The sequence below is a fragment of the Hevea brasiliensis genome, chromosome 11, assembly GCF_030052815.1.
Source record: "Hevea brasiliensis isolate MT/VB/25A 57/8 chromosome 11, ASM3005281v1, whole genome shotgun sequence".
Lineage (NCBI taxonomy): Eukaryota > Viridiplantae > Streptophyta > Magnoliopsida > Malpighiales > Euphorbiaceae > Hevea > Hevea brasiliensis.
The window spans coordinates 5464548-5608726 of NC_079503.1; the positions used below are offsets into that span (position 1 = coordinate 5464548).

Here is a 144179-nt window from a genome sequence, read left to right on the forward strand (position 1 = left end):
TCTTGCCTATAAGTGTGAGCATTCGGTTCAAACTGAACTGAACCGAACCTAATCGAATTAAATAATGAAAACTAAATTACATATTTTAGAAACAGAACCGAACCGAAATGGATGAAAAACTGAATTGAACTGAATCACTATATTTCAATTCGATTCGATTCAAACCGATCGGTTTTGATTTTTGATTGATTTTTAAATTTAGACTTGATTTTTAAGTTATTTGATTTAATTTTGACTTTGGTTTGAACTTAATAAACATTAATCAATGAAATTAAATAATATATATATATATATATATATATATAATTAAATATAATTCATAAATTCCCCATAAAAATAAATTAATTCAAAAATCAATTCGGTTTGATTTGGTTCGATTTGAATATATAAAATTATTATTCAGTTCGATTCGATTTAATTGATTTTTCTCTTCAAAATTGAACCAAACCGATTAAATTTTAAAACCGAACCGATTGAACAGAATTGACTCGGTTCGATTCAATTTTTCGGTTCAAACCGAAATCTGCTCACCCCTACTTACCTATTTCAATTCTATGAAGGGTAAGAGGCTCTGATATAAGATGAACAAATGGCATAATCCAAGAGGAAGGGATTATAACCCATTATAATAGAAGACATCTTTTATGGTATAACAGTTATAGTAGTAAATATATTGGGTTATGTATAGACTGAAAGGACTAATTAATATATTTACTATGAGTAGTTTGATGTAAGGGTTCTCTTGGGTGTAATTGGATTTATGGGTAGTATAACTTTGAGTTTGTAATTGATGATTTATTATTAATAGTAGAAGATGGTATACCCACGAATGTATCCTATGTAGAAAGAGTAAACCACGTAAATATTGGTGTTTTGTATGCTTGCTTTATTTTTTTATAGTTTATACGTTTTCACAGTGTACAATAATTGATATCAGAGCTGTGGTTCAATATATCAAAGATGGCAAATACAAATTTGAGGTGGAGCCATTTTATGGGAAAAATAATTTTAATATGTGGCAATGTACCATGAAGAATATCCTTGTGCAGCAAGAATTAATAAAAGCATTAAATGAGAAGCAACTAACGACCATAAAAATGATGATTGGGAGGAGCTTCAACAAAGAACAGTGAGTATGATTCTATTGACGTTAGCTCCTAATGTAAAGTACAATGTCTTAGAGCAGATTTCGCCAGTTATTTTATGGAAGAAATTTGAGAGTTTGTAAATATAAAAGTCATTCACAAATCGCTCGTACTTGAAGAAGAAGTTGTATCAACTCAGAATGGATGAAGGTACTAATATGAGAGATCACCTTAATATTTTTAATAAATTAATTATCCAATTGGCTAGTGTTGGTGTGAAGGTAGATGAAGAAAATAAAGTCATCCTGCTTTCAACCTCCCTCACACAATCTTATAAAAGTTTTGTGACAGTCTTAATAGTTGGGAAAGAGACTTTGAAGCTAGAGGAGCTTACCACAGTTATCTTGGATGATGAGAAGTTCAATAAGACAAGTAGTGGTAATGAAGGTGGAGCTTTTATTATTGATTCTAGTTGTGGTAGAAGCAATCTACGTGGAAACAATTATAGAATGAATAATAGATTGAGCTCGAGACCATGAGTACACCTTAAAGATAGAGAATACTACTACTGTCATGAGAAGAACCATATTCAATACCATTATATGAAGATGAAGGAAGATATTACAGAGTTTAAACAATTTAAAAAGAGTCAAAGAAAAGAAAAAGAAAGAACTACTACAATTGCAATTGATGATAGTATTGACAGTGAATGTTTGAATATAAATGATGATAAGGAAAAAATAAAAGATCTATTACAAAATGAGTGGTTAATAGATTTTATTTGTCCATTCCATATTTGCTTGAAGAAGGAGTGGTTTGATATAATTAAAGAGAAGAAAGGAGAAAAAGTAAAGCTAGCCAATGGGAACAAAATGGTGATCGAAGGTGTTATTAGAGTGAAGATCAAGTTGTATGGTAATCCAATGAAATTTTTAAATGAAGTAAGTTATGTTTCTAAATTCGAAAGGAACTTAATTTCTTTGGGCAAATTGGATTCTTTGAGTTATGGGTGTTTAATTTATGGTAGAGTCCTGAGAGTTAGTCGAGGTACTCTCGTGATTATGAAAAACGAGAAGATTGGTGAAAAGAATCTCTACAAATTAGAAGGAAGTACATTAATTAGAATAATGCAAGTTGAGGCAAGGAGCAACATTAACAGTCAAGAGTATAAGAAAGTACTAAGAAAAAAAATAACTTTTGCAAAAATTGTGAAAACCAATTCCATTTGACTTGGGGGTGGAGATAGAAGTATAATTAATCTTCACATTAACACAAAATCTATCAACTATTGCATTCTTCAAATATTTGGGTATCATCAAATCATCAAATCTTTTTGAACTTTTCAAATATCTGTTCTTCAACTTGAGTATAACTTGTTTTTTTCTTCAAAAAAATCTTCTTGTCATCAACTATCTTAATTTTGCATTAAGAGCTTCACCTTGATTTCAACTTTCTATTATCACTATTATTGCATGTGCAACTTTATACATGTCACAACAGCTCTACTTTCAATTAAACTCAATAAGATCATCCCCAAACTCTAATACTAATTATCGTCAAATTTACACCTACACAAAAATAAAAGAATGAAAAATTTAATATGGTTCAACATAAGTCTAATCTACTAACAAATCCACTATAAAGTAAAATAATTACAATTACTAATTATTTTTTTCACCCTTATAAGTCATTCTAACAAAACTCACAGAATTCGACGCACCTCTTTGCTTCGTGAGTTCTCTACAATATAAAGGCCAACCAGCTTCTCATATATATATAGGCCATTAAAAAACTAGTTTTTTTGGAACTCTAATTATTAAATTTCATAATTTAAATTCTACTAAATTTTCTAAATTAATTATACTTTATAATTCCAATTGGATTTGAACTCTAACAAATATATTAATATTACTAATTAATTTATTAAAATAATATTACGAAACCTAAAATTAAAATGACCCTAGTGCCTTTATTCACGCTAACAATTTATAACGTTCTGTTCTTTATTAAAAAAAATTAAGATATCTATCAGAAAAATAAATATGTTTAAAAATTTTGAAAAATAAATCTAATTACACACATAATTAAAAAATTATAATTAATTAATTAATTAATTACTTACATTAGCTAATAATTATTGTCCAATTTTAAGAAAAAATATTTAATCGTTAATCCCATACCAGTAAATATTTAATGAATTCAAACTCGGTATAGGATAAACTATAATTAAAATTATTTAACTTATAATTTTATGTGTGTATATATATATATATATTAAAGTATACTTATTGGACTTCAGTTTTAATTTATGGAATTATTTTTTTTTAAGAAAAGGAAGGGAATTCATGAAACGAAGGGTCTGTTTCGCATCGCTATTAAAATTATTGTTGAAAAAATTATTTTTTTAAATATATTAGTTAAAGAATATTAAAAAATAATTTAAAATTAAATTTGATAAGTTTTAATCATAAGAATACTAAAATAACAAAATAACTTTTTTCAAATTACTTTTTTCAATAACATCTAAGTGTCTGTTTAACACTGCGTTTGGAGGTCGAAACTATTTTTTTGAATAAAAACATCATTTTAAATACTGTTAAAAAAATAGTTTGTAAAAAGCTATTTTGTTATTTTAGTATTCTTATGACTAAAACTTAGTAAATTTAATTTTAAATTATTTTTAATAATCCTTGATTAGTATATTTAAAAAAATAATTTTTTTAATGTAACACCCCTAATTTTTAAATTTATTATTTTATGGGTAATTAGTTATATTTTATTTTATTTAAATTTTAGGAAATTATTTGAAATTTTTCTGATTTTAGAAATCGGGTTCGATTTTCTGAAAATATAAAACCTTGATGATTTTTAAAAATTAATTTAAAGACCATGTGGTAAAACTAAAAATATATTTGAATTCTACGAATTTTTCTGAGTTTTCTAGAAATTTTTCGGAATTTTTGGGCCTCGTTTTCGATCCCAGGGCAAAGTAAAAATTAAAATTTTTGTATCCTGAATCGGACCGACCGAATTGAACCGGATCGGGTAGGACCGATCGAATCGGACCGACCCTTTCCTTTTTTCCTTCCCCTTCCCTCGTGCATCCCGAACTCTCCCCTTCTCTCCTCATTTTCTCTCTCCTCGCTCCACCCCTCGCCGGCCAGCCGCCGCCCCAGCCTCTCCAGCTCGCCGGTGCACCTCCCCCACCTCTCCCCCGCTGCCAGCAAGCCTCCAGGTGCCCGAAAACGTTGCGCGAAACCCTCCCTGCGCGCGCTTGTTGCTTCATCTTCCCAGCCAAAATTTGGTCAATCCGGCCATCGATTGGACCGGGTCTTGTGCCAAAACCCGTCTACACCTCGAGAGCTTTCCATAGACACCAAGAACACCAAAATCCATTGAGCGGTTTATCCAATTTTTTTTCGGGAAGTTTTAGCCCATTTTGATTTTCGGGCTATATTTTTCGAAAACCGTAAACTCCACCAAAAATCTGAGAGTATCGGAGTGCTCCACTCGTCAAGAGCTTCGCGGTAATACCCATTTCAAATTTTTTCGATACCGTTTTTTTGTGGGTCCCACGAGACTTCTAAATGTGCTTAGAAAATTTCGTAGAAATTATATACTAACCCCCGTGTTGTGGGCTTCGCGTAGGTACCTTCAATTTGAGGAAATTCAATAGTTACTCAGGTTTGTAAATTTCTGGTCGAGTAGACAGGCTACCGAAAAAGTCTCGAAATTGGGTCGAGATTTTGGCTACGCCACCATTGTCAAACGTCCCGAACGGGTTCCCGGGGTCAGAATCGATATAGGTAAACCCGAACTTTACTTTTTCTTAATTATCTAGCGCTTGAATTCGATTAAAAATCTATAAAATATTCGTGGTAGATTATAAAAATATGATTCCTTTTGTGTTAGCTCCATAATATTGCTAAGGACCACGGAGAAAAGTTTTAGAATTTTTAGCGCTCATTTGGGTAGTTTTTGTAAAAGGGGTAAATGTAGGGATGTCACGACCCAAAATTCTGTGTCGCAACCGACGCATAATTTAAGTATTCTTAAATCATGCAAGCCTTATCAGAGTATCTTAAATAAATATATTGTCACTTACTAATCCTAAAAAAATAAATAAAATCCAAATAAACAAAATGCTGAATAAACATCATAAATATCCCATAAGTAAACTGTGGAGTCTCTACAGATTTCAAATAAAAACTTAAACTATTCAATAAACTAAACTAATTATTAGCCCGAGAAAACATGAATTCGGGCATACCATGAGAATAAATTAAAGATTGTCCCTCTCCAGTAAATGGACTGAATATTTAGATCAACTGTAGAATTATACTGATCTGAAACAAATAACAGACAGAGAAAACATGGTTTGAGCTAATGCTCAGTGAATGATAATTATAGCACACAATGGAATAGGAACAGGCAGACGCTTGATTAATTTCACAATAAATTTTCTATTCAATAAAATCATGCTCATGCTATCAAAATCATTAATAAAATAATTTCATAAAATATATATATAAAAGAAATTCATTCAATAAAAATTTTATGATACAGTACACCAGGGTGATGATATCCCACATCACCAAAGGCCAGATGGTAAGCGCGCTACCAGATATTGGATACCTTCCTCCTCCTTCACAGATATCAATACATATGATATTAATGCAAACCATAAATTGTAATAATGTATGACTCAATAATACAACCTAATATTGTGATAGTCCACATGGTGGGGCCAGATAACAGAAACAGATACTAGGCACAAGTACCAATTCAAAACAAAAAATCAATTTGTACAAATCAATCAAAATCAATAAAAAATTTCAGATAGCAAATAATAACTAATAGTGCAATTCCAATAGTTTATTTCAATAATTTCAGAGAGTCAATAAGATCAAATAAATCTCAAATCAATTCAGTGTAATACATTGGTAAATTTTATAGTCAAATATCAATCAATATAAATACATTAAAGGCCTGTTCTCAGAATTCTAATGGCTCTAATGCAGAGATAGTTGACAAAATCAAAATAAAATTTAATAATAAAATAAAACTCTAGAAAATCACATGTAAAATAATTGTTAAAATATTGATTTAAATTTTCATTTAATAACAAACTTAATGCTAAGAAATTTTAAAAGGGACTAAAACGGTGTCATGTACTATAATTACCACTCACCTGGAACCTCCAAGACAATAGTTATTTTCAATGGAAGAGAGACAATTTTAACTGACAGATTGAATATTCAAATCTCCTTGAAAATAGGAAGGTGATGTATAGAAAAGTAAAAAATTAGAGATTCTCTGCGCACAACAGATTGTAAATCGTAAATATATATATATATATATATATATAAGATGATGAAAAACACCTGTTGAGAGTATTTGGTATACAAGGAGATGATAAACAGTCTTTGAGAGCAAAGTTTAGCATAAAGAGATGATTATGGTATATATATTTCAAGAGTTCTATTAGATGTATAATGGAATAAGAGTTATTATTGAAATGAGTTGTTCAGATTACATATATATATATATATATATATATAAGCAGGTCATCTAATAAAATATTCCTTTTTTTAGACAAATATATTAAATTATTGTTAGCTAATTAAAATAAATAAATAGATATTGGGTTTCCACATACTTCCCCCATTAAAAGAAATTCGGTCCTCGAATTTAAACAGACAAAATTCTAACATGAAGAATCAAATAAGTGGGGATATTTGTCTTGCATTTCAGATTCTGCCTCCTGTGTGGCCTCACTACTTGAGTGATTATGCCACAAGACCTTGACCAAAGCCACTTTCTTATACCAAAGTTTCCTAATTTGTCGATCTAAAATCTTTGCTGGTTACTCTTCATATGACATATCATCCCTAAATTGTATGGTTTGAGGTTGCAAAAAATGAGATGGATCTGATACATACTTTCTAAGCATAGAAATATGGAAAACTGGATGTACATGTGTAAAACCAGGTGGAAGGGCTAAACGATAAGCAACTGCTCCAATTCTCTCCAAAATTTCAAATGGACCAACAAAATGAGGGCTAAGCTTCCCTTTCTTCTCAAACCTCATGATTCCTTTCATAGGTGAAACTCTCAGAAATACATGATCACTAACCATAAACTCTACATCTTTACGCTTAGGGTCAGCATAACTTCTCTGTCGACTTTGGATAGTCAAAAGTCTATCACGAATTAGTCGAACCTTCTCTGAAGTTAACTGTATCAACTCTGGTCTAGTAAGCCTCTTTCTCTAACTTCATCCCAACAAATCAGTGACCTACACCTTTGACCATATAATGCCTTATATGGAGCCATCTCTATACTTGCCTGATAACTATTATTATAAGCAAACTCCACTAAAGGCAAATGATGATCCCAACAGCCACCAAAATCCATAATGCATGCACGAAGCATGTCCTCTAATGTCTGTATGGTCCTTTTTGACTGTCCATCCGTCTGAGGGTGAAAAGCAGTACTAAAGTCTACTCGTGTTCCTAAAGCTTCTTGGAATTTCTTCCAAAATCGAGAAGTAAACTGAATATCACGATCAGAGACAATGGAAACTGGAACTCCATGAAGACTAACAATCTTATTTATATATAACTGTGCAAGTTTAGCAAAGTCATATGTAGTCTTTACAGGAAGAAAATTAGCAGATTTTATCAATTTGTCCACTATCACCCAGATTGCATTGTAACCATCTCGTGTACTAGGTAGACTCACAACAAAGTCCATGGCAATATGCTCCCACTTCCACTCGAAAATAGGCAACGGCTGAAGTAACCCAGATGGTCTCTGATGTTCTGCCTTAACCTGTTGACAAGTCAAACATTTAGCAACAAAGTCTGCAACATCCCTCTTCATGCCACCCCACCAATAATGCTCCCTTAAATCACGGTACATCTTAGTTGAACCTGGGTGTACTATATAAGCAGAATGGTGTGCCTCCTCCATGATTTCTCTTCTCAACTCATCAACATTGGGGACACAAAGTCTAGTGCCATAACGAAGAACTCCATCATCATTTAAAATGAACCCTTGAGCTTGGCCTTGATGAATACTATCTATAATCTCACACAACTGAGAATCCCTCTTCTGAGTAGCCTTAATTCGATCAATCAAGATAGGCCTAACTCGAAAATGTGCTAAGAATGATCCAACTATGATTTCAAACTCTACTCCCTGATCTAGCAACTCATGTAATTCACCAATCAGAGGCCTCCACTTGGTAGATATATGGGCTAAACTACCAAAAGACTTCATGCTTAGAGCATCATCCACCACATTAGCTTTTTTAGGGTGATATTATATGGTGCAATCATAATCTTTCAGCAATTCTACCCATCTCATTTGCCTAAGATTAAGTTCATGTTGGTCAAAGATGTATTTGAGACTTTTGTGGTCTGTGAAGATTTCACAAGTCTCACCATACAAATATTGCTTCCAGATTTTCAAAGCAAAAATTACTGCAGCCGTTTCCAAATCATGAGTTGGATAATTTTGCTCATGCTTTTTCAACTGACAAGAAGCACATGTAATAATCTGTCCATGCTGTATCAAAACATATCCCAAACCAATCCTAGAAGCATCACAATACATTGCATAACCCCGTGATCCAAACGGAAGGGCTAACACTGGTGCAGTAGTTAAACGAGTCTTAAGCTCCTGAAAACTTTTTCCACAAACCTCAGTCTACTGAAATTTTACATTCTTCTATGTCAACTTAGTTAAAGGTGCTGCAATACGAGAGAAGTCTTGAACAAACCGTCTATAATACCCTGCTAAACCCAAGAAACTACGAATCTCTGACATAGTTATGGGTCTAGGCCAATGAAGCACTGCCTCAACTTTCTTCTTATCAACACACACCCCATCCTTAGATACTGTATGGCCTAGGAAAGCCACACTATTTAACCAAAACTCATATTTTGAGAACTTGTCATATAGCTTGTGTTCTCGTAAGGTCTAAAGGACAATTCTCAAATGCTGCTCATGCTCCTCTTTACTTTTTGAGTACACTAGAATATCATCGATGAACACTATAACAAATTGATCTAAGAAAGGCTTGAAAACTCTATTCATGAGATCCATAAAAGCGGCTGGAGCATTGGTAAGACCAAAAGGCAGTACAAGAAATTCATAGTGTGCATACCTAGTCCCAAAGGCAATCTTGAGTATGTCTTCTTTCATGACCCTCAATTAATAATACCCAGATCAAAGATCAATCTTGGAAAAACACTTTGCATCTTGAAGTTGGTCAAACAGGACATCTATGTGTGGAAGAGGATACTTATTACGCACAGTCACCTTATTCAATTACCTATAATTAATGCACATTCTCAAAGACCCATCCTTCTTCCACACAAATAACACAGGAGCACCCCATGGAGAAACACTAGGGTGAATAAACCCCTTATCTAGTAGGTTTAGTAGCTGCTCTGTCAACTCCTTAAGTTCTGCGAGTGCCATATGATAAGGTGGCATAAATATGAGCTCAATTCTAGGAACTAAGTCTATACCAAACTCTACCTCTTGCTCTGGGGGTAAACCTGATAAATCTTCCGGAAATACATCAGGAAACTCCTTAACCACTACAACATTCTCCAAACCTGCAACATTCTCCAAACCTGCACCTTCTACCTGAATGTCTCTAACATGAGCTAGATACCCCTTACACATCTTCTGCAATAATCGGCTAGCATTCACTACCGAGATAAGATTATTAGAGGCTATACTGCGATCTCCCTGAAATTGAAATTCTGCCTCCCCAAGAATTTTAAAGAGTACAACTTTATTATAACAATCCAATGAAACGTGATAAGTGGCTAACCAATCCATGCCTAAAATGATATCAAACTCAAATATATCTAAAGAAACAAGATATGTAGCTAATTCCCTTTCTCCAATGTGAACTATACATCCCCTATATACCATATCAGTGTCTATTGTGTTCCTCATAGGTGTTGATACAGATAAAGGATACTCTAACAAAGTAGGTGGTGTACTAAATATCATGGAAAAGTATGGAGAAATAGAGGAATGGTTGTGCCCCAATCTTAGCCATAAGCGTGTGTTTAAATGTCTGATTAATAGTTTGAGGTGGTACCTCCCTTGTTGCATCAAGGTTTGCACCATTAAGACCCTTGGCTCTAGCTCTCCTTTTACGTTTAACAGACTCAGGCACCTATTCATTTTAATAAATAAATATTAAATCTGAAAATGTAAGCCAAATTAAGACAGGAGAAAAAGTATGAAAGACGCAGATATCTAAAGCAATGATAAACTGAAAAGACGTTAAGGATCCTATGCTACACAAGTTTACTAGACCTAAACCAGGCTCTGATATCAACTTTGTCATGACCCAAAATTCTGTGTCACGACCGGCGCATAATTTAAGTATTCTTAAATCATGTAAGCCTTATCAGAGTATCTTAAATAAATATATTGTCACTTACTAATCCTAGAAAAATAAATAAAATCTAAATAAACAAAATGTTGAATAAACATCATAAATATCCCATAAGTAAACTGCGGAGTCTCTACAGATTTCAAATAAAAACTTAAACTATTCAATAAACTAAACTAATTATTAGCCCGAGGAAACATGAATTCGGGCATACCATGAGAACAAATTAAAGATTGTCCATCTCTAGCAAATGGACTGAATATTTGGATCAGCTGCAGAATTCTACTGATCTGAAACAAATAACAAACAGAGAAAACATGGTTTAAGCTAATGCTCAGTGAATGATAATTATAACACACAACAGAATAGGAATAGGTAAACACTTGATTAATTTCACAATAAATTTTCTATTTAATAAAATCATGCTCATGCTATCAAAATCATTAATAAAATAATTTCATAAAATATATATATAAAAGAAATTCTTTCAATAAAATTTTTATGGTACAGTGCACCAGGATGATGATACCCCACATCACCAAAGGCCAGATGGTAAGTGCGCTACCAAATATTGGATACCTTCATCCTCTTTCACAGATATCAATGCATATGATACTAATGCAAACCATAAATTATAATGATGCATGACTCAATAATGCAACCTAATACCGTGATAGTCCACACGGTGGGACCAGATAACAGAAACAGATACTGGGCACAGGTACCAATTCAAAACAGAAAATCAATTTATTCAAATCAATCAAAATCAATAAAAAATTTCAGATAGTAAATAATAACTGATAGTGTAATTCTAATAGTTTATTTCAATAATTTCAGAGAGTCAATAAGATCAAATCAATCTCAAATCAGTTTAGTGTAACACATCGGTAAATTTTATAGTCAAATATCAATCAATATAAATACATTAAAGGCCTATTTCTGGAATACTAATGGCTCTAATGCAGAGATAGTTGACACAATTAATTATTTAATCAAAATCGAAATAAAATTCAATAATAAAATAAAACTCTAGAAAATCACATGTAAAATAATTTTTAAATATTGATTTAAAATTTCATTTAATAACAAACTTAATGCTAAGAAATTTTAAAAGGGACTAAAACGGTGTCATGTACTATAATTACCACTCACCTGGAAACTCCAAGACAATAGTTATTTTCAATGGAAGAGAGACAATTTTAACTGACAGATTGAATATTCGAATCTTCTTGAAAATAGAATCGAAGGTGATGAATAGAGAAGTAAAAATTTAGAGATTTTCTGTGCACATCAGATTATAAATCGTAGATTTATATATATATATATATATATATATATATATATATATATATATATATATATATATATATATATATATATATATATATATATATATATATAACAATAAATAAAAGATGATGAAAAATACCGGTTGAGAGTATTTGGTATACAAGGAGATGACACACAGGCTTTGAGAGCAAAGTTTAGCATAAAGAGATGATTATGGTATATATATTTCAAAAGTTCTATTATGTGTATAATGGGATAAGAGTTATTATTGAACTGGGTTGTTCAGATTACAGATATATATTTAATTTCAAAAATAATATATATATATATATATATATATATATATATATATATATATATATATATATATATAAATAAATAAGCAGGCCATCCAATAAAATATTCTTTTTTTAGATAAATATATTAAATTATTATTAGCTAATTAAAATAAATAAATAGATAAATATTGGGTTTCCACAAGGGACTAAATTTTAATTTTTTAAATTATAATTGTTGAATGTTTGGGTTGTTAGTAGTATGCTCTAGAGCATATCATTTAGTATGTATCTTGTACATATTTTTATTAATAAAAGGCATTTCCACTTTTCCGTTTACATAATATATTTATGTGTAATAGAAAAGGTCCATTGATATTTTGTTAGAAATATTATTCTTAAGTTGTTAAGAATATGAGTGACAATATTTCTAGCATGAAGTATCATAAATAGGTTCACAATCAAGGATACTTCATAATAAGGACATGACTTATCCAGAAAGATTGTATTCATGTTTGTTCCCAAGTTATTTATATGAGATATAAATAAGATGGAATGGTGAGTCTCATGCCATATAACAAACATGATAGGCACTTATAAATGATAAGTAGGTCGAACCAGTGACACTTATGACAAGCACATGGAGTTTACTCTTGTCAATGTTTTGTCATAAATCATATCAGTGCATATAATCTTTAGACCTGAGATAGCACAGTTATCTTGTATATAGGTAGTTTGAGTTTGATACTGCTTTCATACTTATACTGTGTATGGGTATATGGGCATGTGTTGGCTCCTACTAGTTATATATGGAGGTAGGTGTTGATCAAGATGGAATCTGTTTCTCTAAGTAAATAGAGATAAAATCCTATGTTCATTTAATTGTTCTTGATGTTTCAAGTTCCTGGCCAAGACAGATAGATTTATTCAGAAAAGAGTTTCTGATAAGAAAATCTTTTTAATCGAGAACTGGAATTAAAAGAGAACATAATATTCATAGCAAATAGAGTTTGACATAAACCATGACTCCAGCTTGAGTTGGGATTTTGTAACAGAGAGATTCTAGTGCATGGTAACATATGATTATAGGTTCATTTAAGGTAAACCTTATTACTAATTGGGTAGCCATGGCATGCTATGCTAGGTGTTAACCATGGTCCATGAGGTTCATAAAATGATTTAGAGAAATCATTTATGGTAAGAAAGAGTTCTGATGATATTAAGAGTTGATATCATGTCTCATTGCCAATTAGTGATGAGCCTAGTAAGTCACACACATACACAAGTTATCACCTAATTAAATATGATTTAATTAATTAATTAAAGAGTTTAATTGATTAATTAAATAGGTTTGGTTTGCAATTAGTTTACAAAGTCCCTAGCATGACTTGAAACCAAATCTAGATTATTGGATGTATAATATAAGTTAAATTTATATTTAAAGTGTTTAAATATGAATTTAATTAATGAGAAATTAATTAATAGAGATTAATTAATTAATTTATATTTGATATAAATTAATTAGAAGAAGAAAAATAATTATTTTGGGTTGAGAACTCAAAATTAAGACACAGGGGCATTTTGGTCATTTTGCAGTGTGACACGTGGCACCATGAGATGGTGACACATGGCATAACACATAAGCTTGCCAAATGTTTTTTAATCATGTAAGATGATTAAAATCAAGATTAAATATAGGTTTGACATTTGGCACAATATGATTGGGTCACTTAAACCTAGAGCTAATCAAAGGGTGACATGTGGCAAGGGTTTAATGTGTTAACCTAGCTATTTAAGTGTTGTTATGAGAAAATAAAATATAACCAGCAGCCACACTCCTTGGTCACGCCATTTTGCAGCCCTCCCTCTATTCTTCTTCATCTCTCATCAATTCAAAGAGATTAGCCATCAATCTCTTGAATTAAGAACACTAAAAATTGTTTCTAGTGTCCTGTTTACATCTCTAATCTCTTAAAGGCAGAACTTGAATTTCTAATTAATAGAAAAGGCTTTAGAAGCTGTTCAAGGGCTTCCATAGGTGTTCTTGGTGTGGACAAGCTAGAGGGACAACATCTGGTGTCCTGAAGACGAATCTCAAAGGCGCAGACATGCTGCAGTGCATCAAGAGGTTAGTGTAATCGTTTTTGATTTAATCTAGGGTTCTAAAATTAATCTGATTAATTTTAAAATCTTAAATGGCAAATACAGATCCAAAAACATATTAAAAGAGGTTTAATATGTTGTTTATCATTGAAATCAAATAGATAAAAATAAATCTTGCATGATGCATGTGACCCTAGGTGAAAATTTTTTGAATTCAATGGTATAAACTTGTGTTTTTCACGCTTTCGTTCCTTCAATTGGTATCAGAGCCACTATATTTGCCATTTAGATTGTTGATTATATAATTTAATTGTGTGTTTGATCATGAGATCAAAAGATTATTGCTGGTTGCAAAGCAAGGTGGCGGCATACTTGAAAAAAGACCATCAATGGTGCGCATGGTTTGGCTACCATGGGTGGTTCAAGGTTTAGCTTTTAATTCTGCAATTGTTGTATGATCTAAGGCCTATTCTTTGACTAATTAAAGTGTTTAATTAGTAGTTTTAATCACACAATTAAATTATGATTCAAATCAGAATTTTAAAAATTGTTTGAATGTTATTTAAATCTGAATTTTAAAAGTTGTTTGAATGTAATTCAGATCTGAATTTTTAAAGTTGTTTGAATCATATTTAAATCTGATTTTTTAAATTTGATTGAATAAAATTCATATCTGATTTTTTAAAAAATGTTTGAATGTGATTCAAATCTGATTTTTTAAAAAATGTTTGAATGTGATTCAAATCTGAATTTTTAAAGTTGTTTGAATGTGATTCAAATCTGAATTTTTAATTTTGTTTGAATGAGATTCAAATCTGAATTTTTAAATTTATTTGAATCATATTCAAATCTGGATTTTTAAGTTGAATATGAGATATTCGATTTAATTTAAGTATGTATGTTTTATTTAATTGTTAAATAATGATATGCATGATGGATGATCATGGACTATAAAAGACCAATGTGATTGGATTTATTTCTTTTATGTTTCTTTGGGATTGTAAATTAATTAATTTATTTTAATTTATTTTGGACATGTATTATTAAGTTTGTAATAATTTTTGGGTTGTAATTTCATTTATTTAATTTCTTGTAAATTCGCCTTGGTATGCCAAGGATTACTATGTAATATTGGATTGCAAGAAGTTCAAGAAGGTCAAGAGCATTGGTGGGACCAGTGGGAGGAATTCAAGATCAAGTGTTGATTATGTACTCCTTCAGCAACTCTTGTAAAATGAATGAATGAAATGCACCTAGGAATGCCCTGATTCAATTCTTGGTGGCTCAGAATTGAATCCCTTAGAAAGTCCGTGATCATACCATATTTACTGCTTATCCATGAATGCATGAGATGTATGGGAATGTATGCAATTATATGATATATGCATGCTAAATGGATAATGTGCAAAGTGAGACCTTAATAGTAATTAGAATGACTATAAAATCTTCCAAACAAATGATTAAGTTGGAAATGCTATAATTAAAGTAATTATAACATAGGCCCTCTATTGGGGCAATTATTTTAAGAAATTTTAAATAGTTGCATGAGATGCAATTAATTTAAGAGATTTTCTTAAGAATAATTGTTAAGCATGAGATGTTGTAAATATGTAAATGGTTTAGTGGCCAATATTGGATGTACTGAGGACATTAAAATTATTTACATAATTATCGCTCAATGGGATCAACTTAACTAATGCAAGATAAGTCAATAATGGATGTACCTGAGATTTTGAGCATTAGGGGCTAGGTAAAGGATTGAACCTCACATGAGATGTGATGGGCAAGGAGTTGCTCACTTATAGTTTATTGTAATTCCAATAATGGATGTACCTGAGGATGATCAATAGAATTATAAGAATTCAATCACCCACTAGAAATCTATCCAACTAGGATTTCTGTTTCCTACTTTAGAAGTGTAGGATTCGCCAAGTTAGTGGGAGGACCAATTTGATTAAAAGACCATAATCATTTTGGTTAATTACTTGATACATTTACTAATTAATCTAGTTATTTTCAAAGAGTTAATTTTCTGATAAAAATGAACACACAACAACTACCACCATCCAATATCCTTTCGAGTATACTTGATCACAATAGATTGACGAGACCTAATCTTTCTGATTGGCTCAGAAATTTAAAACTTGTCTTGAACCTAAAACATATTAGATATGTTCTAGACTTAAATGTTCTTGGTCCCTTACCTCCAGAGGCCACTCAAGAGGAATATGACGCTTTGGACAAGTGGAAGGAGCATGATATGAGAGCTAAGTGTTACATGCTTGCTTCCATGAGTAATGAGTTATAGAAGCAACATGAGAACATGCAGAGTGCAAGTGAGATCCTCCTTCACCTACAAGAGTTGTATGGTGAGCACAGTAGGAATGCTAGGTATGAAATATCTAGACAGCTATTCCGTATGAGGATGTCTGAGGGACAGAATGTTGGGGATCATGTCCACAAGATGATTCGGCTGATTGAGCAGTTGGAACATCTTGACTTCAACATGGATTTCCAACTACAGACGGATTTGATCCTTCAGTCCCTTCCTGAGTCTTTTGAGAATTTTGTGACAAATTTCCATATCACTAAATAGGAATGCACCTTAGCTGGTTTACTCAACATGCTGGTTATTGCCCAAAAGAATATGCCAGGCAATAAAGGAAAAGAGGTAGCTTTGGTTGCATCTTCTTCTACTGGAAAATCCAACAAGAAGAAGGGTAATAGGAAAAAGAGACCTCAGATTCCTGGTCCTTCCAAGAAAATAGCTAAACAGAAAAGGAAGACTAAAGCTGATGGAGGCAAAGGAAAGTGTTTCCACTGCCAAAAGGATGGGCACTGGAAAAGGAACTGCCCAGAGTATCTTGCTTCTCTGAAGGACAAGAAGGATACACCTTCGGAAGGTATGTCCATATCTTGTTATTTAGATTCTGATGATACTCATAGTTCATCTACAGCTTGGGTTTTAGATACTGGTGCCAGTTCTCACATTTCTAATGATATGCAGGAACTAGCAAACAGTAGCAGCTTGTGTTCTCAAGATATTAGAGTCTGGATTGGCAATGGCTCAACTGTTGAAGCTTTATCCATAGGATCTAAATCTTTTTACATGTTTGGACATGTTTTGTGTTTAAATAATATTTTATATGTACCTGATGCTTTTAAGAACATCATTTCTATATCTAGTTTGACTAGAAATGGCTATGAATTCCAGTTCAATGATGATGTTTGCAATATTTATTTTGGAAATAAATATGTTGGTTTGGGTTATATGAATGATGGTCTTTATTATTTGGATAATAATGACAAACACAAATTGAATGCAAGTGATCTAAAAGAATGCAATGCCATGGTGAAAACCAACTCAAGTTCAAAATATATTTGGCACTTAAGGTTATGTCATGTTGCAGAAGATAGGATTGCAAAACTGGAGAAAATGGGGATTCTATCCTCATTGGGCTCTGAGCCTACTCCAACTTGTGAATCTTGCCTTCAGGGTAAAATGACTAGATCACCCTTTGTTGGACAAGGGCTAAGAGCTGAAAATATTTTGGAGCTAATACATAGTGATGTATGTGGTCCATTTAAAGAAATGGCTAGAGGGGGTTTTCATTATTTTATTACCTTTACTGATGATAAATCAAGATTTGGGTATTTGTATTTGATGAAATACAAACATGAATCTTTTGAAAAGTTCAAAGAATTTAAATTTGAAGTAGAAAATCAAACAGGAAAGAATATTAAAGCTCTTCGATCAGATCATGGAGGTGAATATTTGAGTACTGAATTTGATGAATACTTGAGAGAGCATGGCATTGTTTCTCAGCTGACTCCTACAGGAACGCTACAACTGAATGGTGTATCTGAAAGGAGAAATCGTACCCTATTGGATATGGTACGTAGTATGATGAGCTATACTGATATGCCAATCTTCTTTTAGGGATTTGCATTAGAATCAGCTTTGTATATTCTGAATAGGATTCCATCAAAATAAGTTTCTTCCACACCTTATGAGATATGGCATGGAAGAAAACCAAGTCTTAAGCATGTTAAGATTTGGGGTTGTCCAGCTTATATCAAAAAGCTGAACACTGATAAATTGGAGACCAGATCAGAAAAAGGTCGATTTGTTGGATATCCAAAAGATAGTTTTGGATATTATTTTTATTTGCCTATTTCACAAAAGGTTGTGATAAGTAGAGATGCCACATTTCTTGAACAACAGTTTGTTCAAGAAGGAGGCAAAGGAAGGCAAATAGAGTTAGAATTGGAGAATTCTGACCAACCAACAGATCAGATGGATATAGATCCATCTAGTCAACCAATACCCGTTGATGAAACATCTACAGCTGTTCCTCGTAGAACAACCAGGGTATCTCAGCCACCAATGAGATATGGTTTTCTTCATGAAGAAGAACAAGAGTTGTCTACTCATGAAGAAGTAGATCATAGAGATGATCCACTTACCTATGAAGAAGCTATATCAGATATAGACTCTTCAAAATGGATTGAAGCTATGAAATCCGAGATTGATTCCATGTATAAGAATCAAGTTTGGGATCTTGTTGACCCACCTGAAGGTATTATACCTATAGGGAACAAATGGGTTTTCAAGAAGAAAATTGGTTCTGTTGGAAAGGTAGAGACCTATAAGGCAAGGCTAGTAGCGAAAGGGTTTCGCCAAAGGCAAGGAATCGACTATGAGGAGACTTTCTCGCCTGTTGCCATGCTTAAATCAATTAGGATTTTATTAGCAATAGCTGCATACTATGATTATGAGATTTGGCAGATGGATGTCAAAACAGCTTTTCTCAATGGATACATTGAAGAAAACATTTTCATGGAACAACTTAGGGGATTTGAATCCCAAGATGGTTCCAAGGTATGCAAGCTAAAGTGATCCATTTATGGGTTGAAACAAGCTTCGAGGAGTTGAAACATCCGTTTTGATGAAGCCATTAAATCCTTTGGTTTTATAAAAAATGAGGATAAGCCATGTGTATATAAGAAGGTTAGTGACAGTGCTATCACTTTCCTTGTCTTATATGTGGATGACATATTGTTGACGGGTAATGACACGTATGTTGACGACTATAAAGGTATGGTTGTCAAATACATTCTCCATGAAAGACTTAGGGAGGCAACCTATATTCTTGGGATTCGCATCTATAGAGATAGAGCGAAAGAATAATTGGTTTATCCTAAAGTCTATACTTGGAAAAGGTGTTAAAGAGGTTTAACATGCTTGATTCCAAGAGAGGATTGTTACCAGTGAGACATGGTATCCATCTTTCTAAAGAGATGTCTCCAAAGACACCTGAAGAAAGAGATAAGATGGCCAGATTCCATATGCTTGGCTATTGGAAGTTTAATGTATGCAATGTTGTGTACTAATTTGGATATCGCATATCTTTGTTAGTTTGACTAGCGGTATCAATCCAATCTAGGTTTGGAATCTTTGGATAGTCACAAGAATATTCTTAAGTACTTGAGAAGAACTAAGGATTTATTCTTGATTTATGGAGGTGGAGACTTGCAATTGGATGGTTATACCGATTCGATTTCCAATCGGATATCGATGATAGAAAGTCTACCTCTGGATATGTGTTCATTTGTAATGGAGGTGCGATCGGTTGGAAGAGTTCCAAAGCGAGCACGATTGCAGATTCCACTACAGGTCGAGTATATTCTTTGCATCGAGATCTTTGCAAAGGAAGTCGTTTGGATAAAGAAGTTCGTGATGAACTTACAGAGTTCCTTCCATTGAGTCGCCAGTTCCACTACCGTGACAATAATGGAGCGATCATCTGAGCTAAGGAACCAAGGTCTCACCGTAAATCCAAACACGTAAAGGCGCTACCACATTATCGTGAGAAATAGTTGGGCGAGGCGATATAGCCATGCAGAAAATAGCATCGGTGAAAATCCGGTGATCCATTCACTAAGCCTATGTCACAGACTCAGTTAGACCGACATCTTGAGAAGATAGGTCTAAGATATTGTAATGAATGGCTCTAGTGCTAGTGGGAGATTGTTAGTAGTATGCTCTAAAGCATATCATTTAGTATGTATCTTGTACATATTTTTATTAATAAAAGGCATTTCCACTTTTCCGTTTACATAATATATTTATGTGTAATAGAAAAGGTCCATTGATATTTTGTTAGAAATATTATTCTTAAGTTGTTAAGAATATGAGTGACAATATTTCTAGCACGAAGTATCATAAATAGGTTCACAATCGAGGATACTTCATAATAAGGACATGACTTATCCAGAAAGATTGTATTCATGTTTGTTCCCAAGTTATTTATATGAGATATAAATAAGATGGAATGGTGAGTCTCATGCCATATAACAAACATGATAGGCACTTATAAATGATAAGTAGGCCGAACCAGTGACACTTATGACAAGCACATGGAGTTTACTCTTGTCAATGTTTTGTCATAAATCATATTATTTAATATAATATTTATAACTGATATATCACATTTATCTTTTATATATGTAGTTTGAGTTTGATACTGCTTTCATACTTGTACTGTGTATGGGTATATGGGCATGTGTTGGCTCCTACTAGTTATATATGGAGGTAGGTGTTGATCAAGATGGAATCTGTTCCTCTAAGTAAATAGAGATAAAATCCTATGTTCATTTAATTGTTCTTGATGTTTCAAGTTCCTGGCCAGGACAGATAGATTTATTCAGAAAAGAGTTTCTGATGAGAAAATCTTTTTAATCAAGAACTGGAATTAAAAGAGAACATAATATTCATAGCAAATGGAGTTTGACATAAACCATGACTCCAGCTTGAGTTGGGATTTTGTAACAGAGAGATTCTAGTGCATGGTAACATATGATTATAGGTTCATTTAAGGTAAACCTTATTACTAATTGGGTGGCCATGGCATGCTATGCTAGGTGTTAACCATGGTCCATGAGGTTCATAAAATGATTTAGAGAAATCATTTATGGTAAGAAAGAGTTCTGATGATATTAAGAGTTGATATCATGTCTCATTGCCAATTAGTGATGAGCCTAGTAAGTCACACACATACACAAGTTATCACCTAATTAAATATGATTTAATTAATTAATTAAAGAGTTTAATTGATTAATTAAATAGGTTTGGTTTGCAATTAGTTTGTAAAGTCCCTAGCATGACTTGAAACCAAATCTAGATTATTGGATGTATAATATAAGTTAAATTTATATTTAAAGTGTTTAAATATGAATTTAATTAATGAGAAATTAATTAATAGAGATTAATTAATTAATTTATATTTGATATAAATTAATTAGAAGAAGAAAAATAATTATTTTGGGTTGAGAACTCAAAATTAAGACACAGGGGCATTTTGGTCATTTTGCAGTGTGACACGTGACACCATGAGATGATGACACATGGCATAACACATAAGCTTGCCAAATGTTTTTTAATCATGTAAGATGATTAAAATCAAGATTAAATATAGGTTTGACACTTGGCACAATGTGATTGGGTCACTTAAACCTAGAGCTAATTAAAGGGTGACATGTGGCAAGGGTTTAATGTGTTAACCTAGCTATTTAAGTGTTGTTATGAGAAAATAAAATACAACCAGCAGCCACACTCCTTGGTCACGCCATTTTGCAGCCCTCCCTCTATTCTTCTTCATCTCTCATCAATTCAAAGAGATTAGCCATCAATCTCTTGAATTAAGAACACTAGAAATTGTTTCTAGTGTCCTATTTACATCTCTAATCTCTTAAAGGCAGAACTTGAATTTCTAATTAATAGAAAAGGCTTTAGAAGCTGTTCAAGGGCTGCCATAGGTGTTCTTGGTGTGGACAAGCTAGAGGGACAACATCTGCGAATCTCAAAGGCGCAGACATGCTGCAGTGCATCAAGAGGTTAGTGTAATCGTTCTTGATTTAATCTAGGGTTCTAAAATTAATCTGATTAATTTTAAAATCTTAAATGGAAAATATAGATCCAAAAACATATTAAAAGAGTTTTAATATGTTGTTTATCATTGAAATCAAATAGATAAAAATAAATCTTGCATGATGCATGTGACCCTAGGTGAAAATTTTTTGAATTCAATGGTATAAACTTGTGTTTTTTACGCTTTCGTTCCTTCATGGGTGGGCCCAAGAGAGGCCATGTGATGTGATTGAGTTGTGGATGTGTGGCTTGTGAATATAAAAATGCAATTTGAACCCTTTTTTAGGTTGGGTCGGTTCTAGGTATAGGAGAGACTCTGCCGGATTTTCAGCACGACATAGGGTGTCATTGGTCTTTTCCAAGCTTGTATCGAGTCAAATATATTAAATATTTGTAATGAAATTTGTCAGGTGAGCCGAGACAACCTTCCTCTTCCACCCAGCAGCCGCAGTGACCTCGGTTAAGTCTGTGAGTAAAATATTAATTTTAATTATAATTTCAATATTATTATATGTTCAAGCATGCCCATGCATCACTTATAAATATATATCTATGTAGTTAAATACTAGGCACATTTTATATTGCATTCATAATTGATGAAGTGCCATGGATGTTATTTATGGTAATTTAGAGCAGTATGCGTGCTTTGGCGTGCATGTGGTATGGTATTGGATATGGAAAGGACGGGTAGACACGGCTTAAGAGACACTCGCTGGGACTCGATCCTTTATGGATAAGTCGGGGTAGACACGGCTTGAAAGACACTCGCTGGGACCTCGTACTTAGTTTATTAAGCGAAAGTCCGGCTTGAGAGACACTCGCTGGCAAAGGTTGGATTAAGAGAGCTGTACAGGGGATCAGCTCCCATATATGTACTGTTTGTATAGTGTTGGGTTGATGAGTGCTCCAAATTGCCTTTTGACTGCTATGATGTGGTTTGTATGAAAATTAATGATGATGTTACATTTTCATTCCTTATGATGCATTAGCTTTAGTTAGCTGTAGAAATTGTGTTTAAAATTAGTATTTTACTCTCTGAGTCGAACGCTGACTTCTGTTCATCTATTTTTCCATGTTACAGGAGGATTATTTGTTGTGGCTAATCTGCTCTTCTTCTTCATAGGTCCATTAATATTATTTAATGTATTTTATTCAATTGAGTTAAATTTTAGACTTTGCATGTGTTGGAAGTACTTATTTTTATTTTGGGCCTGTATTATAAAAGTTATGTTGGACCTGTAAAATTATTAACTATATGTATGGCTAGATTGGATGAGGGAGCTGAGCTCCTATTGGATTTTTAATATTATGAGCATGTGGAGGGTGAGCTGAGCTCCCCAATTTATTTTATATTGTGTTTACAGGTCGAGCGAGTCAAAAACTCCCCGTTGAATATTACATTTTATGGCTGGACTCTGTCCGGTTGAATTCTTGAAATTGAGCCTAAATGGGCCTTAGGATTGGATTGAGGAATAGTTAGGCTTACTATGAGTCTCGGGGGCTTTAGGCTGGCCCAGATCCTAGTACCGGTCTGGCCCATAGATTGGGTTATGACAAATGTGGTATCAGAGCTTAGGCTCCAGATTCATAAGGAAAATATGTCTAAAGTTTTGGGAAGAGTCTAATAGGAATCACATGCGAAAAATAGGGTCCTCATTCATCCTTGCATTGTCATCTTTGCTTCTAGTTTCTGCTTTATATAATTGTGTGTAAATATGAGTCTATAGAGCTGTGTAACATGCCGTTTTGAATTTTTGTGGGCTAATGCTGCTAAATTTTACGAAAATGCATAGAAGAATAAGAGTTGCCACTGCACCAGAACGAGATATGCCAGACGAGGTGTAGGCACAGGATGAGGCGCCTGCCCCAAGGAGGCGGGGCAGGAGACCTAAAGCTGCTCAAGTAGAAAAGCAGCTGCCACCAGTTCAGGAACAGTCTTTTATGGCCCAGGGTCCCATGGACTCAATGGCAGCTACACTAGTTAGATTGCAGAGAACCATCAATATGATGGCACAATATATGGTTCGCCCTCCACAACAGCAGTAGCCCACCACACTAAGAAGGGAACCTTACAAACAAATAATTAATTTCAAAAAGTTAGTGTCTGGTACTTATGATGTGTCAGATGATGCATATTGATTTTTATACTCGTGCAGATAGGCAGGAATGGAATTGCAGTTGACTGACAGAAGATTGGTAGAGGGTGTACAACATGTATTGGGGCTAGTGCCAAGGCAGTGGATGACAGACTACGTACTACCTCGTATTGAGGGATTAGCATGGACCCAGTTTGTGGAACTGTTCATCAACAGGTTTATGCCAGAAAGCTTCAGAGATAAAAAAAAGTGGGCCTTTGAGGCCTTAAGGCAGAATGGTAGATCCGTAGATGAATATGCTATAGAATTTTTAAAACTAAGTAGATATGCCTCCACAACAGTGGCTAAAGAAGGTATGAAAGTAAAGAGGTTCCTAAAGGGGCTGGACAGGAGGTATGCAAACCTAGCCATGATGTCTCATCAGTCTTTTGATATAGTAGTTGATCGAGCCCAACAGATTGAGATTAGCTATACAGGAGATGACAGTGGAAGGGCAAAGAAGAATAGAGCAGAAGGTTCTTCGGGTGTTTCTTACATGATTAACGTGGATAGCGGAGGCCAAAGTCACTACAGAGAAAGGGGTAAAAACAACAAGAAAGGTGGTTTTAAACAAAAATCTCGAGGATTCAGACTAGGGTATGGATCTAGCAGTGGTCACAGTTCGGGTTACAGCAGTTCTGGGTCTAGTTCAGGATCCTCCATGGCACCTTACATGTAGTGTGGAAGAGGAGATTCAGGACCTTGTATGATGGGTTCAGGAGTATGTTTCCGGTGTGGCCAGCTGGGTCACTTTGTTAGAGAATGTCGATTGTTCAGTGAGCCACAGATGGGGTCACATCTGTTACAAATGTTCCTCGTCAATTGTATCCGGGTGCTTCTAGCATGGCAAATAGTCAGTTTAGTGGCCAACAGGGCCGAGAACAAGGGAGATGTGGATTTAGAGGTAGGTTAGGAGGTAGAAGTCAATTTAAGGTTTCTGCAATGCAGAGTAGGGGTCAAGCTCGGGTTTTCACCTTGACCCACCAGGTTGCTCAGGCTTCCAATGCAGTTGTGGCAGGTATTCTTCTAGTCTGTTCCTATGAGGCTCGTGTTTTGATTGATCTGGGTACTACGCACTCATTTGTCTCCCCTATTTTTGCCATGAGATTTGGTAGGAACCCTACGACTTTAGAATGCCCCTTGTCTGTAGCTATCCCACTTAGTGACAACATAGATGTGGATATGGTTTTTTCGGATAGCCCAGTAGTAGTGGATGGAAGGATCCTCCCAGCAGACTTGGTTCCTCTACCAGTAATGGATTTTGATGTAATTTTAGGAATGGATTGGTTGGCAACTCATTATACCACTTTAGACTGCAAGAACAAAAAGGTGTACTTTCATATACCTGGTGTAGAAGAGTTTAGCTTTGATGGTGACAAGAGCGTGGCTCCATATAACTTGGTGTCAGCAATTAGCGCTAGAAAAATATTGAGGTGTGGATGTTAAGGGTATTTGGTATTGGTGAGAGATACATCTGTAGAAGGTATTAACATTGAAAATATTCCTGTTGTCTGAGAATTTATAGATATCTTCCCTGAGGAGCTTCCAGGGTTGCCATTAGGAAAGAAAATAGAGTTTTGCATTGATGTTGTACTGGGTACAAACCCCCTATCAATGCCACCTTACACGATGGCACCAGCAGAATTGAAAGAGCTAAAGGAGCAACTACAGGAGCTTTTGGACAAGGGTTTCATACATTCGAGCACTTCACCCTGGGGTGCTCCTATTCTATTTGTGAGAAAGAAAGATGGGTCCTTGAGGTTGTGTATTGATTATAGACAGCTAAACAAAGCGACTGTGAAGAACAAGTATCCACTTCCTCGGATCGATGATCTGTTTCCAAGGGGTTAGATTCTTTTCCAAAATTGACTTACGATTAGGCTACCATCAGTTGAGAATCAGGAATGAGGATGTGTCCAAGACAGCATTCAGGACAAGATATGATCATTATGAGTTTTTGGTGATGTCTTTTGGACTCACTAATGCACAAGCAGCCTTCATGGACTTGATGAACAGGGTGTTCAGGCCATTCATGGGCCGTTTTGTCACCGTATTCATAGATGACATTTTGGTATACTCTCAGACCGAGGAAGAACATGTGTGGCATTTAAGGATGGTGTTACAGACTTTGAGGGAGCACCAGCTATATGCCAAATTTTCAAAATGTGAATTTTGGCTAGAAACTATCTCATTCTTGGGACACGTGGTTTCTAGTAAAGGCATTCAAGTGGATCCCAAGAAAATTGAGGCTGTAACTGATTGGCTTAGGCCTACAACAGTCACTGAGGTGCTAAGTTTTCTGGGCCTAGCTGGCTACTATAGACGCTTTGTACAGGATTTCTCCAGGATAGCAGCTCCCCTAACTAAGTTAACTCGGAAGAATGTTCCGTTCATTTGGACAGATGATTGTGAGGAGAGCTTCCAGAAGCTTAAGGAATGTCTGACTACTGCCCCTGTGTTGACATTACCGATGAGTGGTGAAGGATATACTATATACTGTGATGCCTCCAGAGTTGGCTTAGGGTGTATTTTGATGCAGAACGGAAAAGTGATGGCTTATGCTTCAAGGCAGCTAAAGAGGCATGTGCAGAACTACCCCACCCATGATTTGGAAATGGCGACTGTAGTCTTTGTACTAAAGATCTGGAGACACTACCTGTATGGTGAAGTGTGCGAGATATACACCGACCATAAGAGTTTGAAGTACATTTTCCAACAGAGGGATTTAAATTTGAGACAGAGAAGATGGATGGAGCTTCTGAAGGACTACAGTTGTACCATCTAGTACCACCCTGGGAAGGCCAATGTAGTAGTAGATGCCTTGAGCAGAAAATCTTCTGGCAGCTTGGCGCACATATCAGCGGAGAAGAGATCGTTAATTCAGGAAGTACATGAGTTGATGGATTAAGGTCTGATCTTAGATCTTTCAGATAAAGGGGTATTATTGGCCCATTTTCAGTGAGACCAGACTTGCATGACAGAATCAGAGTTTCCCAACACAGAGACTCATAATTTATGAAGATCATAAAAAGAGTACAGCAGGGTGAAGGTGGCGAGTTTGGATTTGCCAATGATGGCACCTTTATGCAAGGTTCCAAGATATGTGTGCCCGACATGGACAATCTCAGAAATGAAATCATGCGAGAGGCACACTATACACTATACAATGTCCACCCAGGTTCTACCAAGATGTACCATGATGTGAAAGATAACTACTGGTGGAATGGCATGAAAAGAGACATAGCAAATTTTGTGTCCAAGTGCTTAACTTGTTAGAAGGTGAAGTTTGAATATCAGAGGCCGTCAGGGAAGCTGCAAGAGCTCCCTATCCTAGAATGAAAGTGGGAAATGATCACTATGGATTTTGTAACTGGGTTGCCTCGTACCGTATGAGGATATGATTTGATATGGATAATTATAGATCGTCTGACTAAATCAGCTCATTTCTTGCCTGTGAAAACCACATATTCTATTGCACAGTACACCCGGCTCTATGTTTGAGAAATAATCAGATTGCATGGAGTTCCTGCTTCTATAATATCTGATAGAGGGCCCCAGTTCACTTCTAGGTTTTGGAGAAAGCTACAAGAGGCACTTGGCACGCAATTAAACTTTAGTACTGCCTTCCACCCTCAGACAGACGGGCAGTCTAAAAGGACAATCCAAACACTAGAAGACATGCTTCGCATGTGTATTTTGGGTTTTGGAGGTCAATGGGATGATCAGCTACCCTTGGTGGAGTTTGCCTACTACAACAGTTATCATTCCAGCATCAGGATGGCACCCTATGAGGCGCTATATGGTAGAAAGTGTAGCTCTCATCTGTGTTGGACGGAAATGGGAGAAGCGAAGGTGCATGATGTAGACCTAGTGCAATACACTTCAGAGATGGTTTCTTTAATCAGGGAACGATTGAAAACAGCTTTCAGTAGGCAGAAGAGTTATGCAGATCCCAGACGGAGGGATGTAGAGTTTGCAGTAGGCGATTACGTATTTCTGAAGGTTTATCCGATGAAGGGAGTCATGAGATTTGGAAAAAAAGGCAAGTTGACACCTCAGTATATTGGACCTTTTGAGGTTACTGATAGAGTTGGAGCAGTTACCTATTGGTTGGAGTTACCCACCAACCTTTCTCATGTTCATCCAATATTTCACATCTCCATGCTCAGGAAATACATACTTGATCATTCTCATGTGTTACAGCCGAATATAATAGAGCTGAAGGAAGACTTGACGTTGAAGAGCAACCTGTAGCCATAGTGGACTACCAAGTGAGGCAGCTAAGATCAAAACAGATCCCTATGGTTAAGGTTTTGTGGAGGAGCCAATCAGTGGAAGAGTACACCTAAGAGTCAGAGCGGGACATGCGTAGCAAGCACCCTTATTTATTCAATATGTAATTCTAATCTTTTATTCTGCCTTGTGTAAAATTCGAGAACGAATTTTCTGTAAGGGGGGAAAAATATAACACCCCTAATTTTTAAATTTATTATTTTATGGGTAATTAGTTATATTTTATTTTATTTAAATTTTAGGAAATTATTTGAAATTTTTCGAATTTTAGAAATCGGGTTCGATTTTTCGAAAATATAAAACTTTGATGATTTTTAAAAATTAATTTAAAGACTACGTTGTAAAACTAAAAATATATTTGGACTTTACGAATTTTTCTGAGTTTTCTAGAATTTTTTCGAAATTTTTAGGCCTCGTTTTTTGTCCCAGGCAGAGTAAAAATTTAAATTTTTGTATCCTGAATCGGACCGATCGAATCGAACCGGACTGGGTCGGACTGATCGAATCGGACTGGCCCTTTCCTTTTTCCCTTCCCCTTCCCCCGCGCATCCTAACCTCTCCCCTTCTCCCCTCGTTTTCTCTCTCCTCCCTCCACCCCTCGCCGACCAGCCGCAGCCCTAATCTCCCCAGCTCACCGGCGCAACTCCCCTGCCTCTCCCCCACCGTTGGCAAGCCTCTAAGCCACCGAAAACGTTTCGCGAAACCCCCCCTGCGCGCGCTTCGCTTCTTCTTCCCGGCCAAAATCCGACCTATCCGGCCACCGATTGAATCAGGTCTTGTGCCAAAATCCATCTACACCTTGAGAGCTTTCCAAAAACACTAAGAACATCAAAATCCATAGAGCGGTTTGTCTAATTTTTGTCCGAAAAGTTTTTGCCCATTTTGACTTTCGGGCTAGATTTCTCAAAAATTGTAAACTCCACCAAAAATCCGAGAGTACTGGAGTGCTCCACTCGTTGAGATCTTTGCGGCAATACCCATTTCAAATTTTTCAGACACCATTTTTCTGTGGGTCCCACGAGACTTCACAGTATTTTTCCAAATATTAAATGAGCTTAGAAAATTCTGTAAAAGTTATATACTAACCCCCGTGTTGTAGGCTTCGCGTAGGTACCTTCAATTCATGGAAATTTAACAGTTGCTCAAGTCTGTAAATTTCGGGTCAGACAGACAAGCTACCAAAAAAGTCTCGAAATTGGGTCGAGATTTTGGCTACCCCATTGTTATCAGACATCCTGAACGCATTCTCGGGGTCGGAATTGACATAGGTAAACCCGAACCTTACTTTTTCTTAATTATTTAGCGCTTGAATTCAATTAAAAATCTATAAAATATTCATGGTAGGTTATAAAAATATGATTCCTTTTGTGTTAGCTCTATAATATTACTAAGGACAGCGGAGCAAAGTTTTAGAATTTTTAGAGCTCATTTGGGTAGTCTTTGCAAAAGGGGTAAATGTAGGGACTAAATTATAATTTTTCAAATTGTGATTGTTGACTGTTTGGGTGGGCCCAGGAGGGGCCATGTGATGTGATTGAGTTGTGGATGTGTGGCTTCTGAATATAGAAGTGCAATTTGAACTCTTTTTCAGGTTGGGTAGGTTCTAAGTATAGGGGAGACACTGCCAGATTTTTGACAAGACATAGGGTGTCATTAGTCTTTTCCAAGCTTGTATCAAGTCAAATATATTAAATATTTGTAATGAAATTTATCAGGTGAGCCGAGACAGCCTTCTTCCTCCATCCAGCCACCGCAGTAATATCGGTTAAGTCTGTGAGTAAAATATTAATTTTAATTATAATTTCGATATTATTATATGTTCAAGCATGCCCATGCATCACTTATAAATATGTATCTATGTAGTTAAATACTAGGCACATTTTATATTGCATTCATAATTGATAAAGTGCCATGGATGTTGTTTGTGGTAATTTGGAGCAGTGTGCGTGCGTTGGCGTGCGTGTGGTATGGTATTGGATATGGACAGGACGGGTAGACACGGCTTGAGAGACACTCGCTAGGACCCGGTCCTTTATGGGTAAGTCGGGGTAGACACGGCTTGAGAGACACTCGCTGGGACCCCGCACTTGGTTTATTAAGCGAAAGTCTGGCTTGAGAGACACTCGCTGGCAGAGGTTGGATTAAGAGAGCGTATAGGGGATCAGCTCCCATATATGTACTGTTTGTATAGTATTGGGTGGGTGAGTGCTCCAAATTACCTTTTTACTACTATGATATGGTTTGTATGAAAATTAATGATAATATTGCATTTCCATTCCTTAAGATGCATTAGCTTTAGTTAGCTATAGAAATTATGGTTAAAATTAGTATTTTACTCTATGAGTCAAACGTTCACTCCTGTTCATCTATTTTTCCAGGCTATAGGAGGATTATTTGTTGTGGCTAACCTGCTCTTCTTCTTCACAGGTCCATTAATATTATTTAATGTATTTTATTCAATTGAGTTAAATTTTAGACTCCGCATGTGTTAGAAGTACTTATTTTTATTTTGGGCCTGTATTATAAAAGTTATGTTGGACCTGTAAAATTATTAACTGTATGTATGGTTGGATTGGATGAGAGAGCTAAGCTCCCATTGGATTTTTGATATTATGAGCATGGGGAGGGTGAGCTGAGCTCCCCAATTTATTTTATATTGTATTTACAGATCGGACGAGTCAAAAACTTTCCGTTGAATGGTCTATTTTATAACTGGACTCTGTCCAGTTGAATTCTTGAAATTGGGCCTTAGGATTGAGTTGAGGAATAGTTAGGCTTGCTACGGGTCTCGAAAACTTTATGTTGACCCAGGTCATAGTGCCGATTCGGCCCATAGATTGGGTTGTGACATTTAATAATAGTTTTAACAACAAAATCAAATAGGCCCTAAAATAATATTTTTATTTAAAAAAATAACTTAAACTCTTTAAATTTAATGATAAACAGACACTAAATGAGCAGTTAATACACTAATAAGAAAATCAAGGAGGACAAAACCTCATTTTTAAAGACCACGTTGAAAATAAATTGTCAATGGCAAACAAAGAATGAAAGGATTTACTACTCTGCGCACAAAAGCAATCAAGCAAGAACACAGCCGTTAATAAGAGAAATACAATATGAAACTAAAAATCTGAAATAGGATAAGATCATACTGCTTGCTCTGAATGGCTTTGATCAAGATCATAGAATCAGTCTAAAGAGACGACAAAGCCCTTCTCGATTTTGGTTCGATCTAATTTGAGTTGATTCATTAATTGATTTTTTTTTTTTCAAATTGTCTATGATTTTATGTATAATTTAATTTGTGAGACTAATCATGCATGCGCTGTACGATTATTAAAACTGAACGATTATAAAAACTAATCATGCTTCAATTAGTAATAAATTAAAAAATTATGAACAGAATTCTAATTAAAAAAACCTAAAAATTGAAGATTTTTTATCCATCCTATTAATAATTAATATATTGTTAAATTGATAATAACTTTATTATAAAATATAATAAATTTCATTGTCAAATATCACTTTTTAAATTTTAATTAATTAAATGTTTGATAGATTTCATTGTAAAATATCATTTCATTGTGAGAGAAAAGAACGATGATATGAAGTGAAGGTGGAAAAATAGATTTAATGAGAGAAGAGAAATAAAAAATAAAATGTATGTATAGTTTTATCTTAAAAAAAATTTATGGCAAATTTATAGAATTTATTTAAAAATTCTACCTAATTTAATAAAATTTATGATAATTATATTTAATTTTAGAAAATTTAAATTATAAAATTAAAATTTATATTTTTTATTTTTAAATACAAAATTTTGAATTTAAAATAAAATTTAATCATTTCAAACGGCTGTGAGATTTTGAAAATTGGTTGGCAAAACTCCAAGGCATGTAACATGTTACATGCAAGCAAAGTATATTATTATTATTAAGAGAGAGAGAGAGAGACAGAGATAGAGAGAGAGAGAGAGAGAGCGGGACAGCTAAGCCTTGTACATTTCTTGACGCTCCCAAGTCTGAACAAGAGACAAAAATATATCATTTTCTCTTATTTATGATTTTCACCCAAATGTTTTCCTATATTACTCTTTCCCCATGCCATTTATGAATTATTTAATATTTATATTGAAATGCATAAAATAAATTTATTATTAGATATATCATTTTCATATAAAATAAATATATTTATATAAAATTTATTTAATGAAAAATTTTTATTTAACAAAATTAGGCTTGCTATCTCTCTTTAGACAATTGTGCAAAGCAATTTTTTAAATATCAATGCATAAGCAATTTTCATTTTTTTTTAAATAATCAAAATTTTAATGACTTTTTTCTTTAATAATGGTATGTTAAATCCAATTTCAATTTGATTATAAATATTAATTTTAATTTTCTCATTTATAATGTGAATATAATTATTAAAATTAAAGATAGTTTATTGAATTAATTCACTGAACATAATAAAAAATAAAGAATAAATAAAAGGCAAATAATAGAAAAAAAAAACTCCTTCCTAGAGGTAGAGGAGGAGTTTGTTAAAAATCACCGAGAAAGTTTTGGGCAAAGGTATAAAACAAAATTAATAGAAAGTACTATGCGCAAAAAGTAATTTCGCAAAAGACATGGGCACAAAGGGCAAATACCTTGTAAAGAGTCAAATCTTGTTTGAAACTTAAATTAAAATGAGGCAGCGGCAATTCACAGAGAGAGAGAGAGAGAGAGAGAGAGATCAAACAGTGACAGCGCTAACGCAGTTCAGACACCGTAACTCTCTTCTTCCTGTAAGACACTATCCTCTTTGTCGTCATCAGTGTTCTTCGTAATGCTTCTCTGGGCATCTCTGTTAAATCGAAAATTTTGAATTTTGGATAGAGAGACGGTGCCTTTGTTGTTTTAGGGTTCGCTTTGAGACGAGTTTCTGATTGCAGGTAAACTATTCTAGGCTTTATGTGATAAATCAATTATTCAGTTTTTGGTATTTTTGCATTTGTATTCTATTTTTTTTTCTTGGTTTAATTCAATTTAATTTCATCTCGTGTTGGGTTATCCTGAATTGCTGAAGATTGCCTTGTGAGTTCGAATGCTTGAGATTTTTATTGTGTGAGTTTATGAATTTTATGTTTTATAATAGTGGGTATTGATTATTTAATCTAATTTTTGGGTTTGTCATTTCTTGTTGTGCTTGTTTTAATTTTTGAATTTATGAATAGGTGATGATGTCCAAAGTTGAAGTTAGGAAAAAACTTGGAGAAGATTCAGGCAATGCAAAGTTGTTGAGCGAGATAGAAAACATAAGCAAAGCTCTATACCTTGACAAAAACCCTTCGAGGACCTCAATTTCCGCACCTGGTAATCGATCAAAACCAACTGGGAAATCCCAATTGGTTGATCCTAAATCGAAGATAAAGTATGGCAACGTAGATTCATCGCAAAAGGACAAGAAATCCTTTTGGAATTGGAAGCCATTAAAAGCCCTTTCAAATGTTAGGAACCGAAAGTTCAATTGTTGTTTCTCTCTCCTAGTACACTCCATCGAAGGTTTTCCGTCAAGTTTTGAAAATCTTAGTGTTTGTGTTCACTGGAAGAGGCGGGATGGGGAGCTGGTTACAAGTCCTGTGAAGGTTTTTGAAGGTATTGCTGAGTTTGAGGAGAAGTTGTCGCATACATGCTTGGTCTATGGGAGTAGGAATGGACCTCACCACTCAGCAAAGTATGAGGCAAAACATTTCTTGCTATATGCATCTGCAATTGGTGTCCAGGAGCTTGATTTGGGAAAGCATAGGGTTGACCTCACAAGGCTGCTTCCTCTCACATTGGAGGAATTGGAAGAGGAGAAGAGCTCTGGAAAGTGGACTACAAGTTTTAAGTTGTCAGGAGAAGCAAAGGGTGCCATGATGAATGTTAGTTTTGGGTATACAGTGGTTGGGGATAGTCCAATTCCACTTGGACATAACCAGAATGATCCAGAGCTGTCTAACTTGAAGCGGAATAATGTGAGAGCAGCAAAAGCAGTCCCTAAATTTGGTCAAGGTGATGGGAAGAGCACAATTCGTCACACTGGAAGTCTTCCCGATGCTTTGAAACGCCAGCGTCATGCCTCATCCCAATCTGTAGAGAATGTAAAATATCTTCATGATGTATTGCCAACATCAAAGTCAGAACTTGTCAATCCAGTACTTATGATGCATCAGAAACTCAATGAAGAAAAGTTGGATTCTTCATTTGACTATAAGCCTGAACTTGATGTTTTCACAGGACGTCTTGACCTATTGAAGTCAAATTTCTTCTGTGTGTCTAAATCCAGCCAAAACAGTGTTGACAAGGATTTTGAAGATGGTGAATTTTCTGTGATTGAACAGGGAATGGAATTGTCAAAAGAGGAACGGGAGAAAGCAGTTGAAGTTACTGTTAAGATCGATGATGTTTCTTTAGTAGAAGATAAGATTGATGGTAGTTTTCAGATAAGTTTTGAAGAGGGTGATAAGCTTCAACTGCAGAATGCAGGGAATGGTAGTCCTAAAGACAAGCTTACAATGCATGATTGCTATTCTAAGGGGGATGAGAAATGCTCAAAAGAGTCTGTGATGAAAGAATTGGAAGCTGCATTGAGTAATGTGACAAATTTGGAAACTGAAGCATTTGATCCTTCTGAAGAGAAAGAAGATTGCATGGGAGACAAAATGGTTTATGAATCAAATAGGAATGAGACATCACCTAGTTTAGATGATGTAACTGAGTCTGTGGCAAATGAATTTCTGGACATGCTGGGGATTGAGCATTATCCATTAGGCTTGAGTTCAGAGAGTGAACCTGAGTCCCCAAGGGAGCGCTTACTGAGACAGTTTGAGAAGGATACCCTATCTGGGGGTTATTCTCTGTTTGATTTTGGTGTCGACATTGAGGACCAAATAGAATGTGACCTCAACACATCAACTGTGTCTGAGTGGGGGAACTTGTCTGAGGATTTTGGTCAGTCATCAATTAACCAAGCTGCTAAGGAGCGGCAGATGGGAATTCAGGCAGAGAGTGGTAAGACAAGGGCAAAAATGTTGGAAGACTTGGAGACAGAAGCTTTAATGCATGAATGGGGCTTGAATGATAACGCTTTTCAGTGCTCTCCACCTGAGAACTGTGGTAGTTTTGGAAGTCCAATTGATTTGCCTCCTGAAGAACCACTTGAATTGCCACCTCTTGGAGAAGGCTTAGGTTCATTTCTGCAGACAAAAAATGGTGGATTTTTGCGATCTATGAATCCTTCACTTTTCAGAAATGCGAAAAGTGGCGGGCACTTGATCATGCAAGTTTCCAGTCCTGTTGTGGTACCTGCTGAAATGGGTTCTAGTATAATGGATATACTGCAGCAGTTGGCTTCAGTTGGGATTGAAAAGCTCTCTATGCAGGCTAATAAGTTAATGCCTTTGGAAGATATAACTGGAAAAACAATGCAACAAGTAGCATGGGAAACTGCAGCATCTCTGGAGGGACCTGAGAGGTTTGTGTCTGAATATGCCTTGTTCTCTGAAATTATGTATGAATTATTCTTTTTATTTAATTTGTCTGATAAAATGTGTATCTATGGTGCTCTTTCTTCCTTTCACAGGCAAAGCTCATTGCAGTGTGAATTGGAAATTGGGCAAGATATATCTGGTGGGCAAAAGAATGTGAAGGAGAGATCATCTGCACGCAGATCTAACAGGTTGAAGTCAAGCACAGTAGGGAATGAGATGGGCTCAGAATATGTATCTCTAGAAGATCTTGCTCCCTTGGCAATGGATAAGATTGAGGCACTCTCATTTGAGGGATTAAGAGTACAATCTGGCATGTCAGATGATGATGCAACCTCAAGCATCAGTGCACAGTCTATGGGTGAAATTTCAGCCTTTCAGGGAAAGGGCATCAATGTCACTGGGTCCCTTGGTTTGGAGGGAGCTGCTGGTTTACAATTGTTGGACATAAAGGACAGTGGTGATGATATTGATGGATTAATGGGTCTGTCACTAACTCTTGATGAATGGATGCGGCTGGATTCTGGTGATATTGGTGATGAAGATCAAATAAGTGAGCGGACTTCTAAGATACTTGCTGCCCATCATGCCAGCTCCTTGGACTTGATTCGTGGGGGGTCAAAAGGAGAGAGAAGGCGTGGCAAAGGATCTGGTAGAAAGTGCGGTTTACTGGGGAATAACTTCACTGTTGCATTGATGGTGCAGCTTCGTGATCCTCTGAGAAACTATGAACCAGTTGGCACACCAATGCTTGCGCTCATTCAAGTAGAGAGAGTGTTTGTTCCACCAAAACCAAAAATATACTGTAAGGTTTCGGAGGTAAGAAATGACAACGAGGATGATGATGAGTCAGAATTAGTGGTGAAGGAAAAGGCAAAGGAGGAGAAAATTGAGGAAAAGGCATCTGAAAAGAAAGGAATTCCTCAGTTCTGCATCACTGAAATACAAGTTGCTGGTCTCAAGACTGAGCCCGGCAAGAAGAAGCTTTGGGGTACCACCTCTCAGCAACAATCTGGGTCTCGTTGGCTGCTTGCTAATGGAATGGGGAAGAGCAATAAGCAACCACTTGTGAAGTCAAAGACCGTTTCTAATAAAGCTGCAGCCCCTTTGACAACAAATGCGAAGCTTGGTGATAAGTTATGGAGCATCTCATCTCGTATTCTTGGTACTGGTGCAAAGTAGAAATTGATTGCATTGATGTCACATATGCAGAATCCAAATGAAATATTCCCTTAAGGTTGAGATGAGTTGACTATGCATTTGAGTTTGTTTGAAAGGAGTTTCTTCACCATGTTACTGGAATACGGCAGGAATCTCCTTGATTTTTTCACTGAACGTGGTGGGGATTTAGAATGCCTGGATTTGAACAAACCAAGTATTTATATGGCTGCTGATAATTTTAACACAGCATGCACGATGGTTGTTGAGTCCCTATGATATTTATAAGTTCTGCTTTAGGAGTTCTTGTATTTGCTTCTGATATAGCCCACTAATTTTTGTTAATGTTATACGAGGTAAACTAAATTGATGAATTTTCTGTATTTATATCCTTATTTTGTAAATTTTCATGTTTGTAACTTATATCCCTTGGTCAATTGAGGGGCGTATCGCTGCTGCATATTTTGTCTGCAGGAATAATGCAGTGGTCTGGTCTGGTCTTGTTGAACAAAATGTTCGAAATTTTTTGGCCATTAGTTTGTCTTGTTCCCATTTGAAAATCCATAGAACTTCTGTGTTTTGTGTACCATGATATCATGCTCTTTCCGTTCTGCCACTCTTAATAAATCAATTTAATAGATTATTTTGACCTTATAATAACAGTATATTCATAATTGATCAAATTATAACCATCCAAACGCACAGACATCGCATGGATCAAATAAAACGTTACGCTGAAGTCGAGCTTGTGGCATGCCGTTGGCCTGACGCTGATCTTGTGCTTCACTCAGATGCCTTGAAACTTGAAAGCCTCTTCTTTCTAGTTTTTAAAGCAAGCCTTATGATCTTTATGTTGAAGCGGACAATGTGAGATAACAAAGCAAAGATAACCAAGACTGACCACACGAACAAGAAAATTTCAAGCTTTCCCAGATAGAAAGGTTGGGAACCCAAAATGCTATTCAAAAAATTCAGATAGGATAATGCTGTAGATATTATTGTCACCTACATGGTAGCGATTGGGGTGTACATGAAAATCCTCTTAGTGGCAACCCACTTGCAAGAAAATAGTGCTTAAAGAAGAGACGAAGGAATTGTGTTGTATATCAGGAACTTGCTATATTGTTCAGGCCGAGTCACAGCAAGTATTGATGTTCCAGCAGAGAGACAGGGGTTCATCTGGGCTTGAATTACAGTCCCAGACATCACCTGGAGGGTTTAGTGCAGCTTGGTAAGTCATAGCTGCAATCACACTCGCAGCTACCATCTTTCTTTCGCCTTTTTTTTTTCTTGCTTTTGTGTTGTGAGGTTGTCTGTGTTGCTTTCCTCATGGTAGAAGCATCCAAAGATTGGCTAAAGCTTTCTGTAGCCTGGTATATCTCACTCCATTCTCTGACTTGGTGGTTTCTTTATGTTGATTCACTTACTTTTCTGGCTATAAAGGCTCTAGCATTTAGAAGACAATCTTGGATTGCCACTGATTTGGCATATGTTCTATAACATTCAAGGCTTTCAAACCATTCACATTCACTGCATTCACTTGTTCTACTAAGCAAATACTTTAAAGCCTGCATCATGAAACCATGCCACAAATTCATATCTTGATATAAATGCTTCAGAAATGTAGTTTCTAGGGTAGGAAAATTTACCTCAATCTGCTCAGGAAAGTAGCTCTATGCAAAATCGTGTTCCCATCATCATCTTTAATGTTTAAAAGTCATCATCTCCATTCAATTCTCTGTCCAATTCTAATAACAGTTCCATAGATTGAATGCGGTTGTGCTTCACTGCTAAATGCAAAAGGGTCTCACCCCTGTCCACTGTATGCTGAAGGACTTCAGGTCTAGCTGAATAGTCAAGTTTCATGCCACCACAACATAAACACATGTATTAAGTTGCTTTGAAATTTTGGGGTGGGAATTCAAAAATGGGTATTCATGTAAACCAAAGAAGAAGTAATCCATTTTGTGGAGGTAAGTGGATTAAAACGTTGCAATCAGGTTAAGTGGCCCAATTCTTTCTCAAAATCATCTAACATTCAGAATTGGCCAGGCACAAAAATTATACTGTGCCATTCACTAATCACTGTGTGCGTGTGTTAAGGATCACGGAAAATATTGCAGTGAAATTGAGAATTCTTATTACTAGGAAAATTTAGATTCACATATGGATCTCATACAAAATTTATGAAAACTAGAATAATGCCAGATTGCCTATGATACATAAAATTAAAATACAGGGGATCTCTCTTTCCAATCTGCTAAGCACTTGATCAAAACCTCCCCAAGTTTCCCTGCATTGATAGCCTCGTGGACTTTCTCTATATCCTCTCCTGGGCTCACTTTCTTTTCCCCACTAAGAAGCTCAGTCCCTACTTCACTTCTGACAAACTCATATATCGGATAAGTCCTGCATTTCTTGATCCTGTTTGCTATAGCAAATTCCCCACCATCAAATCTCCCTCTCGCTTTTGACACTTCTTCTTCCAGTCTTGCCTTCAATTCCTCCATAAAAACTGGTATTCGCTTGAATATTGTGTAGCCATTTTCATCAGCCCGTTCAGATTTAGGATCTTTAAGTGCTTTCTTGACGAGTACCTCTTGCAGTTTAGGCAGAAGTGCATAAGAAGGATTTGTTGGGTCATCGAGATAGGAGAATACAGGTTGATGCTCAACAACCTGCAAGAGCTCTTTCTCGCAGAAACGCGATTCGAGCAGCATTCCATCTTCAGAAATGTATAGGGTTTTCCTTACCGCCTGGCGGAGCACTTGTTTCACAACTTCCCTCATGTTCTCCTCCAAATGCCTTAGATCAATTGCCTGGCAAAGTGCCACCATGAAAGTCGCGGACATAAGCTTCAGGATTTCAATGGCTTCAGCGCTTTTTCTTGCCGAAATCAAGCCTAGAGAGTTCACATCTTGATTGTGCTGTTCAGCACTTTGAACATGAGTAGTTACAGGATTTGCCAAGTACTGAAGCTCTGAGCAATATGCGGCCATCGCTATTTCTGCACCTTTTAATCCATAGTCCAAGCTTGGATTAGGTCCTCCGCTCAAATTGGAAGGCAACCCATTGTTGTAGTAGTCGCAAACGAGTTCAGAGAACTGAGCAAACATGAGCTTTCCAATTGCTGCAATGGCAATCCTGAGATTGTCCATAGAAACACCAATTGGTGTTCCTTGGAAATTTCCTCCATGAAGGGCAAGGTCTCGAGCTACATCAATCAATGGATTATCGTTGACAGAATTGATCTCCCTCTCAATTGAATGAGTGGCTGCCCGAATAACCTCAATTTGTGGACCCAGCCACTGTGGAGAGGTTCTAATTGCATATCTGTCCTGTTTAGGCTTTGTAAGCGGGTCTTTCTCATGGCGAATTTTTGCTTCTTTCATGTAGTCACTTTCATCTAACAGGTGTTTCATGATAGCAGCTGCTTCAATCTGGCCAGGATGATGCTTAAGCTCATGAGTAAGTGGGTCTGTGTACTCTGGCTTTCCATGCATGACCTCACAGAACAAAGCAGAGAGAATTTCTGCTAGCAGAGCCAAAATATTGGCATCAAAACAAACAGTTGCAGCTACAGCTGAGCCAACCGCTGTTCCATTCACAAGAGCCAAACCTTCCTTCGCTTGTAGCTCAAATGGAGCCTCAATTCCTGCTCTCTTCAAAGCTTCAATAGCTGTAATCACTTCCCCTTTAGGGGTTTCTACCTTGGAATTGTGACGGCCAGTTAACAAACCAGCAATATAAGACAATGGCACAAGATCGCCTGAAGCTGTGATAGTCCCTCTCAGAGGCAGCTTAGGGATCAAATTTTCATTCATAAGCTTGGCAATAGATTCAAGAATCTCCCACCGTATACCAGAATAACCTTGCATTAGTGTGTTGGTACGGACGAGCATAGCTGCCTTGGAATAACTGGTCGGAAGATTCTCCTTGCCAATGACCCCAGCATTGAGGAACCGAATGAGCTCTGTCTGAAGGTCACCAGTTTTACTGGTACGCCTATGAGAAGTGGCACCAAAGCCGGTGGTAACACCATAAGTGTCAGTCCCACGAGAGATGTTCACTGCAACCCAATCGGCGCTCTTTGCCACTCGGCCACGAGCAGCATCCTCGTCAAGGCAAACATTTACTTCGACCCGACGAGCAACAGCAGTGACCTGAGCAACAGTGAGGGTGGTACCTTGGATTTCAACTGTTTTGGCATTGGCAAATTGGGACACCATTTGAGAGACTTCATCAAAATGGGCACATTGGAGAGACTCTGCAGCCTTCTTCCAATGTGGTGGGCAAGGCACACAAGGATTGCAAAAGGGGTGATTTTCACTATCAAAAACAGAGGCAATTCCGTTTGTAGCCATTGGCACAACAAGAGAAAATGGAGTTTTTCTGGGTATTGAGAGTATTGGGTGTTTGATAATTGTTTAGTTTGTGAGGATTGAGATTGAGAGGAAACTTGGAGTGCCTGTGTATTTATAGTAGCGATAATGCGAGAGTGGTAAGTGGGAAAGGGCTGCGTCCATGGTCCAAGTCTGGTTGCTTTGATATAATAAAAAGAAAAGGTTAAAGCTTTATCAGAGAATTTGCATGGAAGGAGAGTGGAAATTTGCCTCTCATGAAAACACATGGTTTTGGTTGGTTGGTGAGTTTTTTTTTTATAATATTTTCCAAGTCAGTCTGAACTTGACTATTGACCCAAATGCTTGATCACACCTAACTAATTAACTACCATAGAAATAGATTATAGAAAATATTTAATTTCATATTATTGACCAACCTTTATGTTGTCCTTTAGCCACCCTCTCTTTGGCAAGTTATTGGGATTGTTAAAGCACTTGAGGTTTAATAAAAAAATTTGCCACAATCACAATAATTTCTGATTTTTTATATTATTAAATAAATATTTGATCACCAATTACTCGGCTAATAACTCACTAAATCATTGATTAACAATAGCATAATAACAAAGACAAGGAAATAAATTTGCCGACTTTTTTTTAAAAAAATATATATTAAAATGAAGATGACTAGAAAAATTTTCATAATGATGCCAAATTTTTATATAAATATTTATTTTAAAATATGCTATATTCATTTTTATATAAAGTTAAGTTTTATAGTAATTGTACTTAAATAAATATACAATATATTTTATTTTTTATATTATTCACAATAATAAAATTTAATTGTACTTTAAAAATTCATTTTATTTTATTATAGTATCATTAAAATAAAATTTATTCGACTTCATTTAAGCTGCCAAGTGGTGGTAATTCCATTAATGATTTGGGCTTGTGACCTCATACGTCATCCGAAATTTTAAAGGGAATATAAACTTAATTATATATATATATATATATATACTACATTTTATTGACATTGATTATCGAATTTCACACATATATTAGGATTTAAGAGAGTTCGTATTTTATAACATCAAGTATGATTTTATTGTTTGAAAAAAAATATATAAAATTATTGAATCAAAGTAGACGATACTTCAAAAATATGAATTATTCAATGTAAGGTTTATAATAAATATTAATTCTCATATTTATTTATAATGCAAAGTTCACTTTTAACTTTGAATGATCTTAAAATAAAAAAGAGAGTTAAATCTATATCTTCTAAGTTTAATATATATACAGTTATCACTGAATTATGCCCACCACAATAATAATATAGATTTTTTGGGAAGGGAGTAGTGTTGTGCTTCTCGTGGTGATAGGAGATGCTTCTCTAGTAAGTGGGAAGCAATTGACTCAATGGTCCAAGTCTTTGTAGATGAGAATGCGGACTGACACCTTACATTACATGGAAACGGCAAGGCTTTTGCTTAATAGAGATTAAATGCAAGCGACCCTTTTAGGGTTGTCTCGTGTCTTGTGGCCAGATTGAGTTTCATTGCTTGGCTGTGCATAGTCTCTTTCCCTTGTCAAGATGAGAAAATTTCCTTCAGGATTGGGAATTTCTGTCGTCAATTTAACAACTCTTCTTTTGTTCTACTCCCATCCAAAGCTCTACAATTCATCCGAATGACATCTGTTGGGGCCTGTGTTGAGTCTTTCATCACAAATATAGATGCCTAGAAAATTGAACATGAACAAAGCAATCCTTTCTTCGTTCGTCATATCAAGTACTCTTGCCACCACAAAAACCATGTTAAATCTAGCATGTAAGGTAACATACCGGATATGTTTGGCTTTACCCTAAAAACCAGTTTTAATGGCCTTTAATCAATATATCCAAAATGATGCTTTCCTCAATGGCAATTCCCACAACATCAAGACTTGAGCAACTAGCAAAGTGTATAGCAACATGGACTTCCCACATCAAAAGCTTAAAAGATTTCATGGTTAGGATGGGGAAAGATACAGCTGCAGATCACGATTAGACTTGAACGGAACTAAGGGTTGCAATGCACTTCAGTTGGCTATAATCTTAACACTAGAAGAGCCAAAAACCCAACACATGGGGCACAGCAAACAACATAAGTTGAGATCAGAAATTGGTTGAGAATGATTAGATATTCTGTGTTTGATATAGGACAAATAATTTCCTACATAGTGGAAATGATATATCCAAATTCAGAATCAAGTAGTAGACATGTCCGACTACGCGAACTACCAAATGCTAACATACACAACGAGCAGGTCCCAAAGAAAATGTACCTAATAATATACTGTGCCAACATAGCACAACATAGAGAACCTGACTACCTAAATAGTTTGATGACATGAACACGAGTGAAGCACAGAGGTGAGGGCTCACCCGACCCACAAAAATCAAGGTCGTGCTCTCTTGTTGCTGCAAGATGGGCATTTGTATTGCTTAATGTGCTCGGCCCTAGCCGGGGTGATCTTCACACACTTGCCATGGAACCACTTTTCACATATATCACAACAAATCCAGAACTCATCTGCAGCATAGTTCTCTCCACATGCCCCACACAAAGTATCCCCATGCTCTTCCTCATCTTCTTCTTCCAGTCCTTCATCGTCCTCCCTTGGCTGCCCCTTTGAATATTTGCCAGATTCAGATCCACGCTGTTTTCATGTCATTAAAGTGGTATTAGCTTTGGACATGACAACTAAACCTATAAAAGACCACATGTGATTTTCTCATTAAATATGACAGATCAACATATTTGAAACAGCAAGAAACATGCAATGGTTAGAATGACGACAGTCCCATCATATTTTAAGTTGTCCAAAACAGCTTCATTACTTATAATATAAAATTGTTTCCTTTCATAGCCAAGAATTTCTTCAAATAATTGTTGACTCTATCAAGCAGCATGATATTTCATAGTTTCCAAAACTCCAAATATATCATGTTAATGACATTAATTTTCATCTTAAATGTCAACACTGAGCTTCACCCAGCACAGATACCACCCAAATAAATAAAAAGCCTTAAAAAAGAAGTCAGGATCAAATTCCTAGTCTCCTAGATCAAACAGAGAATTAATGAGAGAGTTGGGTTAGTATAATAATTGAAGTGCAGTTCTAAGAAACTTTCTGCATGTTAGACACTTCCGATTCCTAAGCACATGACACTGTCCTGCCCACCAAGGGGACATGTGACAATCACTGACCTATGAAGCATGGAAACACCTATCACTGACATTTCCAAGTTTTGGAAACATTTCCGTCCCGGAAACGGTGGGACACAGCCTTGAAACGTTTCGGGGCCGTGTCCGGAAAATCCAAAAAATGGAAACGCGTTTCCCATTCGGAAACGCATTTCTCCAAAAAAAAAAAAAGGAAATTGCAGCAGGAGGAGAAGAGGACCCAACTCTCTTTTACTGTTTCATTTCCCATCAGCAAGCAACCAGGCCAAGAAAATTTACCAAATCAACAAACCAAATCTTTTTTTTTTCTTTTAATTACACAATAATACAAATGTAATAAAAAAGATCAAGGCAAAGCAAAAGCACAAGAATTGAAAGATGAATTAGAAGAAAGAAAACCCCAGATTAACTAGGCAAAAGTTCAAACAATGACTCACTTGGAAGAGAAGAGAATAGATTGAAAAGACAAATTAGAAATGGAGGTTGTGAGATCTGAAAAAGTTGAAAGGCAATTAAGGAGAAAGAGAGAGAGAGAGATTAGGGTTTGATAGAATGGAACCAAAAAAAATGATAAAAAGCTGATAATCGGTGGAGAAGAAGAGTATTAGAGAGAGAGCGTGAGAATGAGAAGAACGGGAGGCTGGCTTTTAACGTTGTGTCGCACATGGCCAGAAAACAAATGCTAGAAATGCTAGCTTTTAAGGAGAGAGAGAGATAGAGAAATGAAAGGCTGGCTTTTAAATTGAAAATTTTTATTGTAATTTTTATCTTATTAGTTTTACTCTTTACTTTATTTTTTGAATTGATTTTAATTGAGATGTAAACTCAAATTTAATATCTTTAATATACTACTTTTTTTAATAATTATACAGGAGGTGGGAGTTTAAAATAAATAATTATTTTTATAATTTTTAATAGATTATTGATTTTATATATATATACCCCTATATTTTTTATATTTACGCATTCCCCCCACGTTTCTGTTTCCTATACTTTTGAAAATGCCATTTCCCAATGTCCGTTTCCGCGTTTCCCCGTGTCCACATTTCCGTTTCCATGCTACATAGCCACTGACTACTCCACATCATCCCCCAACCCCACTGTACCCTCCCCCCACCGAAAAAAACGAACATTTTCTTTAGTTCTACCCCTGCTGCTACTGCATGCCATTATAGTCAATTTATAATGATGAAACCTAAAAAGGAATCTCGAGAGAGGAAATGCACTCACCTGATAAATTTTATAACCCAATTCACATATCAAACAAAGCCAAAGAAAAAGGAATATACAATTATAAGAATGAAAATTGAACAAGCAAAATGTTACATTGAGTTATTGATAAATGATTTAAGTTATTATTGAGTCAGAACTGAGGACACAAGTCTTAAAATTTTAACTGATCCACTACACAATCAGATTCTAAGGACCAAGACACCTATGTGACCTTGGCACTTATAACAATGATAGTAGATAGTTGATATTCCAGAATCCAGATACATTTAACCAGCCAAATGACAAAAGAAATTTTACCCCTTTTGAGCTTGACTTGGACTTGGTACTGCTATGATTTGAGACTGATGACTTCTCCTTCACCTGCTTCTTTACAGTTCCCGTTACAACCTCAAATATTGTTGGGAGATCATTTATCATAGTGAAAAGACGTTTCCTGTTTCAGAAATTGCACTTTATTTTGCAGGAGATGAAACTTATAAAGCATAACTTACACGTCCAGCTACTATAATTTATAAAGAAAAAAAAAAGGCAAATGATATGCTCTACAGTAATAAAACAAATTTCTAAGCACTACCAGGGGGAAATATCTTCAAGCAGAATCTGCTAATTTGAATGAATTTCTTGATTTAATAATTTTAGGGCAAAGTACAAAAAGTACCTTATATTTTGGGCCATATTAAATTAGGGTCCTATTGTTTGGGTTTTGACAAACCAGCGCCCTGTCGTTAAGTCCGTTAGCGAAGAAGTACTTATAACCCAAATAAATTTAATGGCTATTGGCTTGGAGTTATTTTTCAGCAGCCATGCCAGTAACCACTAACGGTGTCAGGGTTTTTGAACCTTCTCTGCTAATAGATTTAACCATAGGGTACTGGTTTGTAAAAACCTAACCACGGACCCTAATTAAAAATAGCTAAAACCACATGATACTTTTTTGTATTTTCCTTCTATTTTACTTAATCTCTACTCATCAAATGGACACACAAGCACAACATCAAACCCCATGCCATTGTCCTGTTAGGTAGTAGCCCTAACAGTAGATATTCCAGAGAAGAAATAATAGAATAGAAGAGAGAGAGAGAGAGAGAGAGAAGGGAATTTTAGAGAGAAAATAGAGAATATTATTGATCAGAATTCAGTGCGTCTAAATACAGGCATTTCAACTCTCTTTTATAACAGATTCTCCAATTCTCTAATAACTGCTCTTTAACAACTAACAGCTGTCACTGCTCATAGTTTCCCTCCAAAACAATTAATAACTACTCAATAGACTTAACAACCTTTCCCTCCACAATTCTAATTTGCTCTACTAGCCCAATTACATATTCCTTTCCTTATTTCTATATTTTCTCCTTCTCTACGTAACAATATCCTCTCCATTAGAGCATTCTTGACCCCAAGAATGCTAGAAGTCAGGAAATTGAGGTTGGATAAATGTGGTATCTTCCCAAGTGGTATCCTTAGCCAGCACTTTGAACCAGAATTTCTTTCTTTCTTTCTTTCTTTCTTCCTCACTTTCTTTTTCTTCTTCCTCTTCTAATATGATCAGATTGGAGAATTGCAGCAGATGTCAACTGCCTCTGGTTGCCAATGAATGAAATCATAAGTTGTGAGAAAAGATTCTGACCTTCCATTTGAGAAAAGACATATGAAAGTATGAACTATTAATTGACAAAGAGCTAACTTTCTTTCTTTGTTTTCTCCAAATTTCCAATTTTTGTTCCTTTAAGATCACCATACCACTTGATGTCCAGCCATAAATGGAAGCCATCTCATACTTTTCCTTAACATTTTCAGCAAAAGGAAAAATGCTCTCTGCAGAATTCTTTTTATCAATTCTCATATCACTTTTGCAGTTTACTTTGTCATTGCTGCACAAATTTCCAATGCAATCATTCATCGACAAGGAATTTATTTTCTTCCTCTGTCTTCTCCTGATCTCAAACTCATTCTCCTTGAGTATCATGTGATTACATGATCTCAACTCAAATATACTACCACCAAGATTCCAATACTTCTCTTCTTCACAAACTTCCATATCTTCTCCTTTAATAAAAACATTCTCAGCAAGGGGAACAACCTTTTTGTTTCTAGAAATTTTGACAAGTCTAGGGCCAAGAAGCATACCTTTTAAGATTTCAATATTTTTAACAGGACTATTGATACCTATGTCATCTTGAATCCCAAATGATTCCTCTTCAAGGCACCCATCTCTTATGGAAGAATTCAGGTTGAGGGTAGGATCTTGATGATTATTACCATCTGATTGACTATTGAAATGCTTAAGAGATCTTGAAATTTTCTCTTCAAACTTTTGTTCATCTTCATCCTTAATCCAAGAATCAGTATTAATTGCTTCTCGGGCAGGACTAAACACTCCAAGTGTAATGCTTTGAATGCCTGATTCCATGACAGAACTAGAACTTACTTGAAGATTCAGAGTTTCCTTTGGCATGGGTAAGGAATTCTTACTTGTCACTCCATTGGAATCAGAATTGATGATTTCTTTCCCCTTTTCCCCCAAAAACCCTAACATCAGGATTTCCAATCTTTCCCCCTCATTTGAACTACTGCTCTCCTTATTCATTTCCACCACATGAGTGATCATCATTTGTCACAAGTCCTCCAGAATGGCATTATTTGTTAAAGAAGTCTTGTTTAATTCCTCCTTCATCTCCTTCTTGAAATCATTTAGTTCCTCGGCATTCCCTTGAGTTGCTTCCTGCAAATTCCTCATTTGTTCCTCCAATTCTGCAATCCGCACCATCTCTCGGCCTATCACAACAGATGTAGTCCTAAGGAAAAATTACCCACTGATTTCTTGGATGCAAAGCTCTGATACCAATGTTAGGTAGTAGCCCTAACAATAGATATTCCAGAGAAGAAAGAGAAGAAATAATAGAATAGGAGACAGAGAGAGAGAGAGAGAGAGAGAGAGAGAGAGAGAGAGAGAGAGAGAGAGGGAGAAGGGAATTTTAGAGAGAAGATAGAGAATATTATTGATCAGAATTCAGAATGTCTAAATACAGGCATTTCAACTCTCTTTTATAACAGATTCTCCAATTCTCTAATAACTGCTCTTTAACAACTAACAGCTGTCACTGCTCATAGTTTCCCTTCAAAACAATTAATAACTGCTCAATAGACTTAACAAACTTTTCCTCCACAATTATAATTTGCTCTACTAGCCCAATTACATATTCCTTTCCTTATTTCTATATTTTCTCCTTCTCTACGTAACATGTCCTTTTGTAACAACTCCTACTAAATTGAGGACAGCAAATCATCAACTACCAACGAATAACAGAACACACTAGTTCATCAGCAAAAAGTTCATACACACTGCATCAACATATATATCTTAGTTAATATCCATGCTTCAACATGCAATATTGTTTTCAAAAGTGATTGCTGAGGCATCAACATGTAACAACTAACTAGTACTTCAATCAAAGGATGACTTATTTGCTAAAACTACAGGAGTTACAAACTAATTTATGCAATTGAAATCAGGCCTAAATTTGAAGGATTTAAACAAAATTTAGATCTTTCAGGGAAAGAATTTTTTTTCAAATGTTTATTTAAGTACCTAGAATTCATGATTTCATGCTCAAACTAACAGACCTTGCAATTCTAATTGGACCATAAACAAACATCTAATTATCATAAACTACATACCTCTTCCTTTTCCTTGAAACTGCCAGATACATTATGTAAAGAATACGAATTACTCATATTAAACTTCTTAACAAATAGCATTTGATGTGACTAAAATGCCAAAACAAAGAGTGAAAAAAAAGGATAAGCAAGCATTAAGAATCAAAGTAAAGCACAAATTGTAGATACATTTGTTGTTTGACACCTAAATAATTTGCAACAATGAAGTATTTTTCACAGTTGAAATACAAAGATTGGAAGAGGCAAGGAAAAAAAGTTACCTGTCAGCTTTATCAAACCCAAATCTAGCACCAAAATAGAAAGCCACAGCAAGTAGCCATGCATCACTGTGAACAGAAACTAGAGAAAGCCAGTCTTTTTCTTGCATCCCATCTCTGGCAAAGTTAATACCTAATGCAGGCTCCGGGAGCTCTGGAGGCACTTCTTCAGCAGGTAAATTGACTTCCCACTGTTCATTAGGAAATCCATACAGGCAAAGGTTCTCCTTCTCTGTACAGGTGTACAAGTTTATTTTAGACATATATAAATAAATAAATAAATAAATAAATATATATATATATATATATATATATATATATATATATATATTGTCATAATGAATCCATTTAGTCTTTAGAGTTTTAGACTTTAGAGTCTCATGATCAATATTCTCTAAAAAAAATAATTTTCTTCTTCAATTTATTGTCAATAGATATTCAGTGTTTTTTTTTTTAAGGTATCCAGAGAAGATGCAAATAAAAGGAAACAAGCTAGATTGCCACAATTTAGAAATTATATTGAAAACTAAAACAACTAAATCTACTGTATTCAAATTTCATATCACTTCAAGAAACATTACACAAGAAGAATCAACAGAAGTGACAAAACTGTAGCAAGTTAACCGTGAGAGTTGGTACACCAGAACCATATAGCCTCCAGTTAAAAGAATATGAATTGACCAGAACAATTACCGAATGTCAATACATCTTTGATATTAGGTTAAAAAATGCTAAAACTTGTGTTTGAGTATGTTCTTCCAAGTATTTGTGAAGCTATAAAGAGCAAAGTAGACTGCAAATAACTAGTGAGACAATTTTCTACCACATTTCTATTCAAGCCTTCAATGCACGCACGTAATAATTAAAACTAAACAACAAGCCCGCTACTCCTAGAAGGGAAATCAAAACTAAGTCACGTATATAAATCTGAAGCTCCAAGTTGAAATTTCATAACTTGGATAAAAATTGAATAAAGCAACACCTAGGAGTTTCCATACTCATATAAGATAATCAATGACCTAATATAAAACATAATTTGGAACCGTAGGGAGAAGTAAAACAGCAAAGAAACAAAAACTCTAAAGCCCTAAAACAAATGTACAAAAACATGAACCCTAACCAGGATCGCACTGTTGATAGAACTCTTCCACATCTGCAAAAAAAAAAAAAAAAAAAAAAAGGTACCCATTAGTAATGGAAACTTCATAATGCTAACAAAAACAAAATAACAAAAGAAAAACTCCAAAACCCAACTGGGAAAAGAAAAGAATAAAATTAAAATTTCAATTAAGAGAACACGAGCAAGTGAGAGACCAGTGGTTAGGGCCTTGATCATTCCAGCTCTACGGCCCTTAAAGTCCCTGAAAACCTCTTCCACTGTTCGTGGGTTGTACTGTGCCCCACCGTCCATGTCCGTACAACCCAAGATAAATATCGTTCGACGAGAGAGATACAGACAAAAATGGCGACTGAAGGAAAGTGACCAGAAGAGAGAGAGAGGATAAGAAGGGAAATCTACAGTTTGAAAGGGACAACTATGGAGATATTGCTGCCAAGAGAACCATAAAAACCAACAAGCATTTCAAACTCACGGCAGCAGAAAGAGAAATTTGGTGGATAAATTTGGGTTCTCTCCTCTTCTATAAAAGAAGAGGGAAATGCACACTGACGAGACCAGACCCAGAAGGATTATTGCTTGACCTCCCGGCTTAGCATTTATTCACTCGCAGTCATTGGCTCCACTCACCAAAATTTTCTCTCTCTAATTATTAATTAATTAAAAAAACCCAAGGAAAAAAAAGGGTCTGATATGTTCTGCCACGTGGCATCATCATTTGGTTAGAGAATTGCTACGTTGACGGATGAGTGCTTTTTGGGCTCAAATTGACCCTAGAGTTTTTCGAGTCTGATGATCGTAAAATAAGTAGTGGTGGGTGAAGATCACATACCTGCCTGCACGTGTCACGATGATAAAGCCGCAATTGGGTGCACTGACAGGTGCAAACACTCTACTGTTTTTCGTCCGGTGAGAGGGTGCGCAGGAATATTAACGTGCGCACTCATGGCTTGCTTTAGCTTTGTAGAAAATCAAAGCGTTTTCGAGCGCTTCTCCGTTTTGAGACATCGATAATGTTAAGAACCGCAGAGGGAGAATGGTCGAGAAAGGAGCATTTAGAATATGCCTATCCATGTCTTATTAATAACTAGAACGCCGCCTCTCATTTTCAGGGCAGCAACCGTGGCCGTGGGTGTGGCCGTGTTCCTCAAGGACGAAGGGGTTCATTCACACTTCCAATGGTAATTATGTAGTTGTAGTTTTGATTCGATTATTTGATTTTATATAAAATATAATTATTTTATTATAAAAAATAAAATAATTTCACATAAATTTATAATTTATCTTATAAAATTTTTATAAAATGATTACTTTTTTTATAAATTAATTAATTATAAAAATTTTATTAACTTAATAAAAAAAATTATGTAAAAAAAATATTTTTTAAAAATTTAATAAATAATATTTAAAAAATCAAAACTTATTCCTACAATTTTTTAATAAAATTTATGATGCTCAATTTCTCTCTTAAATTTTTTAAAAAATATTATATGTGCTTTTTTATTTGAGGAGACTTTATTTTTTTAAAATTAATAAAATTTTCATAATTAGCTAATTTATTAAAAAATTATTTTACAAAAATTTCATAAAATAAATAGTAAATTATGTGAAATTATTTTATTTTTTTGTAGCAAAATAATTATACTTTGTATGAAACTAAGTAACTATAAAATTTTCATATAAAATAACTATAAAATTTCCATATAATTTTATATGATTTTACTTCATCCGTCATATTTGAAAAAGATGTTATAATTTACAACTTCAATATCAATGTTAAGCAAATATTAAATAGTTTTTTAAAATTATATTTTCAAGTAACATTAAAAATAATATTTTTTTATATTAAAGATAATATTTTTTTTAATGTTCTTAAACCTTGTTTATAAAGTTTTTTAGAGAATAAAATTGTTTTTCTCCTTATATTTGAATATTACAAAGGAAAAGTGAGTTGGAAGGTTGTTTTATAAATAATGAAATCTCTATACTATTCTTGTTCTTTTCAAATAAAATAAAAAATTTAAGAGTTAAAAATATTTCTTTTATTATAATTTTCTTGTATATTTTACTTTTCATTAATTTGAACATAATTTCACTATTTGGATAGCTAATCATGTCAATGTTAATAAAAACATGATTAGAATCTATACAAATACAACATGATTAATGAATCATATACAAAATCTAAACACCAACACAACCATTTAATTGCATGAATTATACGACACGATATAATTAATATTAAATTATGTTATATTAATTTAGACATAATTTAATACAACTCATTTTTTATACATTTTAATATGATTTGACACTCTTAAATCTTTAGAAAATAATATACAACATAAAATTTATATATTAATTTTAATTATACATAAATTTAATAATATATAAAAATATGAAATTAAATATTAAACAAGTAATATTTCAACATTTAACTAATTAAAAATTTAAGTAAATTGTTTTAAAAATAATTATGAAATAATATTATTTTAACTTGTTAATAAATTTATAAATTAAATAAGTTCTAATAACAGAAATACATCCAACTGTGATATATTAACAAATCTCTCGTATAATAAATATTATATTTACATTTATTAATTTTTTTCAATAATGTTATTTGCAAGTTAATAAGTCAAAATAAATTAGTGAATTATAGATAAATGCATGACACGTGACGCGAAGAGTAAAACGTATCATAAATAGATTGACATGAGAGGCAAATAATAAAAAGGGTGATAAATATATCAAAACAAATTAACATGTCAACTAACAGCATGATTACTAACATATCATAAACAGATTGACATAATTTCGACAGATTACGAATAATCTCTAACTCTCGTTCTATATTTTAACTCTCGTCATATATTTTCGTATTGTGTTTATCTAGTATTTGTGGATTGTGACGAGAATTACCACCCCAACATTCATCCATCAACATCTACCCAAGCATTCTCCAAGTCTCTAGTTAATGGTGAAACAATATCCAATAAATTGGGACAACTTTGAGGCCTAATTGTCTACTAAGATACAAGCAGTCCATTACATCAATTATATATCTCAAATTTCAGATATTTCTTATTCGTACAATCAGAACAGGTCAGAATTGACTAACAAAGATGTATGTCAAAAGGTTGTAAGGTATACCAAAGGCTTTTACGTTTTTCTGGCATCTGTTGAAGCTTCTAAACCAAGAAAAAATTTCAGAGAGAACCAAAATGTGCTGGACGGGTCTCAACCAGCAAACATTCTTCACATGGAACTTTTAAATGCTGCAGCTTCAAAAACAAAAGGCACAAATACTTTGAGGACCTGCTGTGAGCCACTTTATAAGTTATAACATCTAAAAATTCTACATGAAGAAGTCACCTCCCCTCAAAATCTGGAAGCACAAAAATAAAGGAGCCATTAACAAAGTGAAGAAGTAATAAAGGGCTCTTAGAATTTAAGCACAAGGGAAAGAAAATTCCAAGATTACAATTTTAAACCTAGAAAAAAAATAAATTTTACCCTTGAGAGATGTCACTAGACAATGTTGTCATATGCTGACTGCTTGTTTGGTATCCATGTTTTGACTTTGGCTTTTGTCCAGTAGTTTTCAAAATTATATTATTAGCAATTTTATTTCTTTTTGTTGCTCCTTGTATTAAAGAGAAAAAAAAAAAAAGGTTATCATAAAAGTGGCTTTTACTTTTCTGCTCAATTCGTTTCTCACAGACAATTTTTTTACTATTGCACAAAAAAGGTTGACCAGTGCACTAAGTTTCCTACACTTATAGGCTCTAGGAAGGGTTGTTGGACGCAGCATTATCCTTACTTAGCAGAAATGCTGTTTTCATGGCTCACACCCATGACCTTCTTACTCTTGACAGTTACACTAAAGCCATCCTCTTACTCTTGCACAACCACTTAAAAAAAAAAAAAAAACAGCACAGACATCAAACAAGCCCACAACGTAGCTGAAACCAAAACATGCTGTTTTTTTTTTTTTTTTTTTGCCTAGTTGATTTTCTGCCTTTTGGCAGAAGACATCTGCTTTAGGGAATAACCTTTTCCAGATCGTGGCTGTTTTCACACCATGTGACACAGCAGTTTATGGTTTCTGAATTGTGAGTCCCACAGCAAAGAATTAGCCTTCCAAATCACCAAAATGGCTTGTCTCTTGGTTGTTTCTGTTACAGACATGCGTAAGTAGCCAAACAAAATTCATGCCATCAGCCATCAGTCCTTTACAAGTTTTGGCACGGAGAGCATGTTTGGCATTACTATTGCACATAACTACCAAATGTGCATGACAAGAATTTGAGTTGAAGAAGACAAGCTCTTTGCAAAAATTTATCAATACAATTCAATAGCTATTTGCAAAAACTTCGAAAATGACTTTTTTTCAAAATCTGCTTTTGGAATATGAAAACCAAATTGTAAAAATCTATTGCTTCTAACATTTTTTTTAAAAGTTGTTATTAGCAACAACAATTCTCAACATGCTTTGAGTCTGATCTTAATGGGTTTGTCTCCTTGGCCATACACAGGTCACGCAAAAGTGCCAACAGAAAATTAACTTGGTGAAGAGAAGACTTTAAGAAACTACCCAAATCAGGGACCCACAGACACCATAGAAAATGTGATTCATCTTCCTATTTTTACTTCTTGACATTATTATCATGTTAGGTGCATTATATTCCATCTTTTTTCCGTTCCAAGACAAGCTTTCATTAAATTTTCAGAAGCAAAAGGAATACCTTGGTCAGTGTCATATGACTCGTTTTCCTTCTTTTCTGGAACATGCTTTTCAAGAAACTGCTGAATAGTTCTCCAATAATGATCACCGCCAGCCAGCCAGGTGTCCATGTGCATGCCAGAGGGAAATTCCACAAAGATGCATTCCTTGTTACGAGCAGCTGCCTTAGCATACAGCATTTGCATATGGGATGGGGGTACCATTTCATCTTGCAATCCAGAGAGAAAAAGGATCGGCTGCTTAACCTGCAGTTAAAAAGGCCAATGTGAGTTGTGCACAGAAAGAGCTAACAGCCTAACATTAAAGAAGGAAAACAACAAAAAAAGAAAAATAATAAAGAAAAGGAAAAGGAAAAGAAAAGAAAAGAAAAGAAGAGGAAGCATCACCAAGTTGTTTTTATCATTTCCAGATATCAGAAATGAAACTTGGGAAATAGCTATTACAGCATCAGAAACGTATGTTGGATTAACAGTTTAACACTTAGATGCCGAGTAAAATTCACCCAGAGAGGCAAGTAGGATAACTATACATGTGTCTGTGGGTATCAGCAACTGCAAATGCACAGCATAGCTTCCTCTCATTTAGAGGCCAAAATGCAACAAATTGAAAAACGGTTTGAGAATGGATTGCAAGAGCTTCTAACATGTAGAGTTGTAGACTCACCTCGCTTATGACATCAATGGTGCTCCATGGAGAACGTACTAGAAAATTAAGAAATTTAGGACCTTTTGAATGAGTATTTCCAATAAACCACTTTAAGAAAGGCAGTAGCACTCCAGCCATGTCCAGAATAGATGTAAAAGTATTTTCCAGAATCAGTCCAGCAACCTTGCCAAATAAAGAAAGGTCACAGATGAAACCAAAAAAGCTCAGTACAATTTCAGGTAACTTGATGACCTTGAAAATAGAAACAAATAATATCTTACAAAACAATAACAAAGGTAAGTAACTCGAACGAGAATATGATTACAACAAATGGCAAGAATTTAAATCAATTGGAAGAACTCCAGCAGAGAATTTTTTTCAAAATAAGAAGTTTTGGATAGCAAAAAGATCAAGGAGCCTAGTAGAAACATGTAGGGATGGCAAAACCCAATCTGCTCCAAACATGGAACCCATCCCCACACAGTGAATGGTTAGCAGAAACAGGATTAAGCCTCCCCAACATGCCCGATCCCTGCATCAATTTTTATTTTAATATAAAAATATAAAAATATATTTTTATGTTATAACTTTTAAGTTATATAAATATGAAAAATAATATTTTTTTTAAAAACACACCATTTATTATTTAAATTTTTTTTCTTAACTACAACCTAATAAAACATAAAACTTAATATAAATGTATATACTATCTTATGATAATTCATAAAAAATATTTTTTATTATCATAGATTTAAAAAATAAAATGGAAAACACCCGTTCCTGCCCCAACTTGGTCTTTTTTCACCCACCCGACATCTAGTGGGCTGAAGATGGAGATAGCAAAACCCAGCACCGCCACATTGCATTTCCTAGAAACATGCGACCAAGTGATTGCATGAATCCTGTTTTCATATTGCTTCCTTTCGTGTTTACGAAGCAAAACAATATGACGAAAATGTAAAATACTATAGATCGATTTTCCAAAACAATCAAATTCACAATACATGAGGTAATATAGACAACCAAAAAAAAATTACATTACCATGATCTGTCCGGTCAAATTTACCATCCTTTGGTAACCCTCAATTAAAGAAAACTTAACTGTCATTTGGTGCCCATTAAACAGCTAAGTAGACTACAACTAGATTTAAAGCTCTTTACAGTCAATTTTCTCAAGTTCAAAAGGTCACCACCCATCAAACGTACAAACACTCCACTTCTTTTTCTCTTGCACCTTTATAGCATATCCACCACAAGGCAACTGGAAAAATATCAAATCAACTAAATTCAACTCAACTCAACTAAGCCTTTATCTCAAAAATTTGGGGTCGGCCAACTGGAAAAAGAATGTACTAGGAAAACCCATAAGTAGCTAAGAGCAAAATGATAGTCATTTGGAAGACTCTCTAATAAAGATACAAGTGGTTGTTTGACAAGCAGAAGGGCAACTTGTTCAAGTATTATGGGAAAGATATACAAAAGATTAACCCAAAAGATGTAACAGAGTGTTTAGAGGGTAAAAACAATGGGCACATTTCCACCTAAGGAATGTAAACTAAAGGCAATATATGGTATAATAGTACCTTGTCAGGGTTGTTTTTCGTTAGCAGAGCCCCAACTGCACCCCCAAGTGACCTCCCAAACACAACTATTCTAGAAGTGTCAATGTCGGTCCTTTGAGAAAGATGATCCAATGCAGCCTACCAAAGAAAGAAATGCATGCCAATTAAGGACACAGCCAGAATCCAAACAGCAACCATTGGAAGTTAAAGATCTAAAAGAAATTTACACCTGAGAGTCCTTTGTGATTCCAGGTTGAGAAGGATATCCATCACTTGCTCCATAACTGTTCACACACAAAAGGAATGGAGCATTTGTCTTCACTCAGCTAGATAAGAATTACACACGCATGGATTGACATCCAGAATACATAACATAAATGAGAAAATTTTGATGCAAAACTAGTAAATGCATACCCTCGGTATGAAAGCATAAACACATTGCAGTGCAACCTCTGTAACATGATGCGAACCATCTCAAGACGGTGAGCAATATCTACAGAATGCTAATTAAGGCTGCTAGGAGAAAGTTTGAAACAACCATACATATGATAGAAAAAACCAATTGGCAATTGTAGGACTACATGATAAACTTAACATATCACCCCATATAGTAAAAATGATGATAAAGGATACTTCCTGCATTCTCCTGGAAAAACAAGATGGTTGGACCTGCAAACCAATGGCATTACTATTTAAGCTGTGGGAAACAGGAATCACAAAAACAATTTTTTTGAAGAAAGAGAAACCATAAAATCCAAAATTTTCAGAAAAAAAAAAAAAAAAAAAAAAAACTAACTAAAAGAGCACCTTTCAGCATCAATTTTATGGAATGAAAAACATCTTAGATCATGTACATAAAAAAATAAAAAAAAATTCAATCATAGTAGTTTACAGGGATAGATTTACAATGGTGAAATCCATTTAAATTATGGAGTAAAAAAAAAAAATTTTTTTTCTTTAATTATTGAAGTGTGCCCCCACAATTAAGAATATATTTTATCACATGCTAATTTTTTTTCACTTAATAGTTAATAATTTGAATTTTTTACAAACTTATAAATTTAAATTATTCATTGATTATATTTTATTTGCAATTATTTAAAATTAAACAGTATATTTTTAATTAAATAAAACTTAGTATTTGAATGTTTAAACTAAAACAAAACTATCAATTTCAAATTGTTTGTTAATTTATTTTAATTTCATCTTAATTTTTGATCTGAACAATTAAAATAAATAATCCTATCAAATTTTTTATACATGCTAAGTTTAGATTTAAATTGTTTATTAATATTTTTATTTTTTCCTATATCCATCATAATCTTAAATTTTTATAAAAAATTTCTTAGATGATCACTTAATAGTTTACATTAAAATACCTCAGAGGGAGAATGGAATTCAAATCTCATCATAATAATTTATTATTACATAATACTCTATTAAAAAGCAATATTTCTATTAATTAATATTACTTATTAAAAAAGCATTACCTTTATCTAATAAGTAAAAGTGATGTTAAATTTGAGCAAGCACTTGAGTTAAAATGAATCCTCGTTCAACATTCGAAAGCAAATTAATAAAAAAAAAAAATTTAATTATAGATTCAAAATATAAAAATATTGAACAAATTGTGACAAATAATAAACGAATACTATTTTCGACTAGCTTTTATCTTTGAATATAAAATAATTACGAACATTTTGTGTGTAGTTTACTTCCTGCAAAGATTTCACATCAGAAATATAAGCAACTGAAATTAAATGAGACAAACATCAAAAGAAGCCGTGCAATACATCTGTCGTGCCAATATAATTATCACAGACATTCAGAGCACAAAATCCACCAGGGATCACTTCCAATCTAATTCTGATCTTGTCTACTTTGAATGAACTTTCAGCTAAAAAGAAGCTTGATAGCTGCATTATCCAATCGCACTTGGATTAATCGTACGACTAACAGGAACAGAACAGTTTCCTCATCAAATTAAGCCAAGACTGCATTTGGTTTCTCGAAAACAAAAATCAATATTTAACCAAAAAGAAAAATCCAAATCTTGCTTTCGCTAATTGTACTCTAGTAGATTTAAGGTACATGAAATCCAAATTCCACACAAAACAGTAAAGTTAACATCACAAGTAAATAAAAAATTGTGATTCCATTTCGAATTCTCCCAAACACAGCTCACTCCTTAAAGTAAAGTTAGCCCCAAAGCAAACCCTAACTCAGTGAACAAAAACCAATCACAACGAATTCTATCCAGAGATTCAGAATTGAATAAAGAAATGGTAACCTCGGCATTCAGGAAAGAGCTTAATGAACCAAGCGTGGAGGCGGATGCCGTCTGAGGATCTGAGCCAGACGTCCTCGTAAGCGAGTCGGAGGCGAGCGGGAGTTATGGGGTAGGACTTGGTGAGACCGGGCAAGACCGGCACATAAACTAACCTCTCTTGGAAGGCCACGAGCAGCGCCATCCCTGCCGCCACTATGCCGCCCACTCCGTAGAGCAAGGCACTGACGTACGACACCATTTAGATCTTTTTCTCGTGATTTGAATTTGATTTGATGCTTTTGCAAACACGAGCAGCTGCCGCTGCCTGACCTTGTGAGCTGAGTGAGAGACTCTTTTCTCTAAGCTGCGAAAGAAAAGTGGCAATTTTTATGGGAAAACGGAAATCCAATGGGAGGAATGTGGGGTCCCTCGTTAAGAAGGTGGGCCTCGTCTCAACTTATTCTGGCAACCGTAGATCTCTCTTAAATATTATTTTAAAATTAAAAAAATAATAAAAATACCAATATTATAATTTATAAATAATTTTTTTTTTAAATTACTATTTAACCTATTTAATTTTTTCATCAAACTCCGTATTAGTCTATTTAAAAAAAATTAATTAATTAATATTTATATATTCTTGATCATATTTTTTAATAGTCAATATTTATTAAGTTATTATTTTTTAATAAAATTAATTAATTAATTTTATATTTTAAAAAATATTATTATTTTAATAAAAAATTAAAAAAATTAAATAATAATTTTTAATAAAAAAAATTAAATAATTAATTACATTAAAATATAAAAATTAAACAGTAATCTTTTTATTTTACTTGGAAGAATTTGCTATTTTTTAAAATATTTTTCTTCATTAGTTATGAGATTTTAAGCAACAAAAATTGAATAATTTCTTTATTAATTAAAAAAAAATTGAATTTCAACTTTTATAATATAACAAATCCTTTTAATTACATGATAATAATTATAATAAATCATTTATAAATTATCGAATTTCATTGATTTGATAGCTTCGGCCTTAAGAAACATTAGGATCGAATAAAGAAAATATCACTAATAAGGGAAAAGAATTAAAAAGGCTGAGAAAGGGGAAAGAATTAAGAGAGAGCTTCTTCTTTACTCAATTGAGATGCCTTCCACAAAGATTAGATTCTTATAATTAAAGTGATCAATTATCCTCCACTTTAGCCTATGTCATATCCTTTATCAGTTTATCAGTTTCTTCCTTTACTACACCAACGTTGGTAAACTCATTTAGATTTTCTTATTTAAATCTGATAAAGTCGAAAATAAAAACCTTTCGACGCTCAAACTAAAGGAGTGATATTCTAATAAAAAAAGAAAGAAAAAGTAGAGAAAAAATCCTCACCTAACCCTCTTTATAAAAAAATGGTAAAAACATATTTCATGACATATTTAAGAAATATTTTTTAAAGGGTATATTTCTAAATAAAAGAGATATATATTATATATAATTATTTTATAATAATTTATTATAGACTCAAAATATAAAATAAAATATACTAATTAACATTTTATTTAGAAAGAATATAAGGAGATGAGGTAAATTTTTTTTTAAATAAAATAAGATAAAATGATGAAAGATAAGGTAAAATTTGTTAATATTATGTTATTTACTAAGATAAAAATAAAATAAAATAAAATAAATGATAATTTTAAGCTTGGATCAAAAGTATGAAAAAATAAAAACAAATAATAACTAATATTTTATTTATAAAGACTTTTCCAACATCCCAACACCCTAATTTTATGCGGTAATAATAGGGGTGGCCAAGGTCCGATTTTGAATCGGAATCGAACTGGAACTGGTTTGATCAAAATTAGACTAAAATTGATCAAAATCGGAATTGGATTCGAACCGGACCGAAGCTGTCATTCTGCGGTTTGGTTCATGTTTATATTTTTTAAGAACCGTAAACCGGCGATTTCAAATCAGATTGAACCGATGATTTCAAACAGGATTCAACTGGCGATTTAAATATAAAAAAATTCAATAAATATGTTATCTCATTCCTAATTCATTTATATATATCATTAATTCTCTACACAATTATTCTCTATATTTTATTCAATTCTTAATATTTTTTCAATTTTTCTCAATTTCTCTAAATAATTATTTTTCTACACTCATTTTAATTTCCAATACTCTCTCAATTTTCCTACTTTACTCTTAATTCATTTATATATATCATTAATTCTGTACACAATTATTCTCTAAATTTTCTTCAATTCTTAATATTTTTTTTAATTTTTTTCAAATTTTCTAAATAATTATTTTCTACATTCATTTTAATTTCCATTACTCTCTCAATTTTCCTACTTTATTGTTTTATATACTTACTGAAATTTTCAATACTATCTCAATTACTTTGTTATTACTTTAAATCCTTAATAAAATTTTCAATACACTCTATTTTAATTTTTTTTTCTCTTTTATACTTTTTAATTATCAATTATTATATAATTTATAAAAAAAAGCAAGTAATAGAACTAGAAATTTTTATTCTTCTAAATCCTAAATAGATATTTAGACAAAATTAAATTCATATACTTTTTGCTAATTTCTTAAAAAAAAATTAATTTCATCTCTAATTTTTTAATCAGGTTCAAGTCTTTATTTATTAATTTTTTTAAAGATAAATTATTTTTTTTATTGAAAGATTTCTAAGAAAAATTAAAATATTTTTACAAATATAACTTAAATTTTGAATCAATAAATTTTTCTCTAATTTTTTTTGTCTAAACTACCCTTAAATCATCCCTAAACCACTTCCAAACCCTAAACCACTAAACCACTTCCAAATCCTAAACCACTTCCAAACCGTCCTTCAAACTGTCTCGAACCGTTCTTTTTCAAATCGCCCTTTAAATTGTTATAAACCGAAACTCAAACTAAAACCGACGATTCAGAAATCGTCCCCTCACGTTTTAATTCAGGTTCATGATTTCATTAAACCTAAACCGACGATTCCTTAACCATGACTATCCTTAATTAAGAATTTTAGTAACTCCATTAAAAGCTCGAATCAAATAATAATAATAGAAAAAAAAAACACCCTTTAAACCGAACAATTTGCAACAACTACTTTCGGCGAATCAGTTATGCTCAAAATAACAAACAAATTTCAAGCAATTTACACATTTTTATTTTAACATATGATGTCAACAAGCAAACACTTGCATAGTCGGAACATTTAACATTTAAAAGTAAACAAGTTAAGTGATGGATCACCACCGCCAGTGTGAGATCCAAAAAGCAACCCTCTTCAGTAACGTTAAAACAAACACAATACTTGTAGAAAGCAAACACCACAAATTCAGTCATTGATGCACCTTTTGTAACAAAAGGTAATAACATAGCAAGTGATATACAAAGCCAAGGATGAATTGCCCGCCCGGTACCATGGTATCCGGACAACTGGAAGCACAATGCTAGGTCCCACTGCACACAAGACCCCCACTGGTTTGCATGCTTCCTCCCATGTGGGTAGCCAGGCTTGAGAACCTGTGATCTGCCTGCCTAAAAATGGCGGCACCACTAGAGACATTGGTGATACCAGAGCAGGTGCTTGAAGTGCCAGATTGGCCAATTCTTGAACGATAACTTTCAAGTTCTGATGTCTCATTCCTTTGATGCAACTGGATGGTATCTGGGATGACATGCACGTTACCGGTGGAAGTTGGATTAGACTGTTGGAGCCTTTTTGTGCTGAGAAAGCGTCCACCGGAACCCCTAACCCGATTTAATGCATGCAGATGCCGAGACTCATGAAGATATGGCTGCATTCCATCCAGTGATTCAGTAATAAGTAGATTGTGTATGAAGAAAAATACTTCTACCACTTCTACTACTACTATTATTATCGGCATTTTCTTCCAAACAAGGTTCAAAGAGTTTTGGCTTCTAACATAACAGCAACCCAGTGAGATTCTACGCAACTTTTTATGTAACCCTCCATGATCGTAAAATAAAGCCCTAATAATACATGCAGATGATATGTACCTTTCGACTTTTGACAAGCTTGTTCTGAGCCTCTAGCTTTGCACGTGATTTTCTCCTCCTGAGAATTCCATGGTACTGTTTTGCATTAACATAAATGGGCCCATCATCCGCAAGATCAAGAGGCAGGGGAACTCGTGCTGTTGTCATCCCCACCATCTGCGAACCCAGCTGAGGCTGAATCTAGTCAGTTCCCAAAGATACTTATACCATAAAAAGAAAGCTAAGCTTACCACAAAACAGGAAAGAATATAAAAAAGAGAAAATGAGGCTCAAATCATCACTTTAAAAGGATTAAAAATCCATCTTGCCAATCTGACATATGATTTAGGAATGAAAAATGGCAATAACACAGTAAATTGTAAAACAATTGATGCATTGTAATCAACTAGAAAGATTCCTTCAACAAATTATACCTACACGCAACATGTGAACATCTTGTAGAAAATCACATACTCAAATGATTACATAACTTTCCTACATGAAAAAAGCTGCATGGCACAAATGTGCCTGCATATGGGCAGCACACAAACACAATATATTATACTAAACTTACAATGGCCTGTGGTCCATATGGAGTAAATAGTCCACCGAAGTAATTATCAGCATTGGGAAATGGAGCTCGAGCCTGAAATTGAAGCATTAATTTACAACAAATCTGAAAATCTTTAAACCTTTTTTTTTAAAAAAAAAAAAGGACACACCATTGAGTGACTATCTTCAGTCTGTGAAGTATTAAGTGCAAGTTCTGGAGTACTAAACAAGAAAACTGGCTTCATCCTGCCTTCTGCACCATTCCCACAACCTTCATCTTGACCTGAGTACACGGAACAATAACTTACTAACTCGACATCATTTTCCAACAACAACCCGTTTGGCCACAGCCATAATGCATAGAACATCAGCACCATGATAAATGGGACTATGAATATCAGAGGAAAGATATTCAAAGCTACAATTTTCAGCATGAGAACTAAAGAACTAACACATGTTCCCCTTAACTGTCTTATTTTACAAAATATGTTAATTATCAACATTAGGGTCTTGAATAGATTTAGGGCATGCATAGGTCAGAACAATGACTTTTTGGCATAAGATATTTTCAGGACGAAAATGGGAGAAAGCAAGCAAATTTAGAAGAATGATAAAAAGATCTTTCCTTCATGAGGGTTGAGACACTATAAAAATATTGACATCTGAGAAGTTATTATGAAGATCTCAAATGCAAAAAGAAACACATGAAGAAACTGACTTGGCTTATTCACTAAACACTAAACATTTAAACTACCACAAGATCCAGAAAAACAAATCTAATTGCATCATAATATGTGCACACATTTATGTGAACGTACAAAAACTCAAATGCAGTGTCTTAGATAGAGAATAGAAGTTAAAAAAAAGTCACCTGCCGAATTTGTTAAGGACTTAAAAAGGAAAAAAAAAAAAGAACTGAAAATTTTTTCAGCAAAAGAAAATGTAGCAAAGCCACATGGGAAGCAGACTGATTACAAGTGCTGGTCTTTATTAGCTCTTTGTAATATTAGCTAGATTCACAGAACAGAAATGTAGAAAAAAAAGAAGGATCTTTGTAGGGTAAAAACTAAATTATTGAGCTTCAAACAAATAATAAGACTGAATCATAGAGTTCTCATTTAGCAGGAACCACACAAATTTCATTTCACGAGTGAGGGAAAAAAAAGAAACAAAGTCTCCCATTACCCTTTTTTCCCCTTTCATCTCATATTAAAATTGTAACAGTCTATGCTTTATTAATTGCAAGTACCGAGAGAGAAAAAAAACAAATAATGCAAAGCAAACATATTTATCCAACTAAAAGTATATACCAGATTCAGATGAAATGCATTGATCTTGTGAATTGGTCTCCCCCACAGTGCCCACTTCATTGTGAGATTGACCAATTGATTGAGTTGAAGATGATTCTTGGTCCAGGAGCTGAAAACCAAAATGCTTTGCTTTGTGATAAAGTTGGGATGGAGATTCCACTTTTAAGCCTATATTCTTGGATAAAGACTGCGAAATTTGCTGTTCATTTGAATGCCACCAGGATGGGCTACTAAAAGTAAAGGGGGCTTGACCAAAATTTTTCTTGGGCAAGTTCTGAATTCGTACAGCCATCTAGTTTATCTATGTGTCACGAATTTGATGAAAATCCTTAACAAAGCACTGATTCTTTTTGCTAGCTTTTGATATTACTGATTAGCTGTCTATGGAAAGATAAGATACAATGAGCTAGGGCTGCCTCAATAAAATATAAAGAAATTGCAAAATTCATAACCAAATTATAAAGAAAATGGATTGCATATAGCACTAAAACACGCTCAATACAAGTTTTGCATGATAAAAAAGCCAATTGAAGCACCTCTTCAGTGCATAGAAATAGAATCTCAAATGCCCGCTAATCTAAGTAGACCCTAATGTAAGAGTGGAAAATAATAGCTAATATACCATCCCAATCAATTCAATTCAACACTTAGAACTGCAAAATCAGAAATGCTAGTTTCTAACATTTTTGCCCCTGATTTGGAACAACTAAATTCCATAAAACTTATGGAATTCATTTGCATTTTCATAGATTTCAAGTTTTAAACCTTAAAAAATAAATTATTAAAAATCCCAAGGTTTCAATTATTAAAATTGATAAAATTTGAAAATGAGTTCCACAAGAGTTACACACCCTTCATAACTTAATCTTCATTCCCATCCCTCTTTCCCACTCTCTTTTTGCTACATATATGGAATTTTAGCGGGACAAAAAAAAAAGAATAGAGGATTCACTTATTCATTCATTTCAAACACATTCTATATTTGAATTCAATTGAAGTTTGACACTGGTTTAAAGCATGACAAATATGAAATTCGATTGCAAAAGATTTCTAAGTCCCTAATCATAGAATTCATTTAAAAATGAAATAAATTTCCCATTCATTGGTTTTCAAAGAGTCAAACTTTCGATGATTTACCCACACTTCATGATATTGCTTTAAAAAGGATGTAAGAATCCTATTGTGAACCTATCTCAATAACAAAATTATTCCAATACTGAACTCCCATCAGCATGACCGCGTTCGAACATTTGTGTTTGCAAAAGCTCTCATGTGCACGTGTGTGCTGTAAGCTATTGAGAATGGACATACAAGGGGAAAAACAGGACCTGACTTCTACAACAAATATACAGTTGTAAAGCAGAATATTCAGAATCATTGCATAAGACAAAAAAAATACCAAGCTAGAAAACCATATTCTGAAAATAATCGGCCACCCAAAAAAGCTTGCCATAGTAATAAGTGATATACCAAATCAAGCTTAAGGAAATGGGCACGTATGCAAATTTCCAGTAGTGGAGGATGAATGAAGCAGCCAATAACATTAGTAAAGCCACGTGTATTTCTTCCACCAAACCCACAAAAGCAATGAATCTAAATCAGCCACTGATATTGACATGCAGAAGGGAAGCATGTATACAAAACACATGTACAGAACAGCAACCATATTCAGTCGGATGATGAGATAGCTAAAGGGACTTTCTATGTGTAGTTAAGGATAAAACGAATTAGAAGCCTAACATTAACACGAACGCTTATAAAAACAACCCAATCACTCTTAACACTGAATAATTATGAAAACAAGTCCAATCAAAGAAACCTCTAGATGAATTGGGTTTACCAGACCAGTAATAACCCATTCAATACATATCCAACAAAGACAGACTTAGCAGAATAAAATCAAAGGGGCAATAAGAAAAAACACTTGTACTATTGGAACCTAGCAGGGGAAAAAGAGCAAACAAAAAAAGGAGTAATTTTTTTACTTTAAAAAAAAAATCCATTACCATTTGCGGAGAAGAAAGGATAAAAATAAATAAAAAAAATATATATCCAAATTAAGCAAGCTAAGGCAAACAAAAGAATAAAAAAAAAACCTCAAAATAGTATCACCATGATCTCAAACTCTACATGCATACATAAACCATCAAATAACAGAAAACCACATGTACTCCATGACCAAAAATAATCACCACCCAGATACACGAAGTACAAGAAGCAAGCAAAAAAGAGTAAAAAGACAGGAATCAGAAAGAGAGAACCCAAAAAGAAATAGATTGCAGGGGAAGTAAAAGACAATGCTAAGGATGGAGACTGGATAATGGATGATAAGTGGGTATAAGAAAAAAGAGAGACAAAGAGAGAGAGAGAGAGAGAGAGAGAAACCTTTGGGATCTGGTAAGTCAAGTAGAAGCAACGAATTGAGCTGTTGGGAAGAACTTAGGCATGTCTCCTCTCTTGAAACTCTCCACGAAAACCTCTCTCTCTCACTCTGTCTCTCTCTCTGCCAATCTTGTTCTATGCTTTGCGGTGACTAAGCCCACAAGAAAACCCACTAGGGTAATAATTCCAAATAGAATAAAAACACTCGCCACCCACCACCACCATTTCTTCTCCACCTCTGCTTGCTTTTTTTTTTTGTTTTTGGCTTTTTATCATTTTCACGTCCTTTTCTAATGACCCACATTAAACTCTCTCCCAAACGCGCCCTTAGCCTTTTGTCTTCTTTCGCAGCCGCCCTTCACTGTACTTGAGATGCCCACGGGCAAGTAATCTGGTGTACATCAAGTCCAACTTTATTAAGATAAGTTGTGGGTTCCATTGATGTGAGAAGCGGTGGGTCACTCTGTTCTCTAATGATTATCAAAATTGCACCCTACTTTTCTTGTAGTTTTGTCCTCCAATTATGACAATATTTTCAAAAATGCCCCACCATCCATCCTTTTCCTTTCTAATCCCCTTGTTGATGATTAGAACGGAATTTAGGCTGGATTAGTTGGTTCTGTGTAGTTGATTTGGTTCGATTTAATTTAACAGATCTTAAAAATGTAAATTTGTTTAATTTTACCATCTCAAATCAAAGATTTGCTTCTTTAAATCACAGGAGACAAAACAAAGATTTGATGAAGACCCAAAGAAGAGTATTTAATTATATTTCACCGATGAAACCATAAATTCTTTGATGTTTATTCATTCTGATTTCGATTCTAAGCCTGAGTTGTGAGACGCGGAAACAGCCATAAAAATCTAAATTTACAATGCGTGTGAAGAGCACAAAGAGATTCTTGTCGATAATACTCTTCTTTTTTTTTTTTTTAAAGATAATTAATTCTATTTCCTTGTTGATCCACCTTAAATACATCAAATCAAATAAAAAAGGGTTCTTAGTAGTACAAATAATGATTAACTTTCTAGAAAATATCAACAACAGACAGGCAAAGAAATATCGTTTGTTGTTTTAAAGTATGTTTGGTAACTTTGTTAGAAAGGAGAGAAAGTAGAGGAGAGAAAATAAGGAAGGAAAATAAAAATAATGTAAATTTTTTTTTTTTTTTTTTTAATATTAGATAGAAAAATAAGGAGGGAAAATAATTTTTTAAATAGTAAAATATTTATTTTAATCTCTTTATTTGAAATTAAAATAAATAATTATGAAGATAAAATAATAATTTTATGATTTTTTCACTCATTTTCTCTTCAAAATGGAGAGAAAATAAATAGTAAATGAATTTGTTATTTTTCACCTTTATTTTCTACCCTTTTTAATTTTTCCTCGTTTCCAAATAAGAGAAGAGAAAAAATATATTTATTTTTCTTTATAATTTTTCTTCCTCCCTTATTTTCCTCCAATCCAAATATAGTCTTAGATTAAATTTTATTTATAGTATATAAATTTTAGAATTAGTAACATTATAGTATATAAATTTTAAAATTTCATTTAAAGCTTTACAAATTATATTAAGTATCACTTTCAACCATATATAACATATAATAATGATTAATTTCAAGTAAAAAGATATTTCACATATTCAAATAAAATTAAAAATTATTTTTTTATTTTTCTCTATTATCAAATATATATTACTTCACTTTATCTCTCTTAAATAAAGTAAATTGTCCCCTTTAAATTTTTTTCATCATCAAGCTCATCCTTCATCACAAATTATCAATTAAAATTCATCGATTATTTCTTTTCACGGCTTATTCTTCATTATCGATTAAAGATTTTACCTGAAGTTTATAATGCAGTTTTTTTTATCACTATTCACTTGAATGCTATTCTTCTCATATTTATTTTTTCTCTCTTAGTTATTTCCTTGATTTATTAGTTCACTCATTAATTTATGAAAGAATTATGAGCTAATCACTATTTTCCTCATGAATCTATTCTTACCTCGTAAATAGCTATTAAATTCACTGTTTGAGACTTTTATTTTATTATGGTTACCAATTTAGTTAAAATATGTTATTTATTGTAGCTTTTTTTTCAATGGGTATAATTAATTCAATATTATTTAATTTAGTCTTATTGAAAATTTTTAATATGATCCATTATAGAGCAACTATTTTTGGTATGTTATTTTTTGTTATTAGATGATTTGAAGGAGATGATTTGAGTGACCACTATTAATTTCATGGATATGAAAGTAAAAAATGACCCACAGTTAAGGTTAGTTACAAACTAATTACTTTAATAATGTATATTTAAATAGTAATATTTAACTTATAAAAGCTTCTCTTAGTGTTATCGATAAAGATGAATATCGGGTGATAACTTTATTTCATTAAACTAATACATCATCAACAAAAAAAAAAAAAGAAACACAAAAATATTATTCACATATAAACGTGAAAAAAAAATAGAGTAAAAAAAAATATAATTTTACCTTTTATTAAAAAAAGAGAAAAATAAAAAATAAAGTATTAATAATAAATAAAGATGAAAAATTGAGGTAATAAAATATTATATATTATAAAAAAAAAATAATAATAATTTTTAATTCTATATGAACATGTCACATTACCTTTTACTCTTTAAATCAATTCTTATAAATTATATAACATTTAACATAATATTTATAAAATTTTAAATAAAATTTTAAATTTTATGTACTATAAGTGACCATTGCCTTGGATGTTGTTTGCACAAGACGGGAATCCTTAGCCATAAACCATAAATGGCTTTGAGTTGACTGCTACGACAGCACTCTGAGAAAGTCACGAGTCCACTAAACGACGGCGTTGCCGACGAAGATCTATTATCTCATGCTCACCAAAGACTCCGTCTTTTGTCTCCTTTTCAGAAACATTAATTATTTGTTAATGCTTATTTAATTGCCCAAAACTATTACACATTTATTTTTTTAATACAAACAACTCCAATTTAGGCTAATTACCAAAAAGACCATTTATAGTGAAAGTTCAAAGGCAACATTTGGAATTTTGGAAAAAAGATGTACTTTGATATAGTAAGGGTAATCTTGACATTAGGACCTAGATTATGCAAAACAAAATGAGATTGTTCTTAAAATATGTTACTTTGATTTATAATTATAGGAGGCCAAGTGAAGCCAGCCCTGAAACGTCCAACCTCAGAAGAAGCACCCTCCAGACTATTTTTCTTTTTAAATTGTAGAAGAAGCACAAGACGTTAGCTATACGAAGCAGATGCTCTGTCAGCTTTCAAGCGGCCAGCAACTCTGTTAAAAGGCCTCGTGAATTCCATTAGAATTTAGAATCAAAATGGGCTAACAAGCTCGTTTAATTAAATCTCCACCCAAAAAAAACATAGATAAACCTGAATCTGGCCGAGGGCTGATTCAGAATCAAAACCAATCCAGTTTAATTTAAAACTGAATTTATCAAATTTTGATTTAAACCGGATCATAAATAGTCAGTTCAGTTTCAATCAAAATCGAAATTTAAAAAAGAAAATAAAATAAAATTCAACCTTTGGGTTTGATCAAAATCAAAATCAAACCGGAACCATGTATGAATTCAATCATACTAAAGTGCTAGTTCAGACCCAGAACTGGCCGTTTGGTGGCCGCGTCTAGATCAACCCTAGACACCAAGAAGAACCAAGTATGGTGCCCCTTGTGAAAGCAGCAAGATCAAAAATTCAAAGGGAAAGCAAACTTATAACACATTTTATTCACAATAGTTGGATAATTACAGGTTAACCATAATTTCAGGAGACTAGAGAACTCAAATGCACCAATCGGTAAACTAGTTAGGCCCTTTCCAAAACAATGAAGGGATGATACAGGAGGGATGGCATTGGTTTTGTAACAGAAACCTTGTTGAATTTGAGCTAATTAATGTACCTCCACAATTCACCGACTTCGGCTGCATCCGTAGTCTGTTAGGAGTTTCTTGAAGTGCCAGTGGGAAAAGTGGGTGTATGATCTTCGCTGCCAAAGGATGAATGTGACTACTGTGAGGCCAGCTAGAAAATTGCAAGGGTCATACATTAACTGCAGAGTTGACACGACAAAGTAGAAAAGCCACTTGATGAGAGGGATCCAGTGCTACCCAGTTGGGAGGATAGGATAAAAAAAAAAAAAAAAAAAAAAAGAAGGAAAAAAGAAAAAAAAATAAAATAAATAAGCAAGTTATTATTAGAACATTTTGAAAAATCTTTGCCGGATGTTCTTTGGTCTAAGGCCAATTTTGTAAATAAAAGATAATTAAAAAAAAAAAGTAGAACCAACAGAACATTTAAAAATCCATGGCAAAAAATGCATCAACCGAATCCTTAATAATACTCTACTTCATTCATACAGACCATATAAACAAGTTTTTGGCACTCACCGTATGAACTATAGCTGCAAGTTGATCTTTTTGGACCACTTGAAAATATCAGAGTGAACCTGGTCTCCACCCAACTCCTCCCCAGTAGCTCCCGCTGCTACCCTTAAAATGTCCTCTATTAATGCGAAGTTCCCCAGCATATCAACATGAGCACCACTTTGGGTGCCTCGGCCCTCCAGAAGATTAGCTGGAGGAGCATGATTATATTCCCTTACGTAAGTACGGATGCCTGAAGGATTGAATCTGGTTTTCCCTCTCCAACCTTTTGCACACATAAAACCTGCACTCAAGACAGGAACTGTCTCATCTCCATTAACAGAAAAAACTCCATCTTTTAAACAAGAGTTCTCACTTCCACCATTTGCTGAGGTATCTATCTGAAATGGAATTGAGCATTCAGCAGTCGAAGTTAGCTTGTAAACATATGCTCTTTCAGTGGGTATTCCAACTCCATACATAGAAAAAATCTCCATCTCGGGAGCATTCGGTAATCTGTAGAAGCAATAAAGAAAATTAAGCTGTCCCCCACATGAAATTTGTTCATGTTAAAGTACAAGAACATCATAAAGAAAAATCTTATGATGTGGTCAATAATCAGCCTAAAGCAAACATGAATTAAAAATTATTCATCATTAAACCAAAAACAGTTACAAACAGGAACTAAGAGGGGAAAATTCACAATTATCAGCCCAAGTGAAACATATTTGGTAGAGAACTTACGCTATGATAATCCAACTGTTTCAAAGGAAATTGTGCATATAGCAAATGAAAAGCATTTGCCAATAATAAAATATATCATGAATTTGCTTTGCAAAACTTATGTGCAGAACAATTAAATTAAGTTCATTTGTTATAAATTAAAAAGTCTTCACTAACAAAAGATGGAAGTTCTCACCTTGTTTCTAAGGGGTTCGACCAATATTTGTAGTGTGTATATTTAGGATCATCTAAATTGTCTGCAATGCCATGTGAAAAATGAGCACCTTCACGTTTCATAAGCTTGGGAGCAACAAAATGAAGCAGATCCAAAATTGATCCAGCTGTGTAAACTTTGTAGTCCACAACAGCTTTAATACCCCCAACACCCAATTCTTGGTATTCTGTCCAGACGTCACACTTGTTCACAGGGTTATTACCCTTAACAGAATCCTGCAGATCAATGACATCTAAAATCATAAAAACCAAGCCAACTCAGAAAATCAACTATTAATAACATGTGGTATAAGCAACTGTTAGTATCTCAAGATATGAATGAGCTAAACTTTATTTATTATCATGAATTAATAAAGTAAGAATTTCTGAGAATTCAATATGCCAAACAGTCGACTTCTCTAGTGATTGCTTGTGCATTCTAGCAAATTAAAAATTATTGATTATACAAACTTACATTTGACGCATGAGATTAGAATCATCACACTTCCACTGAAAATACTTTTAAAAATGTAGCCCTCTATGTCTAGAGGATATCAAAAGGCTGAACCAATGTGATCATCACCAAAGGAGCAAATGATATCATGGGAAATTGAGGCAAATTGATACATGAAGATGTACTAGATGGACCAATAACATTAATTTTGTCAACTGCAGGCTAACTGAAATCCCTCTGTGTGTGTGTCTGTGTGCGTGTGTGTGTGTGAGAGAGAGAGAGAGGAGGGGGGGCTTGAGGGGATATACATTTTCATTCAATAGGATCCCTATCATTAACTGAACAGAAAGTATTACCCTAAAATCAACCCTCTCAATTTTGGAGGAATGAAGCTCAGCCACATCTTTCCCGAATGATACAATTCTCCCATAGTTCACACCTTCCATGAAACTCGATGCCCCTTTCCCATTTGGAACTTTAGTGTGTGTATTATTGTTCTTTGGTTTCTTTGCACCACAATTGTAGACTCCTTCAGGTGACCAATCAAGGCCACCCCAGATAGTATCCCCACCTTTTGGTATCATAGACATGGTTGAATCCCATGTGCGAGCCATCCGCATTAAATGTTGCAGAGTTTGAAGACCAAAAACATCCTTATCCAGAAAGCCTGGAGCATAAGCCCTGTAAAATGATTAGCATTTTCATCAAGACCCAAAAAATAAAACAGCACAGAATAGTCTGAAAATTTATTTGGTTCAAAACATTGGGAAGGTTAAATGATAAATTGAAGGATATAAGCATGTCCAGATACCACTTGTTGCAAATTGAATCCAAACTGAAAAGAAAAATCGAGAGGGAAGGTGAATTCGTGGCAAAATAAAATTAAAATGTTACTTGTGTTTTGATTTATTAGTTAAAAGAAAAACCTGGCTGCAGCAATATCCCTGGCTTCATTGGAGAAAAATCCAGAGACTGCTTTTGGCACACCTAAAAAGGGTCCACCAATATTCATCACCGCCTTTATATGCTCAGCACACCAATTTGTTCCACCCCCACCACCCATTGGTGCGGGTGCCTCAACCCATTTCATGAAATGCAGAAAGTACAGAACACCCATTGAATGTGGAATAACAACCACCTTTCTCCCACCATTAGTAGCCACCATGAGTTCTATATTACTTTTTATCCTGCTCAGAGTTCTGTCCCTGACCTGATCAAATCAATTAGAAAGAAGTCAGTAAACTAATTGAGAAAGCAATACAAATCAAAGGAGAAGGAATATATAACCCCACAAAAACTACCAATAGAGTATGTAAAACTAAGACTCGGAAAAGAAAAGATATGACCTAAAAAGCAAATCTATGCTTAAAAAACCATACCTCAGTGTTCTGGAATGATATTCTCCAATCATATGCAGCCATATACATGGTTTTCTCCTCATATCCAATGCGAGCCAAATTAGCAATTAAAACTGCCCAGACAAAATAACCAGGTGCAAAATAATCAGCTGCCACAAGTCCAGATACAGGCCTGACCCTTATGCCAGGAGGGTCCAGTCCAGTTTCATTGTCTAGTGACATATGCTCAACCCAGCATAACGGTCTGCATGAAAGTAAGGAGAAACAAGGGGGGAAGAAACAAGCTTCAAATAGTCAATTCCACCACCATTAATGTCCAACTCATAATCAACATAATTTGGAACATTGGCGAGAAATTTTAGGAATTGAACCCACTTAAATCTACTGAAAATGAATCATTTCAAACAGGAATTATTTGGTTCACTTAACACTCATAGAAACAAGGAACAGCAGCAATCAAATCAAATTATAGTGCCTTCCCTTCTGTAAATTATTAGGTTGAATTTTTAAAAATTGTCAAGTACCAAAATACATCAATCACAAAACTTTACAGGCCACAGGCTGACAATATAACAATAAATTTTGCCTAAAAAAAATTCAAATAATGTTACCAAGATTATGTATTATGAAATATCTGTTTCAGAGCAGCATTTAAGAATAAACAGATTTTTCAAGAATTCAACTGCCTATGGTCAGATCTACCGAAGGAAACTAACTATCGGTCCTATAAGTGTTGTGATTTAGTTACATATATATTTTGCTGCAAAATTTAGATCAAGGCACCCTTCGAATACTGACAGAGTTATGTCCTTGTATCTAGTGGTATACAAATACAAGAAAGAAAAAAGTTACACAACATAATACTCTTGCATCACATATTTAATGAACATGCTAAGAAGCTAAATATTCTAGTCAATTGTTAATGGCCACTCCAACTCAAAAGGAAGAACACAGAAAAATTTAATAATGAACCACAAATCATTCAATTAGCGTCTCTCAATAGGGAAGAAAAGAATAGTAGAAATGGGTCTTCTAAATACCAAAGAATTATAATGTTTAAAGAACCATCACATACTAATCTCATAAAGCAAAAGCTATACTTGGTGGATTCCTGGTAACTAAGGCTGGATGACACATTTGATGATCTATGATTAGAATTTCATGGCACTACTATCATATATCAAAATTTTGACAAGAAACTTTATCGTTACACAAAATTAAGAAAAAGATAGAAGTCAGATGCCAACATGACACCTCTATATTCAGTTTCAAAATTTCTATTATTATTATTATATGAAGAGTGAAATTTCGCGTTGTCTAAAACAAAAAGGGTACCTAGATACCAGCTAGTCGGAAAAAAAATCCACACAAGATTAACCATTGAAACCACCAATAATTATTAGAAGCAGCCCTCACCACAATTACGTGGCAAATTTCTGTTAACAAAGAAGAAAATCAAAGTAGAGGTATCTAATTATAACTGTGGAAGCATCATTTTACAATCACTGGAAAACAAGATAAAGTGTAGTTCTGCGCACCAATTATTATTCTACTAAAATTTCCCCCTAAACAACATTGATATAGAATTAGATTCGCTTTCCGCACCAAATTATTAATATACTAAACTTTCCTGTCACATTTTTCAAATAGAATTAGATTCTATTTCTGCACCAAATTATTAATATACTAAACTTTGTTGTCACATATTTCACATACAATTAGATTCTAACTGCATGCCAACATTAAAAACATGTTTGAGCATTTAACGTATGCTTGAATTGGTCACTACTATATATTCTAGAGCATCCCTTTGTTCACTACCATATAAAACGGATTTCAAATCATGGACTTTTAAAAGGCTTTGCGATGCACTCAAAACTTCCAGATTTCCAAGTTTCAACACTAAAAGCAGATGTCTTCTCTGTCCCGTCCCGTCTGCTCTGCTTTAGCAAACAACAACAAAGCAGATGCACCCACCCACAAAAATTTATACTTATTAAACTGAAAACTAGTATACTGGCACCAATATTACTCAGGTTTTAGACTATTCTAAATCCATTACAAGTTACTTGTGAGGTGACCACCGCCATCAAATTCAAACCCATTTTGATTAATGTTTACCAACTAAGCAACCTTATCCAACCACAGGTTCGCCATTAAGCATTAATTGGGGAAAAAATACAAAAGGGAAAACGAACAAATAGGAAAATATTCACATAATTGCATCGTAGAGCCATAACTTGCATCAAATTAAGAAACACAATTACAAAGTCAAAGTTAAAAAGCAAAAAAAAAAAAAAGAAGTACCTTTTGTACACTTCCCCAAATGTGCCACCCCATAGTCTCTTTCTAAACAATCCGTCAGCACACTGGCGTCCCTCCCACAATTCCAGCCCACCGGTAACAATTCCAGGCACGAAAACCACCGGATGCTTGGCGGTTAGCCCTTCTTTTTTTAATTTCACACCAGGCGGGTCCGGCAATGGCCCCGTGATTGCCTCCGTCACGTACTGAGGGAAAGACGCAGGCATTGCGTTGTACAAGAAAAGCAAAAACCACCACATCGAGCATATAAAACCAATGAACCAACAACAGCTGTCGACGCAAGTCCATTTCTTTATCCTCCTCTCTCCTCCGTCTTGCTTTCGGTTAAGTTTCTCCTTCCCCTTATCCTTCTTGCTCTCGTCTGCGTCTTTGTCTTTCTCAGCCTCTGAGAAATCTGAAGAATTCCGAACTTTTGATCTCCGTCTCAAAATCGACATCGTATTGAATAAACAAGAGAATCTATATCTATTATGTTCCAGTTCATGAATAGAAACTGAGGCTGAGCTGTTTTGGCTTGGAGCAGAGTGAACAGTCCAACCCTATCCCTAATTTCGACCCACACAAGTATACAATTACGAAATCCACCGTTTGGAACCACGAACAACGAATACCGGAGAACGGGAAACAAGTCGGCGAGAGACGACGTGGACGCCCGTTATTGGGTTTTTGGCGGTGCGCTTTGGAGTTTTGGAGGATATACTTATACTGAGATATAGTTTTAATAGTTTCAAGATCCCCAGCTCCTATGTGCGCCCCGCCTGACAGAAATTTGAACGTGACCGGCTGAACGCAGAAAATTCTAGGCTTCTAGCTACCTAGAGGATCTAGAAATTCCTTGTTCGGCCTTGAAAAGAAGCGGTTATCGCCTGGGGTAGTCTAGGTTGTTTGAGTGGTTAAAAGCATGCTTGGCATTTTAAATTTCCTGTCAAGTAAAATATTTTTTTAAATAAATTAATTAAAAATATTAAAAAATAATTTAAAATTAAATTTAATGTATTTTAATCATTAAAATGGTAAAATTTTTTTAATAATAATAATTAAATATAATTTTATATTTAAATTTATACACTCAATATATAGACTTTATTAATTTTATATAAATTTTAACATAATATTTAATTTAATAGTTAATTGTTTGAACTGTCCGCTAGCATAATCACAGATGTCTTTATGACTATCGTGAGATTTTATCAGTAAAGCGCCTCAGTGAGTATCACTAGCATCGGTCTGTAGGATTCTTTCATCAGTGCTAGGAATCTTGAGAGGTGGAGGATGTTGGGCCTCTGCTTTTAGCGCCTTTACTGCTGCTGTCTACTCTGATCTCCAAGGTTGGGCATCCTTCTTTTAAAATATCAAACTGATCGTTTGCCCTTCTGTGTGGGAGACTTAAAAGGATAATATTGCTTATTGTAATACTTTTTATGGTGCTCTTTGTCACGACCCAACCTATGGGCCGACTCAAGACTAGGACTGGGCGACCAAGACTAGGACTGGCCACCAAAGCCCCGAGGCCCGTAGTAAGCCTAACTGCTCATTTACCCAATGCCGAGGCCCATTTGGGCCCAATTTCAAGAAAACAAACTGACAGAGTCCGCCATAAAATGGACTTACCAACGGGAGTTTTCGACTCACCCACTGTAAACACAATATATAGTCATTTGGGGAGCTCAGCTCACCCTCCACATACTCATCAACATAAAATAAATGGGAGCTCAGCTCCCTCATCCAATCCATCAAACATGCATAGCATATTTAGTTTACAGGTCCAACATGATAATAATATTACAGACCAAATTCAAATAATTACTGCTAACACATGCGGAAATTCTAGGAGTAATTAAAATTACACAATATTGATAAACAACCTGCGAGGTAGAAAAGCAGGTTAACCCAGAACAAAATATCCTCCTGTGGCCTGTAAAAATTTTTGAACAGGAGTGAGCGTTCAACTCAGAGAGTAAAATATCAATTTTAACCATAATCTCTATAACTATCTGTAACTAATGCACCCTGTAGAGTGAAATGCAACATCAACATCATATTCACATCATAGCATCAAAAAGGTAATTTGGAGCACTCACACACCCTGTAGCATCAATCATAATATATTGGGAGCTGATCCCCTATACAGCTCTCTTAAATCCAACCTGGTGCCAGCGAAGAACTCAAGCCGGACTTTCGCTTAATAAACCAAATCGAGGGTCCCAGCAAAGAACTCAAGCCGTGACTACCCCTCAAGGAACGGGTCCCAAAAGAACTCAAGCCGTGACTACCCCGTCCTATCCATAGTCCACACCACATCACACGCACGCCAACGCACGCACACTGCTCCAAATTACCACAGCAACACTCATGGCACATTAACAGTTATGAATGCAACATAAATCGTGCCTAGAGTTTAACTACATAAATATATGCATATAAGTGATGCATGGGCATGCTGAACATATAATAATATCGAAATTACAATTAAAATTAATATTTTACTCACAAACTTGACGACAAATTACTGTGGCGGCTGGGCGGAGGAAGAAGGTTGTCCCGGCTCACCTGACAATTACATTACATCTATTTAATAAATTTGACTCAATACAAACAAAGAAAAAGATCAAGTACGTCTAAGTCGTCTAAAATCCGCAGAGTCTCCCATACCTAGGACCTACCCAACCTGCAAAAGGGCTAAAAACGCACTTCTATACTCGCAATCCATACATCAACAGTTCAATCATATCACACAGCCCCTCCTGGGCCCATCAAATCAATCATCCATCACAATACGCAAAATTTCAATTTAGTCCTTATTATTGATCATTTTTGCAAAAACTGCACAAACAAGCTCTAAAAATTATAAAAATTTGCCCCGCGGTCCTTAGCAATATTACTAAGCTATTGCAAAAAGAATCGTAATTTTCTAAGCTACCACGAATATTTTATGGATTTTTAATCCTATTTAAGCACTAGAAAATTACGTAAAAACTAGGTTCGGGTTTACCTTTGCCGATTCCGACTTCGGGGACGCGCTCGGGACGTCTGACAATGGGGGGCTAGCCAAAGCCGGTCAATCGGAGACTTTTCCTGATGTCCGGTTCGCCCAAATTTGCGATCGGTCAATCGCCGAATTTCCGCGAATCGAGGATACCTACACGAAGCCCATAACACGGGGGTTAGTACATAAATTTTTCAGAATTTTCTAAGCTCATTAAATGGTCGAAAATACACTGCGAAGTTCCGTGGGACCCACCGAAAAACGGTGTCGGAAAAATTCGAAATTTATGTCGTTGCGAAGCTCTCGACGAATGGAGCGTGCTGGTGGCCTCGGTTTCCTCGTGGGATTCACGGTTTTCGAGAAATCTAACCCAAAAGTCGAAATTGGCTAAAATCTTCCCGAGCAAAAATCGGACAATCCGCTCGATGGATTTCGGCGTTCTTGGTGTCTATGGAAAGCTCTCGCCGAGTAGATGATTTTGGACACAAGACCCGGTCCAATTGGTGGCCGGATCGGCCGAATTTGGCCGAGGAAGGCGCGCAGGGCGTTCGCGGCGTTCGGCCGTTTGGCGGCCGGCCATTGGCTGGTGGCGGCCGCTTTGGCCGGGCTGGTCATGGGCGCGGCTAGAAGCGAGAGGAGAGAGAAACGAGAGAGAAGAGAGGAGAGGGCGTCACGCCCGGGAGGAAGAAAAAGAGAAGAGACCGGTCCGATTCGACCGGTCCGATCCGGTCCGATTCGATTCGGCCGGTTCGATTCGAAATATAAAATTTTGAATTTTTACTCTGCCTCGGGACCGAAAACGAGGTCCAAAAATTCCGAAAAAATTCCATAAAACTCAGAAAAATACGTAGACTCCAAATATATTTTTAGTTTTGCCACGTGGTCTTTAAATTAATTTTTAAAAATCATCAAAGTTTATATTTTCGGAAAATCGAACCCGATTTTTAAAATCCGAAAAATCTCAAAAAAATTCCTAAAATTCAAATAAAATTAAAATACCAAAAATACTCATAAATAATAAAATTTTGGGGTGTTACACTCTTTTTCTTGGTTTTACAATCACAGTTTCTATCTTTACATTTAATTGACAAATGAGACTTTTGACAGACATGCTTAAGAGTCTTGCTATTATCAATGGTGTCTCTGAACATTTTCTACTGGCCACATATCTTTTTCAGGCAGGCTAAAGTGAGATGGTGTATTTCTCCAATGGAGATTGTGTTGAAATCTCTCTATTGTGTTGAAATCTCTCCTGGTAGCTGTGATAGATCGGTGAAGTTCCGGTTATAATTGCTCTGGTAAACAAGCAATGTAGATGTGACGGAAGTTAACATCATTAAACCCATTTAATAGATAATAGCGTTGCACTATACGTTGATAGTGCATTTCTATATCTATCCTTTTGAGAGAGCAGCATCTCATGTCAAATAACTCTTGTCGAAATTGAAATTGTTTATTAGAAAGGGAAACATTTCCAAGAAACTCAATAAAGATTACATTTACTGTAGTAAGAGGAGTAAGTTGATACAATTGTAAAAGATGATATTCTCCTAAGGAGGAGAACCAGTCTTATAATATTCCAACAATTTTTAATTTTAACACCTATTTTTGCAAGGGAAACAATAGCGACTGTGGTGATGATATGTTATCCACATGCCAATTGTGAAAACACAAACAAAAAATAATGGTTGATTTTTGCTCATTTAATATATTTTTTTTATCAATATAATTTTAAAAATTATCAAATTTTCCACATGAAAAATATTTTGTCATTATATGATTGTCAATGTCATTATCTTGATTCTCATCTCATATTTTCTTAATTAATTGCATAATTTAAATGGATAATTGGAAGCAATGAAACAAGAAAGCAATTCATTGAAATTTGAATACATGGCTTGTGAGCAGAGATGGTGAAATCTGAAATTGTAATTTCATTAATATAGGTTTTATTTTTGTTGTTTCATTATAGAAGCTCTATAGATTACTGATGAGGATCTCTCAATCCTTAAGTTAAATGGGATAGTATTATAATAAAAATACACTAGAGATAGGAGGGAGAAGAGTGGTATATATATATATATATTGCAAAAAGGACTAAAAAGAAAAGGGCCAGAAAAGGAAAAAAGTTAAATAAAGCCTAAATTTTTAAAAAACAATTAATTCTTCTTTTATTTTGAGACAATTGAACTTCTGCAATTTTAATTTTAGACTTACTTTATGGGTAATAAACATTTATTTTAAAAAAAAATGTGAATCAGTTGCTTGAATGAATTTGAATTAAGATGAATCAATTAAAATAATCTTAATAATTAAAACAATTAATTAAAATAATTATAATAATAATTAAAATATAAAACTATTATTTTTATATTTTTATATAAATAATTAAAATTAAATTTTATAATTATAATTAATTATACTAATTAAAACAAAACATAGTAAAAATATAATTTTTATATTTTCGCTTAATTAATTAAAATAAAAAATTTTGAATATAATTAACTTTAGTTATTTGAAGTAAAAAAAATAAAATATATTATTTTTATTTTTACTTATAATTAAATAAATGGTAAAAGTTATAATTATAATTAATTCAAAATAAAAAATATTATTTTATATTCTCTTACAATAATTAAAATTAAAAAAAATAAAAATATAAAAAATAAATTAATTTTTATTAAGTACAAAATAAATTTGTTTGATTTTGCAGTTTATATATATAAATAAAACATCTTAAAAGAGAAATCTGATTCTGATTTCCAATTTGACTGCTATAAATTTCATGGATCATATGGAATGGAGTACTTGTTGCACCATGCTTAATCTCAGCACCACTTTACAGATGTTTGTTGCCCAGGCCATGCATTATAATTACTTGTGCAACAGAGATTGTTCCTTGATCTACTGTGTATAGCTAACAGCTAAGCCAACAACTTGGCAATCAGAGTAAAGTTGGACACAAATTGGTCACATGTACCAGGACAACAAGTGCAAGCAGCACATACCCCCTTAAACGTTAGCTCAACTATAGCAGAGATTGCTGACTTTGGTAGCATCAAATGATGACACAGCTATAAAAACAATGACAACAATTAGTTGCAGTTATAATTTATTGGTTGTTGGCACCGGCAATCCATTTGCCTAACAGGCCATAAAATCGCTGGTTTCAAGAGAACCAACTTGACACATGCCTACACCGCTACCAGGAGGACACATTAGCAGAGACATTATACAACCAGTCATTGTAAGCATATATAGCACAAAAAGGCTGACGCTGAACTATTTGAATATATACTTTATTTAATTGAACAGCAACTTTGCAGGATGTTAAAGGAAAACAACATTGTAAGAGTTGACAAGACAAAAGGAAAATTAAATTTTTATCAGGAGGACAATTCAGAAAATGCACATCCAACTTATGGATGATTGGATATAATGGCAATCAAATCAAATTCAACTTCCACTTCTTATATGATCTTGATAATTCTATCTTCATAAGATGTCTTGTTAATTTATTCAATTCATAAGGATCAAGCTCGGTTGGCTCCCAGTCCAAATCGAAGAACAAGTTCTTTTAAAAACAGTAATATCTGGTGGCAGGCTGTTTTAACGAAGTAGAGATTGCCGTCCGGTCATGGTTGTTCAAAAATTCCAAATCAAACAACCATCCTCAAGTTTAAAACAACTTAGCAGTACAAAACAAATTAATGCTGCACAAAACAATAATGCTCTGTGAACTGAAGAGCTTCGAAGATAGGCCTTGGAAGTTTCTTTGAATTGGTGGACCTCTTATTCTTCTCAATAAGAGCTTTAGTTGCCTCTCGTCGAAGAATAAGAGAAATCACCTTCGTCGACGAAATCTTTCCGTTTACTTCCTCTCTTTTTCCTCTCTCGCCTCTATGTCCTTCAGCTATTTAAACCCTGTTTGTATCATAGTTTTCTATTGTTTCATAATAGCTAGCATGGTTTTTCTTGGAAAATTGTTCCTTAAAAATAGTTATTTTGGGTTGTAAAATGATGTTTTTTAACCATCATTTTACAACTTCTCAATCCATTGATTCGGTGGGTTGAGATGGTTTAAAATTTGTGTATTCTCATTTTATCTTGCATAATTTTTAAAATTCTAAATAAATTAAGTAAAATATATTAATAAGACATATTTAGTGATTAATTAAAAAAATAATATTTTAGTCCTTAGTATTTTATGAAAGTAATAAGTAAGTCCTTACAATTTTTTTTATTTATTTTTTTAAATTTCTAAATATAGGATTGTGGAGAAATATTTTTAATGTTAGAATTGTTCAACATTTGATTTTGATTTTCAAATTTTAAAGTAAGATTGAGAAAGTAAAAAATGAATTGATGGCTTTTTTATTTTTATTTTTAGTCCTTAATATTATATAAAAGCAATAAATAATATTTTATATTTTTTTAAACTTTTTTGCAAAGATAATATTGTGAAAATTTATTTTTTATGTTGAAATTGTTAAATATTTAATTTCAATTTTAAATTTTAAGGTGGGATTATTAGTTAAAATATTTCAATTTTCAATTATCATTTTTGCATATTTTGAGAGATAAAGATAGAAGGAAAAATTTTTATATGCATTCAGGTGTATGTGCACCTAACTAATAGAAACTTAATAAACTATATATTTAAATAGGCCTCACTGTGATTTTATATAACGTGACATGTATAAATTGAGTGGATGTATATATTTAAATATAGACATAAAAATATTTATTTATATATAATATAAATAAATATAATTTATTTAATATTATAATTAAATAATAAAAAATATTTTTCACATATAAATTATCTTTTACGAAGCGTAAATTGAACTTTGTTGCTTATTTGGATGGTGAAACTGATTTTCTGTAAAAACAAGCAATGCCATAATGATTTCACTTGGAAAAAAAAATTTAATTATTAAAAAAATTTAATTCTTACATAATTATATTATATTTTATTATAATTTATATTTTTGAAATAATTTTTTTAAATTTAAAAGAATTAAATGCTTACCGATCAATTACTAAATGTGAGAATTAATGAAAATAAAAAATAATTAATTGAATATTAATATAAAATTTTAATTTCTAAATAGGAGATATGTGAACTTCTATTGGTTGATGTAAATTCGAATCTTATCATAAACTGCTTCAAATTTATATTTTTCTAGTATGAGGATTTATTGGTTGATGTAAATAAGAGTCATGACTATTTTTATATATATACCCTTAAATTTATTTTTTTCCTTCTTTTTAAATATAAAAAAATATATATTATCTCTCTTTATATTTTTATTATTTCATTCATTTTTAAATATAAATTTTTTTTTATTATAATTCTCTTTACCTTTTATTATTCTTTCATTATTTATACTTTTCTGGCTCCTTCTAAACAGCCTCTTGTGTCACTGTATTAAAGAGGCCCATGAAATTAGAAGTGTAGAAATCTGTATGAAATGGTCCATACAGAAATTGCTCTTACGATAAAATTTTAATATATATATATGCACACTAATAAAAGGTTTTTGATCAGATCAAATTTATTATCTATTTATATATTTAATAGAGTAATTTTATTATATATATTATATTTTAAATTTATAATAAATTGAAAAAAATTACTGCACATTATTTAAATTCATTAATTGCCCACATTGATTTTTGAAGGGATAATAAAGGCGTGCATGGTTTAAATTTGAAAACTGAAAAAGCAGACGACATCACGTACTTAATTTAAGAGCAACGTAATGTGGGGCAGGCAGGCAGGCAAATGTCCATCCCATTGTCCACTCGCAATTAATCCTCTCCTATTCTAAACTCGACCAATTCCCTCAAGCTAAAGGCTTCCAGGATCCGTCTCTGTCGCCATCACTGTGTACTAACTTGAGACCTAAATAACTACCAGCCTTGTCCACGTCTGCTCCGATCGCAATTTACCTTAAAATCTCCCTCTTTCCATTGCTCCCAGTTTCTTTCCTAGCATTCTTGCATAAGGAATTTTAGTATTCTCCGGGCTTTTAAGATGAAAAAGGCCCATCGTGTGGGCCAAAACACCATTAAATACTTTCCCCATGGACCAAACGACGAGGGAATCTAAGTCTTAAAGCTTTCTTCACTACCCAGCATTTAGTTGGGCATCCAAAGAGGATGATGCTGTAGAGTGAGTACCGCACTAAGCAAAGCATGGTGAGCTACAGCTTTCTCGACTATTAGAATCAAGGGTGTTATTTCCGCGCATATTACAACCGGTGACCATCCGGTAGCAGGTACACATGTAATGTAAAGCAGGCTCAACAACAGTTCACCGAAGCTCCATTATAGCGATCAGCCAACACCAAAGCTAAGCTGAAAAGGAAAACAAGAAGATTCTCTTCTATCCCATTTCGATCCTTCGGGCTCTTTGTTGCCAGCCTATTCAATGCAATCCTTCTCCGCCATTAACTCCGATGAGGTGCTTTCTACACCCATTTCATTTTCTTTTTCTTTTCTTTTCTTTTCTTTTTTCTCCTCTTAATAATAATAATAATTATAATAAAAAAATATATAATCTTCTCCTTATGTTTGTTTATTCATAGAATTTTGAGCAGAGAATCTCTGATCGCGTTGGCTGAAGTGGGCATTCAAACACTGCATGGGCATTGCTTGATAGGATTATCTCGTATTTCGCGCTGCGACCCTGAAGCCAAACTGATTCCTCAGATTTCATTCTTCTAATTTCTAAGTGTATGGACTCTATATGCTTATCAATTTTCATTACCTGAAATTCAATTCCACTCATCTCTGATTCAGTTCGCAGAGGTTTTTTTTTTGAATCCCTGGTTTTGAAAATCATTGATGGTTTCTTATATGTTGATTATTGCAGCTTGGATTTGAGGTGAAATTCGAGTCTCTGAGTCAGAAAACGATCAAAGGTCTGATTTTATCGAAGTTGACAATGTGTCTAAACTGTTAGCGTTTTCTTGTGGAGTGATACAGATTCGTTTTATCTCCTCTCAGAATTGAAAAATGCTGACGTGTATAGCTCGATCGAAGCAACCAGGCGATGACTCGCTGAGTCAACCCGATGAGTCCGCCACCACAAACACTCCCAACACCAAACACCACCAAGCGATCAAGTCCCTCACTACTCAGGTACTTCCAAATTCTAAAACCCTGACCCCACTCCGTTTGGTAATTCAAGGTTTAATTATTTCTATTTCTTAATAGCTTAGGGACATGGCGCTGAAGGCCTCTGGAGCATACCGGCACTGCAATCCATGCACGGCACCAACAACTCAGACCCGATTCAGGAACTGGAACGAGTCTGACGCAGAGTCGGATCGTTTCCGTTGGTCGTTACGGCGGACCGGAAGCTCGAGTTCTACGACGCCTAGGACATGGGGGAAGGAGATGGAGGCGAGGCTGAAAGGGATATCGAGCTCGAGTGGCGAGGGGACGCCAAACTCAGTGAATGGCAGTGGGCGCCGGGTAGACCCGCCCGTCGTCTTCGTCGAAGAGAACGAACCCAAAGAGTGGGTGGCCCAGGTGGAACCCGGTGTTCTGATCACTTTCGTTTATCTTCCACGCGGAGGAAATGATCTCAAGCGGATACGCTTCAGGTACGCCATCGTAGTTGACCAGATTTTGACTAGATATTTGACGGTCCTGATTCGTTTTTTATATGACTAAGCTATAGATTCAGTTTTTGGCAGTTTTGATCTTTGATCGAACGGTGCCTTGTGAGTCATGACTGTGCATTTCGTGTGTGTAATTCCAACATTAGTACTGTTTCTAGTGTTGACAGTTGATAGTGAGGGTGGACGCTAGCGGATTAGTATACATCATTCATTGGCTGCTAAGTGATTATTGGGATATTTTCTTATATTTATTTATTTACTTTTATTATTTTATGGAATTTAAAAAAAAAAGGAAAATGTACGTGTGAACGGAGATAGTGAATTCCTAAATTGCCATTATGTTAGGGTTAAATTGCAGTCTAGGCATGATAAAAATAAAAAATAATAATTAAGGCGTTTGTTTTATAAAAAAATATTATTTAAAAAATATTTTGTATATTTTTTAATATTTAAAATACTTAATTTTATAAAAAAAAATTAATTTAAAAAATTAATTTTTATTTTTTAAATTTTAATAAATTTATTAAAATATAAAAATATTTATATATACATATATTATTATTTAATATGATCATCAAATGATGAAAAATATTTTTATAAAATTTATATATTAATTATTTCTTACCTAAATAAATAGTTTAAATATTAAAAATTTTTTATAAATAAATATTAAAATTAAAATTACATTAATGGGATTTAATTTTTTTTAATTCAATAAAATGATTATTTAAAAAAAAAAATCATTTGAATAAAGCATCCAATTCCATACTCTGCGTCTGGGGTTCAAATGGGGGAATTAGGAGGAGGACCCACATCGTACAGTAAAATTCACGCGGAGTGAAAAGCAATCAAAGAAAAGTCCAAAAGGGGAACTCATTGTGCCTCATTGGTGGTGGTGGGGCAGATCTGATTGTGTTGGGTTCCTTTTTCACCAAGGCTTGTCGCTGTGTCGGAGAAGGCTCTGCTCTTTTTCTTTTTCAAATTTTTTTGTTCTTTCGCGCCTGATTCTCCGTGGCCTTGTCACCTTATGTGACCAATTTTTTGTCATGTTGTTAAAGATAGCCCACATCCTCTGCCGCTCCAAAGCTACATACAAGACAAAACATGCCCTCCTAGTGAGCCGATATTTGCAGCAACATGGACATGGATAGAGAATGAACAGACCTTTCTTGTTTCAAAGGGGACAATGATAAGAACGTTCATGGTTAAAACTGCAGTTGGATTTTTCTTTTGACCCCTTAAAGCTCACATTTGACTCTCAGTTCTATTCCCACCAAAATTTCTTCCTAATTATTTTTCCTTTATTCCTTTTTTGACTTTGCAATCCCAAAACACTTTCACATTATATCCAATTATTTTGCTTTGGATTTATTAATGTAATGATGCCATTGGTTGTGGTTGGTTTGATTCCCCCTATGTGTTTTGACTGATTAGACATCCACTATTATGTTGTTGCCACCTAAAATGTTTATTCTATTTCATGCACTGAAATCCTCTTGAAGTAAAGTGGCCCTATTGATTCTTTTTGTCTAAAAGTGCTTGGTGTCCAATTTAGTCGCCTAGTATAATTAACCAAGAGTGGTTTGAAGGCTTCAATCCATTGGCATGTGAACAACTGATAGCGAGATGCGTGCATACTTGATCACGCTATAGGTAAAAATATTTTAGGATTTCAATAAATTCTTCGAAGGGTAATTTTATCCCGTTATGCTTGACTTTTGTTTGTCATATTGGCGAAGCCCATGATCCAATTCACATTGTCTTTTGTTGAATCACATTATATAGTAGTATTTTTTTTCTAATTGCATTACCCTTTATCACATGCAAGCACGTGCCAAATATTTCACGCCATCACTAATTCACTGTTTTATCATCATATTTTCATGAATATCATGGCTTCTGAATGTAGTTAATTTTCTTTATTTAGTCGAGACATGTTTAACAAGTGGCAAGCTCAAAGATGGTGGGCAGAGAACTATGACAGGGTCATGGAGCTTTACAATGTCCAGAGGTTTAATCGCCAAGCTTTTCCACTTCCAACAACCCCAAGATCAGAAGATGAGGTGAGTAACCACATTAGTCATCACTTCTCAAACAATGACATGGTGACATGATCAAGGAGAACATAATCAATTAATCATCTCATATAAGCCACTTTGAGGCAATGATAACCCAAATAATAGGCTTCATTTTAATGACTGGCATTAGTTGTGTAGACTGCTGGCATGTTGGGAGTGAGATGTACTTCCTTCCCATTCTGCACCTACGGAGTGACGAAGTCAAAATATTTTGAAGCTAATAACGTCTTTTTTTAAAACCTGGTACAGAGCACAAAGATGGAGTCTGCAGAAGATAGCCCTGTAACACCACCACTGACCAGAGAACGCTTGCCTCGTAATTTCTATCGACCAACAGGGATGGGAATGGGCTACTCATCCTCAGATTCACTGGATCATCATCCAATGCAAGCCCGTCATTACTGTGATTCAGGTGGTCTCACCTCAACCCCAAAACTCTCTAGTATCAGTGGGGCCAAGACAGAAACATCGTCAATGGATGCTTCTATAAGAAGCAGCTCATCAAGGGAGGCAGATCGCTCAGGAGAGCTGTCAATCAGCAATGCTAGTGACATGGAAACTGAATGGGTGGAACAGGATGAACCAGGAGTTTACATAACTATCAGAGCCTTGCCAGGTGGCAAAAGGGAGCTGAGAAGAGTTAGATTCAGGTAAGATTCTGTTATAACTCTGTGACAAGCTAATTGATTATTTCTCAAAAAGCATGCCATGTGTATAGAACTAGCAAACTAGTTCCTAAATTGGATGAAGAATGTGATATGCAAACATGCTTGTGTAGGGTATCAGGATGGCCATGAAATTATCGGTTCCATTATTGGTTTCATTTTAGCCCACATGCTAGAAATGGGATGCATATATCATTTTCTGGGATCCTTAGATTCACTACTATCTAATCTTCTTGCTTGTTGACATAGAAGATATAATGGCCCCTTACCTGAATTCTAGTCACTTGAATTTTCTTATGATTAGCAGCCAGTATGGCCCGATATATGGCCTGATATAGAGAAAATATGATGTGCATAATAAACAAGTACATGTCAATGCGACGCTTCAGTGTAAAAGCTTTAAGGTCTCTGATATGGACTGTTGGATCAGTCTGCTATATCTCAATTAGAGGACCATGTATTGTGGTCAAATATTATGGTTCTGCCAGGATTATGATCTGATTTAGCAATTATTGCTAGTTTATCAAGCCTATGTATTGGATTCATTATTAGCTCCGTATGGTTGGTGATACAGGAAGACAACATAAGTATCTGGGTTTACAATCTAACTTGTTTGTTGGCAACACTTTCCCCCATAGTTTTACAGACAAAAAAACATTGTTGATCAGTTGATGATGCTCTGTGAACAAGTGCTTGAGTGGGTTTGATTTGACTCAATCCATTTTGTTTGGACTTGATGATAGTTATACCAGGCTGTAATTGAGCCAACTTACATATAATTATGACTTGAATTGACAGCCTTTAGAAACAAATTACTGTTGCCCATCATGCTGCTTCCACTTATTATATAGGTCCTGTTTGGCATTGAGTCTCAGAACCTAAAATTACTTTTCTGAATAAAAGCACAATTTAAGATGCTGTTGAGAAAAATATTTTGAAAAAAACTGTTTTGTTATTTTAGTATTCTTATGACTAAAATTGATCAAATTTAAATAACACTCTCAAACTGGTATATTTAAAAAAGTGATATTCTCAGCAGCAGTTTCAATAGTAATGCCAAACAGGACAATAATCTTTTCTAGTTTTGCTGACAAACGGTACAAGTATAGCATGAATTTATCAATATTTTCAAATTGAGTTTTTGCTCCGAGTTATTTAAGATTGCGAAATCTGAAGTTGGATAACCCATTAGAGTTTCCTTTTTTTTTTTTTCTTTTTGCTTAAAATTGCATTTACTGCTCGATTTACTATATTCAAATGTCCAAATGTGGTGGCAGCCGGGAAAAATTTGGGGAGATGCATGCTAGACTGTGGTGGGAAGAGAATCGAACCAGGATACACGAACAATACTTGTAATCGAGCGAAAACAGCGGCTGCTCGTGCTGTCTAGATTGTGGGGGTGTGTTTACTTTTTCTTTTTCTTTTTCTTTTCCTTTTCTTTTTTTTTTTTTTTCTTTTTCCCTTCCAAACTAGTAGAATCCCTTCCATGGAGAATCTAAACAGGTGCTGCTGGCGCCTTGATTTTTGGGGGACTCCTGGCGTGATCCTTGGAAAAAGTTTTTTGACTTCAAATGAAGTTCCTCAACTTGGTAGATGCATGGGTATACCCTTGTGGGATTGGGATCAAGTTCTTAAATTAATCTTATATATTTTAACAATTTCTTTTAATTGTGGGTGGGTAAGGAGCAACGGTTGTGTATTCGCAGTTATATGGGTGGTCAACACATCAGTATCAATATCAATGAAAGAATGTGTTTTTATCTCTTCCTCTTTTGCTCTCTGTCTTTCGTTTTCAACTTTCAAGCGATGCTTACATGTAAATTTGTATACTCCATCATTCCAATGACAACAACAGGAAAAAGAGAAAAACAAATAGGAGATCTGATGTAAGCCAAAGCACAAATTGTTCTGTGAATCAAAGTCCAGAATATAATTGTAAAAATTCTTAATTTATGATGTAATTGTAAAAAGTAGTAAAGTTTAGGATTTTTTTACAATTTTCTCAAAATAAAATCCAGTTTAGAAATAGATATTGGTATTCCATCGAATGACTAAAACTTCCCAATTCATGGAGTGGTTGATTGAGTTCAAAATTTATTATTGGAAGAAGAAAGCACATTTCTATCGGAAGAAACATTCGCTGAAATCAGAGAGCATCATGGGTTAGACAAAGGACGAGGAGAGATGGCAACATTGTCGCCGGAATCTGTTGAAGACAACACCATCGTCATTAATAAAGTATAAAGTGACATACTTAGCAGGTAGCTGGTTTCTGCTATCAGTAATTGATTTTAAAACGACATTACATTGATGTCATATTCACATGATTTAATAATAAATAATAAGGTGAATAAAAGGAATTTAATTATTGTTAAATTAAACATTTATATTATAATTAATATATAATTAATCAAAATATATATAATAAATAAATCAATTTAAATATAAACGTTTAATTAAAATTATTAAATTTAGTTTCAAAAATATATTTGTACACCAATAGTCCAGGAGAACAAGTCTTTGTAATAATGTAATGAAATTTTTTTTTTTTAATGTAATGAATGTCGATAAATCTATCTCTCTATTTTCTTTTTAATATAATATATTACTTTGTCCTCTTATCTGAAATATAAAATTTTAAGAGAATTTAATTTAATTTAATTATTTCTTTATTAATTTTTATATTTTAAATAAAATAAATTAAACTCTTTTTTATTTAAAAAATTTTTCATTTTAAAATAAATAAAGATCAAACATAATTTATGCAAATTTATTTGAATTTTTTTTTAAAATAATTTATTTCAACGAAGCCTGTTTGAAAAATATGATGGCAAATACCGCCAAAGTTCAGTGGGCAAAACATGGTCTCCAATTGGGTCTAATATTAGATGGGCCATTGTGGGGTTAGAACTGCTTACTCTCGAGAATATTAGGACCCAATTTTGTTAAAGAGCCCATATACAAGGATATGATGGGCTTTGTTCTTAGTATTCCTTAGAAAGTTTATGCCATTTTATTGTTGTAAAGGCATCCACTGAGCCCACTATCGCTGTCCAAATAAAGCAGCGGTGCCCAAAGAGCCTATGTCTATCAATGTTAAAAATTTGGGCTTTTTTTTTTCTTATTTTTCTCCCAAATCCATCAATTCTTTTGAAAAATCCCTTAAACCAAACATATTGTATTAGGAATTCAAACGTATTGTGTCAATAGCAATTTTTGTTTGACGTGGAATATATTTCCTTTATTGTCACTTAGCCCTTTTTTTATTTTTTATTTTTTTATATAAAAAAATTTAACTTTATCATATTAGCCAACATCAATTCTACTCATCAAATTATATATTTTTAAAAGAATAATATGTTTATTAAATTTTTTATTTAATTAAAAAAATAATAAATTATATTTTTATAAAGTTATATTTATATATTATGTAGTTGTTCACCAAAACATTATTTATAAATTTAAAACATTTATTTTTAAAATATTTCTTATATTTAAAATTTAAGAAATTTTTTTAGATAAGAAAACACATAAGGCATTATGGGTCTGTTTGGCATTGATATTAAAATTATGTTGAAAAAATTATATTTTTAAATATAGTAAAATATAGAATATTAAAAAATAATTTAAAATTTAATAAATTTTAATTATAAAAATATTAAAATAATAAAATATTTTTTTTTAATTATTTTTTTAATAAAATTTAAAATTATATTTTTATCAGAAAAACGATTTGAATGTGAAAATACCCACGGTATCCCCCAACAGCAAAGAACAGATCTCCAGGGGAGGGGACTCGAAGTAAGGATAGCCATGACCCGGAAAGCCATACGGTTTGCACATCTGTTAGACTTCCTAAAAATTTAAGAATTTTAATAATAATACTTTAAAATTTGTCATATGATCTATGTAATTTTATTTTATTTTTATTCTTTTATTTGTATATATTATTTAATTTAAAAATTAATAGAAAATATTTATTAATAAAGTTATTTAAAAATTTAAAATTAATTGTTATATATTTTTATATTTTTTTGTCAAATATAAAACTATACCATTTGCTATTAAAAACTATATATTAACATTTAATATAAAATTATAATTAATTAAAAATTTATAATTTTAAAAATTTATAATTTTAAAAATTATAAAAATATAAATTATATATTAAATTATATTATTAAAATAAAATAATAACATAGAAAAATTAGTAGTTATGACCAAAACAAAATTATATCTTCCACAAGATTCAATAGAGCCAAGCCAAAGAGTAGCTCAATGTGAGTGTCCTAGGATTCCACACTTCAAAGATTGACTCTTTATGTTCATGGTAAATTTAGGTTAATTATATTTACAACTGATGATTTTTTATATAACTTCAAATTTGTTGCAATTAAATTCTTAAAAAAAAAAGTTGTAATTAAAAAAATATAACTTCAATTTATTTTAATTTTACCTTATTCGATAATAATTTTTAAAATAATATTTAATATTTTAATTATAGTCAACACGTTGCCTTCCTTATTTATACCGTTTAATAATATAGTATTTATAGTAATATTTAAAAGTCGAGAGAGTAGTTCATGAAAAGTTATATCTCATAACTCTTAGAGGTTGAGAAAATATTTTGACAATAATCAATAAGATAATATTACTATTTTTATATTTAACAATTAATCTAATAAATATTTTTAACAAACACTTTTATTTTAAATTATTGTATAAATAACTAATTATTAATAATTAATATTTAATAGTTAACGGTTAATAAGATAACTGATAATTATTAGAATAATTAATATTGTCAAATAGGCTATAATTTCATTTTTTAACAACATTTATTTCCTTAAAAAAAAACAACATTTATTTACATATTCAATTTAGATAGTTTTTAGAAACCCAAGGTATGTATTTTTATTTATATATTTGTTTAAAAATATAATTTTAATGATAAAAAAAAATCCATATCAACATTGGGTAAGATTATACTCATAATGATCACTTTAAAAAAAAATTAAGTGACTAATGATAATTAAGTCTGAAAATCACTGTTTGAAATACCAAATTCATTCTTATTGGACCCACCAACCCCTGAAGTTAGCTCTATAAGCATACCCATTAATGCCAATCTCTCCTCCTTAGCAGCAACCAGATTTGTAATTAACTTGCACACAGGAAAAAGAAAAGCTTGTGAAGAGACTTATGACAAGATCTAGTGAAAATCAATGAGAAAAACTTTGTTTTCAACTTGCATTGAGCTATCTTTAATTTTCAGTTACCCCAAGTTTCTCAATCATAATCATTACCAAATTAATTTGGGTGCAGCTAAGAAAAAAATTTTAAACTTATATAAAAATAAATTTATTAATTATTAAAATAAATATTTAATATATATATATTATTAAATTTTACCTATATATTAATATAAATATTTAATTTAATAATTATTAAATTTATTTTTATATAAAATTTAATTTATATTAAATGCACCGAATTCAATTTTTTTTTTTAATCTCACGTTACCCAATACCCACCAGTAAAAAGAAATTATAAAATATTGACAAAAAAAAAAGAAATTATAAAAAAATAAAATAAAAAACAGACAGTAAAGTAATGAAAGGAAAAGCAATTCCCTGCACTCAACTCAACTGCCACCCTGTCAAACTCCCAACTATAATTTACCCGCACGCGCGCTCTTTCCTTTAAAATCTTTCCTTGCTCTGTTTTCTTCATGCCTTCTTCTTTTTCTTGAATCTTGATTATTCAAAGCTCAGCCGTACATCTTCGCCTGCAGAGAAAACCCTTACCCAACAGGGAAATTTCTGTACTCCTCTCTCTCTCTCTCTCTCCTCCCATTTTTTAAGAAAAAGAAATTTCTCTTTATGTCTTCTTCACATGACCTACTTGCCACTCCATTCATGTGTCTTGCAGCTTTTGACATTCTCTTGGCAGACACTATAACTCACGACTTCCTTAAACTAAATCTCCTTGTCTTTTGATCTTCTTTCATCTTCACCCTTCGCTCTTTCTTCTGCTTATCTTTATAAGCCCAACCCAACCTCTGTAAATAAACATGTATAAGATGGAGAGATCTTCCGGGGAAAAGGATAACACATTTCCTCAAACAAGAAGAACCCCATCTTTTTCTTCTTCCCTTCTTGATGCCATTTATCGTTCGATTGACGACAATGGTGGTGAAGAGGAATTCTTCAGTCAATATAGAGAAACTACGGTAATCAGGAAACAGAGCACCACCCCCAACTCTGTTTCTACCAGCCAGCGAGATGCGTTTCTTGAAGAAGAGAAAGAAATATCTAATCTTCGACGAGATATCATGATTGAAAGCTGGATGGAGAAGCAAAGCACTCGTAGTTCTATGCACTCTAATTCTACTTCCACTTCTTCGGATTCTAGCTCTGGATCAGGAGGAAGTGTTGGAGTGTTCTCGTCCTCTGAAGCCGAGTCGAGTGTCAAGGAAAAATCGACAAGGGTATCAAGTTTGACCCCACAAAGAATCAAGCCAATTTCAGAAAAGCAACAGAAGCCCAAGTGTGAAGGCGGATTTACCAAGACAAAGCTACGAGCTATGAAAATCTATGGAGAATTAAAGAAAGTAAAGCAACCAATTTCACCAGGAAGTCGCATTGCCAGCTTTCTCAATTCTATTTTCACCTCAGGGAGTGCGAAGAAAGTAAAAATGTGTTCCATTGGGGCCGTGGATGATTTGAGTTCCGAGCGTAAATCAAAATCTACATGTTCTTCGGTGACATCCTTTTCGAGGTCTTGTTTGAGCAAAACCCCACCCTCAAGAGGGAAACAGAGCAATAAAAATAAAAGGTCAGTTAGATTCTATCCTGTTAGTGTGATTGTTGATGAGGATTCTAGGCCTTGTGGTCATAAATGTATCTATGAAGATGATCCTGGGTTGATGCCAATGCCGGTGCCTCAAAAGATTGCCAAGAATTCTGATGTTGCTAAAGGAGCAAATTATATCAGGAATTATCAGAAGAAGAATATCGGTGAATTTGATTTCAGGGGTTTTCACAGTTATGTTGAAAATGATGAAGATAGCGACGAAGATGATGAGAGTTGCTCAAGCTCTGATCTTTTCGAGCTAGATCATCTTATTGGAATTGCAAGGTACAGAGAAGAACTACCAGTTTATGAAACTACGAGTTTGAAAACAAATCAGGCTATTGCTAATGGCTTCATCCTGTAATTCATGGTGAAATCAATCAATGTAATTATTTGTATGGATTAATCAAATAACTTATCTTTTAATCAATTATTTCAGTTTCTGTTCTGGAAGAATGGGCAGCGAAAACAGTGAAATATTCAACACTCTCACTTCACACCTGTGAATTGCTAAAGCAATACATAAAAGGTGAAAAAAGTAGGAGAAATCTTCCCCCCCATAAGAATAAATGTCCTTGCTTTTTCACAGCCTTAGCACATGGCCTCAACCTCACAAGTAAATTTGCCCCACCTTGAAAATCATTACAAAAGAGGTTTTCAAAAATTTCCCCTAGTTTTGGTACTCTTGCTATTCAATGCCTATCTTTGAAAAAATTATACAATAAAATTGATATTAATTATTAATTACAGTAATTCTCACATAAATTCTATTAAAATTAGCAATTATAATAAAATTATTGTATATACGTGAATCTCACCAAGTGGTAACAATTGTAATGAAACAAGTTGATTCTCTTACCATGATAGAAAATTTTTTGAAACCAAGAAAATGTGAAGAAGAAAAGTGGCAAATGGTAATCTATGAATGATCTCAATGTTGCATACACTAAATAATACAGGTGAATAATTATACTTGAATCGGAGACAAGTAGGGTCACAAATAAAGAATCTCACAAGTCAAAATACAGCAGGATTAGACATGATAGCTAGCAAAAATCCAATCTAACTTTTCACCAAAGGGGAAAATATAAAAGCTTGCCTTCGCATTCTACCATCTCAACCCATCTTTTTCTAATCTTTATTGAAAAAGTTATGTAATATTATTATTTTTAATTATATATCATTTAACAGATAAATCTTATAAAAATATAATTATTTAATTATTGTAATTAATAAATATACAAACATAATTTATACACGCTTTAATTTTTCATTATATTTTTATAACATTTAGAAGTTTAATAATTATATTTTTTTAAAAATTTTGAAATTTAATATATATTTTATATTCCAAGGGGGGATTAGATTATATGGGACACCAATGAGTCTCGAGAGGACACCATCGTTGACTTACACACTATCCCTCTCAATTAGCCCCATACCCAAAAAGAAGAGAAACCAAGATATCTCAACTAAAAGAAAGATAAATGCCAAGGCCAAGATTCCTCTTTTCTCTCAAGGAGAATACCTTTGGATTATCACTATTGCTTGGAAAATTCATGAATAAAGAAAAAGTTTTTTTTTTTTTTTTTTACTTTTATGAAAATTTAAAATTTGTGTACAAATCAAATACGAGATTTTAAAATTCTCGAGTCATTTCTCTCAGTAATTTTTAATAATTAAACATTCTCAATATATATAGACGTAACTAAATATGATGTAAGGACTTCAATCCTCGTGATAGTGATCATATCTTATACGGCTGAAACCATATATTAAAAAAAAACAAAGCATCATGTTCTGGGTATGGCAGAAAAGCCTTTGAAATGGCTGATAATAGAGTAGGAATGTTTGGAGTAAGGCAGATATATACGCAACGATTTTAAAGGCTACAAGTTTAGACTAGAATACCACTCAAAAATTTGAAAAAATATCCCACCATTTGTATTTGGCCAGAAAGCAATAGTGGGTATGTTTCTCACCAACCAAACAACATATCTTTGGCTTACAACAGAATTTGGATCATAATTTCTAACAAGACCATGTGGTGCAATATTCCCATGAAGTCCTCCCCTTGAAGACCACCCACCGGCTCTCTAGCTAAGTCTCTGCTATTGCTTCTCTTAGGCTTCCCACACTTAGACTGCTTATGATCTAATTTTAAATTGATCTTGATTTTTCTAAATTTTGAATCGAACTTATGGATTTCAATTCGAATTGTGGCAAAAGAATAGATTAAATCTAACTCACACTTAAAAGTTAGTTAGAGAGGAAGGAATTGATCAAATCTTTAAAACGATACATTACTCGTATACCTAATTGTGTGAGATATTTAATAAACTGATGAGAAAATCTTAAAACACCAAGGTATATAAAATAAAAAACACAACCAATTAAAAATCAATAAATTATATTTTACAATGAGACCTATTGTATTTTTTAGTAGAACCTACCATTATTTTAGTTGCATGTCAATTCTTAATTGGGTTAGTACATATAGCCTTATACAGGCAAGAACAACTACAAATTGATGACCACCTCGAACCACACTTGTCTTAATACAAGGCTACATAATTGGTCACATACGGTTGGCAGCCTCTGCATGAAGTATATGTATACGCTGTACGCTTGTACTTTTCTAATTAGATTGATCATCAACTCAAAGCTGTCACTTGCCCCTTTTTTTTCACTTAAAACCCTATTTGTCCCTAAGTTTAGCCAACTTGCATTATTTATTAATTTTTTTAATATTTAGGTTGTTGTATGCATGCATAAGTATGCGTAACTTCTAATTGTAAGTGATAATTTGCTAATAATAAATTATTTTAACTGTAAATGATTTAAAAATTTGAAAATTAAAATATTATTAGCTTGAAAAGTGATAATTTTAAATATTAATATTATCCAACTCGAAATTTTGTCCCATGGTTGCTAAGGTAAGTGTAGTACTTAAATTTTTTTCCTAATTATAACATGTCTCTCTAAGATTCAAATATTTCCACAACCCTTAAAGCTCAAGTTCAACTAATTGGAGGTGAACAGATGGTATTCTCTATAGCAGCAACTCTTTACCAGCAAATCATTTATCGTCAGGTGTTTGGAACGCAAAAAGCCGTTTTGTATCGATCATCTGGAGTAATACTCAATTGCCAAATTCCTCTAAAAACTATGGAAGAAGAAACATATCCTGACTAAAACTCACAACTAGGATCAAGTACAACTAGTTGAAGCTGAACAGACGGTATTTTCTATGGCAGCAACTCTTCACTATCGAATCATTTATCGTTGTGGCTTGTACATGATAGAAATTGTTAGGGGTGAGCAGTTTTCAGTTCAAATTAAAAAATCAAACCGAACCAAGTCAATTTGGTTCAATCGATTCGGTTTTAAAATTTAATCGGTTCGGTTTGATTTTATATTATACAAATTTAGGTTATTTCGATTTGGTTCAGTTTTGAAAAAAAAATCAGTTAAACCGAACCGAACTGAACGAATAGTACTTAACTTTTTTTTCCTAATTATAATATGTTTCTCTAAGATTCAAATCTTTTCACACTCTTTAAAGCTTAGGTTCAACTAATTGGAGGTGAACAGATGGTATTTTCTATGGCAGTAACTCATCATCAGCAAATAATTTATCACCTAGGCATTTGGAATGCAAAAAGTCGTTTTGTATCGATATTCTAGAATAATACTCAATTGCCAAATTCCTCTAAAAATTATGGAAGAAGAAATATATCCTGGTTAAACCTCACAAGTAGGATCAAGTACAACTAGTTGAAGCTGAACATACGGTATTTTCTATGGCAGCAACTCTTCACCACCGAATCATTTATCGTTGTGGCTTGTACATGATAGAAATTGTTAGGGGTGAGCAGATTTCGGTTCAAATTGAAAAATCGAATCGAATCGAACCGAGTCAATTTAGTTCAATCGGTTCGGTTTTAAAATTTAATCGGTTCGGTTCGATTTTATATTATACAAATTTAGGTTATTTCGATTTGGTTCAATTTTGAAGAGAAAAAAATCAGTTAAACTGAATTGAACCAAACGAATGGTAATTTATATGTTCAAATTGAACCGAATCGATTTTTAAATTGATTTATTTTTATAGGAAATTTATAAATTATATTTAATTTTATATATATTAATTGTTTAATTTCATTGATTAATGGTTATTAGGTTCAAACCAAAGTTAAAATTAAACCAAATAACTTAGAAATCAAGTCTAAATTAAAAATTAATAAAAAATCAAAACCGATCGATTTAAATCGAATCGAATCAAAATAGAGCAGTTCAGTTTTATTCAATTTTTTACTTATTTCGATTCGGCTCGATTTATAAAATATATAATATTATTTTTATAATTTAATTCAGTTCGATTCGATTCGAATGGAATGCTCACTCATAAAAATTATTGTGAAATTTCTCATTGTTGATTAGTCATTCCGTGAGAATCAATTTTTCCGACTCATCTTTAAATAATTATTGCGGTATTTGAATAATTGTTCAGGACTAGATCATGGATTGGGTTAAAAGAATTCTGCTTTAATAATTAATAATTTGATTAGTTTATGATGCAGCTTCTATAAGATTTCAATTGCTTTGGTGCGTATGGAATTATTTTTCTTATGTTAATTTTTTTTAATAAAACATAGTTTATTAATATATAATTTTACAATAATGTCGAAATGCCGAAACAGCGCGTGAAATGTTAAAAATAAGGTACAGAAGCGCACGTGAGAGGTGAGGTGGCCTGCAAGTGCAGGAGCAGGAGTGGCGTGGGTTTTTTAAAAGCCAAATCACCCCCACATGCACTCGTGTGCACCGCATTAATCTTTTTGATTGTATCAGCTTCGGATTCAAAACCACTGTAAACTCCAGCTTTTGCAGCTTTAAATGAGGTGGAAAAGGGTGATTTTCAGACGTCCGTTTATCGCGTGGCCGTGGGTTTTTTTTAATCTTTTTAACCTTTACGCCAACTCAAATGCTTTCGTCAGACGAAAAAAAGCGTCTCGCTTTATCCCCCTCTGTTTTCTCGTGGCATCTGAAGTTATTATTATGTTTGCTTACGCGTTGCCTTCGTGATTTTCACTACGCGCTTTGGCAAAATAAAAAGAAGACGAACCTTGTTCCAATAGCCATGATGTGATTGAAGTTTTCGAACTAAACTTGGAAAGGCCCATTGATAGCATATTGGGCTTCAATGAAGAGTGTAAAGGGCCGAAGCCCAAAGCTATCCAGTGAGCCCACTATTGCTGTCGACATGAAAGAATTAGATAGAGAAATGGGGCCCACCATTAAGTTGGCCACGTGTGATATTGGATGGTTCCCTTCCCTCTGTTTGGATGGATGAGAGAAGGGAAATTAATGAGAGGATAAAAAAAAAAAAAGAGCGAGGAGTGTTACAATAAAAAAATCTCTTATTTAAAAAGAGGTAAATTAATAAAAAAATAAAAAATAAAGAGAGGTAATGTATATTTTTTTATATTTAAAAAAAGATAAAAAAATAATAAATAATTATTATAAATATAAAAATATTATTTTTTATTATAAAAATATCATTTTCTATTTGATAATTTATCAAATGATAAATTCATCACAATGAATCTTGAATTTATAAACGATAATAATCCACTATAAATTAATCACAAAATTAATAAATCCAAATAATAATACATAAATTTAATAAAAATTAAATAAATAATAAATTATTTTAAAAAATTAATAATTAAAATATAATAATTATAATAAATTATTAAAAAAATAAATAAAAAAATAATAATTAAAATATAATAATTACAATGAACTATTGAAAGAATAAATAAAAAAAATAATAATTACAATAAATTATTTAAAGAATAAATGATTGAGAGCAGAGAAAATATTTATAGTTATTTAAGAGAAAAGATATTTATTTATAATAATATATTAAATTTATTTTTAATAAATATAATTAAATTTATAATAAAAAATTAAAAATATAATAAAAAAATAAAATAATTTGCAGCTTACATTTTCCTTATTTATACTTTAATTTAAAATATAAAAAAAAATTAACATTTAAGGTGAAAAAAATAGTAAGCTTTACCTTTACCCTTCACTCGCCTAAACTCAAACAGAGAGTAAATAGAAAGAAGGAAAAGCGGGACTGTTACTACGTTAAGCATCAGCACCGCAAGCAATCTCTCAATATCTGAGACTGAGACCCCATCAGATCCGATCAATTTTGTCCCCGTCACTGCTGGTAGAATCGGAATTGTTCATCCGCTACTTAGACATGAGTTTCCTCTTCGGAAAGAGAAAAAGCCCCGCAGGTTCTTTTACTTTTCTTCAATTCCACGCCCGTTGTTGTTCAATTGATCTGTTTTTAATTTTTAGCTTTTTTAGTTAAAACACGGTGATTTAAGGCGTTTGATTATCATTATGATTATGTATGATTTGAATTGAAACATGATTGAGACGTTTAATCTGTGATGATTCTGTTTAATGGGTGAGTTTGATCAAGAACTTGTCTAATTGATCTTTTTTTTTTTTTAGATTGATTTCGCCATTTTGGGTTGTTATTAACTTAGGTGCCTAATAAGTGAATGAGGATTTTGGATATAGTGAATGCAGTTGCAATTTGAATGGTCATTTTCAATCAAATTATTCTTTGTATGATTTCAACTGATATACGTTTTGGGTTTTAGAACTTCTGCGGGAAAATAAGAGGATGCTGGATAAATCCATTAGAGAGATAGAGAGGGAGAGGCAAGGTCTGCAGGCTCAAGAAAAGAAACTAATTGCCGAGATAAAGAAGAGTGCTAAGCAAGGGCAGATGGTGCGTTACTATTTTTTTTGCTGATTACTTTCTACTTTATTTTACAAATAGCTTCTATAGGTGTTTGTCAGCTATTTCTATCTGCAGAGTCTAAGCTGATGGAGAATATTGCTTCCTTGCACTTATATTTTTTTTAGTGCTATAATTCACATGTTTGTTGATATTTTCACAATAAACAACCGTAAAATTTTATACTTCTGACTAGCTATTTCATGTTGTTTTGTGTTTTGTTTGGTGATTATATATAAGTTTTCATTGACGTAAATGTTAATATTGAGTGATGAGTTTGAATCAATTATTTAGATGTTTTATTGAATCAGTTAGACTCAGGAGGACATTCAGATAATAATTTCATTGTAATGCAAAATTATATTATTAATCTGGTAAGTGGTGCTATAATTTGGGCATGGAAGGATTAATTGTAAGGTTTTCTTGACTGAAAGGCTTTAATTTGGAGAGAATTCATTTAATATTGAAGGTCTTTTCCCCTGCTCCGCTTTTTTACTTGATATGTTTTCGTTATCTGAAAATTTAAATGAAAAAGGAATTAAACACCTCACATATATTTTATTTTCCATGATATTTTTGCAGGGAGCTGTCAAAGTAATGGCAAAGGACCTTATTAGGACAAGACATCAGATTGAAAAGTTCTATAAGCTGAAGTCACAACTCCAGGGTGTGTCTCTTAGAATTCAGGTATGCTTTGCTTTATTCTGCGCTTTTTTGTCACTGTTCAATCTAAGGCCTGACGCATTCTCTTCAAGATTGAGATAGCTTTTCGAATTAGCATTATTGTATGACTTTTGTGATGAGACCAGCTGAGCTGATTACATAGGAAGTTAATAACTCAGCTTCTTTTTCTAAACCCTTATTTGGAAGAATAATCAGTTTTTGGCTTTTTTCGTGGTATATATCTACTAAATTATACAAATAGCACTCTTTTTTGGATGTCTTGCATGCAATCTGGGAAGTCTTATAGGTGAGTGTGCAACTGTGAAGTCATAGGTCAGTTGCAAGTTGCAAAGCCATCATTTTAAAGTGATGTGTAATGAAACTTCAAATAAGACTAAAGATAGATCATGCAGATCACAAAAAATATCTGTTTCATGAAGTTAATCAGTTGAGAAAGAGAGCTTGTAGGGTCAAACATGCCATCTGCTGGTAGTGACCGACTGAGAATACAAAAGACCTTCTTAGTATAAATTTTGATTGGCTAAGATACCCTGAAATTCTATAGACAGATGCGAAAATATTGCACCCTATTTGGCCGTATTGTTCCACCTCTTCTGTGGGTCTTGAGATTTGCAGTGTTGTTAAATTCACAAATTTGTTAACTTTGTTTTTCAGAAAACTACTAGGGAACATTCTTTTGTTTGTGTCTTAATGATGTAGTGCATTTGAACTTTTGAAATGCTATACAGACATTGAAATCAACACAAGCAATGGGAGAGGCAATGAAAGGCGTTACAAAGGCCATGGGCCAGATGAATAGGCAAATGAACTTGCCATCACTGCAGAAAATTATGCAGGAGTTTGAGAGGCAAAATGAGAGGATGGAAATGGTGACTGAGGTCATGGGAGATGCCATTGATGATGCATTGGAAGGGGATGAGGAAGAGGAGGAAACAGAAGAACTAGTGAATCAGGTTCTTGATGAAATTGGAATTGACATCAATCAAGAGGTATTGTTGTTATGTCAGCTTTTCCTTTTCTATGCACTTGGACATGAAAGATGCATCAAACCATAATGACCATATCTTTTTTTCTTGTACCTGCAGCTTGTGAATGCACCATCATCTACTGTAGCGGCACCAGCTGCAAAAGGCAAGGTTGCACAAGTGGAAACAACTGGGCATGATGACAGTGGGATAGATAGTGAATTACAGGCCAGGTTAGATAATTTAAGAAGGATGTAATCTTGTTACACTTGTAAAATAATTACATCAACACAACTGTGAAAGGATCATTAGTTTGGGCTGTGTAGCATCAGTGAAAATTGTCCCAGGATTTTAACTCCTGGTTTTGGGGACAAGTGGAAGTTGTATGAAGTATTTACTTGAATATATTTATGCACAAATTTGTGCAATGCATAAGAAAAGAATTGTGTTGATTTTTTCTCCTCTCTCTGTGTGTGCCTGTACCTGTATATATTTCCTGTGCTTTGAACGTTTAATATTTGATTGCTGGACTGCTTGTTATATCGAGTTCTTTTTGTTACAGCAGCTGAAAAGTAGTTAAAAATCAGTTAAACACTGAAACCAAGATAATTTAATGCGACTATAGATTAAAAAATGCCTACTGCCTCTCGTTGTACGAGTCCAAAAGTAAGGGATTATAACATATTCTTGTTTTTTTCTAGGAGAATCACCTAATTGCTAACTAATTAACAACTTTTCACCAGAAAGGAAAGAAAATTTATGCACAAAGCGGGCTACTATATCTGTTCCTACCTATCGTCTCTGCTGTCAGCACAGTTCAACCCTCAATGGAAACACAGAACATCTTGCAACACGTCTACTGGAAAATGGTTGACCAAACCAGACAATTATAGTAATCATCTTCATCTTATGCTCAGACCTTCAGAAAGGAGGATTTGCAAGGCTGTCCAAATTTTCGTGCCTAATCAACAAATACAAAAAGACCAGAACCCGTAATTATAAAATTAAAGAAAAAAATCCAAGAATATTCCGGCACCGCCGTGCCGGACAGAGAAGTAATTAATCTGATTTGGCAACACGGCCAAAACTCTAGACAAGGGGCATGAAATGAACGTTTGCACCCAGCAAATTTTCCTGAGAATTCTCTGGCGTAGCTGCCACAGAATGTCGACGACAGAAGGAAGAAGGAGCGACAACTCGGGCACGACAAAGTGGGCAATCAGAGTGAGAATACAGCCACATATCTATACAAGGAGCATGAAAGGAGTGATTGCATCCTGGCAATTGCCTGATTTCTTCTCCCTCTTCAAAAACCGTCAAGCAAACAGCACATTCATAATCACTGCCTTGGCCTCTCGTGCCCATATCATCATCCTTCCTGTACTTGAAAGTGAACGAGTCCAAACTCTGGCCAGCTGCTGCTGACTCTACAAACCGGGTTGGTCTCTGGCCAGACTGGTCATGACGCCGACGATTCGCGCACCACTTGACGACGATAAAATTGTACATGGCTAATCCGAAAACTGCTGTCCCAATAATTACAAGGCCATAATATAGCACAGGCATGTTGGTTTTCTGAGGAGGTGGCGGCTGAATGTAAGGGCTTGAAACATCACCCATTTCGATTATTTTCTGGACATCAAAATGGAATTGAGAAGTAATAAAAAAGAAGAAAATCGTGTATTAAAATAATTGTGTAGTTAATCTAAAAGGCGTGGTTGTTATGTAGTTATGGCAAAGGTAAATTAATCTATGGGTTTAGAAAGAAGACAAAGGATGTTGCAATCACTGGACAGTGAACGAGGTTGCTTTGATAGAGATTGAATTCTTAGATAATGTGGAAAATACAATAAAATCAACTAAAATAGTTGATAAGATTCTTAACGATGATCCAAAAGGTCTTTTTTTTGAGAATAAGGCAGAAGGTCAAGCGATGATATTAGCAATTCTTATACACTCCGTACGTTCCCTTGGGAGTATACATTTTATAAGAATTAGTTTATATATAAAAGATACATATAATATATTATAAGTTTAAACCCATATAAAATAAAATTAATTATTATTAAATTAAATATTTATATTAAAATATATATTAAATTAATTAAAGTATATATATATATATAATGTGTGAATTTATATATAAAAATTTATTCTAACGATGGATACACCCATCAACTCAAACTTGAGGCTTTAGGCTCTCACATCAGTTGTGTGATGTGTGTGTTGGTTTATAGACATATGCTAAAATTCTTTACAATCAATAATTATTAGGTGTGAGTGTTTGTACAATAATTCTTATACTTCTATATGTGCGTGTGTTTTACTTTACTGTTAAAAAAATCGAAAAATCTTATTACTATTTATGAGTGGGCTGGTGTGGTCTAGTTGAGATCCCATGTGAAGCGTACTCGGCATGTATGGATATATGTGTGTGAATTTATATATATATATATGTGTGTGTGTGTGTGTGCGCGCGCGCCAAGACTCTTCTCAATCGGGGAAAAAAAAAAAAAATCAAACTCCCTGTAAGTTCCTCTTGCTATTACCATAATAAATGACACCTGTCCAAGATTTCTTTTTGATTTTGTATCATATCATACCCTTTATATATTTTTTTTTTATTTTATATAAATTTATATTATATTATATTTTTTTTTTTTTTTTTATTATTATTTTTATATTATATTTATTTTTTTTTTTTATGATACAGTATTATAAAAATTATAATAATAAAGATACTAAAATTTTCTTTTTCTTAACAAAAATACTTGATAAAAAGGTAAATAAAATTATATTTTGTTAAGGAGCTTGCCCATTTTACTCTGATCGAACAATCACCCAGTCCTAAAAATTTAAATATTTATAAAAAAATGTAAAATAATTCTTTATTTTAGTATAAAGTTGAAATAAATTAACAAATATATTTAAATTCATTAATTTAATATACTTGAAATTTTAAACTTTAAATAGGTTTAATTTAATTAATTTTCTTTTTTATAAGTTTGACCAATATTATAAAAATATACAATATACTAATTTATCAAAATGGCGATTGATGTGGTCCAACTGCAAGTGCACAGGTCATACAAGTAGTATAGAAAAGATATCGTTCTCTCGAAGAGTTGTGTTAATGATTGAATTTTTGATATAAAAATTGACTAATTTAAACTAATTTCGAAATTCAAGTGATAGATTGATATAATTTGAGGTGAGAAATTTATATATGCAAAATTAATAATATAATTACCTATATGAAGATTCAACTAAATTAGCAGTAAATTAAAATGAGTAAATTGAAATATGGCAAGAATTAAAATGACAAGCAATCAAATTTAATTAAAAATTAACAATGATAAAAGAGCGATTTCGGAGTTTGAGGATTCATATTCAAGCGATTTTGGGATTTTTAAATTGGTTATCCAATCTCATGGAAATTATGGGTTTCAAAGAGATTAATTCTTAAATCCTTTGGATACCCTTTCGAGTGAGACAAAGAGTGTCTTAATTAACTTAATCCTACTTTCGTGGAGTTAAAATTAATAAAGACCCATTAGGTTCCTTAATTTGTCACATCTTACCCCTCTGTAAGGCATAACATGATCCCGTAGTATACGTAATGAATTACCGAACTTTGCCTACCTATAACCCATTAAATACACTACAAGGGATTTTAAATAAATTCAATTCATTTTAAGATGTAAAGTGTAACGATCAGGCTCTAACCACTAGAGGAATTGTCCGCTTTGGCCATAAGTCTCACGGTTTTGTCCCATAGGTGGAATGGATAACTTCCCAGGAGGTCACCCATCCTAGAATTTCTCTCAAGCGAGCACGCTTAACCCTAGAGTTCTTCCAACTCTCCAGGCCAATCTACTAAAAAGCGCCTCTTATCATCCATAATAAATCCGCTATACTTCAATATTTCTTTGATTACAAAACTCAGAAATAAATTTGAATATTACAATAATTTGCATTTCAATTACATATCCAAAATAATATTACAAAAGTTCTTATACAACTGCTCAACCAATTTACATACATATAATTATATGCATACATCAAAATCTAATGTATAAGGGTATACCTCTAATATACCCGAAGTTAATCTCAATGAGTCTTCAAGGCGCAGTTATCGGAAATTTCACTCAGCTGCTCTATCTTTACTTTCACCTGCGACAGCATACAAAGCTATCGCTGAGTAGTGAACTCAATGGTGCACAACCATGATTTAAAACATAATATACAATACCTTACCAAAATTTTAGCAAAGAATTTAGAAATCTTGAAATTCAATCAAAATTTCAAAAATCAAAATATTCGTTGCCAATAAAATTTTGGTAAGGTATTGTATATTATGTTTCAAATCATGGTTGTGCACCACTGAGTTCACCACTCAGTGATAGCTTTGTATGCTATCGCAGGTGAAAGTAAAGATAGAGTAGCCGAGTGAGAATTCCGGTAGCTGCGCCTTGAAGACTCATTGGGATTAACTTCAGGTATATTAGAGGTATACCCTTGTACATTAAATTTCAAAAATCAAAATATTCATTGCCAATAAAATTTTGGTAAGGTATTGTATATTATGTTTTAAATCATGGTTGTGCACCATTGATTTCACCACTCAGTGATAGCTTTGTATACTGTCGCAGGTGAAAGTAAAGATAGAGTAGCCGAGTGAGATTTCCGGTAGCTGCGCCTTGAAGACTCATTGAGATTAACTTCGGGTATATTAGAGGTATACCTTTGTACATTAGATTTTGATGTATGCATGTAATTATATGTATGTAAATTGGTTGAGCAGTTGTACAAGAACTTTTGTAATATTATTTTGGGTATGTAATTAAAATGCAAATTATTATAATATTCAAATTTATTTTTGAGTTTTGTAATTAAAGTAATATTGAAGTATAGTAGATTTATTAGGGATGATAAGAGGCGCCTTTTGGTGAAATGGCCTAGAGAGTTGGAAGAACTCCAGGGTTCAGCGTATTCGCTTGAGAGAAATCCTAGGATAGGTGACCTCCTAGGAAGTTCTCCATTCCACCTATGGGACAAAACCATGAGGCTTATAGCCAAAGCGGATAATTTCTCTAGTGGTTAGAGCCCGATCATTACAATTGGTATCAGAGCTACTCGCGTGTCCTCTTGGGCGATGGTGGGGCAAACCTCAGTGACGACGCTGAGTCCCGAAAGGGGGAGAGAAAGGTCCTTAGGCAAATCCCACATCGACAAAGCACGGAGATGGTCTTGGGTTCAAAAAGTAATGATATATAAAATAGGGGAACTAATCACTAGGATACCACTAAACATGTCACACCCTACTCTTCTGTAAGGCATAACATGATCCCGTAGTACACCTAACGAATTACCATACTTCGCCTACCGGTAACCCATTAAACATAGTACAAGGGATTTTAAAACAATTTCTATACATTTTTAAGTTGGTGGGTAAATTTTTTTCACAAATATTAAAACTTTTAATTGACATTAAGTCACAAATCAAATTTTTGGATATTTAAAACTATCGCAATTTTTATAAAAATTTCGACAGAGTACGGGCTGTATTTTGAGAAAACAGTTCTTCAAAACCTGAAAATTTGAATTTTCTCTTAGGAGACTTAGAAATTGAAATGGCAACCAAGACCAACAAATTAGGTACTCAAAATGTGGTATGTGGGTGTAATGAGAATTGGTATACCTATTTAGTGTGAAAAAGTCAACATTTTGACCTAATGGTCAAATGAATAGTAACCACTATAATCAAGAACACAAAGAACTCAATTTATGGGATTATATAAGTAAAGTTTAAAGGAACTATGGATCCATTAGAAGCTGAGCAATGGTTAGAGCCCGATCGTTACATAAAGTGATGTTAAATCATTATCAAAAAGCCATTAATTGGAGTTTAGGTTATGAGTTAAATTTTTAAATAATTCATTATTTTCGCAAATTTTACAAAAATTTCGACAAAGTGCCGGCTGTAATTTGAGAAAACAGTTCTTCAAAAACCTATTAAAAACACTTCCAGTAAAGTTCTCAACCACAACTCCAATTAATCTCAACAATCCAAATCATTTCAATCAACACAATGCAATAAATTTTCAATAAATCTCATCATCATTAATTTTAACTCAATTTACATATAAAAGTCTCAATTGACAGAAAGGAAAACCAAAAATATTATTAATACAAACTTTAAGGTACAGCTGCTCGATTAGTTCAATAGATACATATGAACCAAAATATTTACATCAAAAGAAATTACAAGGGTATAAAATATTATACCTGTAAAAAAGTCCTTAAAAGGTACTTCTTTGCCACTATAGTAGCTCACTTTGCTGCTTTATTATTTCCTCTATCTGCGACAGCAATAAAAAACCATCGCTGAGTAATTTTACTCAGTGGTGTATAATAAAAATTTTAAAGTTGCTGAAAATAAAAGCATTCATTGATAAACAGAAATTTAAAACCTTTCACAATCACATTTCACAAAATTGATGTCAATATTTATAATACCATTTTATCAAAATAATTTATAAATCATAGTGTTGCCAATCAATAACATAACTTAGGTCATGACACAAAATTTCCAATCAATGCTGTGTTGTACACTACGATAACGCAATCTCAACCCCATTAATGGAAATCAATGAGGGAGGTGGCTAGCTAGCTATATGAGTACTCATCCAATCTCAACCTCAAACTGGCAAGCCAGAGAATGATGAACATAGTCAATCTCAACCCCATAAATGGAGGAGGAACATAGTGATATTGCCATGCCAAGTGTGAATCCAAAACCAAATTCAAAATCATATTGTTCAAACATTTCATGCAAAACACTAAGCAATTTTCATTCCAAATTTTCATTTATAAAGTAGGCAACACAACATTTCTCAAGGCATTAATAAGCACAAATTATTTCCAAAACGTATTTAAATAAATTTTCCAGTAGCAAATAAGAAGTGAAAAAATTAATGCGCACAAACCTCGTATTAGCTTTTCCTTAATTCACTCCTGTTTATTTCCTTCTTCGGAAGGCTCTTTTCCCACTGAAACACAAAATTAAGGTGTTTTAAAATTTATCCAAATTATTTCTAACAATAAGTCCAACAATTAAATTTTTGTACTCTAATTTCACTTATAAGGTTTCATAAGTCAAGTTCTTTGTGTTTTTTATTATGGTGATTACTATTCATTTGGCTAATTAGGTAAAATGTTAACTTTTTCATACTTAAGGGGTATACTAGTTCTAATTGCACCCACATACCACATTTTGGGTTACAATTGTGTTGGCATTGATTGCCAATTGAAATTCAAAACTCCCTAAGAGAAATTTCAAAATTTTAATTTTTGTCATTCATTTCTTTCCTTTTATACTTATCTCAAAATAATTAAATTAAATTAAAATTCTTTATTGTGTCATGCTTGCATCATGGATGATGTTATAAATCTTTTTAAATTTGCAATTTTCCTTTTCTTTTTCTTTCACACACCTCTTCACTTTTAATCAATCTTTCATAATTTTAATTTCCTACATTTTAATGGACATTTATGCCAAAAGTCACCTCTAAGGGTGAATTGACCATTTTGCCCCTTACCGGTCTGATCCGTTTTTCCAATAGCACTAAGTTACTTCCCAACGAGTCAGATTATTTGAGTTTGTGTTCTACTAAAAGTTCTTCTACTATGGTTTTCACAATATCATTGGTATAAAAATCCTTAGGTGCCATTTGGTCCCACTAAAAAATATGGCTATTCATATGATCAATTTTGTTCACCCATAATCGGTCTCGGCTCATTTAACCTATGATGCCTTGTTTTCTTCATTTACATTTAACCTTCATGTAATTGCTATTAATTTTTGTTCATGGCTTTTCTAGGTGACTTAAATATGGTTTTAGCCATGTGAGTGAGCAAGGGTCAAGCTATCCAGATTTGGGTGTTACATAATTAATCTATAAATCCTCTCAATCCTTAGTCTATTTCTAGATCTAAGTTAATTAAGTCCAATTTCTTGATTATCTATCATAGGGTTTTCTCCTTTAATTGCTTCAAAATCCAATTTTGATAAACAATACTTGACATCTTCTCCATCTCTTTCAATTCATACAATTTAAGTCACAAAAATGGATAAAACCTCATAAAAACCACAAAATGTAGATTACCCAATCAAAATCCACAAAATATCTCAAATATTTCATCTCAACTCCAGAATCTATGAAAAACTACTCACTATCCATAATAATTACAAAAAATTCTGAGTAAATATGGAAATAGAACTTGAAAATATACTAAGAACTAAGAAATCCAATACAAGAAAGGTAGAAAATGTTGGCTACCTTATTTAAGAAGAAGAATCCAAATCTCCAATCTTTAAGTTCCTTCTTCTCTTGCTCCCAAGTGATATATCTAAGTGAATTTTATATTGAACTTGAAAATATATGGGAAGAAACTAGGAAAAAACCCAAGTACAAAAATGGTAGAAAATGAGAGAGAAAGAGAGAGAGAAGAATCCAAAGGGTCCAGAGAAGAAGACTAATTGCTCTTTTTTACGCTTTCATTTCTTTCCCCTTTCTTGTTCTCTTCTTCCTCCTTTTGCCAAAATGAGATAAGGTCACTATTTATATTCTTCTAACAAGAAACCCTAAAATAGTGTGTTTGAGGTGAAGTTCACGTGCGAGAATCTTTCTGCCAGCTCATTATGAAGAATTGCACAAGTTGTGCAAGCTTCTTATGCAGATTCTATGCAAATTTGGTGGTTCCAGGTACTTCCCGTGATGTTGCATAAGTTATGCAGGCTGGTTTTGCAGATTTTTCATGCTTTGGAGTCCTCAGTAAAACTGTATAAGTGGACTGCAAAAGTTATGCAGTTTTTGGTAGATTTGGGTGCTCTTTCCGTGATGTTGCATAAGTGGAGAGTGGAACTGCATAAGTTATGCAGCAAGTCATGCATGTTTCAGCCAAAGCAGTTGTTCCCTTCGTGAAGTTGCATAAGCAGGGCGTGAGACTGCATAAATTATGCGGCAAGTTATGTAGGTTTTCGTGAAGTTGCATAAGCAAGGAGTGAATCTGCATAAATCATGCAGTAACTTATATAGGTTTCGACAGACTCATAAATTGTTTCTTCTTCCTGTGTAGAACTACACAACTTGTGCAGCAGGTTATGCAGACTTTGGCAAATTTGCATTTTTCAACCTTCAAGCTTTATTTTGACATTTTTGGCTATGGGAATCACTCCTCATTGGCACAATTTCTTTTTAGTTCCTCAAAAACACTATTTTACCTACAAAACAAAACAATAATACAAATTAACCTAAAAATTAATAATTATGAAAAATTATCTAAATAACTAATAAAATTAGCTAAAAGTGACTAACAAATAAATGAAATGACCATGAAATTTAACCTAAATGACTATGAAAAATGTGTATATCTGTGATTTGAGCTAGTTAAAAAAAAATGGTGAGTTGAGTTAGATTGAGCCCAAAACAAAAGTTCTTTATATTTGTTATTTTCTTTTAGATAATTATTTATTTTTCATGTTAAAATTTAAGATAAAATTTTCTTTTTTAAAATAAAAAATATTTTTTTCCTTTAAAATTACGCAAGTCAACTTTTTTATTTGTAATAACATAAATATAAATCAAATTAAACAAATAATTTAAAATATTAATTAATTTAAAAAAATATTATAAAAATTAAATAAAGACAGGCAACTTATAAATAAAAAGCAAACTAACTTTAGTATGAAGACAACACCAAGATAGTATACAATTACAGCATCAATAAACGAATAAAACCTACAAAAATGAAATATTAAATCACATTAAAGGCGTAAAAGAAATAATAAAAAAATATTTAGCAAATATTAATTATTCAATTTATAATGACATAAATTATTCCATCTAAGAAATTAAAAAAAAAAATCCCTTTAAAATTAATGAGCCTTTTTTCTATTTTCAAATACATTTTAAAACAACTGTAAAAACAACCTTTTTAATTTTAGTTAAATTTTCCCTTTAAAATAAATCAATCTAATATTAAATAACGTTATAATTCCACTTAAATTTATAACAATAGTAAAAAAATATTCTTAAAAGAAAATTAAATGAATTTTTTTTTAAATACATTTTAAATCCTTTGTAATTTTAGTAATTTTTTTCCCTCAAAATGAATCAATCTAATACAGTAAAATAATATTTTTAAAAGAAAAACGTGAATAATTTTTTTTTCTTCAAAATAAGATTTTTTTTTTAATTTTGAAAATCTTTATAGACCCAAAAATAGAAGAGGAAAAAGCTCTATCTTTGAACTATAAACTGATGTTCCCATGGGGCTAAACCAATCGAAATCGATGATTTCAATTTAAGATTTAGGGTGATAGAAACCGGAATCATGGATAAATTTTACACATTATCCTTAAACTTAAAGTGTTATAACAGTATGATTTTTAAATTTAAATTGTAATATTAAAACCACATAAATTTTAACTTGATGTACAATAAAGTCCTTTTTACATGCTATCATGAGTTTTTTGGTTAACTTGCTGATGTGATGGGCATCAAGCAATCTCTCTCTCTCCACTATTGCTCCTCCCTCTGTCTCTCTTCCCTTTGTCATCACATCTCTCTATCTCCTTCCTCCCATCTCTCTATCTTCTTCACTATTCAAATACAAACAACGCTCACCTCATTCGCAAAATCAAATCCTGATTGCTTCTCTCCCTCTCATAATCTCTATTGCAAAATCCAACAACCCTTCACAAAACCAAACCCAATAGATTTTGATATAATGATTTGCATTTTACAAATAAAAAAGAGGCTAAGGGCCATGGGATTACTTAGCTACCAATAACTTCATTCACAGGGAAAAAAGATGATGTTTCTAAAGTGAGAATATTTTCCATCTTTACTTCTGGTGGTTGGAGCCGAAGTCAAGACTACTGGTGGTTGGAGAAGAAGTCAAGACTGCTAAAGAAGAGGAAGATGACGATATAGGGATTTTAAGGATTCTTTGTTAACGGGTCAAAGATATAAGGTGCAAGAAAGATGAGGGAATGGGTAAGTGGGGAAGATTGATTGGGATTTAATTTTATGAATGAAGTAGGCATTGGCTATTGAAAAAAAGAAAGGATAAATTTTGACAACTGTCCCTGAACTTATCTAGTTGTAACATTAAAGTCACTCAATTTAAAAATGTAATATAAAATCTCATCAACTTTCAAATTTTGCACAGTAAAATCCCTCTAACCTCCAATTACCAGTTTTTCAATTAAACGCTGAACTGGACAGTTCCAGCATGGAGCTTAGTCAGTATTTCTCTTTTCTCTCTCAAGCCATGTATAAATTGAATTCTTTTTCTCTCTATTGACAGAATATTTTTCATGCGTAAAGAGAATAATTTTACATTTTGCATAAGAGAGGAGAGAGAAATGTTAACTAAGTGCCATGTGGGAGCTGTTCACATCAGTTTTTAACTAAAAAATCAGTAATTGAAAGTCAGAGAGATTTTACTGTGTAAAATTTAAAAGTTTAGAGGGTTTTATGTTACATTTTAAAATTAAAGGAGTGTAGTGTTATAACTATATAAGTTCAAGGACAGTTGTTAAAATTTATCCAAAAAGAAAGTAGGCATTGACTGTGTTTTCATAGAGAAGAAGATTGAGAGATTGGAGGAAGGAGATAAAGAGACAAGAGGAGAGAGAGAGAGAGAAGAGAATTAATGGATTGCGGTTAGAGAGAGAAGAGAGAAAAAATAATTTTCTTGTGCCTAATGCCTGCCACATCATCAAGTTTATTGGAAAATTGGTGATAACAGATGAAAAGGAGTTTATTGTTCACTATATTAATGTTTATGAAATTTTATATTATAAATTAAAGTTTAAAGATGATACTGTTAGAACACTTTAAATTCAAAGACTACCTATGAAATTTATCCTCGAAATCACAGGGTCTATCTAAGTTGAATTTTAACTCTAGTTCTAGTTTAATTTCAATTTGATGAAATTTAACTAATTTTAATTTTATTTATTTTTTAAAAAAGGAAAAAAATAATTTTAGCTTGAAATCGAACCGATTCAGTTGAATTCAATTTTGGATCAGTTTCAATTCTGAATCAGTCTCGGCTGGATCTATGTCCAAGTAGCTAGTGACTTGACTGTAAAGGAAAAGATTATTGGGCTGAGAACAGGGAGAAATAGAGCATTTGAGAGACATTTGAGAGACGATTGAACAACTACCAATCTAATCCTAGTTGGGACTAGTCATTGACCCAGCGCACAGAATCCCAAGCTTCCTTCCCAAGTTTGTCTGTACACGTATAGACGCAGGTTTCATATATATATATATATATATATATATATATATATATATATATATATATATATATATATGTGTGTGTGTGTGTTTATGTGCGTGCACTTGTAAAAATTCTTGCCTTGCTTTGAAAAAAAAAATTAAAGACTTAGAACTCAGTTATATTTTTATATTTATTGAGAAAGTTTATTCTAATTTTATTTATTTAATTTAATTAAAAAGTTTTAATTTAAATTTAATTTAGTTTAAAAATAAAAAAATAAAAAATTGAGTTTCTTGAATTTTAGAATTAAATTAAGAAATTTAGTCTCAAAATCTAAAATTAAACTTCTTCATTTTTTATTTAAATTAATAAATTTAGTCTATAAATTTTAATTTTTAGGCTAAATCGAGTTTTAATTGAAATTTTTAGATTAAATTAGACAAAAAGTTAAAAATAAGCTAAATTAAACTTTTCAATAAGTACAGAGATTAAATTGAAAATTTTGCCTAAAAATAAATAGAATAAAATATTATATTTTTTTTATTAATTTTGTTTGCAAAGTTATATATATGGAATAAGAATACTAGAAATTGAAGACTAAATGGAAAAAATTAGATAAATTTCAATCATTATCTTTTAACTTATATGGTTGTAATATTATAGTTTTTCAACTTTAAAATGTAATATAAATCTCTCTCCCCTCCAAACTTTCAAATTTTATACAGTAAAATCTTTCTGACTTCCAATTATTGATTTTCTAGTTAAATGCTAATGTGAACATGTTTAGCGTGGCACTTAGTTAACATTTCTCTCTTCTCTTTTATGCACAGTGTAAAATTATTTTCTCTCTATATGTGAAAAATTATTTTATCTACAGAGAGAAAAATAATTCAATTTACATATTATTTAAAAGAGAAAAGAGAAATATTGATTAAATGCCATACTGGAACCATCTAGGTCAGCGTTTTACTGGAAAACTGGTAATTTCATATTAAAAAAATTTTACTGTATAAAATTTGAAAATTAAGAGAATTTTATGTTACATTTTTAAGTTGAGTGATTATAATGTTATAATTATGTAAGTTTAAGGACGATTGTTAAAATTTATTCGAAAAAACTAATAAGATGAACATAAAATGATTTTAAGTTTTATATATCAACATGAGATGTCTATTTTTTGAGAGCTATATAAATTTAAAAATTAAAAAAAATGAAAAAGAATATAATAAACAAATATAAATATTAGTAGTACTATTTAAAAGTTTATCAATAATATTAATGATTGTATTGTTTAATATGGATAAACATTTTTTTTTTCAAATTGAGCGCCTAAGTATTTTCGTTCATTATTTTTTCTTACTTTAAAAAAAGAATTATAAGATTATATACTCAAGAATAATAATCATAAGAAAAATAATTTTAAAATTTAATAATTGTCTTAAGCGAGGCTTCTTGGTTAACGATTCATCCAAAACTAATTTTGCTTGTACCTTTGCATCAACTCTCAATGGTGCAGCACACTCAGCTCCTTTTAACTTTAAATGATAAATTATATGGATCTTCTGCTCTATTACTCAAAGCTACTTATAAGTACTCTTATTAAATTAGTAGCCAAACAATAAAAAATAACAAAGAACGTTACCTGTTTTATCCTCGACAATCACCATCATCTTTTACCTTACAAAATTAGAGCATGTCAATCATAATAGTAATTCAAAAAGAAATATTACATAAATTTAGAAGAAAGATTATTAGGTGCACTCGGTGTATTTACACCATCTCTTATAATCATGTGATATCCACTCTTCATATTATAAAGATGGTCTGCTTTTTTGTGAGAGAGAGAGAACTATTTTGTAGTGCTCCTAACGTATCTAATAATTAATCAATTTAGAAAGCTGCTTTTACAACGTGACCATGCTATATACCACTGTCCATTTGAAAGTTCTATTTGCTTGAATACAACATCACATTCCTATTACATATATTAAATTTATTTATCAAATAAAAAAGTGTAATTTTCTTAGAGAGATATCTTTACATTTAAATTAAAGTAAAAATGTACCTTATTTGTATGTTTATCCATTTGAAGCAAGTTAAAGAATGGACTTTCAATTGACATGTCTCTTTGATTCGATGTCAGTGATTAGTTATGCCTTATTTGCAACCTTCGATGTAATTCAAAAGCAAGTCTAAAAACAGAGGAGGACTTTGTAAACGACGAAGCTTAACCATTCCTTTTTTACAATAAAGAGTAAATATAGATTTATTTTTTCTTAAATAGTATTTAATTCCCTCTAAAATCCAAAATAATGCTCCCCAGTACTACAATTATGTTCAAACATCCCATGTCAAATAACTCCCGATATAAATAAATAAATAAATAAATAAATATATATATATATATATATATATATATTAAATTATAATAAAAAAGCACTAAAATTTATGAAAAAAAAGATATATTGACTATCAAAAAAACAAAACATACCCATATTTACACCGGAGCTACTACTTTGACCATAAGCCTAGTGATTATAATTCTCTTCCAACTTCTAGAATTGAATTAGAATATTTATATAACTAATAATTACAAGAAGATATAAGATAAGTTCAAATGAAAATTTTAAATATTTTATACCATTTAAATTTCAAATATTTTATCTATATTATACATAAATATATGAAAGGAGGGGAATCATTAGCATTGCCTAAAATGTCCTCTATAATTTATTAATATAACAATAAAGGATAAAATTTAATTGGTTATTAAAATAATTTTATTTTAAATTTTTTATTATTTGAATGAAATTTAGAGTTTTTATAAATTTTAAATTTTTAATTCTATCTGTACTTAAATTCTATTTAGTTTTCACTTAATGAATTTTATTATTGCAATTTAAAATAAATAAAAATATTCTTAACTTTTTTACATTATTTATAATATTAAAAAATTTGTAATATCATAAAAATATAATTAAAATAAAAAATAAAAATAAAAAAATTTTTTATCGACTAAGCTCATGAATTGAAAATAAGCGGACTCGAACTACTGACATTCATCACAGGATAAATTATGACCTCTCAGCCCATGAATAATTCTACTATAGATAGAGGTGTGCAGTTTTCGGTTTAAATCGAAAAATCGAACCGAACCGATTAATTCGGTTCAATCGGTTAGGTTTTAAAATTTAATCGGTTTGGTTCGGTTTATAATTTTGATAATTTCGGATTAATCGGTTCGGTTCGGTTATTTTCATAAAAAAATCAAAAAAATTAAACCGAACCGAAATTATTAATATATATAGGAAATAAAAAAAATCAAACCAAATTGAATCGGACCGAATCGAACCGAAATCAAAGAAAACCGAACCGAACCTTAAGATTTTTGAGTTTTGATTTCTAATTTTTTTTTGTTTTTATGTTTTTATTATTTAGATTTAATGTTAAAAATATGAAATTTTATAAATTTCGGTTTGATCGGTTTAAAACCGAACCGAACCAATATTTATCGATTCGATTCGGTTCGATTTTCTCTTATCAATTGGTTCGGTTCGGTTTTTAAAATTTTTAATTTTCGATTTTCGTTTTTGTCCTAACTATAGACATATGTCTCTATCGATCAGTGCTAGTAAGTAACATAAATATAATAAATAAATTTTAATTTACTGATATTAAAATTATTTTTAAAACTATAAGCTATCAAGACTGTATTAAAAAAAAAAAAAAAGGCGAAAGTCCTCATTTTTGTGAAGCAAAAGCTTTGCGTCTTTTGCAGTCTCTCTCAGAGCTAAGCTTGAGCTGAATCAAACCAGTAAAGAAAGCTTTTGAAGTAAGCAAAACTTTTTCTCCTTCCTCAAATCTTACAAACACCACTTTCAACTTCTCTATGTTGATCTCGTCTCAAGACACACACTCTCTCTTCTACCGTAGTACTGTTATTTAGCTCCTCTGGCTGTGAATGAAACCTTGAGCTTGGGTTTTTATGTGAGTTTACCTGTGTTTTCCGCTAGATTTTGCTGTTCTTTCCTTGGCATTACTTCTGTATTTTCATTTTATCAAACTGAGATTGGTATCTCTATCTCTGTGTCTCTGTATGCAAGGTGAAGAGCACAATATTCACTGAAGGACCCGACTCCAACGCTGTTCGTTGGATTCGAAAGGTAATTTTCACAGATTTATCAATTATTCACTTTCTAATTTTACATCTCAGATTTAATTGCTGTTTTATTTGCTAAAATTACTCGTATTTTATAATTTCTATACACTAATAAAATAAAGAAGATAAATTAAAATGAAAATTTAAATATTTTTAAACTTGTAAAGTCTTAATATTTTATATTTTTTAAATAACATTATTTTTTTAATTCTGCCTTGTGTCAATTAACTATAAGAAATGTTTTTAAAAATAATTTTTATATTTTATAAATAATTATATTGATTAATTATTTAAAATATATATTTATATAATTAAAAAAAAAACAATTTAATCTTTCTTAATCTAACAAAAAATTTAATTAAAAGAATGATATGATGAATATAGTTTTGTAATGCCAGAAATATTAAATCTAAAATTCTTAAAAGACATAGTAAAAGGAATTTTATAAATTTTTTTATGGAATAAGATTTTAGTAGTTGAAATTTGAATATTTTTAAATAAAAATTGATATTTAATATAATAAGTTAGTTTTTTACATTAAAAGTATAAAAATAAAAATAAAAATAAAAATGAGGCTAAGCCAGGTGAAAATTTTTTAAGTTCTCTTTTTAAGTTAGGTGGCACACTCTTATCTTATAAAGCCATTTCTAAGATTCTAACTTTAATATATATATCACTCTTATAATAAAATATACCACATAATTTTCCATATCAGATTTAGTATCTTCTCTTCAAATTTAACTTAAAATTGAATAAGATTTATTTTAATAAATTTTGAAAATTTGACTTATTGTGTTAAAATTTAAAATTTAATTACTAAAATACGCAAAAAATTGAATTATCATTATATTTAATCTTTTTTTTTATTGTAGGGGTTGAGAGAGTAAAGACTCAAACCTAACTTTTTCAAGTGAATTATATAATTTCAGCCATTGAATCAAGTAAAATTACGCTAATTAATCCTTAATCCTATAACTTGATTCATTTACTATATATTAAAGCAAGTTACACATTTAAGTTGAAAATTTTAATTACAATAAATGTTCAACATTTAAGTTAATAATTGGTTTGTTGTTGATACAATATAAAATGTTCGAGACCTTGAATGAAAGACATGTGTACACTCGTAAAGGAGCGATGCCTTTCTTACAATATGGGTAAACAAGCCCTTGAATAAAGGGCACGTGTGCACTTGGAAGAAGTCAGATATCTTTTGGTCACAATACTATAAAAATTCCATTCCATATAACAACCACATTTGGAACGATCTTACCACTAGCCCTATACTAAAAGAGGTTGACAACTAATATCAACATTGAAAATAGTCATATAAGCCACATGATGAAAATAGAGGAACTTATCAGTTTACTTCCTAGGAAATCATATTGATAACACTTGCTCACACCAAAAAGACAAGCTCAGTGTACATCCTTAAGATAGACTGCTCAGTATTACATAGAGAGAGATACTAGCCAGGCGATCAGATTCATTAAGTATCCTACTTATGGATTGAGGGAATATGGTTTAGAGCAATCGTATTACTCTGGCATGGGCTTATATTTCCCTCAGAGTAATTTAAGTCGGAATGTCCTCAATATGTAGGTCGGCAAACCTACTTGCCCCAAACCAATCAATTGGATGAGTCGATTATTACATCAATCCAACTAGTTGTCACCTTTCACTTTCAGCAAATATGTGTCAGGACCATGTGATTAAGACAGTTGAGACAGTTAGCTATTATGTTTAAATAGATTTCAGTGATTAAGACAGTTAACTTGTAGTAACTTTACACGTGTCATATAAATATTGACGCATTTGTTCTATAAATAAGAATCCTCCCACATTGGAAAGATAAAATTTTTTCTAAGCTCATGCTATGCCTCTAGCTATAACATTCTCCCATGTTGTTTTCACCAAAGGCAGTCGTATCAGTAGGCAACAATGAAAGGATAGTTGTAATCTCCTCCAAGGATACCTTTGCACTCGTATTTTTCTAAAACTCTTTTAATCACGTGTCACTATTTTGAATATCACCCTTTATTAACAGTTATCAGCCATAAAAAAAAAAAAAAAGTTAATAATTAGTTTAGTGATTGAATACCTACTATTATTATTATTATTATTATTATTATTATTATTATTATTATTATTTATAAAGTAATTCAATGTCTATTTAATATGAGTTCAATCTTAATAATTTATGAATTGTAAACCTTTTGCAAGTTGTAATAAAAGAATAATGACGTCATTGACATGAAGTAAACGGTAAACGGAAATAGAAATTTAGTCGTGACATAAGTTTTTTTTTTTTTTTATTTTCCAATTTGATTAAAATAATATTAAACAAATTCGATTAAGAAAAAACAAATGTCATCCTCAAACAGTATACTAGGGTTTCTTTTTTCTTTTTCTTAATCGCTATACCGAACCAGGCTTTTGGCTGGGAGCTAGCAGGTTGCTATCATTATTAACTTTAATTCTATAAAATGGCGTCGTTTAGGAGAAGTCAAACTCACAGTCGAAACGTTTGTCCTTCCCTGCCTCCACTGATTCATTCGGCAAATTATAAAATACATGTGATGACAGTGGCATATGTAATGCAATCCTTCACCCATATAGTTATGAGAATCATTTTCAATAATTTATAAAAGAGTTTTATGTAATTATTATATATAAAAAATATAGACTTTGAATATTAATTATGATAAAATCTATACAGGTTGTGTCATGTTTAATAGATATAATAAAATCGTAATATATATAATAATTATATTTTAAAATTTTTTCACATCAAGGAACCCTAAAATTTAGTATTCCAAGTAAACCTTTTTATACCAATCAATCCATTAGTTGATTCTATAAATCGTGGTTCATGCTAATAATTAGTTTATAATGTTTGATTTATTCAAAATACGGTATGCATGGTTCCTCAAAAATTTAAGAATCTCAGTTGCAGTCTGGAGTAGTGAAGTGCCAAAAGGTTCATAACTCTTTAACAATTTGGCTCCTCTTCTGGAACTAATTAATAACAAAATTTGTTGGCCAATCATGTCTGTCCACAATAAACAAAGACTGAAGTAGTTGATCAATTCCAGACAGCGTTTGCAAGTTGAAATAAAAATAATAATATCATTGGTAGTACGTAAACTGAAAGAGAAATTTAGCCACTGCCATTCTTTTCTCTTAATAAAATGATATTAATTATAAGCCAATTTGACAAAAATACGTATTAAGATTAGAACTTCCAAGATTATTAGCCTGTCATTGGTTATATTAAACGTGTCAACCAAAGTCAATCAGTTTGTCCAATTGTTCTTCCATCTCTCCACTGATTTATTACTCCAAAACATTTATTTTAAGCTTCACAGCTTTCATTTCAGCGCTCTGCAAATCCTTACTTGCAGCTTCATTCCTCGGGAAAAATTCTGACGCAAGCAAATACATGGCAGAGGGAACAAACGATGTCAGCATCCCTATCTCAGATGCCACCGAAGAATAAGTTTTCATGCTGAATTCCCAAAGGGAATCTTCACTTCCTCAATGTACACAGCCTGAGGGTCTTACAGACAGAGATCCATTGTTCTCAACTTCCAATAAGTCCCCAGTGAATTCCTTAACTCAAAGACAATCACCAACCAGCTCTCCGTCTTCAAAGCCCTCTAAAGCTACTCCGCCAGTGGATGATTCGGTTCCAATTATTAAGAAAAAGGAGTTGCCTTTACCATCAGGACCCAAGAATAATGGTAATAAGAAGGAAGAGACGCAAAAAAGAGGCATGATATCATGGGAAAAGTTCATCATCTCTCTCGAGACAACTGCATTCGTATGCATTATGGGGTTTTTAATAGCAAGCTTGATGGCGGATAGATTGCAGGATTCTACGATTTGGGGTTTGGAAATATGGAAATGGTGTTTGTTAATGTTGGCTATTCTCTGCGGTAGATTGACCGCTTATCTGATCACAAATGTCCTGATGTCTTTGATTTGGAAGTTCTGGCTTGATGAGAGAGTTCTTTACTTTGCTCATGGAGTGAAGAAGAGTATTCTGTTATTTATTTGGTTAGGTTTGGTTACTCTAGATTGGGATTTGCTATTTAATCGTAGGGCTAAGCGAAGGGTTACTAGAGGACTTGCTGGTTGTCTCATTGGAGTTACATTATGGCAGCTGAAAACTTTGTTAGTTAAGTTAATAGGTTCTGTCCGTGCCACGTAATTGTTTTGCCAGATTAAGGAAGCAATACGTCATCGGTAGGTTCTAAGTGCTCTTTCAAAAATGGAAATGAAGAGCACTGGCTCTGAGGTACAGAAAGAAAAAAGGGTTTCTGCCTAGACCATGAGAGAGTTGATGAATGCTATTCGAGGAAAAAGGCTTCTTCCCCTCTCGTATCACCGCAACGTTGAAAATAACAAGAATATAGTGGAAAACATAACTGATTTGGAAGGAGAAAAGATAGCTTCCGATGACATTTTCACAAGACTAGCAGGGTCAAATAACACAGAAGGGTAAGGAAGTAGCAATTTAATTTCTGATGATAGTTCTGTTCCACAGGATCATGTCTTTTGTTTTCTCTTTTATATATTTGATGGACAATCAGGTACATGGACTTGAAAACGCTAATGAAATTCGTGGAAGATGACAAGGTGATTCAGCATTTAATGGGGGTAGCAGAAGATAAACAGAACCCGCCGGGGGATGAAGAGAACAATACAGAACAGGACAAACAGATCAAGCGATCAGTTCTCAGGAACTGGGTGGTTAGACTTTTATCATTTTTTTCCATTAAATTTGTATCCACAAGCTTTAAGTGTCTTCTTTTGCTAAAGTTGGGGGTATACAATTGGCAACTACTGCATTTTTACCAATTTATTGTTTACAGGTTGACAACTTACAAGGTCCACGACTCGCGGAATAGCACCTTACAACAAAGCAAAACAGCTATTGACGAGTTGAACTTGATTGCTTCTGTGATTATACTTTTTGTAATCATAATTACGTGGCTGCTTTTCATGGAATATTTATCCGCCAAAGTACTCCTTTTCATGTCGACTCAATTGTTGCTAGCGGTTTTCATGTTCGGTAGCACTGTCAAGAACCTTTTTGAAGCTGTCATTTTTGTGTTTGTGGTTCACGCCTTCCATGTTGGTGATCGTTGTGTTATTGATGGCGTACAGACAAGTCCCTTAATCTTAATTAGAATAGAGCAACCTACCCTAGCTTGGTCCAATAGCTAAAAGCGTAGCAGAACAGTTTGAGTCTCCACTCCTCTAATCTAATCCCCTGCTGAAAAAGAAAAGATTAGAACAATTATACATCTAAGTGAAAAGTATATTTCGTGCATATATATGACACTTTGATGCATATTGCAGATGGTTGTTGATGAGATGAATATATTGACTGCAACTTTTTTGAGATATGATGGTGAGAAAATATACTATCCGAATTCAGTTTTAGCTGTGAAACCGGTCAGCAATCTCTACAGGAGCCCTCCAATGAGTGAATGTTTGGAATTTGATATCAGTCTTCGTACCTCAATGAAGATTATCAATGATCTGCAAGAGAAAATAAAAAAGTAAATTCATCAACTACCTAATAAATTATGTTTGTATCAATTTAATTTGGTTAAAAAAAGAATAAATAGATGATGATCTATTGAAAATTTCTGCAGGTATTTGGAGAGTAATCCGAGGCGATGGCAAGCTGAACACAGTGTACAGTTCATGGAGATTGAGGATGTGAATAAGATGAAGGTAGCTCTTTATGTTAATCATACCATAAACTTTCATCATATTGTAAAGAGGGGTAAGCGAAGACCAGAGCTAGTGTTAGAGATGAAGAGAATTTTTGAAGAGCTTAAGATTGAATATAATCTTCTTCCTCAACAAGTTACCCTGAGCTATGCTGGCTCTGCACCCTCTGCACCTCCATTTCCTGTGCGGCGATAGTCCAGTCCAAATGGCCTTTTTCTCAACTGTTGTAGCACGAAGTGTGAGTGTGTATATATATAATATTCCGTACGTTTTCGGTTTTCAGAATGGGTTTTGTCATCTGGCCTTTGACCAAGGAAATAAGGAAATAAAGTTGTTAAAGTTTTTGATGGCTCTGCTACGTGCTAACAATTTGCTTTTTTAATTGAATTGTTAATGGCTCTGTCGACAATTTGCTTTAATATAAGTAGCACCCATGTCAAAGTACAACAAAAGGATCAAGTTTTTTATATGTTTTTCTCTCTAGAATTCTAGAGAGAGAAAATACATTTTAAGGTTTCTCCGGTTTTCTTTATCCCTTTCCGTAGCTCCCTTGCCTTCTCCAGTTTAATTTTGGGTTCCCTTCCCTTTCCCGACCTGGAGTGTAAGGTGTTGGTTTTTGGTGATTTGGGTAGAGATCTTGAGCTTTTTAGGTGCATCTAAAGAAAAAAAATTACCATATGGAGGTGAGTTTAGATTTATTTACCAAAAGATAATTGTACTGAGTTGGAGAAGAGAGAAAAGAGATATCAATATAAATAGCATCTCACTATTAAGAAATAATGAAAAACAGAATTAAAAGAGAATTAAAAGAATAGCTAGACACTACTTAAAATAACATCTAACTAGTTGTACATTATTTTAAGTAGTGTTTGGCTACTTTAATATTTTTTTTTGGGAAAATGCTTAGTGTATAAAAAAAAAGCTTACAAAAGTTGTACAAATGAAATGAAATATCCACTTTACCCTTAAATCATTTAGGCTCCAAATTAATTTGGTTTTCCACCAAAATCATTTTTCTCTAAAATTCAACCAATCATAATTCTCCTATTTTTTGACCAATTAGCTCTTATTAATATTTTAACTAATCATATTCCACCAATTTTTTAACTAATCAATAACTTCTAGTAATCTCTCAACTAATTATAGCCCACAAAAAATTTAACCAATTATGTCTAACCACACTAAAAATTCAACCAATCACAATTGATTTATATAGTGTATTAAAATCGAACCGAATAGGATTAGTCGAATCGATTTAAATGAGAATTGGGTCAATGACTAGTTCGGTTCAAGCTTTAATCCATTTATTTAGCAAATTGGAGCTGACCCATCCAAATCGAGTGAGTAACCGGTGAACTAATTAGAATATAAATCAAGTAACTATACTCAATTAAATTAATTAATCAAGTAACTATTAATAATTAGATCATGAATCAAGTAACTATGTTCAATTACAACATAATCAAATGGATAAATAAATCAAGTAACTAATAACAACTAGATCAATTAATTAATTAGATATTAAACAAGTAATTATGATCAATTAGATCATAATCAAGTATTATTGAGTATTTTATTAATTAATTAAGTAGATCATAAATTAAGTACTATAATCAATTATATTATAATCAAGTACAATCGAATATTCCATCAAATAATCAAGTAGATTATAAATCAAGTAATTATAACCAATTACATCATAATCAAGTATTATTAGTTATTTTATTAATTAATCAAGTATATCATAATCAATTAGATCATAAATCAAATAACCATAATTAATTACATCATTATCAAATACTATTGAGTATATATCAATTAATAAAGTATATCATATTCAATTACTTCATAAATCAATTAACTATAATCAATTACATCATCATCAAGCACTATAGTGTATTTTATCAATTAATCGATTAAATAATAATCAAGTAACTATGATCAATTAGATTATAAATCAAGTAATTATGATTAATTATGTCATAATCAATTAATCAATTAGATAAGAGTGAGCATTATTGGGTTCAAATCGAAATAACCAATTGAACCAAATTAATTCAAAAATTCAATTAGATTTTTATAGAAATTTGGTTCGGTTTAATTTTTATTTATGAATTTTTCGATATGTTTGGTTTGGTTTTGGAAACAGCATAATATTTTTTCTTTTTTTTTTTTCCTTTTCTGAAAATCAAATCGCCTAATTAATTAGATCATAAATCAAGTAACTATGATCAATCAGATCATAATCAAGTACTATTGATATTTTATCAATTAATCAATTAGATCATATGATCAATTGCATTATAATTAAGTAATAACATATATTTTATCAATTAATCAAGTAGATCATAAATCAAATAACTCTAATCAATTATATCATAATCAATTAGATCAATTAATCAAATAACTATTAACAATTAGATCATAATCAAATATTAATGAATATTTTATTAATTAATTAAATAGATCATAATTAATTAAATCATAAATTAAGTAGTTATGATCAATTACATCATAAACAATTAATAAGGATGAGCATTATTTGGTTCAGATTGAAATAGCCGACTAATCGAAACAAATTAATTTGAAAATTCGATTCTATTTTTGTTGAAATTCAGTTCAGTTCAATTTTTAGCTTTGAATTTTTTGGTTTGTTTAGTTCGATTTTGAAGATAACATGATATTTTTTTCCTTTTTCCTTCCTTTTGTGAAAATCGGACTACCTAATTAATTAGATCATTAATCAAGTAACTATGCTAAATTAGATCATAATCACCTAGATCAATTAACCAAGTAACTATTAATAATTAGATCAATTAATCAATTAACCATTAAGCTATTAGATCATAAATCAAGTAATTATGATTAATTACACCATAATCAATTAAAACAATTAATCAAGTAATGATTAATCAATTAAATTTTAAATCGATTAATTATGATCAATTAGATTATAATAAAGTACTATCGAATGTTTTATTAATTAATCAAGTATATCATAATCAATTAGATCTAAATCAATTAATTATGATCAATTAAATCATGATTAAGTATTATCGGATATTTTATCAATTGATCAAGTATATCACAATTAATTAGATCATAAATCAAGTAAATATGATCATTTACATCACAATCAATTAAATCGATTAATCAAATAACTATTAACAATTAGATTAAGTACTATTAAGTATTTTATAAATTAATCAAATAGATCATATTCAATTAGTGCACAAATCATCCATGATCAATTACAACATGATCAATTAAATAGGGGTGAGTATTATTTGGTTCAGACCGAAATAACTAATTGATCAAACATAATTACTTTGAAAATCCGGTTTAGTTTTTGTAGAAATTTAGTTTGATTTAGTTTTTTTTTTGAATTTTTTGGTTTATACGGTTCGATTTTAGAGATAACATGATATTTTTCCTTTTTTCCTCCCTCTTTTGAAAATTGAACAACCTCATTAATTAGATCATAAATTAAGTAATTGCGATAAAGTGGATCATAATTAATCAGATTAATTATTCAAGTAATTATTAATAATTAGATTAATTAATCAAGTAACTATTGGTCAAATAAATCATAAATCAAGCAACTATGATCAAGTACATCATAATTAATCAATTAGATAAGTGCAAACATTACTCAGTTCAAATTGAAATAATCAGTCAAACCGATTTAATCTATTAATTCAGTTTAATTTTTGTAGAAATTTGGTTCGATTCAATTTTTATTTTTGACTTTTTTGGATTATTTGGTTTGATTTTGGAGATAACATAATTTTTTTCCCTTCCTCTTTTGAAAATCAAATCATCTCCCATTATTATAGAACTTGAAAGCTGTATGAGATGAAAAATATAAATTTAGTTCAGGAAAAAATAAAAAATAGATGCATGAAGAAGATACTTCAGATGGGTATAGAGTCTTTTACTTGAGAATAAGTTATGGAATTAGAGGTTGAGATGTGCCATTATTGGTTAGAGTACTGGTGGACTCTGATAGGTTAAAAGAAAGGTGGGTTCTGATAGGTTAAATAAATGGTGGGATGATCTTTTATTGGTTGAATAATTGATGGAACATAATAAGTTAGAGAGTTAATGGTATTTGATTGGATGACCAATAATAAAAGAGAAAAAAATTGTAAATTTTGGAATTCAAATCATAAAGGGCTAAACAGACATTATACATCAGAAAACTACCATAAATTTAATAAATTACCCCCATTTGTACATTTTTGTACACAAATTTTGTGCACCTAGTCAAGTCTTTTTTTTTTTTTTTTTACTCTCTTCATTGCACTCACACTCACACCACAATTCTCTTACTTGCATTTACACCTACACAGTCCAATTATTGACTAACTAATAATGTGATATAAAAAAATAATAATAATTATAGAGCATAAAAAAATTGAAATACAAATATTATTTATAAGTAAAAATTTATTAATATTAAGTAGCGTCCAATTACTCTTTTAATTTTTTTTTTTTACTTTTAGAGATTCTTTTTTTTAATAGTAGAATGCTATTTATATTAGCATCCCCTTTCTCTCTCCTTCAACTCAAGACGATTACCTTTTTTTTTTCGGTAAATAAGTTTAAACTTTCCCAGTAATTTTTTGTTGATGCACCCCTTTATTAAAACGCTCGCAGATCTTGGCTTTTCAAGGTGAGGGTGGTTTTAAAGAAGATATAGTGTTGTGGGAATTGTAGATTGAAGTTTAGCTTTAGTTTGCTCTCTTGGGTTCGTTTTGTCCTCTACTTGGTAGGAAGTCTTTGGCATTGGGAGAAAAGCCTTTGGAGGCGTCTTAGGGATCTGTAGAGCTGGCTTTAAAGTGTGGTTGCCGCATTCCCAGGCCCTACCTCTCTCTTTCCCTTAGTCATTGGCTGTGACCTCTGCATTTTCTCTCTGGAAGTGTTAGACATTGAACAAATAGCTATTATTTTTGTAGAAATAAGCTGAATGAATTTGCATTGAGGAAACATATGTTTATATACAAGTGTTTAGAGTATTCTAGAAACAATTTGTTTAAAAGAATCTCCTAATTTTCTATTGTATTTACATATTGCCACTAACTAATTTACAATAGTTTGTGCTTTCATCCATACACGTATGTGAGGTTTCCTTGAAATAAGGAGGGGATGAAATGAAAATGAGAGCAGATGAGAAAGGAGAGCTGATGTGTTGTTGTATAGAATGAGCTGTATTGTGTGAGCAAGTTGTGCCCTTCCCATATGCTGTCGTTTAATCTAACATAGCCCCCCCTCAAGATGTAGACGAGTATAAATCATGAAGGCCCATCTTGAGAAGGTGATGTGGGAACAGAATAGAAGTAAGCGGTTTGGTAAAGATATCTGCGAGTTGGTGGCGAGAAGGACATGCACTGTAGAAATGAAGCCTTTTGATAATTGATCTCTCACTATATGGTAGTCAATTTCAAGATGTTTTGTTCTTTCGTGGAACACCGGATTGGCAGCTATATGTTCTGCCGCCTTGTTGTCACAGTGTAGAGCAATTGGGAGAGGAGTTTGCAAGCCAAAATCATTGAGAAGATAGGTAAGCCTTTTGATTTCACACACCGTAGTTGCTATGCTTCTGTATTCCGCCTCAGTTGAAGATCGACTGATGGTGGATTGTTTCTTTGCCTTCCAGGAAATTAAAGAAGGACCAAGGAAGATACAAAAACCTGTGATTGATCTTCGGGACATAAGACAAGAAGCCCAATCTACATCACAGAAAGCTCAAAGCTTAAGGTCATTATTTGATGGAAAGAATAGACTTTTTGATGGACATCCTTTCAAATACTGTAAGACATGCATGGCCGCATCCCAGTGAGGTTTTCTAGGAGCTTGCATAAATTGGCTCAATTGTTGTGTTGCATAGGAGACATCTGGTTTAGTAAGTCCCAGGTATAACAATCTTCCCACAATCCTTCTGTATTGTTATGGGTTTTGCAATAATTCTCCAGTTTCATTATCTAGCTTTAATCCTTTAGGTAAAGGATATGTAGTAGCTTTTGCATTTTGCAACCCTGTGTCTTATAGAATGTCTAGTATGTATTTTTGTTGATTCAAAAACATGCCATTCTCCAATCTTGCTATTTCGAGACCTAAGAAATATTTGACATAGCCTAGGTCTTTGATAGTGAACTGTTTGTCCAGGAATTGTTGGACTTCTATAATTTTCTGCTCATTTGCTCCTGCAATTAATAAATCATCTACATAGACAATTAATGAGATAAAATCATGCCTAGTGCCTTTGGTAAATAAGCAATGGTCAAAGGCTGATTGTTGAAAACCAAAAGCCTCTAATTTGGTTGTCAATTCCTTATTCCATTGTCTTCCTGCTTGTTTCAAGCCATAGAGACTTTTTAACAATTTACATACTTGTCCTTGTGTTGCCTTTGTGTAGCCCTCTGGGGGTTGCATGTAAACATCTTCATCAAGGAAACCATGTAAATATGCATTATTTATATCTAGTTGATGTATAGGCCAATTAAACTTTGTAGCTATAGCTAGAAATAATCTCACTGTAACTAGTTTAGCTATTGGTGAGAAACTTTCATGGTAATCTATTCCAACCAACTGCTTATATCCTTTTGCAACCAACCTAGCTTTGTATTTGTCAATATTACCATCCGGCCTATATTTAATTTTATACACCCACCTAGAAGCTATGGCTTTCTTTCCCTTAGGAAGAGTGGTAAGTTCCCAAGTATTATTTCTCTCTAGTGCTTCTAATTCTGATTGCATAGCATGGATCTAGTTACTGTCCTCCTTAGCTTGATGGTAAAATTTAGGTTCATTTTATGTATAAACATTTGCCATATAACTTATGTAGTCATGATTATAATGGGGTATAGAAAATGAAATAGGTTGAGGAGATAAGTTTGTCATACCTGCAGGATTTTGTGAACATTTAGAAGTTGTAGTAAGTGAAGTTTCTGTAGAAGGTACATATATAACTTGTGCAACAAAATCATTCAACCATCTTGGCCTACTTGAAACTCTTGTACTTCTTCTTATGGGCACCTCAATTTCAGGAATTGGTCCTTTTAATGGAGAATTTTCAATTGGTGATGTGAGGGGATGAGAGGAATTTGGTGACTGTGTTTCCGTGTCAAAAATTAGGATGGGTAGAATAGAATCATCAAGCTGTGGGGTATGTCCATCTCCACTAGCATATGGAAAACAATTTTCATAAAAAACTACATCCCTTGATACAATAATAGCTTTATTTTGCATATCATATAATTTATAAGCCTTGTAACCAGAAGCATACCCTATGAAAGCACATTTGAAAGCTCTCTATTCAAATTTATATTTATGTGGTTTAATATTTGTAGCAAAACATAAACATCTGAAGACTTTAAGATGATTATAATCTGGTTTCTTGTCAAACAAAATCTCATAAGGAGTTTTCCATTGTAAACTGAACTTGGCATTCTATTTATGAGATAGGTTACTATCAAAATACTTTCTCCCCAAAAACGTTTTGGCAATTTTGATGTAAGCATTAAGGCTCTTGCCACCTGCAACAAGTGCTTGCGCTTTCTTTCTACAACTCCATTTTGTTTTGGAAAGTAAGGACAAGTTCTTTAATGTAAAATTCCTTTTGACTTGAAAAGTTTTGTGCACTCTTGGTTTATGAATTCTGTACTGTCACAACCCAACCTATGGGCCGGACCGGCACTAAGACCTGGGCCAGCCTAAAGCCCCCGAGGCCCGTAGTAAGCCTATCTATTCATTAATTCAACTCTAAGGCCCATTTGGGCCCAATATCAAGAAATCAACTGGACAGAGTCCGGCCATAAAGCGGACCTTTCAACGGGGAGTTTTTGACTCACCCGACCTATAAACAAAATATATCATCAATTGGGGAGCTCAGCTCAACCTCCACATACTCATATCAACATAAAGATAAATGGGAGCTCAGCTCCCTCATCCAGTCCATCAAACATGCATATAATAATTTTACAGGTCCACATAACAATTTATATTACAGACCCGAATCATTTAAATATTTCTAACACATGCAGAAATTCTAGGAGTAAATAAAATTATACAAATATTGATAAACAGCATGCGAAGGAGAAAAGCAGGTTAACCATAATAAAATCCTCCTGTAGCCTGAAAAAAATATTGAACAGGAGTGAGCGTTCGACTCAGAGAGTAAAATATCAATTTTAACCATAATCTCTATAACTATCTAAAACTAATGCATCCTGTAGAGTGAAATGCAACATCAGCAACAAATTCACATCATAACAGCAAAAAGGTAATTTGGAGCACTCACGCACCCAGTAATATCAATCATAATATATATGGGAGCTGATCCCCTATACAGCTCTCTTAATTCCAACTGTGCCAGCGAAGAACTCAGCTCGAACTTCCACTTAATAACCAAATCGGGGTCCCAGCGAAGAACTCAAGCCGTGTCTACCCCGAAGGACCGGGTCCCAGCGAAGATCTCAAGCCGTGTCTACCCGTCCTATTCATAGTCCACACCACATCACACGCACGCCAACGCACGCACACTGCTCCAAATTACCACAACAACATACATGGCACTTTCACAGTTATGAATGTAACATAAATCGTGCCTAAAGTTTATCTATATAGATATATGCATATAAGTGATGCATGGGCATACTTGAACATATAATAAAAGTGAAATTATAATTAAAATTAATATTTTACTCACATACTTGACAGCAATTACTGTGGCGGCTGGGCGGAGGAAGAAGGCTGTCCCGGCTCACCTGACAATTACATTACAATTATTTAATACAATAGACTCAATACAAACCAAGAGAAAGACCAAATACGTCCTAAGTCGTGCCGAAAATCCGGCAGAGTCCCCCTATACCTATGACCTACCCAACTTGCAAAAGGGCTCAAAACGCACTTCTATATTCACAATCCATATATCCACAACTCAATCACATCACACAGCCCCTCCTGGGCCCATCAAATCAATCATTCATCATAGTATGTAAAATTTCAATTTAGTCATTATAATTGATCATTTATGAAAAAACTGCCCAAATAAGCTCTAAAAATTTTAAAACTTTGCCCCGTGGTCCTTAGCAATATTACTAGGCTATTGCAAAAAGAATCATAATTTTTTGAGCTACCACGAATATTTTATAAATTTTTAATCCTATTTAAGCACTAGAAAACTACAAAAAAGAAAGGTTTGGGTTTACCTTTGCCGATTCCGACTTCGGGGACGCGCTCGGGACGTCTGACAATAGGGGGGGTAGCCAAAACCTCGGTCCAATTCGGAGACTTTTTTGGTAACGGGTCTGTCTGGCGGGAAATTCACAGACCCGGTCAACTGTCGAATTTCAGCTAATTGAGGATACCTACACGAAGCCCACAACACGGGGGTTAGTACATAAATTTTTCAGAATTTTCTAAGCTCATTTAATGCTCGGAAAGACACTGCGAAGTTTCGTGGGACCCACCGAAAAACGGTGTCGAAAAAATTCGAAATTTATGTCACCGCGAAGCTCTCGACGAGTGGAGCGCTTTGGTACTCTCAGTTTTCTCGTGGGATTCACGGTTTGCGAGAAATCTAGCCTGAAAGTCAAAATGGGCTAAAATTTCTCGGGCAAAAATTGGACAAACTGTTCAATAGATTTCAGTGTTCTTGGTGTCTATGGAAAGCTCTCGACGAGTAGATGAATTTAGACACAAGACCCAGTCCGATTGGTGGCCGGATCGGCCGGATTTTGGCCGGGAAGTCGAACGGTCGCTTCGGGCGCCATTTTCCGGTGTTCTAGGCGGTGGCCGGCCGTGGGGGAGGGGTGAGGCGGTGCGCCGGTGAGCTGGGGTGGCAGGGGAGGTGGCGGCGCGGCAAGGGGAGGAGGGAGGAGAGAGAAAAAGAGAGAGAAAGGGAGAGGGGTCGGGACGCGCGGGGAGGAAGAAGGAAGAAAAAGAAAAGGCCGGTCCGATTCAACAGGTCCGATCCGGTCCGGTTCGATTCGGCTGGTTTGATTCAGGATACAAAATTTTAAATTTTTACTCTGCCTCGGGACTGAAAACGAGGTCCAAAAATTTCGAAAAAATTTCAGAAAACTCAGAAAAATTCGTAGACTCCAAATATATTTTTAGTTTTTCTACGTGGTCTTTAAATAAATTTTTAAAAATCATCAAAGTTTATATTTTCGGAAAATTGAACCCGATTTTTAAAATCCGAAAAAATATCAAATAATTTCTTAAAATTTAAATAAAATTAAAATACCAATATTACTTATAAAATAATAAATTTAAAATTTTTGGGGTGTTACATGTACCATTGTCTGTTCTCACTATTTTGACTTGTTGTTGAAATTGAGTTTGAATCATGACAAAAAATTCATGAAGTGTATGATAAACTTTGGTTTTGTCATGTATAAGATAAGTCCAAGTGACTCTTGAAAAATTATTAACTATGGTGAGAACATATTTTGTTTGAGAAATTGAATGCACTAGATATGGACCACATAAATCAATGTGAATAAGTTCAAAAACTGACTTGCTTGTAATCTTACTCTTTTGAAAAATTAATCTCTGTTGTTTGGCAAGTGGACATACCTCACATACTTGTTGACCATTGTTCTTGATTTTAATTGTAGGAATGTGTGACAGTTTTGTGTTGGAAATATGCCCAAGTCTGGAATGCCATAATTCATAAGGATTAGGTGCAATAGAGATTTGATTGGCTTCATTCATCTTGGTAATAAGTTCATAAGAAGTAGCAGTACTACTACTTTTTGGAAAGTCAGAGATACATTGATACCATAACCACTATTGAGTGATTTATTGCCTATTATATATAAGCCTCTTGACATTTCTCCTCTTGCTGCCACCTCCTTAGTCACTTGGTCCTGCAAGAGACAATGGTCAGACAAAAATGTAACAATTATATGGGAGGATTTAACAAGGGCACTCACTGATAGAAGATTGTGATTAAAGCTAGGAATGTATTGTGTGTTGTGTAAGTGAAGTTTGGGGCTAATATTTATGGTTCCACCATATAGAACAGGTTTGGTAGTTCCATCTGATAGAGTAATTACATTATGGTTATTTAATTTTGATAGGTTATGAAAAAGAGTAAAATTATGACACATATGAGTTGAGGCACCTGAATCTACAATCCATGTAGCTTTACTCTTACCACTGCTGCTAGAGGAGTAGCCACTGAGGTCCTTACCTGCAAACCCTGTGAAGTTGACACAGCTAGCCTCATTAACCACAGGATTTTGATTCTGCATATATTTAGCTATTTCATGTTGTATCATACTTGCTCAATCAACACTTGTCATTTCATTCTTGCTATTTGCTTTTCCCTCATTTTCAGGTGCATTATCAAACACATTTGCTGCCATGGTGTTCTTCCCTTTCCCTTTCTTTTATTTGTATTCAGAAAACCATTCATGATATCCATGTAATTTGAAACATGTGTCCCTTGTGTGTCCACTTGTGTTGCAGTAGTCACAAGTTCTAGACTCTTTTTTTCCATATTCCTTCTTCTTGCCTTGAAATCTCTCTTTCTGAAACTGTTTCTTTACTGCCATAACAGAGTTATAAATATCAGTAGTATTTTCATGAAATTCTTTCTGTGTATTCACTTTTAACACCATGGAATACGCTTTGTTTACACTGGGCAGTGGATCCGTTAGAAGGATCTGATTTCTTATATGCTCATATAATTCATTCAACCCCATTAAAAATTTAATAAGCTTGTCTTCATCATTAATCTCATCTATTAGCTTTGATGCTCCACACTCGCACACAGGCAAAGGTTTAAGATAGGCTAATTCATCCCAAAGCCTTTTAAGTTTAGTAAAATACACCACAACAGAGGTATTTGATTGAATTAGATTACTTATCTCTTGCTTAAGCTGATAGACAAGAGGGCCATTACTTTCTCCAAATCTCTCCTTAATTTCTTGCCAAAGATCTTTGGAAGAGGATGCATGGATGAAGGCATCCACTAGCTCTTTTGAGAGTGAATTCAGAATCCATGAAGTTACCATGTTGTCCACCTTTTTCCATTTGTCTAATGTTGCAGATCCAGCAGCAGGCATTTTATAGCTTCCATCAACAAAGCCAAGCTTGTCCTTAGCTCTTAATGCAATTATCATGGACCTACTCCATGATAGGTAATTCTTCCCAGTCAAGGGAGCACTGACCAGCACCATTCCAGGGTTATCTGAGTTTTGAAGATGGAGATTAACATCTTCACTTGCAGCATTTTGGGTTGGGCCAGATGGGTTGTCAGGTTCAACCATATTGAAAAATAAGAGTCAAGCAGTATTTGAGAGGGTAAAATAAATCAGAGAGAAATTCTACCCATATTTGAAGCAAAGGGAGAGAAGAAAAAAAACTTATAAGCACAGGTTGTGCTCTGATACCATGAACAAATAGCTATTATTTTTGTAGAAATAAGCTGAATGAATTTGCATTGAGGAAACATATGTTTATATACAAGTGTTTAGAGTATTCTAGAAACAATTTGTTAAAAAGAATCTCCTAATTTTCTATTGTATTTACATATTGCCACTAACTAATTTACAACAGTTTGTGTTTTCATCCATACACATATGTGAGGTTTCCTTGAAATCAGGAGGGCATGAAATGAAAATGAGAGCAGATGAGAAATGAGAGTTGATGTGTTGTTGTATAGAATGAGCTGTATTGTGTGAGCAAGTTGTGCCCTTCCCATACGCTGCCGTTTAATCTAACAGACATGGGGCGCTCTTTCTTGGTTTTGGATGGTTTACTTTGTTTTGCTCAGCTTTGATAGAAGAGTTCTTCATTCCTTGCTTCTGGTGGGTATTTTTGATCCTACTCCTGCAGTGGTGGGGTTGAGTATTATGGTTGTTTGCTCATGATAGTAGGATTCAGCTGCTTAGGGTTATGGGCCTGAATGTGGGGCTTGCTCTTTGGACAGGGGACTTCCTCTATATTCAGGTCATGACTTTTGTCCATGTAATTTGCCTTGGACTTTTATGCAATAGAATTTGCATGTAGGAAAAAAAAAAGTACAACAAAAGGGACCCATTATAATCTCCTCCAACTACCATAAACTCATCTTAGTTTTACCTTTTTAAGTATTAAATTAAAATTAGAAGAGCATCTCATTGTTAAACCATCTATATCTTCTAGTTGAATTCGACGATGGGTGGCACTACAATGATTGTGGTCTCAGTTTGAGTCACTTAATTCATAGTGTTAGGGTTTGGCTGGTTTGATTTTTAGGCTCTAAGAATGGGCGGCTTTGGATTGAGTTTTTTTTTTTTTTTTTTAATAATTTTTAATATATATTAAAGTTAGAAAGCATAAAAATTAAATAAAAAAATCGCATTTATATAAAATTTAAATAAATCTATTATTGAAATTAATATTTTTATTAAATTGTTGAAATTTGTTTTTTATTTTAATTCTTAACAGCTGATTTTTTTCTCAATTATGAAATATAATTTTTTTAGTGAAATTCTGAAATTCAGCTCTAGAAGATGTTGAAACAATGGTATTTTAATTTAACAATTAAAAAGGTGAATAAGGGTGAGCATTCGGTTTAAATCGAACCGAACTCAATTAAATTATAAAAATTGAATTACATATTTTAGAAACCGAACCGAATCGAAATGGAAGAAAAATCGAATCAAACCAAACCTCTCAATTTTGATTCGATTCGATTCAAATCAATCGGTTTTGATTTTTAATTATTTTTTAATTTAAACTTGATTTTCAAGTTATTTGGTCTAATTTTAATTTTGATTTGAACATAATAACCATTAATCAATGAAATTAAACAATATATATATATATAATTCATAAATTCTCTATAAAAATAAATCAATTCAAAAATCAATTCGGTTCGATTTCAATATATAAAATTACTATTTGGTTCGGTTCGATTTACTTGATTTTTTCCCTTCAAAATCAAATCGAACCGAAATAACCGAAATTTTTATAATATAAAATTGAACCAAACCGATTGAATTTTAAAACCGAACTGATTGGACCAAATTGATTCAGTTCAATTCAATTTTTCGGTTTGAACCAAAATTTGCTCACCCCTAAAGGTGAATGGGTAAAGTAAAATAAGTCCTTTTGGCTAAATTTCACTCATTGTCCCTCAACTTTGAGGGTTATTTCAATAATGTCTTTCAACTTCAATTTGTCTTAAAAAATCTGCCAACTTTAATTTAATACAACCAGAAGTCTCTTAGGCCACTTTCCAATAGAATTTTCGGCCTGATGAGCTGGTTTGTGGATTGTGGTTTTGTTTCATTGTTAATTTTGGTTCATCACATAGAGAGTGGGAGGAGGGAAGGTTATGATCAGGTGGAGAGAAGGAAGGGGATGAAAAAGAGTAAGAGAGAGATTGTTAGTGGCAAAGAAAAAAAATTTTTGTTATAAAATGCCAATGTGGCATGTCCACCTAAGTTTTTGATCGAAGATTCTATCGGAAAATGTCTTGAGGGACTTTGAGTTGTAATAAATTAAAGTTATAAGATTTTTGTAATACAAATTGAAGTTAAGGGATATTACTGAAATAATCCTCAAAGTTCAAAGACAGTGAGTGAAATTTAGCCATTTTTTTTACTAAGTTAATGATTTTAAAAATTATACTAATTACTATGTGTTAAATATCATAAACGTAGGAAAGAATTATGATGGCCCGTTTACTTATTAAATTAGTAATTTAAAAATTACCCTAGCAGTCATGTGTCAAAGTACAATTGGTTTGTTGTACTTTGATGTTACATAACAGATACTGCTTATAATTTCTCTATCCATTATGAGTTTTTTTTTTTTTTGGCTTATTTCAAGATAAGAGATAAAAATTTTTCCAAGCTCATTGATAATAAAAATCTCTTAAAACATTGCCAAAAATATAATTTTAATTTCATAATTTATTATTATTATTATTATTATTATTATTATTATTATTATTATTATTATTATTATTATTATTATTAACTCTTTAGTCTTTTAAAATATAAACTATTTAATTCTTGTAATTATTTAACCCCGACTTAATAAAGTACACAACAAAAGAGTACTATAAAAAAACAAAACGGAATTTTTCATTTCTAAATCAAAGATTTTTGTTTTTAATTTAGTTTAAAAACTGAAAAAATTCTTTTTTAATTAGCTTGTTACTAATAACTATAAAAACAGAAATTTTTGTTCATTTCTAAATTAGAAATGGATAGTATTC

The 144179-nt window shown here is 33.1% G+C and overlaps 10 protein-coding genes, 1 long non-coding RNA gene and 1 pseudogene across 24 annotated transcripts; 5 read left to right on the plus strand and 7 right to left on the minus strand.

Annotated features, from left to right (window-relative positions):
- Positions 1 to 33244: 33244 nt before the first annotated feature.
- Positions 33245 to 38736, plus strand: LOC110668143 (protein PLASTID MOVEMENT IMPAIRED 1-RELATED 1). The gene is made up of 3 exons (XM_021829259.2): positions 33245 to 33477; positions 33760 to 36041; positions 36150 to 38736. The coding sequence occupies exons 2-3, from the start codon at positions 33763 to 33765 to the stop codon at positions 37234 to 37236; spliced, it is 3366 nt and encodes a 1121-aa protein (XP_021684951.2). The 5' UTR covers positions 33245 to 33477; positions 33760 to 33762; the 3' UTR covers positions 37237 to 38736.
- Positions 38737 to 39329: 593 nt separating this feature from the next.
- LOC110668141 (phenylalanine ammonia-lyase) lies at positions 39330 to 41727 on the minus strand. Its single transcript, XM_021829257.2, has one exon. It carries the CDS (start codon positions 41574 to 41576, stop codon positions 39441 to 39443), a length of 2136 nt encoding a protein of 711 aa, XP_021684949.2. The 5' UTR covers positions 41577 to 41727; the 3' UTR covers positions 39330 to 39440.
- A 1983-nt stretch (positions 41728 to 43710) lies between these two features.
- Positions 43711 to 51702, minus strand: LOC110668142 (PHD finger protein ALFIN-LIKE 4). Its single transcript, XM_021829258.2, has 5 exons — positions 51271 to 51702; positions 51077 to 51109; positions 49960 to 50188; positions 46319 to 46454; positions 43711 to 44261 (listed from the first exon to the last, which is right to left on the minus strand). The coding sequence occupies exons 1-5, from the start codon at positions 51365 to 51367 to the stop codon at positions 44001 to 44003; spliced, it is 756 nt and encodes a 251-aa protein (XP_021684950.2). The 5' UTR covers positions 51368 to 51702; the 3' UTR covers positions 43711 to 44000.
- A 2329-nt stretch (positions 51703 to 54031) lies between these two features.
- On the minus strand, positions 54032 to 60692 carry LOC110668139 (alpha/beta hydrolase domain-containing protein WAV2). 3 transcript variants are annotated; one of them, XM_021829254.2, is made up of 8 exons: positions 60318 to 60692; positions 58661 to 58696; positions 58442 to 58520; positions 58257 to 58311; positions 58049 to 58165; positions 56484 to 56648; positions 55822 to 56065; positions 54032 to 54357 (listed from the first exon to the last, which is right to left on the minus strand). In XM_021829254.2, exons 1-8 carry the CDS (start codon positions 60553 to 60555, stop codon positions 54332 to 54334), a joined length of 960 nt encoding a protein of 319 aa, XP_021684946.2. In that variant the 5' UTR covers positions 60556 to 60692; the 3' UTR covers positions 54032 to 54331. The 3 variants fall into 3 exon arrangements, with proteins under 3 accessions (XP_021684946.2, XP_021684947.2, XP_021684948.2); XM_021829255.2 differs by having other exon boundaries at positions 54032 to 54351; positions 60318 to 60691; XM_021829256.2 differs by having other exon boundaries at positions 54032 to 54461; positions 60318 to 60691.
- Positions 60693 to 63461: 2769 nt separating this feature from the next.
- On the minus strand, positions 63462 to 68807 carry LOC110668171 (nuclear transcription factor Y subunit A-3). Of its 6 annotated transcripts, XM_058129741.1 has the most exons (7): positions 68568 to 68807; positions 67653 to 67746; positions 66183 to 66563; positions 65043 to 65155; positions 64895 to 64966; positions 64342 to 64515; positions 63462 to 64118 (listed from the first exon to the last, which is right to left on the minus strand). In XM_058129741.1, exons 3-7 carry the CDS (start codon positions 66472 to 66474, stop codon positions 63771 to 63773), a joined length of 999 nt encoding a protein of 332 aa, XP_057985724.1. In that variant the 5' UTR covers positions 66475 to 66563; positions 67653 to 67746; positions 68568 to 68807; the 3' UTR covers positions 63462 to 63770. The 6 variants fall into 6 exon arrangements, with proteins under 6 accessions (XP_057985724.1, XP_057985726.1, XP_057985728.1 ...); XM_058129743.1 differs by lacking the exon at positions 67653 to 67746 and having other exon boundaries at positions 66183 to 66559; XM_058129745.1 differs by lacking the exon at positions 67653 to 67746 and having other exon boundaries at positions 64342 to 64497; positions 68568 to 68806.
- Positions 68808 to 72310: 3503 nt separating this feature from the next.
- On the minus strand, positions 72311 to 78930 carry LOC110668138 (phospholipid:diacylglycerol acyltransferase 1). Of its 6 annotated transcripts, XM_021829253.2 has the most exons (9): positions 78027 to 78930; positions 75741 to 75963; positions 75288 to 75571; positions 75173 to 75196; positions 74718 to 75042; positions 73891 to 74144; positions 73348 to 73487; positions 72996 to 73275; positions 72311 to 72595 (listed from the first exon to the last, which is right to left on the minus strand). In XM_021829253.2, the coding sequence occupies exons 1-8, from the start codon at positions 78479 to 78481 to the stop codon at positions 73004 to 73006; spliced, it is 1977 nt and encodes a 658-aa protein (XP_021684945.2). In that variant the 5' UTR covers positions 78482 to 78930; the 3' UTR covers positions 72311 to 72595; positions 72996 to 73003. The 6 variants fall into 6 exon arrangements, with proteins under 6 accessions (XP_021684945.2, XP_021684939.2, XP_021684941.2 ...); XM_021829247.2 differs by having other exon boundaries at positions 72996 to 73487; XM_021829249.2 differs by having other exon boundaries at positions 72311 to 72630; positions 72996 to 73487.
- Positions 78931 to 79693: 763 nt separating this feature from the next.
- On the minus strand, positions 79694 to 81097 carry LOC131170406 (uncharacterized). Its single transcript, XR_009141164.1, has 3 exons — positions 81037 to 81097; positions 80536 to 80594; positions 79694 to 79959 (listed from the first exon to the last, which is right to left on the minus strand). It is a non-coding gene; the product is annotated as an uncharacterized LOC131170406 (long non-coding RNA).
- A 5877-nt stretch (positions 81098 to 86974) lies between these two features.
- Positions 86975 to 93181, plus strand: LOC110668187 (protein Brevis radix-like 4). Of its 2 annotated transcripts, XM_058129746.1 has the most exons (9): positions 86984 to 87499; positions 87624 to 87771; positions 87911 to 87959; positions 88045 to 88179; positions 88255 to 88646; positions 90592 to 90727; positions 90992 to 91392; positions 92685 to 92806; positions 92911 to 93181. In XM_058129746.1, exons 4-8 carry the CDS (start codon positions 88054 to 88056, stop codon positions 92761 to 92763), a joined length of 1134 nt encoding a protein of 377 aa, XP_057985729.1. In that variant the 5' UTR covers positions 86984 to 87499; positions 87624 to 87771; positions 87911 to 87959; positions 88045 to 88053; the 3' UTR covers positions 92764 to 92806; positions 92911 to 93181. The 2 variants fall into 2 exon arrangements, with proteins under 2 accessions (XP_057985730.1, XP_057985729.1); XM_058129747.1 differs by lacking the exons at positions 92685 to 92806; positions 92911 to 93181 and adding an exon at positions 91521 to 92650 and having other exon boundaries at positions 86975 to 87499.
- Positions 93182 to 97243: 4062 nt separating this feature from the next.
- On the plus strand, positions 97244 to 98710 carry LOC110668172 (protein BIG GRAIN 1-like A). Its single transcript, XM_021829322.2, has one exon. It carries the CDS (start codon positions 97481 to 97483, stop codon positions 98624 to 98626), a length of 1146 nt encoding a protein of 381 aa, XP_021685014.2. The 5' UTR covers positions 97244 to 97480; the 3' UTR covers positions 98627 to 98710.
- Positions 98711 to 104331: 5621 nt separating this feature from the next.
- On the plus strand, positions 104332 to 107204 carry LOC110668175 (vacuolar protein sorting-associated protein 2 homolog 1). The gene is made up of 5 exons (XM_021829323.2): positions 104332 to 104579; positions 104955 to 105085; positions 105677 to 105781; positions 106507 to 106767; positions 106864 to 107204. Exons 1-5 carry the CDS (start codon positions 104543 to 104545, stop codon positions 106999 to 107001), a joined length of 672 nt encoding a protein of 223 aa, XP_021685015.2. The 5' UTR covers positions 104332 to 104542; the 3' UTR covers positions 107002 to 107204.
- Positions 107205 to 107338: 134 nt separating this feature from the next.
- Positions 107339 to 108526, minus strand: LOC110668176 (RING-H2 finger protein ATL39). The gene has a single exon (XM_021829325.2). It carries the CDS (start codon positions 108361 to 108363, stop codon positions 107833 to 107835), a length of 531 nt encoding a protein of 176 aa, XP_021685017.2. The 5' UTR covers positions 108364 to 108526; the 3' UTR covers positions 107339 to 107832.
- Positions 108527 to 126687: 18161 nt separating this feature from the next.
- Positions 126688 to 129145, plus strand: LOC110668120 (mechanosensitive ion channel protein 10-like; annotated as a pseudogene).
- The last annotated feature ends 15034 nt before the right edge of the window (positions 129146 to 144179 follow it).

Bases quoted from the DNA above. Each gene is read 5' to 3' on its own strand.
- LOC110668175 (XM_021829323.2), top strand. From the start codon at position 104,543: ATGAGTTTCCTCTTCGGAAAGAGAAAAAGCCCCGCAG. The intron at 104,580-104,954 runs GTTCTTTTACTT...TTTGGGTTTTAG, and splicing joins AAAGAGAAAAAGCCCCGCAG to AACTTCTGCGGGAAAATAAG. The intron at 105,086-105,676 runs GTGCGTTACTAT...ATATTTTTGCAG, and splicing joins GTGCTAAGCAAGGGCAGATG to GGAGCTGTCAAAGTAATGGC.
- LOC110668142 (XM_021829258.2), bottom strand. From the start codon at position 51,367: ATGGACGGTGGGGCACAGTACAACCCACGAACAGTGGAAGAGGTTTTC. The intron at 50,189-51,076 runs GTTAGGGTTCAT...ACACCTGTACAG, and splicing joins CTATCAACAGTGCGATCCTG to AGAAGGAGAACCTTTGCCTG. The intron at 44,262-46,318 runs GTAAAATTTCTT...ACATGAAAACAG, and splicing joins CCAAGTCAAGCTCAAAAGGG to CGTGGATCTGAATCTGGCAA.
- LOC110668138 (XM_021829247.2), bottom strand. From the start codon at position 78,481: ATGTCGATTTTGAGACGGAGATCAAAAGTTCGGAATTCTTCAGATTTC. The intron at 75,964-78,026 runs GTACTTCTTTTT...ACTTTCATGCAG, and splicing joins TTTGGGGAAGTGTACAAAAG to ACCGTTATGCTGGGTTGAGC. The intron at 75,197-75,287 runs GTTTTTCTTTTA...TTTTCTTTTCAG, and splicing joins AGGGATATTGCTGCAGCCAG to TTTGGATTCAATTTGCAACA.
- LOC110668143 (XM_021829259.2), top strand. From the start codon at position 33,763: ATGATGTCCAAAGTTGAAGTTAGGAAAAAACTTGGAGAAGATTCAGGC. The intron at 36,042-36,149 runs GTTTGTGTCTGA...TTCCTTTCACAG, and splicing joins TCTCTGGAGGGACCTGAGAG to GCAAAGCTCATTGCAGTGTG.
- LOC110668139 (XM_021829254.2), bottom strand. From the start codon at position 60,555: ATGGTGTCGTACGTCAGTGCCTTGCTCTACGGAGTGGGCGGCATAGTG. The intron at 56,649-58,048 runs GTACTATTATAC...TTATTTGGCAAG, and splicing joins CGAAAAACAACCCTGACAAG to GTTGCTGGACTGATTCTGGA. The intron at 56,066-56,483 runs GTGAGTCTACAA...TTTTAACTGCAG, and splicing joins CCATTGATGTCATAAGCGAG to GTTAAGCAGCCGATCCTTTT.
- LOC110668187 (XM_058129746.1), top strand. From the start codon at position 88,054: ATGCTGACGTGTATAGCTCGATCGAAGCAACCAGGCGATGACTCGCTG. The intron at 88,647-90,591 runs GTACGCCATCGT...TTCTTTATTTAG, and splicing joins CTCAAGCGGATACGCTTCAG to TCGAGACATGTTTAACAAGT. The intron at 90,728-90,991 runs GTGAGTAACCAC...AACCTGGTACAG, and splicing joins CCCCAAGATCAGAAGATGAG to AGCACAAAGATGGAGTCTGC.
- LOC110668176 (XM_021829325.2), bottom strand. From the start codon at position 108,363: ATGGGTGATGTTTCAAGCCCTTACATTCAGCCGCCACCTCCTCAGAAA.
- LOC110668141 (XM_021829257.2), bottom strand. From the start codon at position 41,576: ATGGCTACAAACGGAATTGCCTCTGTTTTTGATAGTGAAAATCACCCC.
- LOC110668172 (XM_021829322.2), top strand. From the start codon at position 97,481: ATGTATAAGATGGAGAGATCTTCCGGGGAAAAGGATAACACATTTCCT.
- LOC110668171 (XM_058129743.1), bottom strand. From the start codon at position 66,474: ATGGCTGTACGAATTCAGAACTTGCCCAAGAAAAATTTTGGTCAAGCC. The intron at 64,967-65,042 runs GTGTGTCCTTTT...CTTCAATTTCAG, and splicing joins CTGAAGATAGTCACTCAATG to GCTCGAGCTCCATTTCCCAA. The intron at 64,516-64,894 runs GTAAGTTTAGTA...GACTAGATTCAG, and splicing joins CATATGGACCACAGGCCATT to CCTCAGCTGGGTTCGCAGAT.